The sequence below is a fragment of the Triturus cristatus genome, chromosome 11 (genome assembly GCF_964204655.1).
Source record: "Triturus cristatus chromosome 11, aTriCri1.1, whole genome shotgun sequence".
Classification (NCBI taxonomy): Eukaryota; Metazoa; Chordata; class Amphibia; order Caudata; family Salamandridae; genus Triturus; species Triturus cristatus.
Genome location: NC_140594.1, coordinates 385,470,009 through 385,614,187, shown reverse-complemented (window position 1 = coordinate 385,614,187; position 144,179 = coordinate 385,470,009). Strand labels below are relative to the sequence as shown.

Here is a 144,179-nt window from a genome sequence, read left to right as displayed (position 1 = left end):
GCCCGTATACCGCAGTCAGTGCTGTGCTGTACTCTGAATAAATTATAGAGAGGCATCATGTGCCCGTACACCACAGTCAGTGCTGTACTGTGCTGTGCTCCGAATGGATTGTAGAGAGGCCCCCGTGCCTGTATACAGCAGTCAGTGCTGTGCTCTGCTCTGAATGGATTGTAGAGAGGGCCCTGTGCCCGCATACCACAGTCAGCGCTGTGCTGTGCTCCGAATGGATTGTAGAGAGGCCCCCATGCCTGCACACCGCAGTCCGCGCATAGTCAGTGCAATGCTGTGCTCCGAATGGATTATAGAGACTGGCCTGCGTGCCTGCAGACCCCAGTCAGCGCTGTGCTGTGCTCTGAATGGATTGTAGAGATGCCCCCTGTACCTGCACAACGCAGTCAGCACTGTGCTGTGCTCTGAATGGATTGTAGAGAGGCCCCCGTGCCCGCATACCGCAGTCAGTGCTGTGCTGTGCTCTGAATGAATTAAAGAGAGGCCCCCCCGTGCCAGTACAGCACACAGTCAGTGCTGGATTGTGCTGTGCTCTTAATGGATTGTAGAAAGGCCCCGGTGCCTGCATACTGCAGTCAGCGCTGTGCTGTGCTCCAAATGGATTGTAGAGAGGCCCCCACACCTGCACACCGCAGTCCGCGCTGTGCTGTGCTCCGAATGGATTGTAGAGAGACCCCCGTGCCCATATGTGGCAGTCAGTGCTGTGCTCAGAATGGATTGTAGAGAGGCCCTCGTGCCCGTATACGGCAGTCAGTGCTGTGCTGTGCTCTGAATGGATTGTAGAGAGGCCCCTGTGCCCGTACACCGCAGTCAGCGCTGTGCTGTGCTCTGAATGGATTGTAGAGAGGCCCTCGTACCTGTATACCGCAATCAGTGCTGTGCTGTGCTCTGAATGGATTGTAGAGAGGCCCCCGTACCCGTATACCGCAGTCAGTGCTGTGCTCTGAATGGATTGTAGAGAGGCCCCTGTGCCTGTACACCACAGTCAGTGCTGTGCTCTGAATGGATTGTAGAGCGGCCCGTGCCCGTATTCCGCAGTCAGTGCTGTGCTGTGCTCTGAATGGATTGTGGAGAGCCCCCCTTGCCCGTGTACTGCAGTCAGTGATATGCTGTACTCCAAATGGATTGTAGAGAGGATCCCGCGGCCGTATACCGCAGTCAGTGCTGTGCTCTGAATGGACTGTAGAGAGGGCCCTGTGCCTGTACACCGCAGTCAGTGCGTGCTGTACTCCGAATGGATTGTAGAGAGGCCCCCGTGCCTGTATACAGCAGTCAGTGCTGTGCTCTGCTCTGAATGGATTGTAGAGAGGGCCCTGTGCCCGCATACCACAGTCAGCGCTGTGCTGTGCTCCGAATGGATTGTAGAGAGGCCCCCATGCCTGCACACCGCAGTCTACGCATAGTCAGTGCAATGCTGTGCGCCGAATGGATTATAGAGACTGGCCTGCGTGCCTGTGCTGTGCTCCGAATGGATTGTAGAGAGACCCCCGTGGCCATTTGCAGCAGTCAGTGCTGTGCTCAGAATGGATTGTAGAGATGCCCCTGTACCCGTACACCGCAGTCAGTGCTGTGCTGTGCTCTGAATGGATTGCAGCGAGCCCTCCTTGCCCGTATACCGCAGTCAGTGCTATGCTGCGCTCTGAATGGATTGTAGAGAGGCCCCGTGCCCGTACACTGCAGTCAGCGCTGTGCTCCAAATGGATTGTAGAGAGGCCCTCATGCCCGTATACGGCAGTCAGTGCTGTGCTGTGCTCTGAATGGATTTTAGAGATCCCCCTGTGCCCGTACACCGCAGTCAGCGCTGTGCAGTGCTCTGAATGGATTGTAGAGAGGCCCCGTGCCTGTATACTGCAATCAGTGCTGTGCTGTGCTCTGAATGGATTGTAGAGAGGCCCCCGTGCCCGTACACCGCAGTCAGTGCTGTGCTCCGAATGGATTGTAGAGAGGCCCCTGTGCCTGTACACCGCAGTCAGTGCTGTGCTCTGAATGGATTGTAGAGCGGCCCCGTGCCCGTATTCCGCAGTCAGTGCTGTGCTGTGCTCTGAATGGATTGTAGAGAGCCCCCCTTGCCCGTGTACTGCAGTCAGTGATATGCTGTGCTCTGAATGGATTGCAGAGAGGCCCCCATGCCCGTACACCGCAGTCAGTGCTGTGCTGTACTCCGAATGGATTGTAGAGAGGCTCCCGTGGCCGTATACCGCAGTCAGTGCTGTGCTCTGAATGGACTGTAGAGAGGGCCCCGTGCCCGTACACTGCAGTCAGTGCGTGCTGTACTCAGAATGGATTGTAGAGAGGCCCCCGTGCCTATATACAGCAGTCAGTGCAGTGCTCTGCTCTGAATGGATTGTAGAGAGGGCCCTGTGCCCGCATACCACAGTCAATGCTATGCTGTGCTCTGAATGGATTGTAGAGAGGCCCCCGTGCCCATACACTGCAGTCAGTGCTATGCTGTGCTCGGAATGGATTGTAGAGAGGCCCCTGTGCCCGCATACCGCAGTCAGTGCTGTGCTCTGAATGGATTGTAGAAAGCCCCCCTTGCCCGTATACCGCAGTCAGTGCTATGCTGTGCTCTGAATGGATTGTAGCGAGGCCCGTACCCGTGCCCGTACACCGCAGTCAGTGCTGTGCTGTACTCTGACTTGATTGTAGAGAGGCCTTTTGTGCTTGCATACCGCAGTCAGTGCTGTGCTGTGCTCCGAATGGATTGTAGAGAGGCCTCCATGCCTGCACACCGCAGTCCGCGCATAGTCAGTGCTATGCTGTGCTCTGAATGGATTGTAGAGACTGGCCTGCGTGCCTGCACACTCCAGTCAGCGCTGTGCTGTACCCTAAAGGGATTGTAGAGATGCCCCCTGTACCTGCACAATGCTGTCAGCACTGTGCTGTGCTCTGAATGGATTGTAGAGAGGCCCCCGTGCCTGTACACTGCTGTCAGTGCTGTGCTGTGCTCTGAATGGATTGTAGAGAGGCCCCCGTGCCAGCAGACGGCAGTCAGCGCTATGCTCTGAATGGATTGTAGAGGGCCACCCGTGCCTGCACACTGCAGAGAGGGCTGTGATGTGCTCTGAATGGATTGTAGATGGGCCCCCGTGCCTGCAGACCGCAGCCAGTGCTGTGCTGTGCTGTGAATGGATTGTAAAGAGGCCCCCGTGCCTGCACACCGTTGTCAGTGCTGTGCTCTGAATGGATTGTAGAGACCCCCGTGCCTGCAAACTGCAGTCAGCGCTGTGCTCTGAATGGAATGTAGAGGGCCCCCCGTGCCTGCAGACCACAGTCAGTGCTGTGCTCTGAATGGATTGTAGGGAGTCCCCCGTGCCTGTACACCTCAGTCAGTGCTGTGCTCTGAATGGATAATAGAGAGGCCCCCGTGCCCATACACGGCAGTCAACGCTGTGCTGTGCTCTGAATGGATTGTAGAGAGGACCCCGTGCCTGTACACTGCAGTCAGGGCTGTGCTCTGAATGGATTGTAGAGAGGCCCTCGTACCTGTACACCATAGTCAGTGCTGTGCTGTGCTCCGAATGGATTGTAAAGACTAGCCCCTGTGCCTGCACACCCCAGTCAGCGCTGTGCTCTGAATGGATTGTAGAGAGGCCCCCGTGCCCGTATACCGCAGCCAGTGCTGTGCTGTACTCTGAATAAATTATAGAGAGGCATCATGTGCCCATACACCACAGTCAGTGCTGTACTGTGCTGTGCTCCGAATGGATTGTAGAGAGGCACCCGTGCCTGTAACCCACAGTCAGGGCTGTGCTGTGCTCTGAATGGATTGTAGAGAGGCCCTCTGTGCCTGCATACCGCAGTCAGCGCTGTGCTGTGCTCCAAATGGATTGTAAAGAGGCCCCCACACCTGCAAACCGCAGTCCGCGCTGTGCTGTGCTCCGAATGGATTGTAGCGAGACCCCCGTGCCCATATGCGGCAGTCAGTGCTGTGCTCTGAATGGATTGTATAGATGCCCTGTACCCGTACACCGCAGTCAGTGCTGTGCTGTGCTCTTAATGGATTGTAGAAAGGCCCAGGTGCCTGCATACCGCAGTCAGCGCTGTGCTGTGCTCCAAATGGATTGTAGAGAGGCCCCCACACCTGCACACCGCAGTCCGCGCTGTGCTGTGCTCCGAATGGATTGTAGAGAGACCCCTGTGCCCATATGCGGCAGTCAGTGCTGTGCTCAGAATGGATTGTAGAGATGCCCCTGTACCCGTACACCGCAGTCAGTGCTGTGCTGTGCTCTGAATGGATTGCAGCGCGACCCCCTTGCCCGTATACCGCAGTCAGTGCTAAGCTGCGCTCTGAATGGATTGTAGAGAGGCCCCGTGCCCGTACACTGCAGTCAGCGCTGTGCTGTGCTCCGAATGGATTGTAGAGAGGCCCTCGTGCCCGTATACGGCAGTCAGTGCTGTGCTGTGCTCTGAACGGATTGTAGAGAGGCCCCTGTGCCCATACACCGCAGTCAGCGCTGTGCTGTGCTCTGAATGGATTGTAGAGAGGCCCCCGTGCCTGTATACCGCAACCAGTGCTGTGCTGTGCTCTGAATGGATTGTAGAGAGGCCCCCGTGCCCGTACACTGCAGTCAGCGCTGTGCTCTGAATGGATTGTAGAGCAGCCCGTACCAGTATACCGCAGTCAGTGCTGTGCTCCGAATGGATTGGAGAGAGGCCCCTGTGCCTGTACACCGCAGTCAGTGCTGTGCTCTGAATGGATTGTAGAGTGGCCCGTGCCCGTATTCCGCAGTCAGTGCTGTGCTGTGCTCTGAATGGATTGTGGAGAGCCCCCCTTGCCCGTGTACTGTAGTCAGTGATATGCTGTGCTCTGAATGGATTGCAGAGAGGCCCCCATGCCCCTACACCGCAGTCAGTGCTGTGCTGTACTCCAAATGGATTGTAGAGAGGATCCCGTGGCCGTATACCGCAGTCAGTGCTGTGCTCTGAATGGACTGTAGAGAGGGCCCTGTGCCTGTACACCGCAGTCAGTGCGTGCTGTACTCCGAATGGATTGTAGAGAGGCCCCCGTGCCTGTATACAGCAGTCAGTGCTGTGCTCTGCACTGAATGGATTGTAGAGAGGGCCCTGTGCCCGCATACCACAGTCAGCGCTGTGCTGTGCTCCGAATGGATTGTAGAGAGGCCCCCATGCCTGCACACTGCAGTCCGCGCATAGTCAGTGCAATGCTGTGCTCCGAATGGATTATAGAGACTGGCCTGCGTGCCTGCAGACCCCAGTCAGTGCTGTGCTGTACTCTGAATGGATTGTAGAGAGGCCCCCGTGCCTGTACACTGCAGTCAGTGCTGTGCTGTGCTCTGAATGGATTGTAGAGAGGCCCCCGGGCCTGCAGACGGCAGTCAGCGCTATGCTCTGAATGGATTGTAGAGGGCCACCCGTGCCTGCACACTGCAGAGAGGGCTGTGATGTGCTCTGAATGGATTGTAGATGGGCCCCCGTGTCTGCAGACCGCAGCCAGTGCTGTGCTGTGCTGTGAATGGATTTTAGAGAGGCCCCCGTGCCTGCACACCGTTGTCAGTGCTGTGCTGTCCTCTGAATGGATTGTAGAGACCCCCGTGCCTGCAAACCGCAGTCAGCGCTGTGCTCTGAATGGAATGTAGAGGGCCCCCCGTGCCTGCAGACCACAGTCAGTGCTGTGCTCTGAATGGATTGTAGAGAGGTTCTGTGACTGCACACCGCAGTCAGTGCTGTGCTCTGAATGGATTGTAGGGAGTCCCCCGTGCCTGTACACCTCAGTCAGTGCTGTGCTCTGAATGGATAATAGAGAGGCCCCCGTGCCCATACACGGCAGTCAACGCTGTGCTGTGCTCTGAATGGATTGTAGAGAGGACCCCGTGCCTGTACACTGCAGTCAGGGCTGTGCTCTGAATGGATTGTAGAGAGGCCCTCGTGCCTGTACACCATAGTCAGTGCTGTGCTGTGCTCCGAATGGATTGTAGAGACTAGCCCCTGTGCCTGCACACCCCAGTCAGCGCTGTGCTCTGAATGGATTGTAGAGAGGCCCCCGTGCCCGTATACCGCAGCCAGTGCTGTGCTGTACTCTGAATAAATTATAGAGAGGCATCATGTGCCCATACACCACAATCAGTGCTGTACTGTGCTGTGCTCCGAATGGATTGTAGAGAGGCACCCGTGCCTGTACACCACAGTCAGGGCTGTGCTGTGCTCTGAATGGATTGTAGAGAGGCCCTCTGTGCCTGCATACCGCAGTCAGCGCTGTGCTGTGCTCCAAATGGATTGTAAAGAGGCCCCCACACCTGCAAACCGCAGTCCGCGCTGTGCTGTGCTCCGAATGGATTGTAGCGAGACCCCCGTGCCCATATGCGGCAGTCAGTGCTGTGCTCAGAATGGATTGTAGAGATGCCCCTGTACCCGTACACCGCAGTCAGTGCTGTGCTGTGCTGTGCTCTTAATGGATTGTAGAAAGGCCCCGGTGCCTGCATACCGCAGTCAGCGCTGTGCTGTGCTCCGAATGGATTGTAGAGAGACCCCTGTGCCCATATGCGGCAGTCAGTGCTGTGCTCAGAATGGATTGTAGAGATGCCCCTGTACCCGTACACCGCAGTCAGTGCTGTGCTGTGCTCTGAATGGATTGCAGCGCGACCCCCTTGCCCGTATACCACAGTCAGTGCTAAGCTGCGCTCTGAATGGATTGTAGAGAGGCCCCGTGCCCGTACACTGCAGTCAGCGCTGTGCTGTGCTCCGAATGGATTGTAGAGAGGCCCTCGTGCCCGTATACGGCAGTCAGTGCTGTGCTGTGCTCTGAACGGATTGTAGAGAGGCCCCTGTGCCCATACACCGCAGTCAGCGCTGTGCTGTGCTCTGAATGGATTGTAGAGAGGCCCCCGTGCCTGTATACCGCAATCAGTGCTGTGCTGTGCTCTGAATGGATTGTAGAGAGGCCCCCGTGCCCGTACACCGCAGTCAGCGCTGTGCTCTGAATGGATTGTAGAGCAGCCCGTACCAGTATACCGCAGTCAGTGCTGTGCTCCGAATGGATTGTAGAGAGGCCCCTGTGCCTGTACACCACAGTCAGTGCTGTGCTCTGAATGGATTGTAGAGTGGCCCGTGCCCGTATTCCGCAGTCAGTGCTGTGCTGTGCTCTGAATGGATTGTGGAGAGCCCCCCTTGCCCGTGTACTGCAGTCAGTGATATGCTGTGCTCTGAATGGATTGCAGAGAGGCCCCCATGCCCCTACACCGCAGTCAGTGCTGTGCTGTACTCCAAATGGATTGTAGAGAGGATCCCGTGGCCGTATACCACAGTCAGTGCTGTGCTCTGAATGGACTGTAGAGAGGGCCCTGTGCCTGTACACCGCAGTCAGTGCGTGCTGTACTCCGAATGGATTGTAGAGAGGCCCCCGTGCCTTTATACCGCAATCAGTGCTGTGCTGTGCTCTGAATGGATTGTAGAGAGGCCCCCGTACCCGTATACCGCAGTCAGTGCTGTGCTCCGAATGGATTGTAGAGAGGCCCCTGTGCCTGTACACCGCAGTCAGTGCTGTGCTCTGAATGGATTGTAGAGAGGCCCGTGCCCGTATTCCGTTGTCAGTGCTGTGCTGTGCTCTGAATGGATTGTGGAGAGCCCCCCTTGCCCGTGTACTGCAGTCAGTGATATGCTGTGCTCTGAATGGATTGCAGAGAGGCCCCCATGCCCCTACACCGCAGTCAGTGCTGTGCTGTACTCCAAATGGATTGTAGAGAGGATCCCGTGGCCGTATACCGCAGTCAGTGCTGTGCTCTGAAGGGACTGTAGAGAGGGCCTCGTGCCCGTATACGGCAGTCAGTGCTGTGCTGTGCTCTGAACGGATTGTAGAGAGGCCCCTGTGCCCATACACCGCAGTCAGCGCTGTGCTGTGCTCTGAATGGATTGTAGAGAGGCCCCCGTGCCTGTATACCGCAATCAGTGCTGTGCTGTGCTCTGAATGGATTGTAGAGAGGCCCCCGTGGCCGTATACCGCAGTCAGTGCTGTGCTCTGAATGGACTGTAGAGAGGGCCCTGTACCTGTACACCGCAGTCAGTGCGTGCTGTACTCCGAATGGATTGTAGAGAGGCCCCCGTGCCTGTATACAGCAGTCAGTGCTGTGCTCTGCTCTGAATGGATTGTAGAGAGGGCCCTGTGCCCGCATACCACAGTCAGCGCTGTGCTGTGCTCCGAATGGATTGTAGAGAGGCCCCCATGCCTGCACACTGCAGTCCGCGCATAGTCAGTGCAATGCTGTGCTCCGAATGGATTATAGAGACTGGCCTGCGTGCCTGCAGACCCCAGTCAGCGCTGTGCTGTGCTCTGAATGAATTGTAGAGATGCCCCCTGTACCTGCACAACGCAGTCAGCACTGTGCTGTGCTCTGAATGGATTGTAGAGAGGCCCCCGTGCCCGTATACCGCAGTCAGTGCTGTGCTGTGCTCTTAATGAATTAAAGAGAGGCCCCCCGTGCCAGTACACCACAGTCAGTGCTGTACTGTGCTGTGCTCTGGATGGATTGTAGAAAAGCCCTGGTGCCTGCATACCGCAGTCAGCGCTGTGCTGTGCTCCAAATGCATTGTAGAGAGGCCCCCACACTTGCACACCGCAGTCTGCGCTGTGCTGTGCTCCGAATGGATTGTAGAGAGACCCCCGTGGCCATTTGCAGCAGTCAGTGCTGTGCTCAGAATGGATTGTAGAGATGCCCCTGTACCCGTACACCGCAGTCAGTGCTGTGCTGTGCTCTGAATGGATTGCAGCGAGCCCTCCTTGCCCGTATACCGCAGTCAGTGCTATGCTGCGCTCTGAATGGATTGTAGAGAGGCCCCGTGCCCGTACACTGCAGTCAGCGCTGTGCTCCAAATGGATTGTAGAGAGGCCCCCGTGCCCGTACACTGCAGTCAGCGCTGTGCTGTGCTCCGAATGGATTGTAGAGAGGCCCTCGTGCCCGTATACGGCAGTCAGTGCTGTGCTGTGCTCCGAATGGATTGTAGAGAGGCCCCTGTGCCTGTACACCGCAGTCAGTGCTGTGCTCTGAATGGATTGTAGAGCGGCCCGTGCCCGTATTCCGCAGTCAGTGCTGTGCTGTGCTCTGAATGGATTGTAGAGAGCCCCCTTGCCCGTGTACTGCAGTCAGTGATATGCTGTGCTCTGAATGGATTGCAGAGAGGCCCCCATGCCCGTACACCGCAGTTAGTGCTGTGCTGTACTCCGAATGGATTGTAGAGAGGCTCCCGTGGCCGTATACCGCAGTCAGTGCTGTGCTCTGAATGGACTGTAGAGAGGGCCCCGTGCCCGTACACTGCAGTCAGTGCGTGCTGTACTCAGAATGGATTGTAGAGAGGCCCCCGTGCCTATATACAGCAGTCAGTGCTGTGCTCTGCTCTGAATGGACTGTAGAGAGGGCCCTGTGCCCGCATACCACAGTCAATGCTATGCTGTGCTCTGAATGGATTGTAGAGAGGCCCCCGGGCCCATACACTGCAGTCAGTGCTATGCTGTGCTCGGAATGGATTGTAGAGAGGCCCCCGTGCCCGCATACCGCAGTCAGTGCTGTGCTCTGAATGGATTGTAGAGAGCCCCCCTTGCCCGTATACCGCAGTCAGTGCTATGCTGTGCTCTGAATGGATTGTAGCGAGGCCCGTGCCCGTACACCGCAGTCAGTGCTGTGCTGTACTCTGACTTGATTGTAGAGAGGCCTTCTGTGCTTGCATACCGCAGTCAGCGCTGTGCTGTGCTCCGAATGGATTGTAGAGAGGCCTCCATGCCTGCACACCGCAGTCCGCGCATAGTCAGTGCTATGCTGTGCTCCGAATGGATTGTAGAGACTGGCCTGCGTGCCTGCACACCCCAGTCAGCGCTGTGCTATACCCTAAAGGGATTGTAGAGATGCCCCCTGTACCTGCACAACGCTGTCAGCACTGTGCTGTGCTCTGAATGGATTGTAGAGAGGCCCCCATGCCTGTACACTGCAGTCAGTGCTGTGCTGTGCTCTGAATGGATTGTAGAGAGGCCCCCGTGCCTGCAGACGGCAGTCAGCGCTATGCTCTGAATGGATTGTAGAGGGCCACCCGTGCCTGCACACTGCAGAGAGCGCTGTGATGTGCTCTGAATGGATTGTAGATGGGCCCCCGTGCCTGCAGACCGCAGCCAGTGCTGTGCTGTGCTGTGAATGGATTGTAGAGAGGCCCCCGTGCCTGCACACCGTTGTCAGTGCTGTGCTGTGCTCTGAATGGATTGTAGAGACCCCCGTGCCTGCAAACCACAGTCAGCGCTGTGCTCTGAATGGAATGTAGAGGGCCCCCCGTGCCTGCAGACCACAGTCAGTGCTGTGCTCTGAATGGATTGTAGAGAGGTTCTGTGACTGCACACCGCAGTCAGTGCTGTGCTCTGAATGGATTGTAGGGAGTCCCCCGTGCCTGTACACCTCAGTCAGTGCTGTGCTCTGAATGGATAATAGAGAGGCCCCCGTGCCCATACACAGCAGTCAACGCTGTGCTGTGCTCTGAATGGATTGTAGAGAGGACCCCGTGCCTGTACACCGCAGTCAGGGCTGTGCTCTGAATGGATTGTAGAGAGGCCCTCGTGCCTGTACACCATAGTCAGTGCTGTGCTGTGCTCCGAATGGATTGTAGAGACTAGCCCCTGTGCCTGCACACCCCAGTCAGCGCTGTGCTCTGAATGGATTGTAGAGAGGCTCCCGTGCCCGTATACCGCAGCCAGTGCTGTGCTGTACTCTGAATAAATTATAGAGAGGCATCATGTGCCCATACACCACAGTCAGTGCTGTACTGTGCTGTTCTCCGAATGGATTGTAGAGAGGCACCCGTGCCTGTACACCACAGTCAGGGCTGTGCGGTGCTCTGAATGGATTGTAGAGAGGCCCTCTGTGCCTGCATACCGCAGTCAGCGCTGTACTGTGCTCCAAATGGATTGTAGAGAGGCCCCCACACCTGCACACCACAGTCCGTGCTGTGCTGTGCTCCGAATGGATTGTAGCGAGACCCCCGTGCCCATATGCGGCAGTCAGTGCTGTGCTCAGGATGGATTGTAGAGATGCCCCTGTACCCGTACACCGCAGTCTGTGCTGTGCTGTGCTGTGCTGTGCTCTTAATGGATTGTAGAAAGGCCCCGGTGCCTGCATACCACAGTCAGCGCTGTGCTGTGCTCCAAATGGATTGTAGAGAGGCCCCCACACCTGCACACCGCAGTCCACGCTGTGCTGTGCTCCGAATGGATTGTAGAGAGACCCCCGTGCCCATATGCGGCAGTCAGTGCTGTGCTCAGAATGGATTGTAGAGTTGCCCCTGTACCTGTACACCGCAGTCAGTGCTGTGCTGTGCTCTGAATGAATTGCAGCGAGACCCCCTTCCCCATATACCGCAGTCAGCGCTGTGCTGTGCTCCGAATGGATTGTAGAGAGGCCCTCGTGCCCGTATACGGCAGTCAGTGCTGTGCTGTGCTCTGAATGGATTGTAGAGAGGCCCCTGTGCCCATACACCGCAGTCAGCGCTGTGCTGAGCTCTGAATGGATTGTAGAGAGGCCCCCGTGCCTGTATACCGCAATCAGTGCTGTGCTGTGCTCTGAATGGATTGTAGAGAGGCCCCCGTGCCCGTACACCGCAGTCAGTGCTGTGCTCTGAATGGATTGTAGAGCAGCCCGTGCCCGTATTCCGCAGTCAGTGCTGTGCTGTGCTCTGAATGGATTGTGGAGAGCCCCCCTTGCCCGTGTACTGCAGTCAGTCATATGCTGTGCTCTGAATGGATTGCAGAGAGGCCCCCATGCCCGTACACCGCAGTCAGTGCTGTGCTGTACTCCGAATGGATTGTAGAGAGGCCACCGTGCCTGTATACAGCAGTCAGTGCTGTGCTCTGCTCTGAATGGATTGTAGAGAGGGCCCTGTGCCCGCATACCACAGTCAGCGCTGTGCTCCGAATGGATTGTAGAGAGGCCCCCATGCCTGCACACCGCAGTCCGCGCATAGTCAGTGCAATGCTGTGCTCCGAATGGATTATAGAGACTGGCCTGCGTGCCTGCAGACCCCAGTCAGCGCTGTGCTGTGCTCTGAATGGATTGTAGAGAGGCCCCCGTGCCCGTATACCGCAGTCAGTGCTGTGCTGTGCTCTGAATGAATTAAAGAGCGGCCCCCCGTGCCAGTACACCACAGTCAGTGCTGGACTGTGCTGTGCTCTGGATGGATTGTAGAAAGGCCCCGGTGCCTGCATACCGCAGTCAGCGATGTGCTGTGCTCCAAATGGATTGTAGAGAGACCCCCGTGGCCATTTGCAGCAGTCAGTGCTGTGCTCAGAATGGATTGTAGAGATGCCCCTGTACCCGTACACCGCAGTCAGTGCTGTGCTGTGCTTTGAATGGATTGCAGCGAGCCACCCTTGCCCGTATACCGCAGTCAGTGCTATGCTGCGCTCTGAATGGATTGTAGAGAGGCCCCGTGCCTGTACACTGCAGTCAGCACTGTGCTGTGCTCCAAATGGATTGTAGAGAGGCCCTCTTGCCCGTATACGGCAGTCAGTGCTGTGCTGTACTCTGAATGGATTTTAGAGATCCCCCTGTGCCCGTACACCGCAGTCAGCGCTGTGCTGTGCTCTGAATGGATTGTAGAGAGGCCCCGTGCCTGTATACTGCAATCAGTGCTGTGCTGTGCTCTGAATGGATTGTAGAGAGGCCCCTGTGCCCGTACACCGCAGTCAGTGCTGTGCTTCGAATGGATTGTAGAGAGGCCCCTGTGCCTGTACACCGCAGTCAGTGCTGTGCTCTGAATGGATTGTAGAGCGGCCCGTGCCCGTATTCCGCAGTCAGTGCTGTGCTGTGCTCTGAATGGATTGTAGAGAGCCCCCCTTGCCCGTGTACTTCAGTCAGTGATATGCTGTGCTCTGAATGGATTGCAGAGAGGCCCCCATGCCCGTACACCGCAGTCAGTGCTGTGCTGTACTCTGAATGGATTGTAGAGAGGCTCCCGTGGCCGTATACCGCAGTCAGTGCTCTGCTCTGAATGGACTGTAGAGAGGGCCCCGTGCCCGTACACTGCAGTCAGTGCGTGCTGTACTCAGAATGGATTGTAGAGAGGCCCCCGTGCCTGTATACAGCAGTCAGTGCTGTGCTCTGCTCTGAATGGATTGTAGAGAGGGCCCTGTGCCCGCATACCACAGTCAATGCTAAGCTGTGCTCTGAATGGATTGTAGAGAGGCCCCGGTGCCCATACACTGCAGTCAGTGCTATGCTGTGCTCGGAATGGATTGTAGCGAGGCCCCCGTGCCCGCATACCGCAGTCAGTGCTGTGCTCTGAATGGATTGTAGAGAGCCCCCCTTGCCCGTATACCGCAGTCAGTGCTATGCTGTGCTCTGAATGGATTGTAGCGAGGCCCGTGCCCGTACACCGCAGTCAGTGCTGTGCTGTACTCTGACTTGATTGTAGAGAGGCCCCCATGCCCGTATACCGCAGTCAGTGCTATGCTGCGGTCTGAATCGATTGTAGAGAGGCCCCCGTGCCCGTACACCGCAGTCAGTGCTGTGCTGTACTCCCAATGGATTGTAGAGAGGCCCCTTGCCCGTATACTGCAGTCAGTGCTATGCTGTGCTCTGAATGGATTTTAGAGAGGCCCCCATGCCCGTACACTGCAGTCAGTGCTGTGCTGTGCTCTGACTGGATTGTAGAGAGCCCCCCTTTCCAGTGTACCGCAGTCAGTTCTATGCTGTGCTCTGAATGGATTGTCGAGAGGCCCGCATGCCCGTACACCGCAGTCAGTGCTGTGCTGTACTCTGAATGGATTGTAGAAAGGCCCTCGTGCCCGGATACCACAGTCAGTGCTGTGCTGTGCTCTGAATGGATTGTAGACAGCTCCCCTTGCCCGTTTACCGCGGTCAGTTCTATGCTGTGCTCTGAACGGATTGTAGAGAGGCCCCTTGCCGTACACCGCAGTCAGTGCTGTGCTGTACTCCGAATGGATTGTAGAAAGAACCCCGTGCCGGTATACCGCAGTCAGTGCTATTCTGTGCTCTGAATGGATTGTAGAGAGGCCCCCGTGCCCATGCACAGCAGTCAGTGCTGTGCTGTACTCCGAATGGATTGCAGAGAGTCCCCCGTGCCCATATACTGCAGTCAGTGCTATGCTGTGCTCTGAATGGATTGTAGAGAGGCCCCCGTGCCGGTATACCGCAGTCAGTGCTATGCTGTGCTCTGAATGGATTGTAGAGAGGCCCCCATGCCAGTACACCGCAGTCAGTGCTGTGCTCTGAATGGATTGTAGAGAGGCCCCCGTGCCTGTACACGGCAGTCAGTGCTGTGCTCTGAATGGATTGTAGAGATGCCCCGTGCCCGTATACAGCAGTCAGTGCTGTGCTCAGAATGGATTGTACAGAGGCCCCCATGCCTGTACACCGCAGTCAGTGCTGTGCTGTGCTTTGAATGGATTGTAGAGAGCCTCCCGTGCCCGTATACCACAGTCAGTGGTGTGCTCTGAATGGATTGTAGAGAGCCCTGTCCCCGTATACTGCAGTTAGTGCTGTGCTGTGCTCTAAATGGATTGTAGAGAGGTCCCCGTGCCTGTACACCTCAGTCAGTGCTGTGCTCTGAATGGATAGTAGAGAGGCCCCCGTGACCGTACACGGGAGTCAACGCTGTGCTGTGCTCTGAATGGATTGTAGAGAGGCCCCCGTGCCTGTACACCTCAGTTAGGGCTGTACTCTGAATGGACTGTAGAGAGGCCCTCGTGCCTGTTCAACGTAGTCAGGGAAGTCAGGGCTGTGCAGTGCTCTGAATGGATTGTAGAGATGCCCCCTGTGCCTGCACACCCCAGTCAGCGCTGTGCTCCGAATGGATTGTACAGAGGCGCCCATGCCTATACACCGCTGTCAGGGCTGTGCGGTGCTCTGAAAGGATTGTAGAGAGTCTCCCGAACCTGTACACCATAGTCAGTGCTGTGCTGTGCTCCGAATGGATTGTAGAGACTAGCCCCCGTGCCTGCACACCCCAGTCAGCGCTGAGCTCCGAATGGATTGTACAGAGGCGCCCATGCCTATACACCGCTGTCAGGGCTGTGCGGTGCTCTGAATGGATTGTAGACAGGCCCTCTGTGCCTGCATACCGCAGTCAGCACTGTGCTGTGCTCCGAATGGATTGTAGAGAGGCCCCCATGCCTGCACACCACAGTCCACGCATAGTCCGTGCTATGCTGTGCTCCAAATGGATTGTAGAGACTGGCCTGCGTCCCTGCACACCTCAGTCAGCGCTGTGCTGTGCTCTGAATGGATTGTAGAGATTCCCCCTGTACCTGCACACTGCAGTCAGCACTGTGCTGTGCTCTGAATGGATTGTAGAGAGGCCCCCGTGCCCGTATACCGCAGTCAGGGCTGTGCTGTGCTCTCAATGAATTAAAGAGAGGCCCCCCGTGCCCGTACACCACAGTCAGTGCTGTACGGTGCAGTGCTCTCAATGGATTTTAGAAAGGCCCCCGTGCCTGCATACCGCAGTCCGCGATGTGCTGTGCTCCGAATGGATTGTAGAGAGACCCCCGCGCCCGTATACGGCAGTCAGTGCTGTGCTCAGAATGGATTGTAGAGATGCCCCTGTACCCATACAATGCAGTCAGCGCTGTGCTGTGCTCTGAATAGATTGTAGAGAGGCCCCTGTGCCTGTATACCGCAGTCAGTGCTGTGCTGTGCTCTGAATGAATTGCAGAGAGCCCCCCTTGCCCGTATACCGCAGTCAGTGCTATGCTGCACTCTGAATGGATTGTAGAGAGGCCCCCGTGCCTGTATACCGCATTCAGTGCTGTGCTGTGCTCTGAATGGACGGTAGAGAGGCCCCTGTGCCCGTACACCGCAGTCAGTGCTGTGCTCCGAATGGATTGTAGAGAAGCCCCTGTGCCTGTACACCGCAGTCAGTGCTGTGCTCTGAATGGATTGTAGAAAGGCCCCCATGCCAGTACACCGCAGTCAGTGCTGTGCTGTACTCCGAATGGATTGTAGAGAGGCCCCCGTGCCATATACTGCAGTCAGTGCTATGCTGTGCTCTAAATGGATTTTAGAGAGGCCCCCATGCCCGTACACTGCAGTCAGTGCTGTGCTGTGCTCTGAATGGATTGTAGAGAGCCCCCCTTGCCAGTGTACCGCAGTCAGTGCTATGCTGTGCTCTGAATGGATTGTAGAGAGGTCCGCATGCCCGTACACCACAGTCAGTGCTGTGCTGTACTCTGAATAGATCGTAGAAAGGCCCCCGTTCCCGGATACCACAGTCAGCACTGTGCTGTGCTCTGAATGGATTGTATAGAGCCCCCCTTGCCCGTATACCACAGTCAGTACTATGCTGTGCTCTGAATGGATTGTAGAGTGGCCCCTTGCCGTACACCGCAGTCAGTGCTGTGCTGTACTCCGAAAGGATTGTAAAGAGGCCCCCGTGCCGGTATACCGTAGTCAGTGCTATGCTGTGCTCTGAATGGATTGTATAGAGGTCCCCGTGCCCATACACAGCAGTCAGTGCTGTGCTGTACTCCGAATGGATTGCAGAGAGTCCCCCGTGCCCATATACTGGAGTCAGTGCTATGCTGTGCTCTGAATGGATTGTAGAGAAGCCCCCATGCCGGTACACCGCAGTCAGTGCTATGCTCCGAATGGATTGTAGAGAGGCCCCCGTGCCTGTACACGGCAGTCAGTGCTGTGCTCTGAATGGATTGTAGAGATGCCCCGTGCCCGTATACCGCAGTCAGTGCTGTGCTCTGAATGTATTTTAGAGAGGCCCCATGCCCGTACACCGCAATCAGTGTTGTGCTGTGCTTTGAATGGATTGTAGAGAGGCTCCCGTGCCTGTATACCACAGTCAGTGGTGTGCTGTGAATGGATTGTAGAGAGGCCCCTGTGCCCTTATACTGCAGTTAGTGCTGTGCTCTGAATGGATTGTAGAGAGGCCCCCGTGCCTGTACACCGCAGTCAGTGCTGTGCTGTGCTTTGAATGGATTGTAGAGAGGCTCCCTTGTCTGTATACCGTAGTCAGAGGTGTGCTCTGAATGGATTGTAGAGAGGCCCCTGTGCCCTTATACTGCAGTTAGTGCTGTGCTCTGAATGGATTGTAGAGAGGCCCCCGTGCCTGTACACCGCAGTCAGTGCTGTGCTGTGCTTTGAATGGATTGTAGAGAGGCTCCCGTGCCTGTATACCACAGTCAGTGGTGTGCTCTGAATGGATTGTAGAGAGGTCCGCATGCCCGTACACCACAGTCAGTGCTGTGCTGTACTCTGAATAGATCGTAGAAAGGCCCCCGTTCCCGGATACCACAGTCAGCACTGTGCTGTACTCTGAATGGATTGTATAGAGCCCCCCTTGCCCGTCTACCACAGTCAGTACTATGCTGTGCTCTGAATGGATTGTAGAGTGGCCCCTTGCCGTACACCGCAGTCAGTGCTGTGCTGTACTCCGAAAGGATTGTAAAGAGGCCCCCGTGCCGGTATACCGCAGTCAGTGCTATGCTGTGCTCTGAATGGATTGTATAGAGGTCCCCGTGCCCATACACAGCAGTCAGTGATGTGCTGTACTCCGAATGGATTGCAGAGAGTCCCCCGTGCCCATATACTGCAGTCAGTGCTATGCTGTGCTCTGAATGGATTGTAGAGAAGCCCCCATGCCGGTACACCGCAGTCAGTGCTGTGCTCCGAATGGATTGTAGAGAGGCCCCCGTGCCTGTACACGGCAGTCAGTGCTGTGCTCTGAATGGATTGTAGAGATGCCCCGTGCCCGTATACCGCAGTCAGTGCTGTGCTCTGAATGTATTTTAGAGAGGCCCCATGCCCGTACACCGCAATCAGTGTTGTGCTGTGCTTTGAATGGATTGTAGAGAGGCTCCCGTGCCTGTATACCACAGTCAGTGGTGTGCTGTGAATGGATTGTAGAGAGGCCCCTGTGCCCTTATACTGCAGTTAGTGCTGTGCTCTGAATGGATTGTAGAGAGGTCCCCATGCCTGTACACCGCAGTCAGTGCTGTGCTGTGCTTTGAATGGATTGTAGAGAGGCTCCCGTGCCTGTATACCACAGTCAGTGGTGTGCTCTGAATGGATTGTAGAGAGGCTCCTGTGCCCATATACTGCAGTCAGTGTTGTGCTGTGCTCTGAATGGATTGTAGAGATGCCCTTGTGCCCGTGCACTGCAGTCAGTGCTGTGCTGTACTCCGAATGGATTGTATAGAGGACCCCATGCCTGTATACAGCAATCAGTACTGGGCTGTGCTCCTTGCAACGAGTGCAGAGGTCTCCGGCTTTCCACTCAGAGCTAAGTGTACGGTTAGGGCAGTGCTACTTGAGCTTTTGCCATTTGTGGAGCCCCGCTGAATCATATTGGACGCAGGGGACTCCCACTTAAGAAATTTCTACAATTTGAACCTAAAAAAATACACAACTATCGAAACAAGTATACATCAAACTAATGCACTAATTATAAATTATTCTCTTTAATTCACAAATCAAAAAATATGCAAAAATTGAAATTTTAATGCGAAGCTTGGAGCTTTTAAGAAATGTATTTATTTTTAAAAGAAAAAGCAATATGCAAGACTTCCAGCGTGAATACCATATCCGTTTGTGTTTTTGCTCCTAATGCATGCTCTCTTTTTGGTAGCTCATAATAGTGCTTCATTTGAGGCCACCAAACGCCCCCCATACTACTGTTGGCTGTACTTGCTCTGCTCCTTCAAATCACGCTAAGGATACCAACTTAATTTTTAGCCTCCAGTTTCAAAATCCTTCAAATTTACAAAGCTTTTTAAAATGTTCAGTTCCGCTTTTTATGTGTATATAGTTAATCAATTAGATAATATTTGATTTTCTAAAGAATTGCGGACCCCTGAGTTGGTGTGGTGGACTCCCAGGGTACAGGCGCCACTGGTTAAGAACCACTGAGTTAGAGTACATCTCCTCACTGAGGGCTGACACCAGAGTGCACCTTAAAGAGTGTATCTCGGACAGTACAGTGCTAAGAGCCGTCTATAGCTTGGGCGTATGTGTCAAGATCTCCACTTGGAGCTGACACCAGAGTGCACAGGACCGAGTACATCTCAGGCTTTGGAGCTGTCAGCAGAGCGTGCAGTGGAGTTTACCTCGTCCTTTGCAGCACTTAGAGTTGGGTGTACACAGGTCCCAGGCTCACAGCTGACAGCAGCATGGACAGTATGTGGTATATCTCAGGCTCTCCACTCAGAGGTGACATCTGTGTGTACAGTACCATTTTTTGCACCCTTTATATTTTAAGTATAGCATCACAAGATCAGAGGTATTTACAAAGTTTATCTTATCACCACCGAATGAACTTGTAAGTTTTAACTTTTAAAAATCTTTTAAGAACTTTTTGAAAATATTTTCATAAAATGTGTAAATTGATGGAACTGTTGTATTCATGGTTGAATTGTACTGCATTGTTGACCTAATTTAAGGTCTAAATCAATTCTTAAATAGATTTGAAATTTGTCTACAGTACTGAGTGGGCCTCAGACTCTCACTCGTGGCGGATGGCAGTGTTTACAGCAAGGATGGAACTCAGGCTCTTGCCCATGGCTGATTGCAGTGTGTAAAGTACAGAGAGGGTATCAGGCTCTCACTCGTGGCTGATGGCAGTGTTTAAAGTATAGATGGAGCTCAGGCTCTCGCCCATGGCTGATTGCAGTGTGTAAACTACAGAGAGGTCCTCGGGCTCTCACTCGTGGCTGATGGCAGTGTGTAAAGTATAGATGGAGCTCAGGCTCTCATCCATGACTGATTGCAGTGTTAAACTATAGAGAAGGCCTCGGGCTCTCACTCGTGGCTATTGGCAGTGTGTAAAGTAAGGATGGAACTCAGGCTCTTGCCCATGGCTGATTGCAGTGTGTAAAGTACAGAGAGGGTATCAGGCTCTCACTCGTGGCTGGTGGCAGTGTGTAAAGTATGGATGGAGCTCAGGCTCTCGCCCATGGCTGATTGCAGTGTGTAAACTACAGAGAGGTCCTCGGGCTCTCACTCGTGGCTAATGGCAGTGTGTAAAGTATAGATGGAGCTCAGGCTCTCATCCATGACTGATTGCAGTGTTAAACTATAGAGAAGGCCTCGGGCTCTTACTCGTGGCTATTGGCAGTGTGTAAAGTAAGGATGGAACTCAGTCTCTCGCCCATGGCTGATTGTAGGTTGTAAAGTACAGAGAGGGCCTCGGGCTCTCATTCGTGTCTGATGGCAGCGTGTAAAGTATAGAGAGAGCTTCGGACTTTCACTCGTGGCTGATGGCAGTGTGTAAAGTATAGCTGGAGCTCAGACTCTCATCCATGACTGATTGCAGTCTTAAACTATAGAGAGGGCCTCGGGCTCTCACTCGTGGCTAATGGCAGTGTGTAAAGTAAGGATGGAACTCAGTCTCTCGCCCATGGCTGATTGTAGTGTGTAAAGTACAGAGAGGGCCTCGGGCTCTCACTCGTGTCTGATGGCAGTGAGTAAAGTACAGAGAGAGCCTCGAGCTCTCACTTGTGGCTGATGGCAGTGTGTAAAGTATAGATGGAGCTCAGGCTCTCATCCATGACTGATTGCAGTGTTAAACTACGGAGAGGGCCTCGGGCTCTCACTCGTGGCTAATGGCAGTGTGTAAAGTAAGGATGGAACTCAGTCACTCGCCCATGGTTGATTGTAGTGTGTAAAGTACAGAGAGAGCCTCGGGCCCTCACTTGTGGCTGATGGCAGTGTGTTAAGTACAGAGAGAGCCTCGGGCTGTCACTCGTGGTTGATGGTAGTGTGTAAAGTATAGATGGAGCTCAGGCTCTCATCCATGACTGATTGCAGTGTTAAACTATAGAGAGGGCCTCGGGCTCTCACTCGTGGCTAATGGCAGTGTGTAAAGTAAGGATGGAACTCAGTCTCTCGCCCATGAATGATTGTAGTGTGTAAAGTACAGAGAGAGCCTCAGGCTCTCACTCGTGTCTGATGGCAGTGTGTAAAGTACAGAGAAAGCCTCTGGCTGTCACTCGTGCCTGATGGCAGTGTGTAAAGTATAGATGGAGTTCAGGCTCTCATCCATGACTGATTGCAGTGTTAAACTACAGAGAGGGCCTCGGGCTCTCACTCGTGGCTAATGGCAGTGTGTAAAGTAAGGATGGAACTCAGTCTCTCGCCCATGGCTGATTGTAGTGTGTAAAGTACAGAGAGGGCCGCGGGCTCTCACTCGTGGCTGATGGCAGTGTGTAAAGTACAGAGAGAGCCTTGGGTTCTCACTGATGGCAGTGTGTAAAGTACAGAGAAAGCCTCAGGCTCTCACTCGTGGCTGATGGCAGTGTGTAAAGTACAGAGAGGGGCTCTGGCTCTCACTCGTGGCTAATGGCAGTGTGTAAAGCAAGGATGGAACTCAGGCTGTCGCCCATGGCTGATTGTAGTGTGTAAACTACCAAGAGGTTTTTGGGTTCTCACTCAGGGCTAATGGCAGTGTGTAAATTTAGAGAGGGCCTCGGGTTCTTACTCGTGGCTAATGACAGTGTGTAAAGGACAATGTCTAATGGCAATGTGTAAAATGCAGCTGCAGCTCAGGCTCTCACCCATGGCTAATTTCAGTCTGTAAAGTACTGAAAGGGCCTTGGGCTCTCACTCGTGGCTGATGGCAGTGTGTAAAGTACAGAGAGGGCCTCGGGCTCTCACTCGTGGCTGATGGCAGTGTGTAAAGTATAGTTGGAACCCAGGCTCTCGCCCATGGCTGATTGCAGTGTGTAAAGTACAGAGAGGGGCTCTGGCTCTCACTCATGGCTAATGGCAGTGTGTAAAGTAAGGATGGAACTCAGGCTGTCGCCCATGGCTGATTGTAGTGTGTAAACTACCAAGAGGTTTTTGGGTTCTCACTCAGGGCTAATGGCAGTGTGTAAATACAGAGAGGGCCTCGGGTTCTTACTCGTGGCTAACGCCAGTGTGTAAAGTACACTGGCTGATGGCAATGTGTAAAATGCAGCTGGAGCTCAGGCTCTCACCCATGGCTAATTGCAGTCTGCAAAGCACTGAAAGGGCCTCAGGCTCTCACTCGTGTCTGATGGCAGTGTGTGAAGCACCGAGAGGGACTCGTGGCTGATGGCAGTGTGTAAAGTACAGATGGAGCTCAGGCTCTTGCCTATGGCTGATTGCAGTGTGTAAAGCACCGAGAGGGCCTCTGCCTCTCACTCGTGGCTAATGGCAGTGTGTAAAGTACAGATGGAGCTCAGGCTCTCATCCATGACTGATTGCAGTGTGTAAACTACTGAGTGGGGTCCTCGGGCTCTCACTCATGGCTAATTGTAGTGTGTAAAATACCGAGAGGACCTCATGCTCTCAGTGAGTGCTGACTGCAATGAGTACAAAGAAAAAAGAACAGATGATGGACGGAATGCTGAATCAATCAAACATTCACCCCCAGTCACAGATCTGGGTTAAATCAATCATTTTTTTGCACGCCACATCATTCCAGTTTAGACCCAGCCATATACAAATCAGTCTTGACCCTGTTCCCCACGGGAACAGTCTAGCCCAAACTGCCAGGCCAGGTCTTCCCAGGACCAGAAACAAGCATCCTAGGATTGGTTTCAGGGTTTCACCCCCATCATCCAGGATAGCTTGAATCTGATGGCATAGCGAGCATAGGACCCACTTCTGGGTACCCCCTTCCCACTTAGGGCACCGAATGCAAAAAGAACAGATGATGGATGGAATGCTGAATCAATCGAACATTCACCCCCAGTCATAGATCTGGGTCAAATCCATTAATTTTTGCATGCAATGTCATTTCTTTGCATGCAACGTCATTCCAGTTTAGACCCAGCCATATGCAAATCAGTCATGACCCTGTTCTGGGAACAGTCCAGCCTGAACTCCCAGGCCAAGTCCTTCATGGACCAGAAACAAGCATCCTAGGACCAATTTTGGGGTTTCACCCCTCATCAGCCAGGATAGCTGATCTCCTCGTGTTTGCTTTGTTCGCCCTAAGTTGGCAGGGTATGCCAGACTTGGGTCCCTTGCTCACTTTGCCACTGGATTCAAGCTGGCCTGGCTGATGAGGAGTGTTACACCGAAACCGGTCCCAGGATGCTTGTTTCCGGTCCAGGGAAGACCTGGTTTGGCGGTTCGGGCTGGACTGTTCCCATGAGGCACAGGGTTAAGACTGATTTGCATGTGGCTGGGTCTGAACTGGGGTGGAGAAGTGAGCTAAAGAACGATGATGGATTCAACCCAGATCCAGGACTGAGGGTGAGTGTCTGAAAAGTTTTGACGCTCCGTCCATCATCTCATTGTGACTGCAGTGTGTACAGCAAAGGGAGGGGTTTGGGCTCCATACGTGCTGGTCATTTCACTTTGTGTAGCACAGATCAGATCTTAGGCTTCCCCGCAGTGCTGTTTGCTGTGTGGACAACAGACAGTACGTCTTAACCCCATGCTCTGTGCTTGTGGCGTCTCAAATGTACACAGAGAAGTGATGTGATCTCACGGTGAAAGATAAAGTGCCGAGCTGCACGCTTCACCCTGGTTCAGTGTGTGCAGGGTGATTCCCCGGTTCTGCTGTGGGTGGTGGTGCTGAATGCACTGTGTGTAGCTGGGGCTGGAGCGGCTGGCTCGTGTTGTTGCTAGCTGTAATACACAAAGTAGGCCTGAGACGCGAGAGTCAATGGTGGTGTTGATAGCAGTGTGTACAGACTCGATACTGAACACAGTGTAGTCATTGCTGGCCCTGCAGTTTGTGTTGTGTAAAGAGCTCAGCTCCACATGAATGACATATGTTATCTATTCCCACAGGTCTGCTACCTCTGCCACACTTTGCTCACGTTGGCCAACATGGTAGTTGGGAGTGAGGCCTCCTCCCAGGATAACTGGGTGAGTAAGCAGCTGAGTAAACCGCGCGCACAGCTGTGCATACTTGCTGGCATCAGCACGACTCTCGTGGGCTTGAGACGTCCGTCCCCCATCACCCCATGTCTAGTTTCCATTTTTGTCTTGACCTTATGTGTCCGCAGCAGAGGCATTGTTTGTCCTTCCTTGTGCCCTCGTTTTGTGCCTGGCCTGCGGTTGTACTTGTTTGAGATACCGCTTGTTCTGCATGTGACTTGTGTGACCAGTGGCTGTGTGCGGTGATGACAGGTGGCCCCATTTCAAGTGCGATAACCTGAGACAGTCATGCTTTTTTCACCGTCATTTGTGCTTTTTCCTCCCACGTTGTAAACAGTGCACCACAAGTTCCTCCAAGCAAAATGCTATTGGCTTAACAGAAAGGACTGGCCCCTGGTTGACATGGAAGCACTTGTCAGATTAGCCTGTATCTATCTCCATCCCAGTGCCCCACTCGGGTTTACGTCTCTGACAAGTGGCTATGTCGCTGTCTATGACTAATCACTCTCTAGCTCTGTTCTTTGGCGGTCTCTGCCTCTGGTTCAGTGAATCTGTCTCTGGAGTTCGCTATGTCTGTGACAATGACTGTTTCTGTCTCGAGCCTGCTTCTCCATATGGCACCCCATCCAGAGGTCTACAGAATTATTGACGATTTTTACACCTTTGCGTTGATTCCCATATGTTGGTGATTTTAAAGATATACCTAAACGGAGTCTTCTTTTTGAAAATGAGAAACATGTACAATGCAAGAATGGTGGCGTCTTTTTCTAAAATGGCATCAACAAAAGGTTCACTGTGCTAAGATCATTTTCGTCCCAGCTGTCAGAAACAGGTAGAGATGTAAAAGAAAAATCTTTTTTTTCCACAATAGTTTTTGCAATTTTGTAAGTACTAGTCGACATTTTATATTTTTCCTGTTTTTGTGTACTCACAGTTTGTGGGGGAGAGAGGTGTGAACCCTGAAACCTAAAGATTTCTGAAAAGTAGATAAAAATATGAATTCAGAAAGGCTTTATTTGTGTGGCTTGCTTATAGGTGTACCAAAGAAACTAATGGTTGAAATATAAATAGGGGAAAGTAAGTAGAAAGATATGCTGATAGGTGATAATGTTTTCATCTTGATGTTTTTGCACTAAAAAGCCGTACTACAGACAAATGTGTTGTTATGTACAACGGACTTTTCCAGTGGCAGAGATAGAACACACAATACCCAGAGCCATCAACCAAGCTGCAACTTGATTTTTCATTGTGCTTCGACCATGCTCAAATTCATAAGATAAAATCTCATGAATCAAAAATGGGCATGAAGGAAAGTTATGCATTTTGAAATGTGCCCACGAATCGGAGTTTAGGAATAGGGGTTATTTGTACCCACCTGAATTTGGGGTCCCCCATATGATGTATGGTGATGTTGAGGGCTTTTTTTAAAATGTATTTTTGGTGCACTCTAGGTTATATTTGAAAGCCAAAAATGTTAAGAATTTCAAAAGGTGTCAATAAAGTTTTTTGAAAATCAAAAAAAAAAAAAATTTCAAAAGTTAATAATATGTGTTCTACTAGTATGCATTCCAACACTTCTCATAAAAACAATACCACACACATGTGAATGGGCCTGTCGTACTGGGCACAAAAGGCCCACAAACATACCATGACAACATCAAGATTTTTGATTGAATTACATTGAATATTGGGATGAGGCTAGCCACGGTATTTGGGCCTTTGGGTAACGTACCAGCCTCATGCATTACTGAAAATTATACATCCAAGTCAGATCAGGGTGATGGGTTTAGGGAAAGAACATAGGCCCCGGGTACCTGATTGGCAGGAGCCCAGAGCACACTCAGTCAAAGCACATCAGCAGTTCAGCAAAAGTGGGGGCTATCATGCAGAAAGAGGGCACTTTCTCACATGAGCCCACTAACTTTTCTTCAGAGAATACCTGCAAATGTCAAATTTGACTAAAATCAAAGAATGTCCTCAGATTTCCTTGAGGGGTAGTTCATAAATCTGTGGGGATCAACACACATTCTACTACCTTGCATTGCTACACTTCTCCCAATAAAAATGGTTCTCCACTTATGTAAAGTAGCCTGTCGCCGGCAACAGGAAAGGTCTGATAACACCCAATGGAAACATCTCAATTTTGTCCCTCAACTTCAGTCATTCTGTGAATATGAGTAACTGCTCAATTTGGGCATAGGGTCATCCAGCATCCAGAGAAACGTACCAACTCCAAACATTTCTGAAATGCAAACACCCAGTTGTGTCAGGGTAGCATGCCTTGCATGAATGCCACTATTTGATTTTTGCCCAGAATGCCCTGAAAATTCCCTCACATTTATGAGAGTGAACGTTCCGTAATCTATGTGGCTCAACAGAAGATCTACCACCCACTGTTCCCACACATCTCCTTATAGAAACAGTACCACAGATCGACAGAAGTCGCCACACTTCTCCAACTAAAAATGTTACTACACTTGTGAGGATGGGCCTTTTGTCCTAAAGCACCTTGTGTAAGTGTCTCAATTTTGTATTTGAATTTCCATCATTCTGGGGATGTGGGAAGCTATGGTATTTGGCCAAGGGTCAGCTGGTGCCCTGGGAAATCTACCAACCCCAGATATTTCTGAAGACTAGACCTCTGTTAGATTGCAGTGTGGTGTGGCATATCTTGTTTCCACTACTTTCTACCCGGAATATCTTGCAGATGGAAGACAGAATTGCCTCACATTTATGTGAAGGAAAATTCCAGAATCTGTGGGATTGACAAAAGGCTTACTACATTCTGTCTGATAAAAAACAGCACCCCATTTCATCAATATTTTCCCTTTGAACTTTTGTCATACTTCTATCATTCTGGGGATATAGGTAGCAGCAATATTTGGGCCTCGGATTGGTGGTAAGTGACTACTGGAAACTGGAAGCACTTAAACATTCTGGAGCAAATGGCAGTCAGACAGGTTGGCCCTCAAATCTTTTTTCACTGCATGCTCAAAAAACGACAATCATGATAACATGCCTCTTCACCATTCGAAAGCAAGGAGAAACCAGGTCGCCTCTTCTGTTGCAAGAAGTTCTACCATTGGTCGAACGAACACTCAGGCCCTAATTTAGATTTTGGCAGAGCAGGAGGGCCATCACAATCCAGCAGTCTTCCCAGCCCATCAAACTTGCGGTTAACCTGCTCAGTTTTTGCTATTCTGTAGTCTAAAAAGTTTAACTAGGTAAAATGTGGTGTGCCACCTGAATTCTAATCATATCACATGTATGGTTGATAAAGAGGTTTTATCAGTAGGGTTTGGAATACAGATTATTCAGTATTGAATCTTTTATAGATTCACATGCCTGAATTTTCCCCATTGTCATGGTGGGAGTCCCACGGTAACATAAGAAATAGTGGTAATACAACATTACCATAGACCTCCATAGAACACAAAAACTCACTTAAGTAACTTTTCAGCCTCATTTTAGAACATCCAAACTTCATCCACTCACAGCTGAGACCTCAGAGTTACCTTTCCCCACAGAGCCACCATACCTCAGATTTCTTACCACACGTCGTGTGATAGGGAGTCTCTCTGAGCTCTGCTCAGTTACAGTATTTTCATCTCAACTTTTGACCTCCAGTCTCAGCTTTAGCTGCTCTCAAGGTATTTCTTGGACTTTATACTTTTGACTTTCCTGCCTTTGAGATGCCAGAGCCTAACAAAGGGCTGTTTCAGCCCTGAAGACCTGTTGGAAGTGTAGGCTATTTTCTGAAGACCCTCACAAATAGTGTCTGTATTACCTCTACCCTGACCACAAACCCAGGGAATGTAAATATTACTGCACTTTTTCAGCTAAAAACTCAAAGATAGGCAGAGTAGGCTGTTACTCTGGCTACAGAAGAAAAAGGCTGCTTCAGATTCGGAGTCTGAACCTGAGGAGAAGGCTCATTCTTCCTCAAAGAAAAGGAAGGATGGCAGTCCCTCTTCACATCATGGGGACTCTAAGAGATCTAAATGCCAGGGCAAATCTGAGCCTAAACACAGGAAATCAAAGTCAGATGCTTCAAAACCCTCTTCAGCTCCTGCGTCTGCCTCTCTGACTCCTCTCAGGGACCAATCTTCTCCATCGTCGACGGCGTAGTCGTCGAAGATTTCACTCTCCTCTAGAAAGCCAGAGGTTCCTGCACCGTCAACAGCTTTGTCGTCGACGAGGACAGTTATGACTTCGACGGCAGCAACAACGACGGGAGCTTCGACGACAGTAACAACGTCGTCGTCAACGAGGCCGTCACCATCGACGAGAATTTTGTCGTCGACGATTCCGGCGAGGACGTCCCCGCAGATGAAAGCCATCCATGCACCGTCGACGGTACCACACACTATTGTATCGACGGTTGCGGTGTCGACGAGCCCAACGACAGAAGGAAGAATCAGTCTCCTTCAGCACAGGCAAATCCAGGATTACTCAAAGATATCTCCTTTATCTCCTGCTCACCTTCAGGACCTCCAAGAGTCAGAGTATGAAGGTATGTTTGGCCTTGCATACAGTCCATCGCAGTTGAGGGTCAAGTGCCAAGTTTCTGATAATGAGGACCTTGAGAGCAATGATCCATCTTCTTATCTGCCAGGAGAATTTTCTTTTGGGGAAAGAGGCACATACGTCATGCAGATGCAAGAATCCTTCCTGGAACGTTATCCTTACGATGACAGAGAAGAGGAGCATCATCAGTTCAGGGAACCATCAATGAACGTTCCAATGTCTCAGGTGTCTGATCTCTGTCACATGCTTAATGATTATTACAAGCATTTTTCAGACGCAAATGCTCCTCAGAAGCTGTTGCCTCCCCAAGAGACACCTACTATTCTTCCGGGCCAAAGTACTCCCAAATCCACAAGGGAGAAGACCCTTCCTCCTCCTATAGTCATCACAGAGGATACTCAGGATGCTCAGACCGAAGAAGGTGAGATAAGAAACAGACACAGATGCCCATGATGAATGGGATGACTACATAGCCCCATCTCCTAACCCCCTGCTGCGGATTCCCCTCGGGCAGATATTGGGGGATTCCATGACCTTCTGGAGTTGGCTTCCAAACATTTTGATTTACCAATGACAACCCAACAGACTGAGTGTTCTTTATATGATTTTCAACCAGGCATTCAACGTTCAGTGGGAGGAATTCCTTTAATTGACTTTCTATGGCAAGAAGGGCTAAAATTAATGAAGACACCTGCCTCTGTTCCAGTGGTTCTTCCAAAACTGGATAAAAAATATAAAGCTCCAGATAACTCGCCTTTGTGCCTCATTGGTCACCCGATGCCAGACTCTTTGATCATGCAGGCAGCACAGAGAAGAGCCAAGAATCCAGCATCTCCCTGCACTGCCCCACCGGACAAGGAGGGTCGTTGCCTCGACAATATTGGAAAGAGGTTCTGGACTTTGGTGGCTACCTCCATTACAGCCTCTAATGCCATGGCCCTTTTGGGGAAATATGACCAGCAGATGTGGTCGGACATCTCTACTCTGTTGAAATATCTACCAGAGGATAAAAAGAAAGAGGCAAGAGATATTCTTTTGGAGGGAGAAAGAGCATCTTCGGAGCTCATTGATATAGCTATGGTCGTTCCATCCACTGCATTTCGACAGATGGCAGGAGCTGTGGTCCTGCGTCGCCAGGGATGGTTAAAAGCAAACACCTTTTGTCCCGAGGTACAGGCCAAGGTTTTGGATATGCCCTTTGATGGGGAGTGCTTGTTTGGTAGACACATAGACGAGGAGTTACAATCAATCAAGAAGGACACGGATACAGTCAAAGGCTTAGGCAATCTCCAACAGTGCCGCTTTCGGTCCTTTCGGGCTAGAGGTCGGGGGCAATTCTTATCCCGTCCACAATTTCAGAAGCAGTACCAACAATATCCGAAGGGTACCAATCGACCATACAACCGGTCTTTGCAGTCCAACACAGCTCAGACTTATTCGAGACCGGCAGGACGCAAGAAGCAGCAATCTGCTGGAAAGTCCCAACACTCCAATAGGAGGCAATAAAGATCATTAGACCCCTCCTACCATAGTCCCACACCACGATCACTTCTTCATTGCATCCTTTCAGAAATGGAACTCCATTTCTACAGACAGATGGGTTCTACACATTTTCCAACATGGTCACAGGCTAGAATTCATTCAGAATCCTGCAAATGTTCTACTGCGCAAATTTCTGCTCCGACACCTTCCAGATCTCAAGAAGGGAATGCATTTGCTTCTCCTCAAGCAGGCCATAGAAGAAGTACCCCATAACCAGCAAAACCAAGGGTTTTATTCCCACTCATTTCTCATCAAAAAGAAAAATGGGAAATGGAGGCAGGTCATGGACCTCAGAATGCTGAACAAGTTAATAAAGAGTCAATCTTCCAGGATGCTCTCTCATCAGGAGATTCTTTTTCTAATAGAGAAAAGGGATTTTCTGAAGTCTCTCGATCTCCTCGACGCCTATTTTCATATTCCTATTCACCCTCAACATCGAAAAATTCTCAGATTCAAGGTGGCAGGGCACCATTATCAATACAAATTTCTCCCTTTTGGTTTAAAATTAGCTCCCAGGGTGTTTACAAAGTGCATGGCACTGATAGCACTGATAGCAGCCTTCTTAAGAGGTTCAGGTTACCAGGTGTTCCCATATCTGGATGATTGGCTCATAAAGGCTCCATGTTTCCAAGCAGCAGAAGTTTCAATGAGAGCCTGTCAGATTCTCTTCCAGTCTCTAGTTCATCAATCTGGAAAAATCATCCATAATCCCGGCCAAATCGTTGGTCTTTCTGGGTGCATGTTTCGACATAGATCTGGGCAAAGCCTTTCCCACTCAGGTAAGAATAATGCGCATTATGGATATAACAAAGCTTCTTGTATCAAGAAGGTGCGCTTCTGTGAAGCAGTACAAGTGCATGCTGGGGATGATGTCCTTTTGCATCCCGCTCATTCCCAATTGCCGACTTCGCATGCAACCGCTGCAGGAACAGCTTGTTGCGCAGTGGGTTCAGTCTCAAGGCTCATTCAATGCCAAGGTTTGGATTTCTTCATCAATGACGGCCTCCATGGCCTGGTGGATGGTCAAGGACAACCTGTCACAAGGTCTTTCTTTCATTCACTCTGTACCACAGCTGGTCATGACCTCAGATGCGTCGATGGATGGATGGGGGGGCTCACCTTTAGGAACTACAGGTTAATAGCAAGTGGTCCAAACAGGAAGCGGAGTCTCTTATAAACATTCTGGAACTCAAGGCAGTGTTTTTAGGTCTGAATGCCTTCCTACCTCGGATCAAAGGTGTGTCGGTGCTCGTCAGGACGTACAACACTACGATAATGTTTTAACTACGAAAGCAAGGCGGAACGAGATCTCAGGCTCTTTCCCTTATTGCAGATATGGGAATGGCTCCTTGCCAACCACATCTCCTTGGGAGTGGAGCATGTGCCAGGGATTCACAACGAGAATGTAGACTCTCTCAACAGGGCCTCCAAGCAGTGCCACAAATGGGAGCTCACCGACCAACATTTGAAGGAGGTGTTTCAATCCTGGGGTTACCCAACATTAGATCTGTTCGCTACGTTCCTCAACAAAAAGTGTCCTCTTTTCGCAAGCAGACTTCCTCATCAAAATTCATGGGGAGACGCCTTCCAGTTTCCTTGGATGGGTATGTTCATCTATGCATTTCCCCCATTTCCACTCATTCCTTGAATACTTCAAAAAATGAAGCGAGAGCTTTGTTGGATCATTCGCATCGCTCCCGGGTAGGAAAGACTGTTCTAGTACACCGAGCTGCATCACCTATTAGAGTGTGCCCCAATTCTCTTCCCTCCAAAGGAGGATCTTCTCTACATGAACCAGGGCCAAGTGGTTCATCCATAAATTCCCTCTCTTCATTTGTCAGCTTGGCTCTTCACCACGCTGAATTTGCGGATTTGAGGCTTTCCGAGGAGTGTACTAAGATACGTCAGAAATCTCGAGCTTCATCTACGTTGAAATGTTACACAGCTAAATGGAAGAGGTTCTGTACTTGGTGTATCGCGCAAACATTGCATCCATTCTCTTCATCCATGGAACAGGTGCTGCTGTATCTCTTTCACATAGCGAAATCAGGACTTTCTCACTCCTCCATAAGAGTTCACCTGGCTGCAATTTCTAGATATAGAAGATGTTCAAATCAAACTTCTCTATGGTCTAACTGACTCGTCAAAGAATTTATGAAGGGGCTTTTTAGAGTTTTCCCGCATGTTAAGCCTCCTACAGTTTTATGGCTATTAAACACCGTTTTGTTAAAACTGATGCGTCCACCCTTTGAGCCAATACACACATGCGAATTAAAGTTTCTATACTGGAAAGTGGCTTTTCTCTTGGCCATTACGTCAGCCAGATGTATCTGTGAAATCCAAGCTCTCACCATAAAAGAACCGTATCTGCAGTTTTTAACAGACAGAGTTATCCTAAGCACTAAACCTGCTTTTATACCTAAGGTGTCTTCAACTTACCACCTCAATGAGCTGATTGTTTAACCAACGTTCTTTCCTAATCCATCCTCAGCAGAGGAAAGGGCGTTGCACTCTCTGGACATCAAACAATGCTTAAAATGTTATCTATAAAGAACAGAGTCATTCCGTAAATCTTCTCAGCTAATGATCTCTTCCTCGGCACCCAGGAAAGGCCATGCCTTGACAAGGGCCAGCATTGCACGTTGGGTCACCCCCACGATTTCCTTCTGTCATGAAAAAGCTGGTTGTCCGCTCCTTGCGAAAGCAGAAGCTCATTCTACCAGGAAAGTGGCAATCACCTCAGCCCTGTTTACGGGAGCATCTCTCCCCGACATTTGCAGGACGGCAACGTGGGCGAACGCTCATACATTCACAAAGCATTACTCCCTTGCTAGTTGGAAAAAAGCAGATATCGCTATTGGACAAGCTACGCTCCAGTGCCAGGGATTCACAACGAGAAGGCAGACTCTCTCAGCAGGGCCTCCAAACAGTGCCACGAATGGGAGCTCAACGACCAACATTTGAAGGAGGTGTTTCAATCCTGGGGTAACCCAACATTAGATCTGTTCGCTACGTTCCTCAACAAAAAGTGTCCTCTTTTCGCAAGCAGACATCCTCATCAAAATTCATGGGGAGACGCCTTCCAGTTTCCTTGGACGGGTATGTTCGCCTATGCATATCCCCCATTTCCACTCATTCCTTGAATACTTAAAAAAATTAAGCAGGAGCTTTGTCTGATGATTCTCATCGCTCCGGTGTGGGCAAGACTCTGCATCACCTATCAGAGAGTGCCCCAATTCTCTTCCTTCCAAAGGAGGATCTTCTCTACATGAACCAAGGCCAAGTGGTTCATCCATAAATTTCCTCTCTTCATTTGTCAGCTTGGCTCTTCACCACGCTGAATTTGCGGATATGAGGCTTTCCGAGGAGTGTACTAAGATACTTCCAAAATCTCGAACTTCATCTACGTTGAAATGTTACACAGCTAAATGGAAGAGGCTCTGTACTTGGTGTATCGCGCAAACATTGCATCCATTCTCTTCATCCATGGAACAGGTGCTGCTGTATCTCTTTCACATAGCGAAATCAGGACTTTCTCACTCCTCCATAAGAGTTCACCTGGCTGCAATTTCTAGATATAGAAGATGTTCAAATCAAACTTCTCTATGGTCTAGCTGACTCGTCAAAGAATTTATGAAGGGGCTTTTTAGAGTTTTCCCGCATGTTAAGCCTCCTACAGTTTTATGGCTATTAAACACCGTTTTGTTAAAACTGATGCGTCCACCCTTTGAGCCAATACACACATGCGAATTAAAGTTTCTATACTGGAAAGTGGCTTTTCTCTTGGCCATTACGTCAGCCAGATGTATCTGTGAAATCCAAGCTCTCACCATAAAAGAACCGTATCTGCAGTTTTTAACAGACAGAGTTATCCTAAGCACTAAACCTGCTTTTATACCTAAGGTGTCTTCAACTTACCACCTCAATGAGCTGATTGTTTAACCAACGTTCTTTCCTAATCCATCCTCAGCAGAGGAAAGGGCGTTGCACTCTCTGGACATCAAACAATGCTTAAAATGTTATCTATAAAGAACAGAGTCATTCCGTAAATCTTCTCAGCTAATGATCTCTTCCTCGGCACCCAGGAAAGGCCATGCCTTGACAAGGGCCAGCATTGCACGTTGGGTCACCCCCACGATTTCCTTCTGTCATGAAAAAGCTGGTTGTCCGCTCCTTGCGAAAGCAGAAGCTCATTCTACCAGGAAAGTGGCAATCACCTCAGCCCTGTTTACGGGAGCATCTCTCCCCGACATTTGCAGGACGGCAACGTGGGCGAACGCTCATACATTCACAAAGCATTACTCCCTTGCTAGTTGGAAAAAAGCAGATATCGCTATTGGACAAGCTACGCTCCAGTGCCAGGGATTCACAACGAGAAGGCAGACTCTCTCAGCAGGGCCTCCAAACAGTGCCACGAATGGGAGCTCAACGACCAACATTTGAAGGAGGTGTTTCAATCCTGGGGTAACCCAACATTAGATCTGTTCGCTACGTTCCTCAACAAAAAGTGTCCTCTTTTCGCAAGCAGACATCCTCATCAAAATTCATGGGGAGACGCCTTCCAGTTTCCTTGGACGGGTATGTTCGCCTATGCATATCCCCCATTTCCACTCATTCCTTGAATACTTAAAAAAATTAAGCAGGAGCTTTGTCTGATGATTCTCATCGCTCCGGTGTGGGCAAGACTCTGCATCACCTATCAGAGAGTGCCCCAATTCTCTTCCTTCCAAAGGAGGATCTTCTCTACATGAACCAAGGCCAAGTGGTTCATCCATAAATTTCCTCTCTTCATTTGTCAGCTTGGCTCTTCACCACGCTGAATTTGCGGATATGAGGCTTTCCGAGGAGTGTACTAAGATACTTCCAAAATCTCGAACTTCATCTACGTTGAAATGTTACACAGCTAAATGGAAGAGGCTCTGTACTTGGTGTATCACGCAAACATTGCATCTTTTCTCTTCATGCATGGAGTAGGTGCTGCTGTATCTCTTTCACATAGCGAAATCAGGAATTTATCACTCTTCCATAAGAGTTCACCTTGCTGCAATTTCTAGATATAGAAGACGTTCAAATCAAACTTCTCTATGGTCTAACTGACTCGTCAAAGAATTTATGAAGGGGCTTTTTAGAGTTTTCCCGCATGTTAAGCCTCCTACAGTTTTGTGGCTATTAAACACTGTTTTGTCTCAACTGATGCGTCCTCCGTTTGAGTCAATACACAAATGCAAATTAAAGTTTCTCTACTGGAAAGTGGCTTTTCTCTTGGCCATTACATCAGCCAGACGTATCAGTGAAATCCAAGCTCTCACCATAAAAGAACCATATCTGCAGTTTTAACAGACAGAGTTATCCTTCTTTTATACCTAAGGTGCCTTCAACTTACATCCTCAGCAGTGGAATGGGCATTGCACTCTCTGGACATCAAATAATGCTTAATGTTTTATCTGAAAAGAACAAAGTCATTCCGTAAATCCTCTCAGCTAATGATCTCTTTCTCGGCACCCAGGAAAGGACATGCCTTGACAAGAGCCAGCATTGCACATTGGGTCACCCCCACGATTTCCTTCTGTCATGAAAAAGGTGGTCATCCGCTCCTTGCCAAAACACAAGCTCATTCTACCAGGAAAGTGGCAACCACCTCAGCCCTGTTTGCAAGAGCATCTCTCCTGGACATTTCCTGAGTGGCAATGCGGGCGAACATTCACACATTCACAAAGCATTACTGCCTTGATAGTTGGAAAAGGAAGATATCGCTGTTGGACAAGCTACACTCCGAGGCCTCTTTGCTTAAGGTAGGTGGCTTTTGGCCGGCTATGTTCTCTATAAACTGTGTGTAAATTTGTATGCTGATTATACTCTTCTTGATTTTCTGATGCTACTAGTTTGAGTCATGGTGGGATGGTTCGCCTTCTGCCACCATTTCTTTTCTCTTATTATGTTTTTACTGCTTAGTAGTCAGATTCAAGCATGTCAATCTATAAAAGATTCAATACTGGAAAAAAAAACAAGTTACTTACCTGTAAACGTTGGTTCTCCAGAATGTATATCTTTTATAGATTCACATGCAACCCTCCGTCCTCCCCGATTAGGCTCACCAATTACCTCAGAGTTTGTATACATTTACACTTGTGCTCAAAATCTGAGGTATGGTGGCTCTGTGGGGTAAGGGAACTCTAAGATCTCAGCTGTGATTGGCTGAAGTTTGGATCTTCTAAAATGAGGCTGAAAAGTTACTTAAGTGAGCTTTTCTGTTCTATGGAGGTCTATAGTAATGTTGTATTACTGCTATTTCTTATGTTACCGTGGGACTCCCACCATGACGACGGAGAAGATTCAAGCATGTGAATCTATAAAAGATATCACTACTGGCGAAACACAGTGTACAGGTAAGTAAGTTGTTTTTTATCACTTGATAGTTAGATTTTGACAGTAGGTTATATAACGTATCCTTACCCAACCTTAGACACAGCCTAGGTCACACCAATGAGGAGAAGTCTGGTTAGTGTTTCTACTTCGATGTTGGACTCCTCATTGGTGTTCTCATGACGTATCTACTATACATTTTTTCTGTCACACACCTTCTTGTGTTCGTTTTGGCCCTTTTCTGAACATTTCCTAAGTTTTTTGATACTCCTAAGTGTAGTAAAATGAGAAGGTTATAATGTGCTACATTTACTCTATAAAAAGGCCAGGAACCCCCTACTTGTAATGGTGGTGTCCATCTCTTAGGGTTCCCACTTTCAAGGATTTTTGTTTTTGTGACTTAGCGAAGGGTGACAACAATAACGCTAATGAGTGGATGGTGGGATCTCCCTTTAGACACACAAAAGCTGTTTGCAATAAGTCTAACCACTGGCAATCACTTGGGGAAAGATCCAATCCATTGTTCTTTTGCCCACCATGCCACCTCAGTTAGTACCCAGCCATATTCAAATCAGTCCTGACCCTGCTCCAATTTGAACAGCCCAGCCATAACTGCTAGGGCAGGTCCCTCCTGAACCAGAACACAAGCAACTCAAGTCAGGTTTTGCCTGACTGGGGCTCTTCAGTTGGGTGTATAGCTTGGTCCAGTGGCACAGTGAGCACAGGATCCACGTCGAGTAATACCCTTGCCACTGAGGTCACACAAAAGGTAATGGTAGGAATGCTTGTAAAAAGTCTCATCAGTAGAAACCTCTCGGACTAGCATTCCAACCCATTGTTCTTTTGCCCACCATGCCACATTAGTTGGGACCAAGCCATTTGCAACCAGTCTTGGCCCTGCTCCAATAGGAAAAGTCCAGCCTGACCTACCTGGCCAGGTCCTCCCTGAACCAGATCACAAGCAACCCAAGAGGGGCTGTTGGGTCTCCCATTTTTACAGATATTCATTGGCCTTGTGCTGAATGATCCTCTGAAGGATTAGAGGAGCCCTGAAGGGTTCGGGCCACCTTGCACCGCAGGGACTGCAGGAGTTGCAGGGACCTGCGTTACACCCCTTTGCCACTGGAATATGTGTTTTATTATCCATTTCACCGTAAGAGGATTCATTTTTATTAGCGGTATTTCTTCCTGTGCCCTCAAATCTTTCTTTCATGCTGTTCTCCCTCCTTCACTCTCTCTCTTCATGCTGTCTCTTACTCTCTCCATGCTTTCACCCTCTGCCTCTCTTTATGTGTACTTCATCGTGTCCTCTCAGACTCTAATTGATGTTGTCTTTCTTCCTCTTGTTTTCATGTTGTCTGCCTATCCTCCATGTGCTTATGCTTTCACCTAAATGCAGTTACTACTCTGTCCTCCAGTGTCTTTCCCCCTAACCTTTGCTGTCCTCTTTGTGCATCTGCAGAATTACCTCCATGCATTATGCATTCAACTGGATCAACAGATCATGAGTAACATCCGCGAGACTCCTCAACTCATGTACCGCAGCAAACTCAAGAACCTAGCTGTACGAACTTATGTCAAGTGGCAGGAGCTGCTGGTGCAGAGCAGGTCTCAGGTGAGTACAGCAATAGGTAGATGGAGATTTGCTGATAGAGTTGGTAGATTTTTTTGTGATATCTGCATTCTAAGGCAAATTTCTCACTGGCCTAATCAAGCTACAAAATCTTTGCCCAGGCTCTATCTATGGCAGGTTTTCATGTACCCTACTCTCTCACCCGTTGCTTCTTCTCCCACACCTCATACACTCCTCCATTGCCTGCTCACCTTTGTTATCCTGCCGTCTGCATCACTTTGCTCTCTCGCCATTTGCTTCTCATCTTCTCACCTGCATGCCCTGTGTTGTCTCAACCCCCTCCTGTGTTGCTTCTGCCCCCAAACATATTGCTTCATATCCCCTCCATTGCTTCCCTCACTCGCTTTAAAAAGAAATGCTTTCGTACATATTTTTCTTTTAAGTTACTGATCGCACTCGGCTCTATAAGTAAACAAAAAAGAAAGCACCCGGGTCATTTAGTAGGTAAGTGCATGCGTGGTATGTGTGCCTACATAATGACGCCGGCAGCCATGTCAAAGGCTTTTTTTTTTTATCCTTTAGCCATGCTGCATAGCATTGGGGATGCTGTGCAGCACAGTAAAACACTTGGCAAAGCCAATAGTTCTCAAAGGCATGACCTGTGGGCTTTACCAATGCTTGTTTTAGGCTGAGAAGCTAATGGGACACTCCATGGTTGTTCAACCTGTGGATAAAAATGGTTTTCCTAAGAGTTAAAAAAAAATATACATCTAATTTGCAGTGGATTTGAGGAAATAGTGCTCGGAGGCTGTAATTAAAGCCTACCGAATAACAACATACATTACAGGGGGGTTGCCATGGGAGGTTACAAAATGAGACTAGGCGGTACTAAGGAGGGACTACTAAGCCTTTTGACCAATGAACAACCACAGTTTGCAGTGGACAATGGCACAATCCAATGAAAAATATGGGCGGAGAGTGGGTGGAGATTAAAGTACCCACCTGAATACAGCATGCCTCGCAGAGCAGCGCATTCGCTGCCCTGGCTCGACCTAAAAATGAATGTGACCTTGTGCTTTGTAACTGGAGCTCATGTCGAGCGCTCCAATGCCTTCGGTTCGAATTCGTACTATCATTAAGCTGCAAAATAAAAAAGTTAAAATATATATATAATACATAAGAAACTTGATTTCATCACCACACAATAACAATACACGCAGCACACACAGCGCTGCACAAATGAACCTCACATGAACAGAGTAAGGCCTCACCCTACCAGGGAAAGTGTTGCAAGCGAGAATGGGGATTGGCAGCAGCCTGGGTGAGCGTGTCCCTGCAAAAGCTGAAGTCAGTATCTGATGTGGTGCAGAGATGGATCTGTTCCAGAAGCTCTGGCACAACTGCAGCCTACAGATGATGCCCTCGGGATGTTATGGCAGGAGATGGCTCTCCAGCCGTATAAAAAGAAAATTGGCACCTCGCTGTGGGATGTGTTCTAACTCATAAGCACGCCGATGCATAAAAGACGCTCACAGATACGACAAACACACACGCTAGAACTTGACGTGCCAAGTGCACACAATCCTAGGAGGCCATTTTCTTTCATTGAAAGCTAACATCATAAAGAGCAGGCATTTGCACTCGGAAGAAACTCGCTCCTTTGAATGCGTCCCTGTTTCCATGGCTTCACTTTCATTGAGAACCTGGCCGTTCTTGGCCTTTTGGGCCATGCCAGGAATTATTCAGAAGCCACGGTGGAGAAACTACTTGTACCCAGTGTTTAATGTGACTGTTTTGGCAAATCTGCCGCCTCACTGTGTTCTAGATGGCTCTGAAGCAGCCAGGTGACATGTCAGTGCTTATAAAACTCGAAAAGAAATAACCACAAAATAGGTCACAGTGTTCACAAGAGCAGCTATTCCTCATCATAGAATGCAAAATGGGATCCTGTATGGCTTTCTTTAATGCTTGACATAGTGCCTGAGATGATACAAACTGATTCATTTGATGGGCAAAGGACGTGTTGGGGGAGGGGAGTGATGACATGCTGATCCTTTCTAACTGGGTTCCTCATTCAGCCAACGAGGTGGACCTCAAGCAAGTAATTAGTAAGTGGGGTGCATAAGGGTCAGGCATGTAATGTTCCTGCGCTCATTTCAGTGCATTTTAACCTCATGCAAATGTCTTTCCACTTCACACTCCCTTAGGCTGCATGTAGCTGGCTTGGAAGGAAAGGTCACGCCCTACTCCTTTCTTCGCTGGTTGCTGCACAACTCAGGGATGTCCTCAGAACCCCGAGGTTCCCGCATCGCCCATGTAATTTATTCATCGCCCATGCAATATATTCTGTGACTCATCAAAGGGTTTACAGAAGATACATGAAGGTTTTTGGAACCCTGAATGGAGAAGCCATAACAAAAATAAGCCAAACCAGAGCAGCCAATCACATTACTGAGGCTCGTAAATGATTTATGAAGAGTATAACAGGAACATTGCCTCTCTCACTCTTTTGGTCAATCAGGTTCATTTTAAATTTGAAAATGGTTTGCGAAGGATCCAAATATACAAAAGAGGTATGCTCTTCCTTACAAGTGGCCCTAAGTAATCACAGCTTAATACTTTCTTGTTTGCTCATAATCACCTGGTCCCATTTTATAATCCATATATTAAAAGCTACTGAGCAAATATACATTATGCTAAAACAAGGACAATTTCTGAGCAAAATTCTGTCTTCATCTGACGCTTAGTGTCATTTTATTCGGCATTAATTACCATAACAGAGAGTTAAATTACCCACTGGCAAGTAATGGGAAAAAATATTTTTGGATCAAGGCTGCAACTTTGTTCCCTCCCTGCCAGAACCAATGTGTGCCGAATTTTAAATATAGACCACTGGGCGGGTAAAGCATTTGCCAAATTTTAAAAAGATTCATCTGAGGGCATCACAGTGGGTGGGATTTTGAAGGACAGAGGAAGCTGGGCCAGGGTTTGACCATGTCGACCGTAACTGGTGCTGTAATGAACTGGAGGCCTTCATAATTAGTATTATGATCCTGCATGTGTTGACTCTTCTGGCTCATAGACCCACCAGTTGTGCTGATGGTGGTAGCTGTATAACTCCTTGGTACATTGTATGCATTTACATGTGTTGCTTCGCCAGGTCCATGTGGGTCAGTGGGAAGGGGCATTTTTTTTTCGCCATTTCATTTATGATTCTGTGCACCTTGCATTCCTTCTGGTGGGGCTTCCCCCGCTATGCCTGCAACTTATACCTGTGTTGCGGCATGCCTATATAGACCTAATTCCCCCGTCTTAGACCTAGCCGCTCTTCCTGTGCGGAGTCTCCTCTCTGCTCTTCCATTAGCGAAGCAGGTCAGAGAGGACAACAACGGGTGCATGCATTGTTAGTGTGTTTCTAGGGGTCAATCAATATCCCCTCAGAGGCGCCTTTTGTTTCCATCCCACCACCACAAGTGTTCCCATGGTCTATATGTTGCTTACCCAGTTTTCAAGCTAGCCTCCTTTATCCTCGTCATGTGCTTCCCCATCATGTGATGGTTCAGCATGTTTCTATCAGAGGCTTCTCCATATTTTTTTCGAAGGGCGCAGGTGACTATTGGGATGGAAAAGCCATCTGCATGGTAATGGACGTGTACTGCTGCCCTTAGTGCCCAACTGCACTAATGTCTGGATCCCTAGTGATGATTTTTTCTGTCATAAGCGAACACGTATCGTGCATGTGTGCTATGACGTAGGCCTTTCTCACGGATTGCAGTCTTGATGGAACAGGAGGGGCGCCCAAAGCGCTATCCTCATAGTGGAGGAAGGCTACCGCTTCCACCAGGAGTTAAGCTGCACAAGCATGGTGGTGGCAGCATACCGTGTTGTCATCAGTAGAAGTGAACAGGTTCTTTTTAACCTGTGTCATTAGAGTGAGGCCTACAGGCTCACTCACTTTTTGAATAACTTTATTTGATTGATTTCAGGCAGTCAAAATTACACTTAATAGAACCCACAAATGCCCTTTTGTGTCCCATCGGATCCCTCCCCTTCCTTAAATCCTGATCTATAATCTCAGCGTAACAGAAGCTGATAACGAACGCCAGTTCGAGATGTGTCCAACAGTGGTGCCTGAGGCTGTAGTCTCTTCCGGTAGGCGATATGCAGGTCTTCATAAAAGCAAGAACCGTCAACTATCCCCCCCCCCCTCCCACCACCCACCACCCACGCCCCAACTCCCCCTCCCGCCCTCCCCGGAACCGGTGTGCCATGTTAAAAGCCTGTGTGCATTATGAGAATGGAGATGCACTACTCCTAAGAGGTTTCTGCGGCGGGTTGGTGAGTCTAAGTAAGCGGCGGTATTTGGGACACGTGACTTCATGAAATTCGAGTGCCAGCAGCGATAGCATGGGGCGCCAGATAGTACGGAAGGAGGCTGACGAGCGTGTGAGATTAGCATGTATTCGTTCCATACCAAGGATGTACCACAGTTTATGTAACCACCCCATATGTGTTGGGCGAGTCTGTGTGCCCCATAAGGACAAGATGTGTTGAACTGCTGCGTCCATAGCTAGTTCCATCTGTTTCCCACGCATGAATTTCAATGGAAAGGTAAGCGTATTGGGCAGCCCCAGAAGTGTATACGCAGGAAAGCGGGGTATTTCCATTTCAAAGTGGGTGTCCATGTCATTTAGAACTGCCGTCCAGTACCTTGTCACCTCCCTGCAGTCCCAGAGTATGTGTGTTAGTGTGCCTTCCTCGTCCCTGCCCCTCCAGCAGGTTGGGCTACGGTCTGGGTCGGCTTTGTGCAATTGGGCCGGAGTCAGGTACCAGTAGATGGCTACCTTGACCGCTGCCTCTCGGCTTGCTGTGTTCCTGGCAGTGTGGTTTGCCCTATAATAAACCTGTTGCCATTCTTTTAGGGAGAGACTTCTGCCAAGTTCATTCTCCCATCGTCGCTGCCCAGCCAAGCGGCCCACAGGAGCCAGAGGTCGGAACAATTGATAGAGTTCAGAGATTAGTTTGCGGTCCGAGTGTTTGGATAGGAGCCATTTCTCGTAGGCCTTGAGCTTTCTACTGACTAGGGGCACGTTTCAGGCTGTAGTAACCAATGATTGAGTTGGAAGTATTGGAACCGCTTGGGGTCCTTAATATCGTGCCAGTTAGGTAGGTCGGTGTACTTGAGGAACCCATTAAGGTCAAATAAATGTCCTGCGGACCTGCAGGTCGAGGCCCGCCATTGCGGGAACGCTCACACTTCAAGCCCTTGTGGGAATTCAGGGTTATCAAACAGGGGTGTAAGGGGCGAGGGAAAGGAGGTGAGCCCTCGTTTAGTCGCCACAGTGTCCCATACTTGCATTACCGAGCGGGTAATGGGAGATTTGTTTAGGTATGCTGGTCTGTCTGAACTCGATTCACCAGCCGGGCGAGGGTGCCTGTCCCCGTCCTCGATGATTCACTGCCTGGGCGCCATTTTCTCCTGGAAGCGCCAGATCGCCTGCAAGGTCAGTGCTGGGGTGATGATCGGGTTTAATGGCTCGCCAAACCTCCTCTTCTGGTGTAACTGTGTCTCCACGTGCAGTACTGCTAATTACAGTGTTGTTTTGGGGACTTTGCGTGGGAGAGAACTAGGGGCGAAGGGCCGTGGCGGGGAGGCTCCGGAGGCCGCGTCTGTTCAGGTCGCCATCTTGGCCACGCCCCCCTCACTCACTTTTTAAAGTTCCGCTGCTGTGTGCTTAACTCACTCTTGGCCTACGTCAGTTAGATGTGAAGTGTTGTGCAGTGAAGGCTCTGCACAGGTTGTCTGTGTGACAGGTAAGGGTACAAAACAAGGATAGATCAGTGCTGTGCATGCATGGTAAGTGCATGTACTGGGTGTATGTGTACCTGCTAGGAGTGCAGCACATTTAAGATGTAGTGCTATGCAGTGCATGCATGGAGAGTGCATGTACTGGGTATATGTGTACCTGCGAGGAGTACAGTACATGAAGAGTACAGTGTTGTATAGCACACATATGGTGAATGTGTGTGCTGGCTGCATGTGTGCCTTCATGTGGTAACACAGATAGGCTATACTACTGAGCAGTGCGTGCAGAGTGAATGTGTGAGCTAATTGTATGAGTGTCTGGGATGGCACAATACATGGAGGTAACAGTGCTGAATAGTGTCTGTACTGTGCACACACACAATACAAGTGTGCCTGTAATGGTACATTTGTGGGAGGGCAGGCTTAATGAACAGGCGAGGAGGCTGTATATATTTGCCTAAGGAAGGCTTTTTATTGATTTTCGGTGAGAATAGAGATCCGGATGATGTTGGTTCTCCTGGTTTCCCTCCTGAGAGACTGTCTTCCCGGTCCGGAGATTCCGTAGGGTTCAAGGTGGATGTATCGGGGACTTCTTTGGCGATGGCGTGGCCGTCTTCCCGGAGGCTCATAGGAGGGAAAAGAAAGGGGTTTGTCAGGGTGGTATATTGTGATACGTTTGTCTTAACACCTTCACCGCACCAGCGAGTGTTGTTCCGGATCAATAGGAGGGGTCGTGAGGGAAATAGGGACGTGAAGGGAAGTATGGACGTGAGGGGAAATACTTCAAGTTGAACGTATTCCGGCTATGTATCGGGAGTAACCGGTTTAGCAGGGTAGTTAGCTTTGGCTATGGAAGGTAGTGAGGGCAGACATTTATCTAGACAGATTTCTACTTGGTTACGACAACTACACGGTAATTCGGGCCTCCCAGGTCTCGACCCAGTCCCTCCGTTACCTCCCTCAATCCCCCCCTCCCAGCTCACACCCCGGAGACGGTTTCACTCACCGACCCCCGCCGTAACTCTCCTGAGTTACGGCCGCTCCTCAGCGTCCTCCGGTGGGCACCACCATTCCTCGTACCAGCGGTCCTCTGAGTCCGCTTCGTCTCGGTCTTCCGTCTGCTTGTGGTCCTCGGGGTCCGCTCTCTCCTCAGCGTTTTCTCCGTCTTCGTCTTCTTCGTGTGGTTTGTTCCGGGTTCCTTCCTCTTTCTCGCGTTTGGTCCTCGACAACGACGTTTCTTCTCCTCCGGCTTTCATTGGCGCTGGGACAGTACTTCCGGGTTTAACCCCGCCCTCTTCCGGGTCTTTGGTTCCCGTCTGTGAAGAAACCAGAGAGGAGCATGGATATTGCAGTTCCCGTACGTTCCTCTTCTCTTTCAGAGGGGCGGAGTGAGGGACGGAGTATGTGAGGTCAGGACCAGAGTGCTTCCGTGACGTCAGTCTCGGGCGGTCATCGCGCGATCCCTCACATCCCCTTTCCCTTGCTGTCTTTCTACTAGGGTTCTGTTCTTGGGGAAACCTAGATAAAAAATCCACGTTTCCCTGTTCGGTTCCCTTTCTATGTTTGGTTGTGAACCTGTAGGGTTGTAGGGCCAGGAACCATGTAAGGACTCTCTCGTTACGTCCTTTGTTTCGGGCTAACCATTCTAATGGGGCATGGTCCGTAAAAAGTGTGAACTCCCGGCCATCCAGGTAATATCGTAGGGTCTCAATGGCCCATTTAATGGCCAGGGCTTCCTTTTCAATGGTAGCATAGTTTTTTTCTCTCGGGAACAGTTTACGGCTAATATATAAAATTGGCTTCTCACCTTGTGGGGTTTCCTGAGATAGGACCGCGCCGAGGCCTTGATCTGACGCGTCCGTTTGAAGGATAAAGGGGAGGGAGTAATCCGGACTAACTAAGACTGTGTCCGACGTAAGAGTCGTTTTCAGGGCATTGAAGGCTTGCAAGACCGCCAAGGGAGGGTGACGTAGCACCTCTTCGGTGTTAACTTTCTTCTGGAGCAGGTCTGTTAGAGGTGCAGCTACCTGGGAGAATAGAGGTATAAACCGGCGGTAATAACCCAGAAGGCCAAGGAAGGCCCTGAGATCCTTTTTGGTTTTGGGGAGAGGGATTTGAGAGATGGCGTTCAACTTAGACGTTTGGGGTCTTATGAGGCCTTCACCCAGCAAGTACCCGAGATAGTGTACCGTCTGGGCTGCTAAGTGACTCTTGGCGGGGTTGATTTTCAGACCTTGTTGGCCTAAGGTCTGGATAACCTGATACAGATGCGCAAGGTGTTCTTCCCAGGTGTTGCTGTAAATGACTATGTCGTCTAGATATGCTCCTGTGTATGATGCATGGGGATGTAGCAACAGATTCATAGCTCTTTGGAAAGTGGCAGGGGCTCCATGCAACCCAAAGGGTAACACCTTAAACTGATACAACCCGTCCGGAGTGGAAAACGCCGTTTTCTCCCTATCCTGGGGTCTGAGGGGGACTTGCCAGTAACCTTTACACAAATCTAACGTGCTAATGTATTTGGCCTTCCCGATTCTTTCTACCATCTCATCCACCCTGGGAAGAGGGTAGGTGTCGAATTCTGATATCTTATTGACTTCACGGAAGTCAATGCAAAAGCGTACCGATCCATCTGGCTTGGGTACGAGAACAATCGGTGAGTTCCACTCACTTACGGAGGGCTCAATGACATCCATTTTTAACATCATTTTTATTTCCTCTTTAATGACTTGACGGCGTGCTTCAGGTATACGGTACGGCCGTTGACGTACTTTTTTTCCTGGAGGTGTTTTTATGGAATGTTCTATAAGTGTTGTTCTACCATGGGTGGTGGAGAAGGTAGTAGCTAGAGGGTTTAACCATTGGGAAAGACTATTCCGCAAAGAGGGTTCTAGATCAGGTGAAATACACTGTTCGAACAAGGGAACTGGGGTATCCACCATGTGTACTGCGAGAGGACAAGGGCCCTGCCATTTTTTTAATAAGTTTATGTGGTAAATCTGAGAGGTGTGTCTTGCCGAATCTGTTTCTATCCTATATGTCACGGGAGTTACCTTTTCCACTATTGGAAAGGGCCCCTGCCATTGTCCCAATAGTTTCTGGTCTGATGAAGGCATCATTAGCAGTACTAAATCACCTACTTGGAAGCTTCTCTCTTTGGCTCTTCTGTCATATTGGCCTTTCTGAGCTGTTTGGGCGTTCTCCAGGTTGGAACGCATGATGGTTCTAATCTGGCTTAGATGGGTGCGTAAATTGGCCACGTATTCAGGTAGGGGTTTGGAGAAGTCGGGTTCTTTCTCCCATCCTTCTTGTGCCATGTCCAGGAAAGTACGGGGTTTACGCCCATAAAGTAATTCAAAAGGCGAGTAACCCGTACTTTTCTGTTCCTTGCATCGAATGGCAAATAAAGCCAGGGGTAAGATATCTTCCCATTTCCGGGTTTCTAGGGCCAAGAGTTTCTTTAGAGTGGTTTTAATGGTGGCATTATACCTTTCCACTAATCCATCCGTCTGTGGATGGTATGCTGCTGTCCTAATCTGTTTAACCCCTAACTGGGAACAGACCTGTCGCATGAGGCGGGATATGAAAGGAGTGCCTTGGTCAGTCAGGATTTCCTTCGGAAATCCGACTCGTGAGAAGAGGTTGATCATAGCCTTGGAGATGTTAGAGGCGTCTGGCCGACGTAAGGGTATGGCCTCAGGAAAACGTGTGGCATAGTCCACTATAACTAGCACATACCGACACCCACTACGGGACGGTAGTAAGGGACCTATGATATCCATACCGATACGTTGAAAGGGTTCTTCTATTATGGGAAGAGGTCTTAGGGGAGCTCTAGGGGGTTGATACCTGCTATTCCTTTGACATACAGGACATTCCTTGCAGTATCTTTTGATCTGTTGGTATATCCCTGGCCAATAGAACCGTTCGGTGATCTGTTTTTAGGTTTTCTCCGTGCCGAAATGCCCTCCTAACAAGTGGCTATGTGCTAGAAAGAGGACTTTGTCTCTGAAGGGGCCTGGGATCAACAACTGGGCACGTAGAGTGGGGGATCCCTTTCTGTACAATAACCCTTGCTTCGTAAAGAAATAGGGACATACATGGTGGGGATCTTCAGCGTCAAGGGCTTGAGACCATGCTCCTTGTAGTAGGGGGTCCTCTCGCTGTGCGGCGTGGAAATTCCTATCTGTTTCCCAGGGATTTTCGTCAGGAAGAACCGGTAGTGCCACAAGATGTCTGGCCTTGTCTGCTCTCCTTTGTTTCCGGCTTTTCCTTGTCTTTGTTGGAGGCCAGTCTTTATCCACCTCCTGGGCAAAAGGTGCGGAAGACCACCAGTCACCTTCCTTGGTCTCCGCCTCCCGTACCAACTGGGTCAAATTCGGGTAATCGTTTCCTATAATGGCTTGTTCAGGTAAGCGAGGAATCAAGCCCACAGTAAGGAATGAACCAGGATCTTGAGAGTGCTGGATTCGTACTTGTGTTGTGGGATATGGTTTGGTATCACCATGCACACACCGGATGGCGACAGTGCCGTCGATAGGACCGACATGATTCCCGAGGTCCTGTGGCCTTATTACACTATGTAAACAGCCGGTATCGGCAAGGGCAGTCATAGGTTGTCCGTTCACTGAAATGGTACATCGGTAGGGTGGTTTTTCTTTTTCAGTGGGTGAACAATAGTAGTTACGAGCCACTCCAATTTCCATTGGTTCTTCTTTTTGTGGACAGAACCTGGCGATATGACCCAGTGTTCCGCACTGGAAACACTGGGGTCCTGCTGTCGGTGGTCGTATAGGGGTTATCCCTGGAACAATGGTAATAGTCTCTGGTCTCTTGGGTGGTGGGGGCCTCAAAGGCCGGTGTAATCCTGAGCTAGTGGGTTTTGCTGTGGGCTCTTCGCGCCCTTTTTGGACTTCTTGGGCCCTACTATAGGCACTGGCTATTTCCACTGCGGTGTCAAGGGTGAGGTGAGGTTGTTGTCGTACCCACCTTTGGATAGGGGGGTGGAGAGAGGACAAATATTGCTCTAAATATATTTTTGCCATGATTCCATCCTTATCCGTGGTAGCGGGTTTCAACCATCGATCTGCCATGTCCTTCACCCTAAAGTAGAGAGCTCGGGGTGTTTCTTGGACGCCTTCCTTCATTTGTCTTAAGCGCTTTCGATACGTTTCGTCATCTACCCCTAGTCGCTCCATGATGCAGCGTTTTATGTCTGCGTAGGGAACCACCCCCTGAATGGTGGCGGCCTGATACGCGGCTTGTAAGTCTCCTGATAGGAGGGGTCCTAGGTATTGGCCCCATTTATCGGCCGGCCAGGAAGCCGCTGTGGCCATCCGTTCGAAGTTCGTAAAGAAGAAATCCGGATCTTCACCTGGTACATATCGTTGTAATACTACGGATGGGAGCGTGGTGGGACCTCTCTGATGTCCGAGAGCTTCAGTAAGTTTCTCCATAGCAGCCCCGTGGGTATCGCTCTGTCCACTGAGTACTTGTTGCAACTTGCCTCGGTCTTCTTCTACCACCGTCAGGAAGCGTTCCATCACTTTGCCCAGATGCTCCTGATTTTCAGCCATTTTCGCTAGGGCAGCCTCCATGACGCCTTGGGATCCCACTTCTGACACCACTTGTGGGAGGGCAGGCTTAATGAACAGGCGAGGAGGCTGTATATATTTGCCTAAGGAAGGCTTTTTATTGATTTTCGGTGAGAATAGAGATCCGGATGATGTTGGTTCTCCTGGTTTCCCTCCTGAGAGACTGTCTTCCCGGTCCGGAGATTCCGTAGGGTTCAAGGTGGATGTATCGGGGACTTCTTTGGCGATGGCGTGGCCGTCTTCCCGGAGGCTCATAGGAGGGAAAAGAAAGGGGTTTGTCAGGGTGGTATATTGTGATACGTTTGTCTTAACACCTTCACCGCACCAGCGAGTGTTGTTCCGGATCAATAGGAGGGGTCGTGAGGGAAATAGGGACGTGAAGGGAAGTATGGACGTGAGGGGAAATACTTCAAGTTGAACGTATTCCGGCTATGTATCGGGAGTAACCGGTTTAGCAGGGTAGTTAGCTTTGGCTATGGAAGGTAGTGAGGGCAGACATTTATCTAGACAGATTTCTACTTGGTTACGACAACTACACGGTAATTCGGGCCTCCCAGGTCTCGACCCAGTCCCTCCGTTACCTCCCTCAATCCCCCCCTCCCAGCTCACACCCCGGAGACGGTTTCACTCACCGACCCCCGCCGTAACTCTCCTGAGTTACGGCCGCTCCTCAGCGTCCTCCGGTGGGCACCACCATTCCTCGTACCAGCGGTCCTCTGAGTCCGCTTCGTCTCGGTCTTCCGTCTGCTTGTGGTCCTCGGGGTCCGCTCTCTCCTCAGCGTTTTCTCCGTCTTCGTCTTCTTCGTGTGGTTTGTTCCGGGTTCCTTCCTCTTTCTCGCGTTTGGTCCTCGACAACGACGTTTCTTCTCCTCCGGCTTTCATTGGCGCTGGGACAGTACTTCCGGGTTTAACCCCGCCCTCTTCCGGGTCTTTGGTTCCCGTCTGTGAAGAAACCAGAGAGGAGCATGGATATTGCAGTTCCCGTACGTTCCTCTTCTCTTTCAGAGGGGCGGAGTGAGGGACGGAGTATGTGAGGTCAGGACCAGAGTGCTTCCGTGACGTCAGTCTCGGGCGGTCATCGCGCGATCCCTCACAATTACATAGAGGACCCTGGGTTCCATTTTGGGCAGCCCAGTCCTGTCTGGTGAAGACATGAGGAAGGAGAGGAATCCCCCCAGACAGATTTGTGTATTGGTGCATTTCTGTGACCTTGGTGGGAAACACTGAAGGAGGCTGAGCAAGGATCCCCTTGTACACTTGGATCCATCTAAGGAAGGAGATGGAGCTGATAAGGGAATCATAAAGTTTAGGGCTGGGAACCTGAGATTAACCTTTTGATATACATATCACTGTGGCTGACATCTAGGTGTGACCTTTAGTGACTCCCATGGCCTGTGTTGTGGGACTATCAGCTTCGGAGTCTCTCCTGCAGTGAAAGATGGGTTTTCAAGAGGAAGAGGGAGAAGAGAAGTATGTACTACAAAAGAAGCAGAACCGCAACATAAAACTTCAAAGTTCCAGACCCTAAATCACATTTGTTGTCGGGAAATGAACTATAAGAAGGGGAGGCTGAGACCCCCAAAATTGCCATCTGCCAAGCAGCCAGTCGGGCTGTGTGAGGAGGAGAAGCTCTGCAAGACTTTGCCTGTGAGCAGGACTTAGGGCCAAGGCCTGCTAGTCTCCCTGCTGGGTGAGGGTGTACCACCCAGGGAAACCAAGACCACCTATTCTGGAGCCTGGAGCACCAGCGCCTGCCTGCTTGCCAAGACCAGTGAATCCTGCGAGGAAGAGGAGATCGATTAAGGGTCCCGGTCCAGTGGGAAGCGTTTCCAAGTGGGCCACCGATGTGAGATGTGGGGAGATGGCTGCTGACCTGATTAGGTCATTGCTCGTGGGCAGACTTGAGTCGGTGACCCCCAAGTGCCAGGAGAGAGCCACCATGAAGATAGCCATGTAAAGATTGCTGTACGGTAAAGGCGAAAGCCTGTGCAGTACTGTCGCAGTGACTCCATGTAGCAGTAGAGGCCACGGTGGAAAAGACTGCCTTGTGGAGAAGGCCTGAAGCCAGTTTGACGCTGTAATGGTGTCACCATATTCTAGGAGGGCAGGGGCCAATGTGGTAAGGACTACCCTGTATAAATCCGAAGCCTTGTGTGGCAGAGGCACCCCAACCCTGTATGCCAGGCGTAATTTTGCCTTGTGGACCAGGCAGGAGCAACAAGGACTGCACCCGACCTGACTCAGTGGATCGAGTGAGCAAGCCGTGCAAGTATCTCTGCCTCAACGAGATCAAGAGTATTGGAATCACACCCCACACCCTCTTGGGGAGCTTGGACATTTACCCCACAGAAGGAGTTCGGAAATACCTCTGATCACGGCCAGAGAATGACCGCGTGGGCACAGAGCAGAGCCTGCGCCTGCCGAGTGCTGCCACGACGATCGCGTGCAGCCAACATACCTGAGGAGGACCGTAGCTGCTGAGAGTGCCCGTGGACGGGGCACCTACCAGGACACTGCATGCTTCCTCTCTGCCAGAGCGAGTAAGACTTTTAATGGGCCTACCGGTCCCCGAGGGACTTGGTGCTAAGAGCGCTGCATCGCTAAGACACTTTTGACTGTACTCGAAGAGTCAGAGTGGACTCCTGAGATAAAATCCTGCTAGTGAGCATTCCCTCAATGTGACCACCAGTGAATGGGGAATAACCCCTATCACATAGCGAGGAACAGGTGGGAAAGGGACTTAGAAATAAAATCAGTCCAGAAGGAGTGTAAAGCAGCTTGTTTTACCAGAACGTAATCTTATAGGTATAGATTATGTGAAAAAGAACCACACAGTGTAGTAATAAAAATATGTATTTATTATAAGATACTCACTAACACCTACAAATATCTCCTACCCGGAGACGTACAATATGAACATAATACTTTTCGGGGTAAACAGGTAAGTAGCATGAAATAAACAGTGGTTGCCAGGGGGAGACCAAACCATTTACTAAAATAGTGCTACGACTCAAGTCAAGACTATACCGAGAAGACATAGAAGTGCCAGGGACCCAAGGAACGACCCGAGGTAAGTAACCAGGAACCCCATGGAGGCCGTGTGCAGAGTGGAAACACGGCCATGGGCTCAATACAAGTAAATGGGTAAGTCGCGGTTACAATTTTAAAGAAGAAGTCCCCTTCCCAGTGGACCCTGAAGAAACCCTGTGGAAGACAGAAGGTTGGAGAGCCACCCCACCCGTGGATACCCTAGGAACCAGAATACCTACACCAGCGAATCCGGGTGCATAGGTGTGAAGTGGCATCGGAAACCGCCGTCGAACCCAATGGAGTACTTCAGAAAGATGCAGCTACTGTAGAAGGTGAAAGGGTCTGGTTGAACCCAAAGGTGGGTTCAGGAGTGGAAGTACCTACAAGCAGAGGGGACAGAGTCTATGCCACTCAGGAGTGAACAGGAGGCATGGAAGACGAATGCTCACTGATGTCGGGTGTTGCAAGAGAGCTGACAGTGACCTTGGAGCTGCAGCTGTGCGGACCAGGTACACTGTGGAAGACCAGGAGCCATTCATGAGCTATCCCACGTTGAATGTTGAGGGGTCGTTGTCCGTCGGGAGCACCACCAAGCCTTGGCAACCGCAACCAACGTGGAAAGTGAAAAGGGTGCAGTGTCAGGACCAGCAAGGTTCAGATGACTCGCCACAAGCAGGTGAGTCAAAGCAGGCCCGAACAATCAGGGGAGCCTACTGAAATCAAAGAAGATCCTCAAGAGGACCCTCAGGCTGGAGGCACTGGAGTCACAAGAGGACCTCGAGCAGCTCACCAAAGACTCAGGCCCACGGTGCAAGTGATACAGTGAGGACAAAGATCTTGGCCACAATAGATGCTTGAGGTTGGGGCTACTTGGAGCCTGAAGATATTGGAAGAAGGAAGCCAACAAGCCTTTGCAATGGCAAGTCGACACAGTGCACAGGGGTTCGGTTCCTGCAGCTCCCATGAGGGATACTGGCCTCAAACTCGGTGAGAGGATGGGGCAGGGCTCGAGATATGTGAAGAATTACCACCTGTGTTGCTGAGCCTTTCAGAGTCCGTGGGAGCCCAGGACCAGCAGATCGATCAGCTTTGTTGCGGTGCCTGCAGATGCAGGGAAATGACTCCTTCACTTTAAGGGAGATTCCTTTAGGTTTCTTGGCTGTCCACAGGCCTTGGAAGGTTTCTGTATAGCGCACAAGCACAGATGTTGCAGCAGACGAGCAGGACGACGAGACTAGGAGCAGCAGGAGTCTTCCCAGTTGCAGTCTCGGAGCCCAGAGCAAGGTCCAACGAAGTCCAGAGTGCCCAGATGGTCAAAGATGAAGTGGTGTCCTGAATTGAACCTTTTCCCACAACAAATCTAGGGACCCACCCACAGGTAAGCCCTTAATTACCCTAAGGAAAGAGTTGGGACGATTCAGGGTTCCCTCCCAGGGGAGGGGTAGGACAGTGGGGAGGATACTCCCATGTCCTTTGTCCAGTTTCACGCCAGAGCGGGAGCCAACGGCTTTCTGAGCTGGTTTGAAGTGGACTATCTAAGGAGGGCACCAAATGTGCCCCTCAAACAGACTTTATGGCACTGGCAAGCAGTCCCACCCTGCCCCAATACACTAAACCCTGTCTGGGAGGTGGTCACACCTCCCTGTGACAGGATACCTATTGCCCTGCCTTCCCCTGCTCAGCAACAGGAGGGCAGAATTGTGTCTCTGGTTGGCAGCAGCCATGTTGTGCTGTCCGGGTCTAGAAGACTGGTACTGGGAGCACTGAGGGCTTCACGGAGGAGCTTTACAGTTTAGAGTTAGCCATCACGTAATGACGTATGGCCACTCTATATACCGTGATGGCTGATGCACTTACAACCTGGCAGAATGGACTCCGAAGCTTGTAGGGGTGTCCCGCTCATTCAGACGCACCCTCACACCTAGAACTGAGTAACCTGACTTCAGGATTGAAAGGCCTGCTTTAGGGGTGACTTATGGGTTTTAAGTGTAGTGACCTCAGATATAGGAAAACCTATATCTGTCGTAAGTGGTGCTAGCACCAGCATACATAGGCTGCAATGGCAGGCCTGCCGTTACAGTTTGAGTGGTCTCCCATGAGAGGCACAATACATGCTTCAGCCCATGGGGGACCCCTGGTGTACCTATGCCGTGGGTACCTTAGTGATATATACTAGGGACTTGTAAGTGTACACCAGTAACCACTCTGGGGTGCATCTAGGTGCTCATCATAACCAATTTAGGGGAGAAAGCACAGAGAGTGGAGTTCTGATTAGCAGGATCCCAGTCAGACTAGTCAGAAACAGCATAGCACAAGGCAAAAAGTAGGGGTTACCATAAAAGCAGATCCTACTTTCCTACACAAAGCATTATTGCAAAAAAATAGTTTAATCAAAGTAGACCTTTTAGATGTAAAATAATTTGGAAGAGAAGAATCAAGAGAATATAGTTATCCAGTATTGGATCTTTCATAGATTCACCTGCTTGATTCATTCTCCGTAGTCAAAGTGGGAGTCTCACAGTACCATGGTAGAGCAGTATGTATAACTATCATAGGCTATGAATGCACTAGGTCAACAGTTTAATAGCTTATCTATGTCCTTTTATAAAATGGACCAAACTTGCACTATGACCAATCAGGTACTAGCACTCCCAAGCACGGCTGTGTCCCTCAGATTTTCACCACATGTCGTGTGTGAAGGGAGTCTCCCCGAGCATTGCTCAGTTTTTTCTCCATTACAATATATTTAAAGCTATTTCTACTGCTACAATGTCTGACAGAAAAAGCCTTTTCTGTCCCTGAAAGACTTGTGGGAAGAAAAGGGTACATGTGGATGACCCACATAAGTATTGCTTTAACTGCCTCTACCCCCAACACAAGGTAAAAGAGTGCAACATTTGTTACACTTTCTTGTCAAAAGCATTGAAGGACAGGGAGGGGAGGCTTGCTTCTCTTGTGGCTTCAAAAAGCAAAACTCAGAGAGTATTTCCTGAGGAAGACAGTGATACCTCTTCTAGGTCTCACAAGAGTTCTAGGTCCCTTAAAGGGACGTATGAAGAGAGCAGGAAAGCCCTAAAGACTTTTCATCAGGCTAAGGATTCTAAGGAAAAGGAGAAGCAAAAGCAATACTACCCAGAGACAGCCTTATCTGTGCCATCTACACCTTCAACCAGGGATAAAGATCACTCTCATGCCTTCTCCTCAGACCCATCGACAACAATGTGCAAATCCTCTCTCAAAACTGCATCGGTGGCACCATCACCGTCGACAGCAAGATCGCTGCCAACGATGATCACAACTGTCTCAGCATCGAGACCGCCGATGGCTAAAATGACTACGACAGCCTCCATAGATGCTCCCATCTCGTTGACAAAAGTTGCATCATCAACAAAGATCCTGTTGATGCTCCCATCCACGACACCCCATCAATTCTTCCACCAGCGACGATGGCCCCATCGATGACCCCGTTAACGATGCCCCTGTCGACGATGATCCTGTCGAAGATGACCTGTTGACGATGATTCCTTCTACAAGGGGCACAACATCAGCAACGGTATCAAGACAGGATACTTACATTGTTCTGATGATGACACTGTTGACGAGGATCAAGATTACAAAGATAACCAAGCCCTCATTATGTCCTGAGGTTACTTTGCCCAGCAAAGTGCCACCTCTGCCTCTAGGCCATTGACTGGAACTTGAGGAGTCCGATGATGATAGCCCTTTCAGACCCATTCACAGCCCTTCAGAACTGCACGTGAAATGCCAGAATGAAGATGATGACTTTGATGAGGAAGGACAGTATTATTAAGACTATTATCCTCCTCTTACTCAGAGGCATTATGAGCCCTTCAGATACAATCCTGATACTCCACCTAGACAGGATGACGTACAAGTTCCTATAACCTTGGTCCAGGATATTCAGGCTATGCTGACTGACTACAGGAAAGTTTTTCACAACCTCCTGAGGAGCAACCAGTGGCACCACTACAACCTGTGTCTCCATTACTCCAGCACCTATCCCTCTGCATGTCACTTCTAGAATGATGCCTGCTTCCCATATAGCGGTACAAAAGGGAGTGGTGATGGACGGAGCATCAGAACCAATCAAACACTCACACCCGGTCAACAGATCTGGGTTTGATCCATCACCGTTCTTTAGCCCACTCTGCCACCCCAGTTCAGACATGGCCATATGCAAATCAGTCTGACCCTGTGCCTCATGGGAACAGTCCAGCCCGAACTGCCAAGCCATGCCTTCCCTGGACCGGAAACAAGATTCCTAGAACCGGTTTCTGGCATTTTAGCCGTCTTCAGCCAGGCTTGCTTGAATCCAGTGGCAAAGTGAGCAAGGGACTCACGTCTGAGTAGCCAACTTATGGCGAACAAAGCGGTACAAAAGGGGGTGGTGATGGACGGAGCATCAGAACCAATCAAACACTCACACCCAGACAACAGATCTGGGTTTGATCCATCACCGTTCTTTAGCCCACTCTACCACCCCAGTTCAGACATGGCCATATGCAAATCAGTCTGACCCTGTGCCTCATGGGAACAGTCCAGCCCGAACTGCCAAGCCATGCCTTCCCTAGACCGGAAACAAGCTTCCTAGGAACGGTTTCTGGCATTTCAGCCGTCTTCAGCCAGGCTTGCTTGAATCCAGTGGCAAAGTGAGCAAGGGACTCATGTCTGACCATACCCTGCCAACCTATGGCGAACAAAGCGGTACAAAAGGGGGTGGTGATGGACGGAGCATCAGAACCTATCAAACACTCACACCCAGTCAACAGATCTGGGTTTGATCCATCACAGTTCTTTAGCCCACTCTGCCACCCCAGTTCAGACATGGCCATATGCAAATCAGTTTGACCCTGTGCCTCATGGGAACAGTCCAGCCCGAACTGTCAAGCCATGCCTTCCCTGGACCGGAAACAAGCTTCCTAGGACCGGTTTCTGGCATTTCAGCCGTCTTCAGCCAGGCTTGCTTGAATCCAGTGGCAAAGTGAGCAAGGGACTCACGACTGAGCATACCCTGCCAACTTATGGCGAACAAAGCGGTACAAAAGGGGGTGGTGATGGACGGAGCATCAGAACCAATCAAACACTCACACCCAGTCAACAGATCTGGGTTTGATCCATCACCGTTCTTTAGCCCACTCTGCCACCCCAGTTCAGACATGGCCATATGCAAATCAGTCTGACCCAGTGCCTCATGGGAACAGTCCAGCCCGAACTGCCAAGCCATGCCTTCCCTGGACCGGAAACAAGCTTCTTAGGACCGGTTTCTGGCATTTCAGCCGTCTTCAGCCAGGCTTGCTTGAATCCAATGGCAAAGTGGGCAAGGGACTCATGTCTGAGAATACCCTGCCAACTTATGGCGAACAAAGCGGTACAAAAGGGGGTGGTGATGGACGGAGCATCAGAACCAATCAAACACTCACACCCAGTCAACAGATCTGGGTTTGATCCATCACCGTTCTTTAGCCCACTCTGCCACCCCAGTTCAGACATGGCCATATGCAAATCAGTCTGACCCTGTGCCTCATGGGAACAGTCCAGCCCGAACTGCCAAGCCATGCCTTCCCTGGACCGGAAACAAGCTTCCTAGGACCGGTTTCTGGCATTTCAGCCGTCTTCAGCCAGGCTTGCTTGAATCCAGTGGCAAAGTGAGCAAGGGACTCACATCTGAGCATACCCTGCCAACTTATGGCGAACAAAGCGGTACAAAAGGGGATGGTGATGGACGGAGCATCAGAACCAATCAAACACTCACACCCAGTCAACAGATCTGGGTTTGATCCATCACCGTTCTTTAGCCCACTCTGCCACCCCAGTTCAAACATGGCCATATGCAAATCAGTCTGACCCTGTGCCTCATGGGAACAGTCCAGCCCGAACTGCCAAGCCATGCCTTCCCTGGACCGGAAACAAGCTTCCTAGGACCGGTTTCTGGCATTTCAGCCGTCTTCAGCCAGGCTTGCTTGAATCCATTGGCAAAGTGAGCAAGGGACTCACGTCTGAGCATACCCTGCCAACTTATGGCGAACAACGCGGTACAAAAGGGGGTGGTGATGTGTCTCCTATTACTCCAGCACCTATCCCTCTGCATGTCACTTCTAGAATGATGCCTGCTTCCCATATAGCAGCACCACCGAGGGAGGATCCATCATCGTCTGATAACAACAGAGAGGAAGGCGAGATTCCTGAGTCTCAGTCTCCACAAGATGACTGGGACCACTATATCATACCTACACCATCCCCACTTCCTCAACAGCCTTTTGATTCTCCTCCAGAGGACTTTGGAGGTTTTCATAATCTAATGGATAGAGTAGCAACCAGGTTCCACCTTCCTATATCGGTTAAGCAGTCCAACTGTTTCCTTTAAGATTTCAAGGAGCAAATAAGAAAGTCAGTGCGGGCTACACCAATCATCAACTACATCTGGCAAGAAGGTGTCAAGATTATGAAGAACCCTGCCACAGTGATGGCTGCCCTGCCTCATATTGACAAGAAGTTCAGGGCCTCATAGGATTCCCCCACATGCCTGACAGGACACCCCAAACCAGATTCTGTCATTTCTCTAGTGGCACAATCCATAAACCCGTCCGCTCCTATATCTGCGCCACCTGATTTAGAAGAGTGCCGTTTAGACTACATCGGCAAGTTTAGACAACATCGGCAAGAGTTTTTCCACCATGTATGCCATCACAGTTTGTGCGGCCAACCCCCTGGATATTCTGGGCAGCCATGACCAGCAGGTGTGGTCAGATATCAGTTTCCTCATTGACCTCATCCCGAAAGACAAAAGACCAGAGGCCAAGAAGATCTTACAGGAGGGCAAGTGCACCTCCTCTGAGATTATAGATTGTGCCATGGACATCACCTCCACAGGCTTCCATCAACTGGCAGGCAGAGCTGTCTTAAGGCACCTGGGATGGCTTAAAGTGATTTCTATCTGATAGAGACTTCTAGCTGCAGATTCCTTACCTTGAATTTCCCAGGTGTCAGACTGAACCTAGAAACTTCTGCATTAGCAATAACCCTGCGCGCGATCAGGTGGCTCCATTTGGTTCCACAAGTCGTCATTGACAGCATTGGCGTCAGATGTGACATCGCAGTCACCTATATAGGTGCCACCCAGGTGCACGGATGTCAGTTCTTTTCTTTCTGCGCCAGTTAAGCACTGATCTGGAGAAGAGCTACCCCTCTGTCTCTTTCTGAAAGACTTTTTTGACGTTCTGTCAAAGATTTTTTCTTGTGTGTCGAGGGAATGTCCTCTAGAAAGGTAAGATTCAAGGCATGTGGTGCCTGTCACCACGCCATGTCAATTACTGACCCGTACCATGTGTGCTTATAGTGTCTTGAGAGCCACCACCACTCAAAGTCATGCTTGGACTGCCAAGCCATGGAGCCGAAGGCTTTAAGGGAACGATCCCTAAAGCACTTGCAGCCCAGCAGTCAACGCCATTTAGTGTGACTCCTAGTAGGTCCTGGTCGAGGAAAAGAAGTTCACTGGACCGCTCCAGGAACCCCAAGTCTTCTTGGTCACACTTGAGGTCCTCAGGACACTCAGGGAAGAAGCACAAAAAGAAGAAGTCTAGACGGACTTTGATTTCACCTCGCCTGTCGAGGATTGACAAGACGAGTGGGGAGCATCGACATTCCAGATACGGTTAAGCAGAGATGGTGCCAGGTCCATCTCCGCGTCTCCCCCCGTTTTCAGGAGCCTGAATGACCCCTCTCAAATAAAAGAATTTTACGAGGCCATGCGCAGAGTATATGAGCGGACCGATCCCTCAGGTGCGCCTGCCGGCCTGAGGGTTCGGAGGTGGTCTCATCGGGTTCCGCGCCAATGGCTCCGGTGGGGTCTTATGGATCCTATTCTGGAACAGCGCTGGTCATGCCATCATGACCTTCTCCAGCGCCAATCATGGTTTTGATGCTCCCAGGACCACCTGCCCTATTCTTATTGCCGACGACTCTGAGTCGGAACGGTGTTGATTCTGGTGTTGGCAGAGGCGAGTGGCTTTAGGTTATTGCCTTAGTGTTTGAGGAGCATAAAGGCACAGAGGAAAAGTGGAAGGCGTCATCCGAACCTCTTATTGCCCTTCAGTGACCAACTGACAGAAGTCTTTCTAGGCACTTGGTCTAAGCCTAGCACATGGACTCCTGTGAACAGGACAATAGCACACCACCATTGCCCTGCCTCGGGTGAACCTAGTTTCCTCAGCCAACACCCCACCCCTGAGAGCTTGGTAGTCCAAGCCTCAACATTCCATGGCGCGTTCTCTGACACTCCTTCGGACAGGGAATCCAAGAGGCTGGACACACTTGGAAAGAAGATGTTTTCTTTCACCAGCCTAGTATTGCAGTCGGTGGACACTGCATACCTTTTGGGCCGTTTCTACGATACCCTATGGAGGTCCGGGCCATCCTCTCCCCAGCAGTGAAAGAAGGGAGAGATGCAGCAAAGTTCACCATTAGATGTGGTCTGAATACAACTCACTGGCTGCGAGAGCGGTTTTGTCGATGGTGGCCTTGTGGCGCCACACCTGGCTAAGATTTTCTGGCTCTTCAGTGGACATGCCCTTCGATTGGTCTCATCTCTTCGGAGAGAAGGTAGACTCAGCGCTGGAGTGCTTCAAGGACTCGCGGGCTACGGCCAAGTCGTTGGACTTTTCAGTGACACCTCACACCCAGTCTGCCTTCGCCCTTTTCGTTACTGTGAAAGGGGCTTTCTATCGCGCCAACCATACCTCAGCCACCTCCCAGCGCAAGCTTCCCAAGTTGTGCGAGGACGTGGATGCATTGCTTTCTGATCACGCAGGAATAGTAGCCAGAAGTTATCCGCCACTAAATCTTCAGCAGCTTCAGCCTCAAAGATGTCCTTGTTTGGTTCTGCAAGCCATTGGATGCCCAGTTGGAGGGAGAATCCAACATCATCTCATCCACTGGCAGTCCATAAAATTAGACAAATGGGTTTTGCAAATCATTCGAAGGGGTTACTCCCTCCCTTTCCAATCTTTACCTCCCCCTTTACCACCATCTCGGGAACGACTGGCGGAGGATCATCTTAATTTGCTCCGAGAGAGAGTTACAGCACCTCTGGCCAAGGGGCCTATAAAACGGCTTCCCATATCAGAAGTAGGCAGCGGTTTTATTTCTGCTACTTTCTGATACCACCAAAAAGCAAAGGTTTTTGTCCTATTCCAGACCTCAGACCTCTTCCTCAAAAAGGAGACATTCAAGATGCTCACTTTGGCTCAGATCTTGTCTGCCCTAGACCAAGAAGGCTAGCTGGTAGCACTGCACTTGCAGTGTACATATTTTCACATCCCCACCCTGCCAGCCCACTGGCGTTACCTGTGGTTCAAGGTAAGCCACAAGCACTTTCATTTCACGGTGCTCCCCTTTGGCCTTACCAGGGCCATTCGGGTGTTCACCAAGGTGATGGTGGTGGTGGCAGCTCATCTGCGAAGGTTGGGGATTTAAGTCTTCCCCTACCTTGATGACTAGCTGTTGGAGGCATCCCGCCCCAGACTGTTGTTTCCCCTCCACATTATGGCAGACCTTCTGCATTCGCTGGCGTTCACTATAAATGTGTCAAAGTCACACCTGACTCCTTCTCAGATGCTCCCTTTCATCAGAGCTATTCTGAATACAATGCAGTTTCCGGCGTGTCCGCCCGAGCAGGGAGTTCAGGATATTCAGGTTATGATACTGATGCTTCAGCCTCTATCCTGGATTTCAGTGAGAAGGACTGTGGCTGCTGGGCCTCATGGTCTCCTACATCCTGTTGGTAAATCATGCCGGATGGCATATGCGGGCTCTGCAGTGGGACCTGAAGTTCCAGTGAGCGTAGCATCAGGAGAATCTCTCCGACATGATCCAGATCTTGGAGGAAACTGCAAAGGAGCTCCATTGGTGGGTAATGAACCACAATTGGGTTAGAGGCAGATGCCTCTCCCTTCAGTCAACCAGATCTCACAGTAGTGAGAGATGCGTCACACCTGGGATGGGGCAGCCATTTGGGAGAGGTGGAGATCAGACAATCTGGTCACCGTCAGGATCCGTACTCCACATCAATTGGTTAGATCTTTTCGCCCAAAAACACTATAAAGTAGGAAGAGGGTCACAGGAATTGTTTATAGACCTAGCGTGGACATATTCCCCAATCTAATACTGTATACAAACCACAATATCCACGGGTCTCACTCATTCAGACGTACATAGAAGCCTATAGATAGCCTAGAGAAACCGCAAACTGTCCGCCACTGGACAGGCCCTAGGAAAATAATTTTAAAAGGACAGATTCCCATCGCTCACCATTGGTGACATGCTTCATCATCTGGGTCTCCTCCTAGTGACACGCTTGTGTCACTAAGGGCCACAACCCTTTCAAAAGGAAAGGGGAGCTCGAGGATGTTTTTCTGTTTTTCAGTTGTGTGTGATCCTACAGATGTGAGCAAACAGTTTGTGTAGGGATGAAAAGTGCAGTGCAAGCTAAAGAGTGATAGTGAGTTAAAATTGGGTAATGAGGGAAAAAAAATTAATAGGAATCTCTCAATGCACAAGCTTAAACTCAGTGCAAAGACAGTTTTCAACAAATGACGGCCTATTAGTGGAAGCTTAGGGTCAACATGTTTCAGCCAAAAAATGGACTCAGTAGTCCCAGGCTTTCTTCAGGACCACAAATGCTGCTACTGCAATATTGAAAACAAAACTCTAAGGTGTGAAAAGAAAGAAAAAAGATTGGTACCAAATACAACCATGTCACCTGTTTTTAGGGATATTCAGATTCTCTGTGCAAAGACGGTTCCTTGTGGATATCCAGAAAAAATAGCAAATAGTCCACATATGAAGAACGTCACAGCTTCACTGGTACTACTAGACCTCATACATCTGATTGATACAGAGTGACCTATTTAGCTGTCATCTCTGATCTTCATTGTTTCAAAATTACATGCTTACCCGTTTTGCACGAGAATAAGACCTCGCCTCACCTCACCTGCCACCGGCTTAGGAAAAGGAGGCACCGCTCTATAAGAAAACAAAAGGAAAGAACCACTAATGTTCACCTTGTTCTCTAAAACCCTCATTCTGGCCACTTGTTAAAAAGCTCCTCCGACATACACATGTCACATGACTCGATTAATCTTTGGGGGGACTTCTGGTCTAATCCGGTGAATGTAGGTAATCATACTAGTCCCATCTATATTACTCATACCAGGGTAACAATACCATCCCTGTCATCAGCATTTCCTCAGCATTTCAATATTTGCCTGGCATTCATCAAGCCCTCAAATATCGCCACGAAGTTGTGAATCTGGCGAAAACATCCATACATGATCATCTATAAGTGTCTTACTACAGATGTACCCCGCCGAACCAGACAGCCTTTCGAGTGATGATAACATCTGCCCGGGGGTGAGAGAGCTGCAGGCTTTATCATCCAAGCCTCCCTGTTTTGTGGAATTCCCAGTCAAGGTGGTGCTTCTCACCCAAGCCTCTTTCTTACCTCTTAAGGTGGTGACTCCGTTCCATTTGGGACAATCTGTCACCCTGCCCACCTTTTATGCTCCGCCACATCCCTATAAATAGGAGGAGCAACTCCACTGTCTGGACCTAAAAAGAGCATTGCCATTCTACCTTGACTGCACAAAAGAGTTCCGGGTAGATGATCAACTCTTAATGGGCTATGAAGGAGATCAAAAAGGGCAGGCAGTTCAAAAACACACCATTTCACACTGCGACATTCTCTGTATTAAGATCTGCCATGCCCTGGTTAAAAAGCAGCCTCCTGAGGGCTCAAGGGCCCATTCCACCAGGGAAAAAGCTGCAACCACAGCGTTGGCTCGAGGTGCTCCAGTCATGAATATCTGCCAGGCAGCAACGTGGGTGTCCCTGCACACGTTTGCCAAGCACTACTGCCTGGACAGTCAGGTCTGCAGGGACGGGCATTTCGCCCATTCGGTCATACAGGACTTCTTAGTTTAGTCAATTTGTCCACATCCTACCATCTAGATGCTAAGACTTGGGAATCTATTCACAGGTAAGGAATCTGAAGCTAGAAGTCTATTAGATGAGCAAGTTACTTACCTTCAGTAACGCATTATCTGGTTGAGACAATATCTAGCTGCAGATTCCTTACAGACCCACCCATGCCTCCCTGCTCTGTGGATACATTTATAGGGCATGGGTTGCTCCCTTTTCAGGGACTTAGTTTGGACACACACTAGTAAGTTCACTTTATGGCTCTGCACTTCTGGCGTGAAGAGCATGAAAAGTAATTGACATCCGTGCGCCTGTGTGATGCCTATATAGGTGACCGTGAAGTCACTTCTCGCGCCAACGACACCGCGCGGAACCGAACTGAGCCACCTGACAGCACGCAGGGGTTTTGCTCAAAGAAAAGTTTCTGGATCCAGTCTGACGTCTGGGAAATTCAATGGTAATGAATCTGCTGCTAGATATTGTCTCTACCAGATTATGCTTTATTGAAGGTAAGTAACTTGTTCTTTTGCCCCGAAGTCCAATATAAGATACTTGACATGGCACTTGACACACTGTTTGGCAAGCACATTGATGACACTCTTCTTGCCATTAAGATGGATACTGGCACAGTCAAGTCCCTCTGCACTCTCCAGTACAGGAGTTGCCCTTTCAGGGGGCGCATGGGCGAGGTTTCTAAACCTGCAAGGGTGGCTCCTCATGGTCCCAACAATACCAGTCCTATCAGCCCCAATACAGGTCTGCATACCAAAAACAAACATACCGTCGACCATCCACAGCGGGTTTCACTTAGCAAGGCCCCTGCAGAAAGTCACCAGCTCAGAACTGGGACACAGGTCGCAAACAGTGACCTCACCCATGTACCAGCTACACCATCTTCTTCTCACCACGTAGGTGCGAATATCTCCAATTGTCTCAGTCATTGGAAAAGCATCACCTCAGACAGATGTATATTGGACCTAGTCACCTATGGCCATACCGTGGAGTTTACAGAAAGACCACCAAACACTCTGCCAAGGAGAACGCCGCCCCTCATCTTCACTTATTAAGAAAGGAGGCCCTCATAATGCTTGCCAAGGGAGCAATTGAGAATGTTTTTGTTGCTCGAAAGGGAAGAGTATTCTACAGCTGTTTTTTCCTCATATGCAAGAAATCAGGGGAATGGAGACCCATCCTAGATCTCAGTAAGCTAAACAAAGTCCTTCACAAGCAATCCTTTCAGATGTTTACTCTCTCCAACATACTTCACCTCCTGAACAGCAGAGACTTTACGACATCTCTAGACCTGGAAGATGGATATTTCCATGTCCCCATTCATCCCAAACACCACAAATAAATCTGCTTCACTGTAGCTGGTACCCCCTATCCATTCAGAGCCCTCCCATTTGGCCTCAAGTCACCCCTTGCATATTTGCTAAGTGTTTGGCCCCAGTAGCAGCTGCTCTCAGAAAACAAGGTCGTTAGGTATTCCCCTCCCTAGACGACTGGCGGATAAAAGCTTCCACTTTAAAGCAAGCTGCCAGAGCTATGAAAGCCTGCCTGTAATAGTTTCTCAAGCTAGGTCTCACTGTAAATCAACAACAACCGTAACTACTCCCAGCCAGAGGGCGTGGCTTGCGGAGCCAAGATGGTGGATGCACTGTAAGAGTGCTCCTGGACCCCTCCGCCATCCGACCGCAATCCTTACCGTGAGTGAGTCATCTGAAGCGGCAAACTGCTGCTTACCCTCCACTGCACCGCCGGCTGTGATTTGGAAGTGCAGTGCCCCGAAATTCATCCTTCTGCCGCGACGCTCTGGCCGGCACTGCCTCGCGGCCGAGATGGCGGCTCCTGCATCCTGACTGTGCCCCGGGCTGCTCTCTGTGCGATCTGCCTGGTCTACTGCAGGTTACTGCAGGGCCTGAGGAACCCGCCATACCTGTGGGGGCACCCGCCTTTTCCGGATCTGTTGGCCCCTCCAGCCAGCGCGGGAGGTGGCGGATTGGCGGTGTGGAGTCCTGATGGCCTGCGGTGGGGACAGCGCTTTTCATCTGAGCCCCAGCCTCCCCGGCGGCACTGCCGTTACATCGACTGTCGTGTCGGGCAGCAAGGAGGCTGGTGGAGGGTGCTCGTGGGCCCTGAGGCAGCGACTGTTCCTGTTGTCTCCCGAGCGGCGCAGGGAGGTGCGGCCCGGCGCTCCGGAGAGCCGCGACCCGCGTTGCCACCGCCTTCTCCCTTGGCAGTGGAGATACGTGTCTGTTCCCCTCCACCGCGACTCGCTGGCTATACTCTTCACGGGGCCTACGGGGGACACGTCTGGGCGCTGGAGGAGGCCCTCTATCTCTGCGCTGTCGGCTCTCAGCGGCGTCCTAGCCTGCCTCGCCGCCTCCTGATCCTTCCTCGATCCCAGAGCGGGGAGCTTCTACAGAGCAGAGCAAGTGTTTAGGAGTGATGACTGCTGGGGTGCTATCATGGAGGTACGATGACCAGAGGATCCTTGGTGCACACCTTGCACTCATGGTCTGAGAAGGCTGGACATCGTAGATATTGATTCAGAGAAGAGTAACAGATCGGAGTCAGTGAGTGACAAAGCTTCCTCAGAATTAAAGAAAAGCTTGGTTGCTATGGTATTTGATGTCCTTAAAGTCACGCCGGGAGAATATGCTGGTCGGACAACACTAATGGGCATGCCAGTGCTTAAAGCCATTCAGCCTGGGGACCTTTCCAGTTGTGGTTGGAGCAAAATGGTGTCCGAGAGATCCTCCATGCACAAACACTGAAAATCCGAGCTAACGGAGGCGTCTGATTCCACCTCGCCGCCTCTCGGTCCTTCATGGGGCTTAATACTTGAATTGGCCTCCACCTGTGCCCTGATTTCGTTTGACGGTCTGGCAGTGTAACCGGAGGTCGCGCTGGACAGTGTTGGACGGCAGGGACTGCGGAGCGGCAATTAAGAGGTATTTGGGTGCCCCAGGATTGTGGAGTACTTTTTGGTGGGAGAGCCGGGCACCAGTGCGGTCCTGGGACATATGCCGGGGGCCTCCCATCCATACGAGGGCTCGGCCAAGCAGTGGACCGGAGGTGGACTGGCTTGAGTGGCCTCTTCTGTCTTTGGTGCGGCCTGGGTCCTTCTTCCAGCTTCCTCAGGACCAGGCAAGAGTGAACGTGGTCCCCCCGGATTCCGCAGTCCTCCTGTGGGAGGGTACATGGCGTGCAGTGATTCCAGGCCGGGGGTGGTTACGGGGACGTCTTCGGCCGCATAGATCGAGAGGCAGGGGATCTGGGACTGGACCCGCACTTTGGCTGCTGGGCCACCGGCTCGCCCTCCGGTTTTGGGAACTGTACTTGGTGTGTGGGGGAGGCTCTCCTGGCCCCGCCCCCTGCTCCGCCGTTGTTCCGCCATTGTCTGGGCCCCTAGCCCTGAAGTATCTGTGCCCGGCTGTTGGCCCCTCTGCTTCTGCCCCATCCTGATCATTGGGTGTTGAGTTGTGCGGCGGCAGATTTGGCTGGGGCCTCTCCTTTGCTCTAGCCACTCCTGCTTCTTGACTTTGTCCTAGTTGGAAGGGTCTGCCACCTCCCGGCGAGGAGACTGGGAATTGGCGGCCCCCGCCACGCAAACCAAGATGGACCACTTTACCACATTGGATATCGGTGCGACTGGGGGCCCCTCTGAACAAGAGCCTCCACCTTCTGCTGATCTATCCACCATATTGCAGGCAATCCACACTTCGCAAACGTCAGTGGAGGGCAAGATCGCGGAGGTGCGGGTGGACATGACCCTCATCCGGCAGGATCTGCGGAATGCCACTGACCGGATCAAGGAGACTGAAACCCGGATCTCTACTCTAGAAGACGACGTCGAGCAACTGAAGGGGCAGATGGCTCGTCTCCAGTCTCACACTCAGAAGTTACATCGCTGCGTGTAGGATGTGGAAAACAGGTCCCGGCGCAACAACCTCCACCTCGTGGGGTTTCCGGAGGGAGCTGAGCAGGGCCGCACCAACTGACTTTCTGGACAAGTGGCTGCAGTCGTGGGTACCTGAGGTTTCTCTTTCCCCATGGTTTGCGATCGAGCGGGCCCATAGGCCTCTTGCTTCTAGACCGCCACCAGGTGCTCCTCCTCGACCAGTCATAATGCGAGTTCTCAACTTCAGAGATCGCGACGCTATCCTGGCGGAAGCCCGCAAGCAGCGGCAGCTCCTTTATGAGAATCACGCAATCATGATTTTTCCAGACTATACCTGTGAGGTCCAAGGACAACGTCGATCCTTTGGTGAGGTTAAACAGAAGCTGAGGGCAATCAACATCCCATATCGCCTCCTTTTCCCGGCACGCCTGAGAGTGGTGTTCACCAACAAAACCTTGTTTTTCGACTCTCCTACTGAGGCTTGGACATGGGCAACTGAAGAGCGCCCTCTGCAGGCTGGCGGCCAGACTTTGCCCATGGTGGGGCGGGCGGCGGAACTGTCCAGCCTGCGCCTTTCGCCCCCAGCCACAGCGCAACCGTCGCCGCAGGCGCCGTGGACAGAGGCGGGCTCGGTCTGACTCCCCCCGGGCCGCTCCCGGCAGCCAGTGATGCTCTTTGGGGAATCTTCTGCCGGGAGGCGCTCTGGCCGCCTGGAGTGCGGAGCTGTCTCACCCCGGCCCTCTCATCTTGATCTTCCAGATGCTGACCTTTCGCATAGCCTGATGCTCCTGAGGGATCCTGCCTGATCTCGTCCCTGCCTGCCGGGCCTGGCTCCACAGCCGGGGACTGTGTTAAGTGTTGTCTTATGTTTTTTTCCTATGATGATCTCGTTTATGAACATCCTGTCATGAGGAGGGGTCCTCCACGCTTCCCTACTTACAAGCGTTTTAGTTTGGTTCTGTTCCATTAGTTCATTGTTGTGGCGACAGATGATTCCATTCTCGAAGTGTAGGGTGGGGGGGGGGTGGGAGTGGGGAGGGGGAGGGGGGACCGTTGTCCTCTGAAGTTGTAGTGTTTAGCCTTGGTTTTATTATTTTATTATATCAACGTTTACACAGCATCCAAACATGCACCCGGTTTTATGTTTCAGCAATCGCGGAACGGCACAGACTCTTATTAGATGCACAGGACACGCTCTCATAGCATGCGAATGCTCCTGTCACTGCGGGCCCCCATGCGCAACTACACACCCCTATTATGCTATGTGTCATGAGCCAGGCAGCACCTACCATGATCACTGATACTGTGCCCAGGGCGTCTTTCCACGTACTGTCGTGGAACGTCAATGGCCTGTTGGATCGGCACAAGCGCACGGCGGTTCTCAGATATGCGCAGCGTCTCCACATAGATATTCTTATGCTTCAGGAAACGCACCTCTTGGGTAACTGCTGCCCCTACTTGGCCCGCTATGGCTACGACAGGGTGTGGCACTCCGGCTTCTCCAGGGGCTCGCGAGGGGTGGCTATCCTCCTGAGACGCACCCTGCCTTTTGTTCTTTCCCAAGTGTTCAACGATCCTCAAGGGACGTCGGTGACAGTTTGTGGGTCGCTGGCTGGCTCCCCTCTCACTCTTATGTTGGTATATGCTCCCCCCTCGATGCTCACGTCCACACTGGCGCATTCGGCGGCCCTGCTAAACAATACGCCCATGTGCAACATGGTTGTGGCAGGTGAGTTTAATGCAGTTTTGGCATTGGCCCTTGATACGTCAGGTCCTCCGTCCGCTACCCGAACAGCGCGCGCGAAACAGCTGCAGAGCTGGTCGGAGTCCCTGGGACTTTGTGATGCATGGCGCACATGGCACCCCTGCACCACTCAATTCACTCATACCTCCGCGGCTCACCACACACAAGGCGCATAGATGCGATCTTTGTCCCCGCGCCTGACTGTTCTGCGATCCTAGATTTCTGCATTCTGCCTAGAGGCATTTCCAACCACTCTCCAATACTCCTCAGCACAGGGGCTCCCCCTCCTACGGCTCGCCAAACATGGAGGATGAACGCCTGGTTCCTCCAAGATAAAGAATTTAAAAAGGTGATGGGGAGGGAGCTTAAACAATACTTCACCACTAAGGAGGGCTCTGTAGCCTCCCCGGGCACCCTTTGGGAGGCAGGGAAGGCGACCATGAGGAGCATCGCTAAGGGGCAGCTAAAGATCCAGAGGCAGGCGCATCTACAGGAGATAACATCCAAGGAAGCACAGGCGCTCCGCTTGGAACAGCTCCTATCCACATCAGAGGATGCTGCCCAAGCCCGGCAACTTGCCCACCTTCAGGATGACATTAGACAGCTCTCCCTAGACGCAGCGAAGCTCCTTTGGAGGTCTTCAGTGGCGAGAATCTACAGGTGGGGGGATAAAAATGGCACGATCTTGCATAGGTTGGCCACATACCCCAGGGCGAATCGTATTATCCCAGAGGTGGCTGACGAGGATCGTGCTCCTCTGGCGATGGCTAATACCTTCACGGCTTACTACCGGAGACTATACACAATGCAGTCCCCCGAGCTGTCACTCTCGGCCCTCCTTGAACGGGGTGGGGTGTGTCTCCCTAAACTAGAAATGGCAGCTCAGAAAGACTTGGATCACCCCATTTCACGCAAAGAAATCGATGAAGTAATTACCCTCACCTCCTCGGGTAAGATCCCGGGCCCCGATGGCCTTCCCCAGGATATTACGCGGCATACCGAGACAAGCTGGCGCCCCACTTGACCAGCTTATTCATTGAAGCCGTGGAGAAAGGTTCCTTCCCACAGGAAACGGACATCGCCACCATTGTGGTTCTTCCGAAATCCCAGCCCCCTTCCCGTAGATGTGCGGATTATCGTCCTATCTCCCTCCTCAACACCGAAATTAAGTTGTTTGCCACCATTCTGGCTCAACGTTTGAAAGACTACCTAACCCTGCTGGTCCATCCAGACCAATCTGGGTTCATGCCTCAGCGGGGAACCCGCCACTGCCTCCGGAGGCTGCAGCTGGCTTCGGCCCACCGGTATGTGCTTACTCCATACTTAATCAATGTTTAAACGATTATTCACAAAGATACCATAATACAACATTGAAATCATGAACATAGTTGATTTTCCACACATAGAGAACAAATTAATAGCGAAACTTGATCCATGTGTCCGGTTGATTTTTAATCAATAACGAAAAAAGGCTTGACAAAGCGTTGCTTATTCTCAGCAAAAATTCACAATTTCATGAAGCAAATCCCAATGCATCTCGGGCTTACAATTCAGCCCTTCATCAGGGGAATCTATAAAAACAGACAATGAATGCATCAATTGTAAACAAACATCATAAATTATCATAATAAATGTATATACAGTTCTGCTGTTCAAGGAAAAGGCGGGGGAATAACATTATGGTCATTGCAACAGAAGCGAAATGCCACCACCACAAGAAACCGAAAGGTGCAAGTGCTATATGCCTCAAATATGTGCAAATTGAAAAAAGCCATAGGTGCTCAACAACTAGTTCATACCTAAAAAAACTTGCAACACGTGTAACGCAATTGAAATGCCACCACCAAAAGAAACCTATACGTGAAAACACTGTACTCTGAGAAATGTATACTACTTCCAAAAAAAACAATTCGTACCTGAAAAAACTACGATGGGTGGAACACGATTAAGCATACCAGAACCAAAGGACTAGGTGTATCTGCACCAATCCTGAAGTTTACGCTGTAAAAAGTGAATAAATCAAACCAAGAGCCTCGAGGCATCATCACATCCATGCGAACACAGAATCAGCCATTAAACAAAGCTTACCACTATTTCTCACGATGATGTGAGTGATCAAAATGAGTCTCCATTAATTATCACAATCGCCAACCCACGGGAAGTTTACGCCTGCAGTTGCAGTGGTGATCAGCGTACTGACTCTGAAAATATCGAAACCCAAATTTAACATACTCGTCACGCAAACATATTTATTCTGAATCCGACTTCCAAAAAGAATAACGCTTACCTAAACCAACTGTGTTCCACCCAAATTGACCACCAACACGGGCTTCTCAAAAGCCGCCCGCGTCGGCGTGTTTTAAACCGAACTAATCATAGAAACAGGACTAATCATAGAAACGGGACTGGCATATAGACTATACTGATACGCCATATTGAAAAATTCAACGAGGCTTAAAACTAATGAAATAGAAAAAACAAAAAGACCAAATCGAAATAAACAGCAAATATAGCAGCGAAAAAGGAAAGAAAAGAAGCGACTGATGCAAAAACCTATAATGCTTTACAACAAGTACAGGTATGGTTAAAACAATGTACAATCAATGTTATACATGAACAATCAATGAACGATGCGCATAATGATGAACTTTAGAGAAAACAAGCCAATTCGAACTTATCATTAAGCCCCTTAGGCAAGAGGCTTTGCATAAACCAAATCCAATAAGCTTCACGCTGTAACAGAAACTTAGTGGTATCTCTGTCAGGACGTACTGTGACTTTCTCTAGAATACCAAAACGCAATTGAGCAATAGAATGCTTCTTCTCCAACCAATGGACTGCAAGAGGTGAACTAGTAGTTTTGGTCCGAATTCTACTCTTGTGTTCAGTGATTCGAACCCGAATCGACCTTTCAGTTTTGCCAACATAAAACATCTCGCATGGACACTTGATGAAATATATAACATGGTGACTGTTACAATTAGCGTCAAAATTAAGCATGATCGTTTTTCCTGTCCATGGGTGTGTTACATATTTGCCAGTGATGGCATTATGGCAATGTGAGCAGTTCATGCAAGTAGTCATACCTCTAAATGACGTGGTTGGTTTAACTGGAGTCTGATTAAGCATCTCTTTTAGATTGTTAGATCGTTTGTACGCAAATAGCGGTTGCTCAGTGAAGAGATTTCCAAAATCAGCTTCATTTTGAAGTAAATCCCAACGTTGTAGGATACTTTTCTTGACGAAATTGGAATTACTGGAAAAAGTAGATACAAATACTTCTCGGCTAGAGGAAACCGGTTTATCCTGCTTAAGCAAAAGAGATTCACGACTCTTAGTCATAGCTCGACTTGCTGCCTCATTCACCACTTTAGAGGGATAGCCCCTAGCGAGGAATTTGTCTTTGAATTCATGCATAGTCTGCACGCTGGACTCAGGGTCAGAGGAAATACGTCTGATTCTTAACAGTTGAGAAAAAGGTAAATGTCTTTTAAGAGACCAAGGATGAAAGCTCTGGTAATGCAAAGCATTATTGCGATCCGTTTGCTTCTTGTACACCGCAGTCTCAATATTAGTACCTATCCTTGTTAGAATGACATCCAGATATGAAATACTTTGAGGATCAACGGAATATGTGAATTGAATACGAGGATTAATTGAATTCAGCTGTTGTATACTTGACACTAGTTCATTTTTAGACCCCTGCCATACAACCAGAATATCGTCGAAGTATCGACGATACATCAGAAGATTAGATGTCCACAGTGGATTGGAAAGAATATGCTCTGATTCATATTTAAGCATGAAAATGTTGGCATAGCTAGGTGCCCCAGAAAAGCCCATCGATGTGCCATTAGCTTGAAGAAAAAAATCACCTTTCCACTGAAAATAACTGTGGAATAAACAAAAGTGTAAAAGTTCTAGTAAAAACACTTTGTTGGCTCTGACGGAATCCTGCTTAAGTAAAGCCCATTCAACAGCTTCAATACCCTCAATATGAGGAATCGAAGTGTACAATGACACAACATCAATAGTGCAAAAAAAGACTTCTACTGAAAGTGGTAATCTCATGTCTGCAATGATGTTCAATAGATGCGTGGTATCCTGCAAGTAAGATGGACTAGACTGCACAATTGGTTGGAAAAAGGTGTCTAAATATCGTCCTAGTGAATCATGAATTGACCCACAACCGGAGACAATAGGTCTCAACGGGGGGTCTTTGACATTCTTGTGGATCTTTGGTAGCATGTACAAAGAGGGTCTACGAGGAAATCTCGTGAACAAAAATTCCCTAGTTTTATTGTTGATCCAACCCATATCCTCAGCATTCTGTAGAATGGAATTCAATAAGGACAAAAAGGAACTAGTAGGGTGTGCAGTGAGTGGAATGTAAGTATCTTGATCATGTAACATTGTCTCAACTTTATTTTCATAGTGAGTACGATCCATTACAACAAGTGCCCCTCCCTTTTCCGCTTTCGTAAAATGTAGAGTAGTATTACATCTTAAGGAATTCAATGCCATTTTTTCACCTTTCGTCAAATTAGAAGACCCTGATTTTAAACATGGAATGTGTTTTAAATCTTGTTTGACCAAATTCTCAAACAAATCGATGGTTTTATGTGAAAAAGGTGGTAGAAAGAAGCTTTTAGGTTTGAATTCCAAATTACCCTCCTCTACAGTAGGATTGGGAGCGGTTTCAATGGTGGAAAAAAAGTATCGTAGGCGGAGCTTTCTAGTAAATTTAAAAAGATCAACCTGCGAGTCAAGAGCCTTTCCTGTATATGATGGAACAAAGGAACAACCTTTATTAAGAACTGCAATTTGTTTGGAGGTTAAAGATTTGGAAGAAATGTTCACCACTAATGTTTCTTCCTTCTCGTGGATCCTGTTTTTGTCGAATCTGTGCCCTCGACGGGTTTTACTGAGGGTGTTATTGTCGGTGCGGGGGGTTGGTTTGACGCTGGGCTTATCTCTAAAAAAGACACTTTTGATGTACTCGGCCCAGCTTCAGCTGGTTCACTATCTTGTGACTGAACATTAGTGGGGGCAGGTGGACGGGATAACTGAGTGTCTGTGACCGATGCAAGACTCTCCTCTGAAGAGGTAGTACCCTGTTTTTGCCAGTTACGTTTCTGGGCGTACACTTCCGCCCAGGTGTAGACCTCATCTAGTTTATAATCGATGGTGTCCCTGCGAAATTTTCTGATTTTACGCTCATGAATTTCTTTTGCGTAATTATCTAATTTAAGGTTGATGTCATCAAGTGTTTTAGACCATACCTCCGGTGCCATTTGAGCTGTTAAAGTGGCTTGTAGATTTTTAATTTCAGATTCAAGCTCAGTGATAACCTGAGATAATTCTTCCACTATCAAAAGGATTAAATCCAAGGAGCACTTATTAAGAATGGCGTGCCTAAGGGGCTTAATGATAAGTTCGAATTGGCTTGTTTTCTCTAAAGTTCATCATTATGCACATCGTTCATTGATTGTTCATGTATAACATTGATTGTACATTGTTTTAACCATACCTGTACTTGTTGTAAAGCATTATAGGTTTTTGCATCAGTCGCATCTTTTCTTTCCTTTTTCGCTGCTATATTTGCTGTTTATTTCGATTTGGTCTTTTTGTTTTTTCTATTTCATTAGTTTTAAGCCTCGTTGAATTTTTCAATATGGCGTATCAGTATAGTCTATATGCCAGTCCCGTTTCTATGATTAGTCCTGTTTCTATGATTAGTTCGGTTTAAAACACGCCGACGCGGGCGGCTTTTGAGAAGCCCGTGTTGGTGGTCAATTTGGGTGGAACACAGTTGGTTTAGGTAAGCGTTATTCTTTTTGGAAGTCGGATTCAGAATAAATATGTTTGCGTGACGAGTATGTTAAATTTGGGTTTCGATATTTTCAGAGTCAGTACGCTGATCACCACTGCAACTGCAGGCGTAAACTTCCCGTGGGTTGGCGATTGTGATAATTAATGGAGACTCATTTTGATCACTCACATCATCGTGAGAAATAGTGGTAAGCTTTGTTTAATGGCTTATTCTGTGTTCGCATGGATGTGATGATGCCTCGAGGCTCTTGGTTTGATTTATTCACTTTTTACAGCGTAAACTTCAGGATTGGTGCAGATACACCTAGTCCTTTGGTTCTGGTATGCTTAATCGTGTTCCACCCATCGTAGTTTTTTCAGGTACGAATTGTTTTTTTTGGAAGTAGTATACATTTCTCAGAGTACAGTGTTTTCACGTATAGGTTTCTTTTGGTGGTGGCATTTCAATTGCGTTACACGTGTTGCAAGTTTTTTTAGGTATGAACTAGTTGTTGAGCACCTATGGCTTTTTTCAATTTGCACATATTTGAGGCATATAGCACTTGCACCTTTCGGTTTCTTGTGGTGGTGGCATTTCGCTTCTGTTGCAATGACCATAATGTTATTCCCCCGCCTTTTCCTTGAACAGCAGAACTGTATATACATTTATTATGATAATTTATGATGTTTGTTTACAATTGATGCATTCATTGTCTGTTTTTATAGATTCCCCTGATGAAGGGCTGAATTGTAAACCCGAAATGCATTGGGATTTGCTTCATGAAATTGTGAATTTTTGCTGAGAATAAGCAACGCTTTGTCAAGCCTTTTTTCGTTATTGATTAAAAATCAACCGGACACATGGATCAAGTTTCGCTATTAATTTGTTCTCTATGTGTGGAAAATCAACTATGTTCATGATTTCAATGTTGTATTATGGTATCTTTGTGAATAATCGTTTAAACATTGATTAAGTTATGTGTTACACTTTGGCCATTTTATCATGTGTAAATATGAGTATGCCCCACCTGGGCACTGAGTAGTGCACTTGTTTTTCTAGACACTTGTCTAGATTCTCTTATTGTGTTGTTGTACTTAGGTGGCTGGCAGTGCCACCTCTCAGGTGCACACTAAATCAGTTGAAGTGTTTTTTACTTTTGAGTGGAATTGAGATTAGAGTTGGAGTTAGATGTAATTGAGTGCATACCCAGCTGCTTTCGTTCAATTAGCTTACTCCATACTTAGCACTCTTGTCCGTGCACTTCGAAAAAGCCTTTGATACGGTGGACTGGACGTGTTTGCAGGATGTGTTGGTCGAGATGGGGTTCGGGCCTCACTTTAGATCACTGGTCCGTGTCCTGTATGCCTACCCGAGGGCACGAGTGCTGGTCAACAGGGTGCTAACGGAGGCCTTTCCCATTGCCAGGGGCGCGAGGCAGGGTTGCCCCCTCTCCCCGTTATTATTCGCCATAGCGATAGAGCTCTTGGCCTCCCTGGTGCGTGCTGAGGAACGCATTCGCGGCTGGGAGTGGCCTAATATCGAAACGAACAAGATCGCATTATACGCGGACAATGTCCTGATCTTCATGGCTGACCCAGCCTCCTCCGGGCCATTTTGTCTCCAGACCCTGCATTCTTTTGAGCAGGCCTCTGGCCTGCGACTAAGCCATGGGAAATCAGTTTTGGTCCCCCTGCATCTCTCGAGGGAATGCTTTGAGTGGCAATCCACCATACCACTCCGGCGACAATCCTTTAAATATTTGGGGATATGGATTGCCCTCCTTCCCGAGTTGGGCTGGGCTCTTAATGTAACCCCGTTGGTCAAGAAGGCCAAGGAAGATCTCCTTAAGTGGATATTGAAATATCGGTGTCGGATCCACTTGCCTCCATAGCAAGGTTTTCTGTTTCTACTGATGTAGGATTGGTTTCTTCTCTGGTTTGAGGTAGATCATCATATAAATAGTCGTATTTGTGACTATATGTTAGTATGCGACCAGTTTCGTAATCCACACAGTCCCGGTGGAGATTTCTTTGCTTTCGGTTCTTTATATCTTCCTCATGTTGTTGGAGTTTTGTTTTCAATTCCAGCTTGAATTTGTTAATAAGGTCTTGTTCGTTGATTTTGGATAATTCCGCTTCAAGGGTCCTGATTTCCAAAAGGATAGTTTCCCTGTCTTCCCATGCATACTTAATCAATATATTCAGCATGTTACTAGAACTATTTGCTGAATTTTCTTGCCAATCTTGTAACATACGAGGATTTGGGGATTCATATGAGGGCATTATATAGATGCGGAGACCTCTGGGCACCATTTGCTTGTCAACATAATCTTGTAATGAGATAGCTTCCCACCACTCAGCAGTTTCAGACTTCTTAAGCTTTTCCAGTCGTCGCAGTTTAGCATTAAGTGAGGTATCCACCTGTTGAGTTTTCTTCACAGTGGTCCCCTTGCCTGGCACACGTGCCAGCAGTGTTTGTGCCGCTGCGCGGCGCTCACTTTCTGTATCCATGCTGGTAAAGTCTGTGAGTCAAAGTGCTCTCCCTTCGAGATGCACTTGCGTACAAAGTCTTTGACACTCCTTGAAGTCGATTTTGGTTTTGATTCCCCTCCACCAAATCGGAGGTTCCTGTTGCCGCACAGTCTAATCACATCAGGTTTAAGGTGCAACTCTGAGGCAGGCTAATCTTCTGTATTTCATTTTGCGAAACAGTGAGTGATGTTTAAATAACGGGCAATATCGAGATGATTATTTATTTTATGCAAAGTTTGCTTTACAGCAGCCGGTACGCCCGTATAGTTCTGGAATTTGCTGCTTTGTGCAAAGCGCCGACCAGAGGGACCGTGTCCTCCCGATAGCGTGTGGCAGGCGGGGATGAGGCGCGCTTCCTCCGAAACTCCACCCTACCTTCCCTGTGCCCGATGCTCCCCTAGCCAGGGGGGGAAAGAACACCTACCTCTGGGACGCGCTGAAAGATCTTCCAAACCTCAGTTGGTCACATCGTTGTTCTTATCCACAATAGTGGGTGGCGGCCGGCCGTTTGACTCCTCAATAAAGTTACTCCACAGAACAACCTTTGTTGCTGGAGTCTAGGCCCGTAGACAGGTGGTGCGTGACCGTGCGTCACACCAGAAAGGTCTCCCGGCAACATTTTTAATCCACACAAAATTCTCTCAAGAAGGATGCACACACGGAAAATAAACCAAGGATGTTTAATCAGCTCGGTTACGCGTTTCGACAGGCAAGCTTTCTTGTTCACACAGTGAGGAACACAGTGAGGAGTCATTACATAGGTGAAGACATAAATGACAGACTGTACATAGCGATAAATGCAATGGAAAAACAGAGGCCATTACTGAATAGGCAAATAGGTTACTAAATGTTATATTTGCCATATCAAAACATTTACAATTGCAATTTATAGATTCAGAAATTACAAGTAGGTTCTTTGGACATGTAAGGTGTCTAGAATTTTAGGACGTGAACCCTGAAGCGGCAATGTTAAGTTTGGCAAAGTGAGCACAATACACGTATAAGAAATCTTAAGCGGCCATGATTGGCTTGGCAAAGTGAGCACGTAGTTTGGTGCATCATGTGGTCTTATAAATACAGTAACGTACTTTTTTACTCATACTACATTTCCTGGCAATTTACAGTATAGGAATACTCATGTTAAGGGAGTAATGCTGCCGCACATTGTATATAGCGATAAACCATTTTAAGACCAATGAAAAAGAACCCCACAATTATATATATATCGCACTCCTACTCCTACTATGCATTCCCTAACCTAAGTGTCCAGAGTGTGCATGCGTTCTGCCAAGACTCCCCTATTGGATGTTCCATCCCCGTTACCTGAAGGGTAAAGAATGTAAGTCCCTATCTTGGTCACAGATTGGACATTCCTCCTCACACAGAGATCAGCGAGCAGCATGTAGTGACCTCGCAATGACACCAAGTGCTCCTCTGCCTAAAACCCACAAATGCTTGTTTATTTATAACAAAAAGCATCCTTACTCCGAGCCAAGACCTTTAGTCAGGCCACCGGTGTTTAGGTTCTATAGATAGCCGCGTCGTCCCATGGACGAACAACAAAATATCACATTTGCACAATGTATGTACAGACCTTGTATGGGATGCTCGGGTATCATGATAATCTTCTTACTAAGTGGAATTTGCAAGCAATGTAGTTTCAGAGAAGCAAATCCTGTATTGTCACACATGCAAATGTGGGTTAAAAGTCATTGTGTGAAAGAGAAGGCAACTTAGGAAACGTGTGCAGATTTAAAATGGCAGCGGTTCTCCCTGGGCCTAACTAAGACACATGACAGTATTGGTCAAGCACTGACCTTTATTGAACACTGCATGAAACACAGGCAAGTTTGGAGATGGAGTACAGTTCCTGAAAAACTCACCTTCCTGGCGCTGATTCTTTCTTCCCGGTGTTCCTGGCCGTGAGGACAAACGGCGGTTGGGGCAGTGGCGTGAGGCTGATAGCGCCGCATTAACCACGAACTACATCCCCCAGGTGCCCCAGCAATCACCGGCGCACCGCTGACGACGCCACCTGCGCCTGGAGGCGCTACTTAACAGCGGAACGCCTCTCGCTTCGCGGGACGCGCACAGGCGTCGCCGGGCTAAGCCCGGGCAAAGGGCGGGCCGTCTGTGGTCGTCAGAGGCCGAAGGAGGACGGGACGGGCCACCCCCCTAAATACCGCTATGTCGGGACCTGTACATTGTAAATGAGTGTCCGTCATCACTCCTGAGCCATTATTGTGCATCTGTGTTTAAGCTAGGGGTGCTTCGCTACATTGTTCTCTATATGTGCATGAGTCATTGCCCGTCAATAACTGTGTGATCGCCAACATCTAGCAGCGTAATTTGACGTGGCTGCAGTGTGTTCCATTGAAATAAACGGAGCGTCAAATAATAATGGCTTCTTCCCTAAGGTCCGGGAGAAAGATCGTTCAGGACAGTATAGGGGGTTCTGTGTTTGGGACTTTAGATAATTTCATCACAAGAGCGGCCTGTGTTATCGAGCACGAAATTATCCTTACCGAGAAAAGATTGTCCCTAGAGTTATTGGCTAAGAGATCCTCCCTTGGTAACATAATGTCCGCTGTTTCTCCTGAGCGCTTGCCAGCGCGCATCGAATTACATCCGGCGTCAAGTACTGAGATCGTGGGGTCGGATATAACTAATTATAGCAGTCTAGACACTACCCCCGAAAGTATTTCCATTCTAGAGAATATACCACTTGCCGTGAAACCCAATACCAATCCTCCGTTGCCCCTTGTAATAGCACCACTGGCTGATAACTTGGAAAAGGGAAGTACGACCCAGCATGTCGATGGTAAAAGAAATAGGAAAAAACGTGGGGGAGGGACTCAAAAGGGTAGATGCGTTAAAGTGTCTAAACCCGATATTACTCCGAATGCAACCCCCCCCCCCCCCCCCCCCAGCCAATTATACCACATCCTTAGTCGCCCCTAGTCCTAGGTCTAATAAGATAACATCTTGCCAGTCTTGTGTTACCCAAATGGCATCTTGGAGACCCTTGAACAACTGTTAAAATCGTTATTGCTTCCTATACTCGAGAAAGTCAAACAACTTAGTATAAATGTTGGGAACCTGGAAAGTACTGTGCTTGCCAATATGGCTACTTTAAATAAATTCATCGAGCCCATCGCTGATCATGGGCCAGCAACATCTCTAGGAATAGTTACAAATGCCCAGAATGTTTTGACTGGCACCCCTCATTCCATCTTGCCTAGCCAATACCCTCTTGGTCCTACCTCTACTATGTCCAAAAAGCTAGTAAATACACCTGCTTTGGACTCTATTAGGGAAAAAGGTCAAACACACGTTGGAACGGGAAGGACGAAGTTGGCCATTAACAATCCTAGACCGCAGCCCAATAATAGAGAGATCACTGCGCCCCGGAGAGAAGGTCTGTTTCCTAAATCTCCGTGTATTAACCTACCCCCTGATTCTTTACCGTATACGGTAATCTTGGCAGGTGTTCCTGGGATATCCCGTGATAAGTCTGAGTCCCACAGAGAGCTTAAAAATAAGGTCATACATTGGCTTAATAGGAATAGGCCTCTCCCACCTAACATGAATACAGAAATGTTGTCTGTTAGAAGAGTGAGCTGGCTAGGTACTAAAACCAAGGATGTGGAGGGTGACTGCATAATCACAAATTTTAGGGACCCAAGAGTGGTTAGGTACATCCGCAGCCAACCCAATATCCAGGGCACCAAAGGAATTCTTACTTTTGACCTGCGCTATTTCTATCCAACTATCCATCATGGTACATACAATGCCCAGACTGATGGGTGGGAAAGGGTTTTTAGACGTCCACATGGCCCATTCAGTCAGGATTTCCTCTTACCCTTGTACAACCGATTTGGACCTTTGAGTATTATGGAGGGGGTGGATTGACTGGTTGATAACAACATGGGTTTTGATAGTGAAAGAAACAAGGGGTATGGAAGCATTAGCAGGGTGGAGCAAGCATTTTGTAGAGGTAACTCGGGGGGTTTGAAGGGACTGGGAGTGAACGACTAAGCATTGCACCTTCTATATCACCTGTGCTATATAGAAAACTAGATTTTCCTCTTTTACCTCCCGCTTCCTCTGAATGCTCCCAAGGCAGAAATCTACCTCGCATAAAGTCAGCCGATTTAGTGTTAGCCCCCTATGTTAGAGAGGCCCAGCGTGACATGGTCATTCACACACGCTCGGAACCAAGCCCCCGCGAGATAGGGTCCCTACTTCCTGGCAAGAATGACAATTTGATTAACCCCCAGGTTTTGTCTTCGCACCATTTGCTTGTTGATAGTGTTCTCCAACAGCTTACTCTGGTCTCCTGGAACATAGCTGGTCTTAGGAGTAAAATCTCTATAGATGAATGGTCCGCATGGGTGGAAAACTATGACATTCTGGTTTTTCAGGAGACATGGACAGTGGACCCGGGTTATCTATCTGGCTACCTTAATTTCCATAAAGCAGCTATCAGAGGGACCAAGGGTAGACCCTCAGGAGGTCTTAGTATCTGGGTCAGGCAAACCATCAAGTGTAGACCCACAGAATTGGTCATAGACAGCCCAGATCTCTTAATTTTATTGTTGCACCTCCAGGGCAGCCCCGATATCATGATTATTAATGTTTATAATAGAGGTCAGCCAGGAGGGCGGGGCTCCAACACTTTCTTTCATCTTGATGGGTTTCTGGAATCAGTCAACCTCGATACTAATGTAATAATATTGGGGGATCTTAATTGCTGTTTTGAGCCTCTGATTGTTAATGGGGAAACACTTATGACTGATGTGGATGTCTTATGGAACATTCCCTCCCTTGATCTTCCTCCTGTCAAGAAGTGGACTGAGTCCGCTATTCAGTGGACGAGTCTGTGCCTGGGGCGTGGCTTTAGGGCGGCAAATGGACGGACTGACTCCGATAAAATGGGTCGGGATACATTTGACGATGGTCTTCGTCATAGCAGAATTGATTATGCCCTCATTAAAGTGGAGTTTTGGTCCACCCTAAGAGATATGGTGATTCTGGACCGCCCTGAGAGTGACCATAATCCCCTGGTTCTATGCCTTTTGCCTTGTATTGCCCACAGAAGTGTCGAGCAATCTGAGATAGCCACCGCTGATGCCCTTCTTACTAATAATCTACGTAGAGTGCGTTGGGATAGGGTCGCAATTGATACTGGAGCACTAGAGGAGATCAGTACAAAAGTTTCATGTGCCCTGAAAGGCCTGCGTTCCCTTTCATCCCAAGTAGCCATCAATAGGGAGATCACAAAAATTCACGAGGTCTTATTTTTGGGCCTAAAAACGTATTTCTCTAAACCCACCAAAGTAAAAAAACTAATTCAACTAAAGCGCAATCATTGGTACAATAAAACGTGCCGTGAGACTTATGGTAAATTGAAATCTGCCATTAAAACCAAGATCATGGGTGACATTCAAATAGCTAGGCGCAATTACCTCAAAGCCAAAACTCTGGCCAAACAACCCTGGGATAACAACCACTGGCTAGAGCTCTTGGCTGCCAGCAAACTTAAAAACCTGACTAAGTTCTGGCATATTGTACAGTGGGGTAATTCACCGAATGCACAGGTCCCCACTAACCACGTTCTTCCGGAACTATGGGTGGAGCATTTTGAGTCCCAGTTTTCAGGTTTTAACCTAATTGATGAAACTACCCCTCACAATTTCTGTGATATGACCAACACGCAGAATCTTACATTTGATTGTAGAGAGGTCGAAGCAGCATTAAACCAGATACCCTGTGGAAAGGCCCCGGGTATGGATTGTGTCCCAGCGGACCTTTTCAAATACGATCGAGGAAACTGGGTACCATATATTGCTTTCCTGGCTACTGCCATAGCTAAGGGGCTGCTATCCCCGAATCTTGGAAAGGTGCAGAGATACTGCCCATATTTAAGAATATAGGGAACTATCGCCCGATCAGTCTGATCGACTCGATCCAAAAAATCATCGCCAGGATGGTATTAGCTAAAATTCAGATTTGGATCGAGCAGGAGGAGATTTTATCCCCCCTACAGGCTGGATTTAGATCCTGTATCACTACCATCGATCAGGTTTTTAGGTTTCAATTGAACGTGTGGAAAACGGTCTACCTAGGCGGTGGCACCTTGTATGCCACTTTTGTTGATCTTAGGTCAGCTTTTGACCTAGTCCCTAGGTCCAAGTTATGGGGGGTCCTAGGTAGGTTAGGGATGCCCCCAGATCTTTTGAACATTGTGATTAGGTTGCACGATGCAAACTTTGCTCGGGTACGATGGGGGAATCAAGGGCAGGTCACAGATAGATTTGCAGTAACACGGGGTGTTAGGCAAGGGTGCGTCTTAGCGCCTACCCTGTTTTTGTTATTCATTAACAGGGTTGTGCAGTATTTTTCAACCATTTCAACAGACGCCCCTTCCCTAGGTGGTATTAAGTTTCCATTAATTATGTTTGCGGATGACACCCTTTTATTATCGCAGACACAGATGGGTCTACAGGCGGCCCTGAATAAGTTCGACGACTTCTGTCTTGAAAACGAAGCTTATGGTTTTCAATAAGGGAAGACGTATGGCAGGCCATGTTATGATGAATAATGAGAAGCTGGAACAAACTAATGTTATGACCTATTTGGGGATCGTCCTAGAAAGTAAATTGAGTTGGAAGCCCCAAATTGATATCTTATCACTAAAGTTTGCCCAGCTATCCGGGTGCTTGGTAAAAGAGCTGAGACTGTCTCAGACCAAAAGGATAGGCCCAGCAATGAAGATTTATAACTCCAGGATTAGTTCGGCGATTCTTTATGGCGCGGACCTCTGGGGGTTTGCGGACCTTTCTTCTTTGGTTAAAGTCCAAAATAAATTTCTGAAGAACCTCACTGGTCTTCCTAGCTCAAGCCCCGTGAAACCATTACTATTGGATCTTGGGTGTCATTCAATAGAAGATTTTGCCCGGTTTAAACCAGTGGCTCTATGGAGAAGAATCTGGACCACCCCGGAATTAGCCCCATATGCTAAGGCTATCCTGGATGTCCGTTCCATCTTGGGATTCGGGAAACCTAGCATGGTTCAAACAAGTTAGATTGCTCCTGGAGTCCATGGGCTTGGGAACCTTGTGGTCTGACCCTGCTGACAATCCCTTCCCCTCTAAAAAACTATTTAAAAGCTTATATTGGTCTCATATACAGCAGAAACATTTTAGTCAAACCTCGGCTACCTCTTTGACCGGCATGTTCTTGGTGTGTAAAAGTGACCCTTTATTAGAAGAATATTGGGATACTATCTGCAAGTCCAGCGACAGGAAACTCTATCACCAGCTAAGGGTCGGCTCCCTACCCATTAGATCATTTACTAAAAACTGGAAGGGGGAGGAGACCGAATCCTGTCACTGGTGTATCGATCGCAGAGAAACGATTGGACATATATTCTTTGAATGCCCAGCCTACGCCGCTCCCCGGGCGAAATGGCTTAAACCCATTTGCCGTAATATGGGCATTAGAGTGGGGTCAGTGGCCTTAAGATTACTGAGATATGACACAAGTGAACCCACTGTAATTGCTGTGGCCAAATTCTTAGGCTGGGTGTGGATTATTAGAGCAAGGTTATAATGGTAACTATGTGTCGTGTTTTTATCTAGTTTTTATCATTATTGTATTGATTTTATTTTTTTTATTTATAACTATGGAGTTTTAATGTTTGGTTTTAAATAGGAAAGTATTTTTATCATTTTTAGAATTTTTGTTCTGATTTTTTGTATGTCTCTTTCTAAATGTCTTTCATGATGAATTCAATCGAAATAAAGACTTATTGACTTGACTTGACTTGACTTGAGTACAGTTCCTTACTAATTGATAATGATTATTTGGAAAAGATTAAAATCAACTCATAGCCACTTCTTTAAAACACATGCAAAACTTTAGCATTTGTAAGAGCCTGTGCAAGAGCATTGTGCCTTAGGAGCGCCAGGGCATTGCCCCTCTGCGTGTCAGCCATCGCACGGACGCATGTAAAAAATATATATGTCGGTTTTTTTGCAGTTTTAAAGTGAATGTGTTATGGCTTGGCTGTGACTTCTGTAACCGCGACGCCCGATGACGTACTGTGGGGTGGCTGGTCGAAGCATAATTATTGGCAGCCCCACCCTGCCCATTGCAATGATTACAGTGAAATGAAGCACTCATGTCAGTTTGTCCGTATTGTTTCCCACGGCCAACCTGAGATACGTACTTCAGCTCTTCTCCATGTATGCTGTAGGAGTGAGCGGAGGGAACAGAGACACAGCCTTCTGGTTTCAGGAGCGTCGTGTCTGCCTGCCCTGTCCAACCCGAGTGATGCTGTCATGCTAATACAAACAACACTAAACAACATGAAAGCTGCATCAGTATTGGTTTAGTTGGTGGGCAACACACGTCTACGGGACCACAGTCCGACACCGTGCATTCAGACGGCCAGGCAGCAGTGGAGCATGACGCCAGATCCTTGGCACTCTGCTCTCCCTGAGTATCACTAGGAGGCCAAGACCTGACTAAGTAATTATTAGGGGGCCTCACCCCATATAGCTGCTCCTGAAGCTATGTCCCTGACCGAACTGGAAACATAGTTGCTGTGCTCTCCCCGAACTGCAGCTCCAACTCTCGGACAGCATGCCACCATAAGAATGAAAGCGGAAAACCGATCCAGTGGCCGAACCGTCTAGCGCTCGACCTGCCCGGGACCCCATAACTACAGGAGATTTTACATGGCCTGCGCTGACGGTTGCAGAGCACTCCTCACATTCTGTCTTATTCAGCCTTGAGGAAGACTGCTGTGACATCAGAGACTGTGTCAGTGAGTGAGTAGGATCGCCCATAGCGCTCAATACAAACAACCTTCGAGATCAGAAAAAGTGTGCAATATAGGAAAATGCTCTTGCACCAGATTGATGCTGTTAAGTAGCTGTTAAAGAGCAACAAGACGAACGGAACGAAGCCACCAACACTACACCCACCACCGGTAACGCCATCCAGCCTACCATCACCGCCTGTACCCCTGTCACCAAAGAAGACACCACTAAGACCATGATCAGCATACACTCAGGAGCCCCCACCGACCCCTGCCTGCTGCACATCTTCCACAGACCCGCCTTCTCTATAGCACCCGAACTACGATGTACTATCAACTGCTCCATCGAAACAGGCACATTCCCCAATTACTGGAAACTCGCAGAAGTCAAGCCCCTCCTCAAGAAGCCCTCCGCAGACCCGACGGACCTCAAGAACAGACCCATCTCTCTCATACCTTTCACTGCCAAAGTCACAGAGAAGATCGTCAACAACCAGCTTACAAACTTCATAGAATCCAACTCGATCCTCAACACTTCCTAATCCGGATTCCGCAGCAACACCAGTACCGAGACTGTCCTCCTACCGGCCACAGATGACATCCGCACCCTCCTCAACCAAGGCCACACGACTGCCCTCATCCTACTAGACCTCTCAGCAGCCTTCAACACGTCTCCCACTGCACACTAACCGCCAGAATCCCGAAGCCGGCATACAGGGAACTGCCCTAGACTGAATCTGCTTCTTCCTGACCAGCCAAACTCAAAGAATCAGACTCCCGCCCTTCCTCTCTGAACCCACAGAGATCAGCTGCAGAATACCCGAAGGATCCTCACTCAGCCCCACGCTCTTCAACATCTACATGGCCCCCCTCGCTACCATCGTCAGAAAACACAGACTCAGCATAGTATCCTACGCCGATGACACCCAGCTCATCCTCTCCCTCACCAAGCAACCCGACATCACCAGACACACTTTCCAGGAAGGAATGAAAGACATTGCATCCTGGATGATCAGCAGCTGCCTAAAGTTAATCTCAGAGAAAACAAAAGTCCTCGTCCTTGGATCCACCCCCTAAGCAAGGGACAACACCTGGTGGCTCACCGCCCTTGGCAACCCTCCCACACCCACGTACCACACCCGCAACCTCAGAATCATACTCGACTCCTCCCTTACCATGAACCGACAGGTCAACGCTGTATCATCCACGTGCTTCAATACCCTCCACATCCTCCGCAAGACCTTCAAATGGATCCCCCAAATCCAGAAAGACAGTCACCGACACACTCATAACCAGCAGACTGGACTAAGGGAATGCCCTCTACCCCAGAATCAACAAATCTCTACTCCTCAAACTCCAGACCAACCAGAACGCCACAGCCAGACTTGTCCTCAGCATCCTGCGACAAGAACACATCACCCAGCACTCACGAGACCTCCACTGGCTCCCTGTCGAAAACTGAGTGACCTTCAAGCTGCTCACTCATGCCTACAAATCCCTCCACAACACCGGACTCCAATACCTCAACGAAAGAATCTCCTGCTACGCACTCAAGAGAAACCTCCAATCCACCGACCCTGGCCGAAATCCCTTGCATCCGCAGAGCCAGAACGGGAGGAAGAGTCTTCTCTCCTATATCACATCAAAGACCTGGAATGAACTCCCCATCAGCCTCACTCTAACCCCCACACTGCAAGAATTCAGGAAGAGCCTCAAGACCTGGCTCTTCGCATGAGACGGAACGGCTCGAATTCCTCCCTCCTCACCAGTGCGTTGAAACCCTCATGGGTGAGTGGTGTGGTTCACAAATCCCTGATTGATTGAACAGCATAGCGTTATATTGCCATCGTGCTCCACGCGGTGTGGTTTGAGTACAGCTACCTTCACATGCTTGTCTTCGGGACTGCATCATAGAACAGAGTCTGGTGGTTTATGAGGCAATCAGTGGTGTGTGCATGGGCGTCCGAGAAATTTTTCCAGTGGGGGGGCTAACCTGGCAAATGAAGGGTCGTGGCTAATGTTAATCAATAGGGGCGGGGCTAAAATGGCAGACAATCAGGATGGGGTAATGCTCAGGCCAAGCTGAGAAAAACAAGCATTGGCATAGCCAATAGGTCTCGCCTTTGGCACCTTATAAGTATTTAGTTCTGCAGCAGGTCCCAAAGGCGAGAACTATTGGCTATGCCAATGCTTGTTATATCTGGGCATGTTGAGAGGCTAGGGGACTGGGTCTTGATGCTGGGTTGGGAGCACAGCAATGACCTACTCAATTTGAATGCGTAGGTAATACAACCGGAGGGGTGAAATGAAAGGTTCACTACCAGGAATAACCGGAAGGTAGAAAGTTAGGCTGGTTAGAAAGGTAAGGAGGGGTAGAGGCAGGCATGGTGGTGAGGGGAGAAACAGATGCATGCTAGGAGAGCGCTGTGAGGGAGGGAGGCAAAAGGGGAAGAGGCACTGAAAAGTGGGTCGGGTAAAGACCGTAGTGAGGCAAACAGAAGGGTAGCGAGGGGTGAAGGGTAGACAAAGAAGTGAGGTGTAGAAGAAAAAGATTCAGGAGCAGAGACAGGTAAATCAAAGCTGGAGAGGGGAGAATAATGCAGTCGTAGAACATGAGAGGGCCAGGTAGAGAGATTGAGAGGTGTGTCAGAGACAGGTAGAGACAGCTGAGGAAGAGGGAATAATAAAGACTGAGGTAGACAGGTGAGGTAGAGGGGTGCGTTGATATAAAGGAAGTGCAGAGATGTGTCAGAGCGATGTTACTGAAGAGGAAAAGAAGTAGAGGTATTGAGAAAGGAGTAAGGTACTAAAAGAAGTAAGGGGGTGAACAGAGGTAGAACGAGTGGAAGGGGAGAGAACACGTAGAAGATGAATGGCAGGGTAAAGTGAGCGATAAGTGAGTGTGAGGAGTGGGATACAGAGGGATATGTGGCTGTGAGCGCAATGTGCGGGGTACAGAGGGATATGTTGTGACAGTGAGCGCGACGTGTGGGGTACAGAGGGATATAAGGCAGTGAGCACGGAGAGTAAGGTACAGGGGTCTATGAGGCATTGAAACACAGGGTCGGGACATCCTGCCAGACATGATAGGGTGCATACTGGCAGATAGATATGTTATTGACACGAGTCTGTGTACGTTTTAGTGGGATCTGAAATCCGGGCAATGCTGCAACCTCAATTTTTGACTTGGGAGGATAATGCATCGACTCCCCCCAGGAACTTCCTTCAGAAGACCCCTTGCTCTCAGGCTACACAGTGTTAAAAGGCGGTCTTGGTGTCCAGACCTAACCACTCGTGCTTGTGGCGCGCAGCTCAAAATGGCCATTGTCACTCTGTGATAATCAGCCACAGACAGAATGACAATGGGCGGGAGGGGCTGCGAGGAGGAGTGCGAGGCGCCCCATCAGGGAGTTGAGGCCTCTGGCAGGGAACACCTCTGCTCCCTGCAGGGCACGTAATTACAGACAAAAAGTAAAAGCATGAGCGGCCGCAGGGGAGGAGGGGGGCAAGCGACCCGCCTTGCCCCCGCGGACGCCCATGGGTGTGTGCGTTCTTAATATGCTTAATTGGTGTGTATGTTTGCTTGTAAGTTTGTGTGAATGTGATTGTTTGTGTGTGTGTCTTCGGAGGTCGGTACCAGTCGGGGTGTGCCCTGTGGGAGAGTTTGCATCTGCATCGCTTGAGTGTATGTCTAAAGACAAAGGGCTTGACTCCGGTATCTTGCAGGGCCCAAAGTGTCCCATCACATCAGGCTAGCTTTACCTCCCAGCGGTTTTGCATTCATGTGATTATGTGAGAGTCTCACTGTACTTGTTCGTCACGTCCCTTTGCTATCTAGGGCATAGCCGCAGCCAATACTTGTGTCTAAGTGATCAGCACCGGCCTTGAAGTAACGCGATCCTTTTCCAGACCTGTTTGTTAGCATGTAACAAGAGCCAACTGGAGCATTTGCCACTGTGCACAAGTATGGCGAGGTGAGGCAGCTTCTGCAAGTCCCATTTCAGAGAGACAAGCTCTTCCACCTGCTGCTGCATGGAATCAGTGTGTGCACAATCAGGCAGCGTTTGACCACGTGATCAACAAAAACAGTTAACGTTGTTTTTTTGGTTTAATGTGCATTGTTATTCAGTCAATTCATTTTTGGTCCTATTTACTGCAATGAATGCCTGGCTGGTTTGAAACAAAAAAACAATGTTACACCCTGTGGCGCTACTGCATAAAGGTGTACTGGGCACAAGACAGATGTTTTTCCATCCCTATGCTGTCACATGACAGATAGAAACCTGTAAGTGAGCAGCGGGTACCAGCATGCGCTGCTGCTTCTGTTCACATTACTTGTTTACCGTAAGGAGCAGTCTTCAACTTTTTTTACATTTAATTGGCAGTGAAGGCTTTCTCTTTCACGGCTATAAAGAAAATTTCAGCCCTGCCAACCACAATCTCCACCTCAGAGAGATTGATGCAGTTTTAGGGGTGGCAGACACAGAGGCATTGCATTCACGGCATTTGCAAATATGTGTTGGCGGCTCTTCAATCCACATCTGCTACCTTCCCCTTCCAATCTCATCTCTGTTCTGTGCAGAGGCTCATGATGTGCATGTCTCCTTTACTTTCATTCCTGTAGCTCTTCTTCATTCTCTTCATGACCCCTGGGCATTGTCTTGCACCGGCCTACATTGCCACTTGATGAGTGGTATAGGGATTCATAGGGAATTAAATATTGGGCTCGGCGGAAGCACAACAGCATGGTGAGTGCACTAATGAAAAAGAGATTCTTACACTGGGTGCTGAATGCTCAGCCTCGCTCCATCACATAAAGATCACATTTACCCTATATGATATGACATGCTTTATGTCTTAGATGTGTGGAACATGGTAGCACAAAAGGTTGTGTCAATAACCAGGGAGGTGAACTATGGTCATACAGAATAAGCATCTATCTACGTCATTATCATATGAAATCTCTTTAATGAAGTCATAACTACACTTTGACAATTGTCTTATTAACCTTCATGCTTTCTCAAATTTGCTTGAAATTGCACCATTTGCCCACTCTTTTTTCAAATATTTCTTCGCTCGCCATAGGGCCCTCATCAGAAAATTTTACACGCACCACTTTCAAATGTCACCAGCCGCCACTGAGACTGTGATGGTCAATTCTGTCAAACACTGAAGACAGATGTAGTAGAATAAAGAGGCAAGTGGTATCCATTTTGGTTTTGCATCCCTGTCTAGAGCTAGATTCATTTGGGCACAGTAGTTGGTTTTCCTTTAAATGCTTTTTCGGTTGGAGAGCAACCCATTTCTCAAAGAGTGTACTCATCCAGGACAGGTTAGTAACAGTCCTGTTGTTACATAAGTCGTTTGGGTCTGTTTGCATTTTTTGTTTTGTAGAGACGCGATATGACCCTTTTTAGGATCCCAGGCAAAATAAGCTGAAATAAACAAGGAGTTAATAAATTGACATCATAATCCCGAGAAGTTCTCATCATTCTTTTTTGAAAATGTGCAATGGTATTACATTGTCACACAGAAGAAAGAAGGCTTGGTGCTTTGATAATGAGTGTCAAAGATGCTTCTCTGATTAGAGAGAATGATTTCTCTTGCTTTGTTTTCAATGGAGTAAGGGCATCAACCGAAAAGATGCGTTTGGTAACGGAATCTGTGAAAGATGATGTTTTTCTTTCAAGAAGAAGTCCAAATACTTATTGTAGGTAATGTAGTGCTGAGGTTTAAGTAGAAGGCTGGTGTGATGAACTTCATTTGTCCCATTTGAACAGTTAATTTTATCGTACATCAAGTGCACTTTGGCAGCCAAGACTTCATGATTGTAGATGATGCTGGCCTTCTTAAATCAATACGGCGAAGTATGGGACCTTTGAGAACGCCAGAGCCTTTTTCTAGTTCATGAATTTCCTTTCGGTTGAGGAAGAATTACAGATAGATCTGGAGTGATTGATTTTCTTGAATAAAGCTTTCATGTTAGTCTCACCTAATAATGCAGAGTAGCAGCTGTCAAACAATGCTTTCACATCTGGAGAGAAGTGTAATTGTTTTAAAATGTTGGTTGTAGTCCATGAGCAATCCAATACAGTATTATGTGTCAGCTCTGTTGTAAATGACTTTTGATGTGACTGGTTGTCGATAGCGTAATGGTGGTGAGGAGGGGGTTGGGACAGCAGGCATGACGATTGTCAAAAGCATCAAGTGATGGTCCTGCCAGTTTAAATCTAGTAGAGATTAACACTGGAAGGGTATGTGTCATTAATAATTCAAATCAGACAGTGCCCTTGAAGGTTAACTTTCAGCTGATGCCAATTCTCTTGGTCCAATACTGCTCAGCTGGGGTCTTTTGCATTGCTTCTCAATTTGGTCACACATTCTGAAGAACAGAGAGCTCCTGCCGCAGTGGAAAGAGGTAAACCTGGTAAACACTTTTCATGCCTCAACCTGTGGTGTGGCATGTACCCTTCTCTTACAGGGAATCCTTATAAATAGTCATCAGCAATGATTTGTCCTGCTCACAAGTGGGATCAAGGAGCACTTGGAAAAATATATATATACATATTGGAAAAAGGCAGTAGCCGAAACATGTCATGTTATTTATGGGTTGAATGAATTAAAAACTCTGCCAATTTAAAGACCCCTGTGAGTGCTTTTCCCGATTGAGAAAGAGAAGAAGGAATGAGCGCTCATATATATATATATATATATATATGTATATGTATGTATATATATATATATATATATATATATATATATATATATATGTATATGTATATATATGCATTCTAAGACGAAAGAACTTCAACACCTGTTTATTGCTTCAGGTCACTCTGGACTGGACCTCTTTTCACCTAAAAAGTGCTATTTTGTGAAGATATATGAACCCACAGGAAGCACTGACATAGACAAATATTATTGGGTTCCGAATGGAAGCTGCAGTTTAAACAGTTTTTAAATTCCGTACTTTCTCATAATTATTACATGCTCAGGGTAATTCAGTAGTCAAATACCAATATAGGGTTCAAAGTATTTTGCATCCTTTTTCGCGATATGCACGCTAATTAACCCCTTCAAAGTCCGAGTTTTATTATTTAATACGGTGCGGCATTTAGTCCATAACTGCAGCCCAAACCTCGAGTGATACATCGTCACTTCTTATCAAGCTAAGATATTTAAACATACAAAACAGCTATTATAAACAGTCTCTGCAGCCTTTCAATATGATTATTGGAAAGTGGGTTATTAGTAGTGGTAAATATATATCTACCCCTAGCCATAAGACCACTAACACAATATAGGGCTCAATATAGGTCATAGAAAATTATTTCCATGCTCAACCCTCGTTATCCTGGCTGCGAGCAGACAAGCTTAACTTCAAAGACAGGTATATAAAGAATTTAAAAATACCAACTCAGTAAATAATTAAGACACCACACACATTAAAAATGCGACACCAATTTATAAAAATAGGAAATATCTTTATCTTTAAATTGACATCAAAACGGAAAACATCCAATGTAGGGAACCGGAGATATGAATGTTTAAAGATTTAGCACTATATAGCACATAGAAACATATAGCGCATATTGGGACATTTGATCGTGCTGAGCCAGGAAAAAGTCAAAGTTTCAGGCCGACCGCGATGGAGCCTGGCGCAACTACCTCTTGCGATAGGTCTCAGTCAAAGTTTTTACCTTCGAACTTAGAAACTTGTCTGGAGCTTTCCTTCCCGGGGTCCCTCGAAGCTCTCAGCCAGTCTGGATTCAGTGAGGGTTCGCCGTCTTGCCTTGCGACGAGCTCCTGGTCAAACTTAAGGAAGTCAGACCTCCGGAGCTTTCCAGCGGGAGGAACCATGGATACAGGCAGGCTTGTGGTTGGAGGTGGGCGGCTTGACTCTCGCAGTTGGTCCCGGTCAACTCTCCTACGTTCGAACGTATACATTTTTACGGAGCTTTTTCTTGCGGGGTCCCTCGATACTCTTCACCAGGCCGGATTTGGTGAGGGTGTGCAGGCTTGGGTTTCAGGCAACTCCTAATCAGACTCGGAAAGTCAGACCTCTGGAGCTTTTCAGTGGGACGAACCTGGACGGCAGGCCGGCTCGCGTTTGAGGGTCACCGGCTTGACTGGCCAGGTTGAGTCGGTCCACTTGTGGAGGTTTTTTACAAAGTTGCTCCAAACTTCTGGAACTTCTTCCTGAAGTTCCTTTGAGGGTCCCAAAGTGTCCAAAACTTACTCCAAGGGTGGGGAATCTCCAAGATGGTTTTCGAAAGTTTGGGACTTCAATTCCCACAACCCACTTGGACAAAACCCTTACAAATCCAAAGGTAGTACTCCAGGCTGGGGATTCTTGGTGGTGATGGTTCAGGTGAGCTCTGTTAACCTGTAGCTTGCAGGGAATCCACTCTTTAGTCCTTTTGAAGCAGGTTTGATCCACAGGGCCGTAGTTACAGATTGTGCAGCAGGCACAGTCAGTCAGAGTGAAGGGCCAGGTTGATGCAAATCAAACTTCCAGCATGGACCCTTCTTCTTCATTAAGTTTCAAGCAGCAGATCTTAGAGGCTCTACCCCTCAAAGATACTTTTTATAATTATTTTTATTGAACAAGAAAAAGAAAACAGTTCAAGTCAGGTACACATCATATATTACACCAGCCTTTAAAATACGGGTTACAGCATACAGAGGGCACTGCAGAGTGCATCCCAGTAGGTTTATCCGTCCCTTGCACATCAACATCCCCCCCCCACGGAGTCAGTTGTACAGCCGCACCATCCTCCCTTCAGTCCCTTATTAGTCTTGACCTCGATATTTTTCCCAAGGGCTCCATATTATATCCCACTTCTTAGGGCAACCTCTGCTCTCATACACCACCCGTTCGGCAAGGCGCCACCAATCCATATCCGCCATCCAATCCAACAATTTGGGAGGCATACAGGCACCCCAGAGCCTCGCAATGTTCCGCTTTGCCGCTGCAGCAGCCAACATTAGCCAGGTTTTTGTGTGAGCTAGCCATCTATCCTCGCCCGTGACGCCTAACAACAGCCATCGGGCCTCCGGTTGAATATGTATGACCAGCACCCCTGTCATCACACCTGCCACCCTGAACCAGTATCGCTGTATCACAGGACATTCCCATAAAATGTGGGAAAATGTGCCGGGTGAGCCGCATCCCCTCACGCATTGATCTGCATCCGCATGCCCGATTCTATGCAAAAATGTACGGGAGTAGTATGTCGGTATACATTCGTAACTGGATTAATTGGAACTTGGCCCGTATTGCTATCTCCCTGGGGCCCTGCAGTGCCTCCTGCCAGTCATCGTCCTTCAACAGGCCAAAGTCAGATTCCCACTGCGCCCTGAGTGTTTCAAGGGGATCAGGCAAGTTGTTCATTATTTTCTTATATGTACAGGAGATTGCTTTGTCGGGCATTGGATCTAATAACAATCGGTCTTCCAGTGGGGCATACTCAGGCAAAGCCTCCCCCCTCCTTGACATGGCAACCGAGCGCGTGCTTCAATTGGACGTTTCGATATTGCTCCGTCTCTACCAATTGATAGTCTTTTTTGTAATTCACTAAATGTGAGCATCCGACACCCCTCCCATATATCCCCCAGGGTATCTATGCCTATGCTGCTCCACTTACGGAAACCTTTGAGCTTTCCTACCTCACTCAGCCCGTCACTGTGCCACAATGGGGTTTGTTGGGTTAATCGGCCTTTCCACCCAAGCGCCTTAGTGGCTGCATGCAACGCCCACACCGCTGCCTGGGTGTGCGCAGGGAGCCCCCCCTCCTTCTCTCTTACGGTATAGTGCCACCGGGTATCCATTTGGTCCCAGCGCACCTCTATCCGCTCTATATGCAGGCTCAGTCTGTGGCGCAAAAACCCAGCCGTTAACATTGATAAGCTGGGATGCTAGGTAATATTTTCGGACGTCTGGTATGGCGAGCCCACCCTCATATACACCCCTTTGAAGCTTGTGGAGCGCTATGCGTGGCGCCCCAGAGCAGAGTCCACAACTCCCCATCTATTGTTCGAAAAAAGGTGTTGGCCAATCTGTGTGGCGTGTTTTGTATCACATATAATAGGCGGGGAAGGCCATCATCTTAAATAAAATGTCTCTTCCCATAAGAGTGAGGGGAAGCCAACGCCAGTGGGCGAGGTCCTCATGGAGTCGTAGCAACTGTGCCTGAGTATTCATCCGCAGGAACTCCTCCGAGGACTGCGAGATCCATATACCCGGATATTTTAATTGATCCTGCTGCTTTAACGCCGCACAGTCAGAAGTGAGTGGAGGGAGTGCTCAACCCTCAAAGATACTTATTCCAAGTTCCCTGGGTCAAGCAGGAGGGCACTCCTGTCCAATGAGATGCAGGGCAACACCTCAGGGTATGACCATATCCTCCAAAGTGTGGCACCATAGACTGCCAGAGAGCACCATTTCTCTAAAATTCGACATGGTTGATTTTCCAACAGAGAGAAGAGTTGGCTAAACACACCTCCGGGATGGTTAATCTCTGTATTATCTGCTCTTTCCTTCCTTAATCCTACCATCTGTCTGGGTTCAGAGAGTAGAGGTGCAAATTAAACTAGCCTCTCCTGCCAGTCTTCTCCTTCTATTTGGCTGGGGATGTGTAATGGGAAAAATGACTTGGGCCATATTTCCAACACCAGGGCTTATAAAACATATTTCATAAGGACCCTGCCTATATCTACAGGACCCAACACCCCTAGGATACCAAGGGGAGACTTTAGGTTTTCTGAATATGTAAAGATATTGCACATCCTCCCTCCACAGTTCTCCTAGCACAAGAGTCGATTTTGTGAAACACTTTACCACAATGTGGTGAGTAGAATGTGCAATTTCACTAAACCCAAGGCATATAAAACTAATTTTTTAAGGGTCCTCCTTATAAATGAATACACAAAATAAGCTGCTCCAAGTTACAGTGACCGAAACTTGGTAAATGTTAAGTTAAAATGTGCTGGCATCTCACAAAAAGTGAAGGACTTTCCTCACACACCACCTGGTGTCATGCTTCATCATCGGCAGTCCTCGCTCTCTAAAAACTTGGTTTGGTAGAGAGCGGGCCTACACCTGGAGACAGGGAGGCACTTCTAAAACTAAGTGGGGGCCTGTGAGTGTGAGTGAATTTTATAGAAATCAGTGTAACCAAAATACATTTATTCAGAAAGGTAATTATATGATATTAAAAATACAAGAATATTTGACCCCTATTCAAAGTTTCTCTGGGATCTGAGTTCAGGAAATGAGTTCAGGCCGTGCCTTATGCCTGATCCCCCTGCTCCGAGCACAGGTCACACTGTGCTCTTAGTGCTCCAGCCCCGACATGCTCTGGGAACAGAATGTGGCCTTCCGCAATGCTTCGCAGCCAATACCACACGAGGCAAAGCTTCTGGCCCTGCCCTTCATTGCTAGCTGGTAGACGTAGTGTCCCGTGTTTTTCATTCAAGTGCTATCAGGGAAGTTCATGGTGTACCTAATCTTTGATAAACCCAGCACTGAAGGAAAAGTGTTACAGGTAAGTAACTTTCCTTCCTAATGGATACCTTCCACACTTCCTTGCCTGAGCATCCCCAAGGCACCAAGACAGGATTCTGATTTTTTAATTCAGCAGTAGCCCTTTTCATTGCCAGGGCTTCACCGTGTATCAGTGAGACTCCACTGCTGACAAAATTACCACCAATATAAATATATCATACAGCGCCAAGGATACTTCAATTCTTTTCTGTGGTTAAGTGATGCAGAACGAGAGTTGTCGAGTTTTCATCTTTTTGTTACTTTGACATAAAAAATGTACAAAGTACTTTTTATGACAATGTCTGTGGCGATGTCCACAGTTAACAGTGTCAAATACCAGTAACCGACATCCACAGCAAATGCCTTAGCTGTCTGGTTAGCGCTCATGATGCTTCAATGTGTTATCATTGTGATTTCATGCAGCCTTAAGTGCTAAGAGATATGGAAGAACAAATTATATTTGGATACTACCAAATCCAAATTGAGATACTATCACAAGGGATGCAGCAAAGTTCACAACACAGTGCAGACTGTGCACAACAGACTCGCTGCATAGAGTGACAGCTTTGCTGATGGAGATTCATAGTCGCTCCTGGCTGAGATCAACTGGCTTCTTGGGGGATGTCCAGGCATCCCTTATGGGCCTGACCTTCAACGGCACTCGTCTATTCAGCGACAATGCAGATTCAGCATTTGATCGCTTCAAAGACAGCAGGGCCACTGCCCAATCAGGACTTTTCATGGTCCCACACCAGCCTCATTCTGCCTTCTGCTCCTTCCATGGATGTGGTATGTGCCACCAGTCCATTTCCACTCAGCCACCATGGCCAACAGACTCCCATTCCTTTTGTGGACTCTGACGCAGCTCCCGCAAGCCTTCTGCCCAGTGCACCACTACGCTGGCAGCTGCAACCTCCAAACCTCTTTAACATAGCCTTGGAACACCACAAGGAACACGTTGGCGGCAGTATCCAGAACCACCTTCCCTCCTGGCAGTCTATAACTTCAGACAAGTGAGTGTTCCAAATTGTTTGGTGGGGTTATGCCCTTTCATTCAGGGATACCCGGCCAGCCATGCTACCATTCTTGGATCAGCTGGCAGAGTATCATCTCTTTCTGTTGCATCAGGAATTACAGGCTCTTCTGGCCAAAGGGGTCATTGAGAGGGTTCAGACATCAGAAATAGGTCATGAGTGTTTATCCCGCTACTTTTTGGTGCCAAAGAAGGACGGAGGCCTCCGCTCTATTCTAGATCTGCTCGCTCTCAACTACTTCCTGAATAAAGAGAAATTCAAGATGTTCATGTTTGTTCAGGTCCTGTCTGCACTGGATCCAGGAGACTGGAAGGTAGCGGTGGACTTGCAGGATGCTTATATCCACATACCTGGCCTGCCAGTCCACAGACATTACCTACAGTTCACAGTAGGCACGAGTATTTACTGTGCTCCCCTTTTGCCTTACCAGCACCCCTCAAGTGGTGTTTACAAAAGTGATAACAGTGTCGCAGCCCATCTGCAGATATCAGGGATTCCAGTCTTCCGCTACCTTGACGACTAGCTATTGAAGGCTCTGCAGCGGGACCTGAAGTCCCAGTGGGCACAACATCCGGGGAGTCTCTCCTACCTGGTCCAGGAGGCCTGCAGTGGTGGTTAACAAACAGTGTCATTAGGTCGAGCTTGGGCAGCGCATACGCTACTCTGCGAGGCATGCTGTATTCAGGTATGGACTTTAAGCTCCGCCCCCTCTCCGCCCATTATTTTTCATTGGCTTGTGTCATTATCCACTGTAAACTGTGGTTTTTAATTGGTCAATGGGATAAGTAGTCCCTCCTTGTCTTATTTTGTAACCTCCCATGAGGATACCCCGTTACTGGGTTGTTACTCTGTAGGCTTTAATTACAGCCTCTGAGTACTATTTTCTCAAATAGCTTTGTCCTGCCTGCTATTGCAACCCGGACAATCTCTCTCCTATACCTTTTGTTTTAATCTTTATATTTGCAATGCGATAGGTCCGGGATTTGCGAGAGTTTAAGCTATTGGCATTGTAAATGACAACGCCTTTTTATTTATCTATTTTAAAAACAACACATAAATAAAAGGCATTGTCATTTACAATGCCAATAGCTCAGACTCTCGTAAATGTGAGACCCATTGTTTTGTAAATGCTTGATTTTTTTTAGTAATACCAGTGCTTTCTAATCCTGCCTGTAGGCCAGGCGCGCAACACCCATTGGACTCACAGGGCTTCAGCCCCCCCCCCCCCCCCCGTCGTGTGTGGCAGCCCGGGATGAGACACCTTCCCGGGCAAAAAAGCAGCCACACCCGAGCACTTCACAGGTCTTTAAAAGACCATTTGCATGTTAATGAGGCCTCGCTGTTGTTTCACCCCTTCTAAGAGCCCCTGCAGCTCCACTCTGCCTATTGCTTAAAGTTCAGCCCCCCCCGAAATTTTTGCTCAGCCCCCCCCGAAATTTGGCTCTCGTTGCGCCTCTGCTGTAGGCCGTTTATGGGTATAGACTGCGTCTCCCTACTTTATTATCAACTAGAGGGTGGACACGGAAACGCTGCGCCAGCGTGTCTTTCAGTATGACTGCAGTTTATCATGGCCGCCAGCGTGAGCCCCTGTCCTGCCATCTTGCCAGTGACTTCTCACTAATTCACTTTTCTGTCCCGCAGGAGCTACGCCCGTACTGCTGCGCGACCCTGTGGCGCGCCTCGGAGATCCCAGTTGCTGGTACCTTGGTTATGATGAGCGACAACGAGGCGGTGGCGGTGCGCCGGAGAATGGTCATCGACGCCGAGGCCGTGACGTCATGCCGACGACGGGCTGCGGCCAGAGGAAGGGTCTTTGAGGGCGAGGTTCTGGCTCCTGTCCAGGGAAGTGCCACCGAGGGGCATGGTGGCGATGACGACAGCACCGAGGCAAAGACTGGCGCAGTTAACAGGAGCAACGAGGCGAGCGAGTGAACAGCACAGCCATCCACCCTGGCGCGTGCCTCCAAGGCAGATGCCAAGCGTCAGAGAGCAGCCGGGACTTTAAAGCCGCTATTTGTGGGAGAAAATACATTTGTATTCACTTCATAAACAAGGGACACAATGCGATCTTCGTGTATCCTTTGGATTTATCCAGACTTTTCTTGTTGAAGAAGTATCGTTTTATAACAACTTTAGGTGATTTCTCTTCGGATGGGATTGTTAATGCTGTATCTACCCCTGGCATGGAGGGTATGGATCGCACTGTGCCTCGGTGTGTGTTTACATTTTTGAAAATGTTGTTTTATTAAATATTGTATGCCTTGCATTGGAAGTGCTGTGTTATGTGATTTACAGAGAATAACACCTGGTTGGAGTTGGCGCTAACTAATTCCAGGGCCAAAAGTTGCACACATTTGCGTACAGCTTGTAAAGAAAGGGTATCTTTCTGACTCTCTGGTTACTTCCTCTTTCTTGTGAAAGTATGAATGATGCGCTGTGGAAGCGGTGCCCAGGTGAAGCGGTGGCCAGAGTGGGCCACTGGAGGGAGTAAAACGAATTTGTCACCTCGCAATTGTTAGCAGAGTTTACTATCCACACACTGGGATGTGGATTTGTGGAAGTCCATGAGGTGGGGTGTCACAGGGGTGTGCAGGTTTTGATCCTGCTAAGGTCGAAGAGAGTCTATGGTTTCTCCACCCCATGTGCTGACAAACTCAAAAGCCCTTCTTAATTTCTGGCCAAGTATTTGGTGTAAGGCATACCTGTGTAGCTCACAGTGATAACTAAAGACATCATACAGACCCACTTCCATGTCCACAAAAGGTTGCTTTAGTAAAGAGGTATGATAAGGCTCACAACACTTCCTTAGCCCAATTACATTACAGGCTACACACCAAACTAATACATGTGAATACCTATACCTCTACACCTCTCCTGCCCCGAAGAAACAATGGACCCACCTCATTTTGCTTTATGTCATTCGCCATTTTCCAGGCATTCTTACGTTTCCCAAAACTGTTGGCACCCTGACAGGCCAACTGACTACTTTCTTTCTACTGACCTACAGGTCATGTCTAAACTTGGGCCTTTCGGTCTCTGGTAAGCTTGACCAGACCCAGGACCAGGATGGGATACCTTATTTCAATGACCCCTGAGAAGATGCTTGGCCTCCTAAGCAATGTATCTTAAACTGAAAAAATGTTCATGTAGTTTTTCTCAACCTTGCGATTTTCTGATTCATATGCCTTTTGCAACAGTAAAATATAAGCACATTTAAAAGTTCCTCAAATTCCCCTATCTCATCCTGGGCCCAGAAATCAGCATCCTCACATATTCTTAACAAAAGGAGGCGAGCCTGTGGATTACCATGGGATGTACTCCTGGCAGCACGCACCTCAGCCTTTTGGTCTCAATGCTGCCCTTTGGATTTTAACAAAGATCTACGCTCTGCCTTTCTGATTCAGCTGAAGGTTCACTGTTAACCGGATCCATGTAGCTGTTTCATCCTAGTGGCCTCAAGGGAGGGTGCATAATCTGCATTGTTCCTAACACCGGAGACCTTATACAGGCTTGAAGCCTCATTAAACTATTCAAAATCTATTCCAGTCCCCTGCAGAAGGATTCAGGTCATGGGGGTGTTCCTTGGCTCCAGCTTGGCAAATCCCTTTCTTCTCTAAGGGATGTATTATGGCCATCAACCAGGCACTGGTCCATTTCTTGACCATTAACATCATGAAAGCCTAGTGCTTCCAGAGACATCCGCAACTCAAGTGTCTTGCATACGAGTAGGACTTAAATCCAAGATCAACATACGTTCTGCACAACTCCTTTTGGCATAGCACGGCAACCACCAGTGGGAAGAAGAGTTGAAGCACATACAACCCACATATCCTTGGTTTTGACCATGGAATCATTTTCCCACTCTTTTGATAGGATGCCCCTTCTGATTGCCCAGTCCACAGCTCATGCTCACCACTACTCCTCTGTGTACAAGCTGAGGAGACATTGAAGGAAACTCACCAGCAGTGTCTTGTAGAACAAATCAGATGTGTCCCCACACATAAACGTGTTAGACAACAATCATCTTAATATTGAAGATTTTTCTTCCAGTGCTTAGATCTCGAATGGTGATGGTCCACACTGACAACAACACAGCCCTCTTTCACTTGTGAGCACCATTACCTATAGCTCTTCCAACTTGTTGTACCTCTGTGGAAGTGGGCACTTCTTCACAGCATGTTCCTGTGAGTGTCCCACTTTGAAAGGATCAAACGCTCTAAGTAGGCATCTAAAGGTTACAAAGGTGGGAAATTATCCTGAAAGTGCTCAAGCTCACCTTCATGGCTTGGGGTCTACCTCCGAAATACACCTTTGGAACCCTTCACAATATCTGGTGTGAGCAGTTTGCTTCTTACATGGCAAGGGGACCTTGTTCCCTGGAGGACGTAATGATGATGGCCTGGATGGGGACATTCCTGTGTGCCAATTCTGATTCTGTAGATTCCAATGGTTCTCCAGAATATTAGGAAGAACCAGGGATGTTCAGTAATCCTGGTGGTTCCAGGCCATTGATAGGCTGGATATCTGGTCCTGCCAACCTCTTGCAATTAAACCATGTATGCCTCCCACAAAATAGAGTCTCCTGTCCATTAGGGTGAGAGAGTGCGTGACCCCTTCCTACCACTGCCCAACTTCAGCACATATTTCTTCAAAAGCTACACCTTCAACTGCTTGCTCTATCAACAGAAACCTGTGAGTTCTAGTGGCTCTCAGGAAATCCTTCACTTGAACTCAGGATAATAGATGTTTGCGGTTCTGGCACTTGGCATAATGAAGAACATCAACCCGCTTACGGGTTTAATTTACAGTCATGTCTTTTTTGCACCACCAGGCTTATACTATGGTACGGATGAGGTATTCACCTGCTGCAGTGTAAGACATACCTAAGCCTTAAGACCCTCCCTGGGAAGGTCTGGAGAATCCTTCTAAACGGCCACTGGTGCTAAAGGGACACCTTGTGGGCCTAATACAATTACTTCCTCCCATGTAGCCATCCATTGCCCCAAGGGTCCTTAATCCACATCTCAACAGATTGATCCACACTTTTTTTGAGCCAACAGCATCCTGTGAGCTAAAATTCTTTTTCTGGAAAAGGTCTAGCTAGGGAGCCATAACATTAGCCATGCGCATAAGCAGGTTACGAGCCCTTTGTGCCTAAGAGCCCTTCACAGTATTGAAAGGGTGCAGGTTTGTTCTCTTGACACACCCTTTCTTCATCCCAACAGTGCCACTACATTATCCAGAGTCCTATGGGGCTATTTGCTAGTATGACGAGCAGTGTGCGACCTACTCCGTATTTGTATTTAAAGCTCATTCGAGCGACTTTGGGCTGACGAGCCTTGGTTCCGCACCTGCGCGCCGTGAGAGGTACTATACCTTTAATATTTTGGCAGTCTACTTGGCACCCCACATACTTACCTGCTCCCTGCTGACGAGAGGCAATTACCTCGAAACACGTGTCCAGGGATGGCATTATTTTTTACACTCGTGACATAGGCGTACTCACCGCTGCCACTACATTATCCAGAGTCCTATGGGGCTATTTGCTAGTATGACGAGCAGTGTGCGACCTACTCCGTATGTGATGTTGAAGTTCCACCTGAATTTCTGGCTTTCTTCACATATTCCTATGCAATTTCAGATGAGGAGTGCCTAGCACATTTATTTGGAAACAACAAAAACTTGCAATGGTCAGACCAACTCTTCGTGATCTTTGGGGTGATAATGTTGGGAAAGAGCTGCTTAAACAACAATTTTGAAAAGGACAGCGTCATGCATCACATATTACTAAGCTATGCATTGAGTCATTCATTGAGTGTCATAAAACTCTGCTAAGGATAAGGTGGAGTTCAAGGCCATATGCTAAGCAGCTAGATGGGCTACCCTGTAAGCATTCCATAGGCATTATAACATAGAGGCTACCTTTCTCAGTGCAAACTCTTGCTTCTTGGGGGATCAGAATTCTCCACAATAGGAATTAAAGCCAAAATAATAAAACGTATCCTGTACTTTCACAGACCATAGAAAATAACTTCCTATTCCGGATGGACCCATTAGTCCTTTGGCCTACCACATTAAAGGTTACAGTAAAAGAAATACTGTACCCTCATGGCCAGTTACATTTAAACAGTGCATATCTTGCAGTGGCTGCCTTCTTGTGCTCTAAAAAGAACACTTCTAAATTTGAAGTAGTCATTACGACAGCTTAGTAAGTACGATTACAACATTAACGACAGGCCTTTGGTTGCCCTCTGATGGTGTTATAAACTCTATGCATCCCTAGTCAAGTATAGTTGCTAAAATTGTAAATCGCTTTAGTTAGTGCAGTGAGGTGAATGATACTGCTACCAAATAATGGGTTAATTAACTCTACAAATGGGTGTCTCCAGGTTTTGTTAATTGTATATGTGTGCTAAACTACTGTAGTTGGAACATTGAGAGAAGTTTGGTGCATTGGGGAGAGTTAGGGCACTGGAGAAAGTTTGGGAGCAGGAAGGGTGGAACAGGTCATTCTGCCACACCTGCATTTTCCTGCTGGCCTGCAGGCTCGGGACGCTTTCTTAGTACCAACCATGCCTCCCGGCTCCATTCTACTGAAAGCCTCCTGGGTTGTGGGGCTGCTTTGAACACTTTTTCTGAGGCCTATTTTGGTTTCCAGACCGGCCATGATTGCAGGGAATGGTTGGAGCACCATTGGAGATAGGTGGGGGTACATGGAAGGGTTGGTGCAACTAGGGAGAATTGGAGTACAGGGAAGGGTTGAAGCATCAGAGAACGCTCTGGTACTTGTGAGATTTGAGGTACAGGGAAGGGCTGGGGCAAAAGGGAGTGCTGTGGGGCATTAGGCAAAGGTAAGGGTTGAAGAACCAGAAAGGATTGAGTCGTCAAAGAGGGTTGAATAACTGGGGCGCTTGGGGCAAAAGCCAATTTAGGGACTCAACGGATAGAACAAATGCCCACAGCAAGGCTAGATGCCTCAAAATAAAAACCTGCATGTAGATACTCTGGTAGAGCCACAGGCATGAGGAAAGATAATACATTCTCTTGGCTAAAGTCTGCAGGTTGTCAGATAGCAAACAACAATAGAGAATCGCACTACCTGACAAAACGTGTTTGCAAGGTAAAAGAAGATTAGGCTGAGCTCCAAGAATACCCAACGGAAGAATAAGAAGAGGGCGAGGAGGTGCACATCACCTCACTTATGTGCAACAGGACTTTGTAGCAACAGTCGCTAACAAAGTACTAAATCATAATTAGAGAAGTGGAAGTAGTGAAATGAGTCTGCAACGCGGAAAAAGTAAACGTGGAACCCAACAGGGACTGAGGTGAAGACTATGGTTACAAGCTACCAAAACAAGAACCTGCTTACATGCCAGCCCAGAGGATCAGCTGACAAATGTAAACATATCCACTTCAAATCCATCATTAGTGCCTTTATCTTAGACGACTTTAGAACACTGTCCTTCTGAGGCCTATTTTGGTTTCCAGACCGGCTATGATTGCAGGGAATGGTTGGAGCACCAGAGAGAGTGGCACCATTGGAGATAGGTGGGGGTACATGGAAGGGTTGGTGCAACTAGGGAGAATTGGAGTACAGGGAAGGGTTGAAGCATCAGAGAACGCTCTGGTACTTGTGAGATTTGAGGTACAGGGAAGGGCTGGGGCAAAAGGGAGAGCTGGGGGCATTAGGCAAAGGTAAGGGTTGAAGAACCAGAAAGGATTGAGCCGTCAAAGAGGGTTGAATAACTGGGGCGCTTGGGGCAAAAGCCAATTTAGGGACTCAACGGATAGAAGTAGGTACACGGAAGGGTGGGGCATTTAGGGCAGCTGTGAAGCTGGGAAGATGAAAGGGGGCAGGAGAAAGGTGGCATGCTTGGTACAGTGTACACACATGACCAAGTGAATTACCCTGCTAGGTGTTGGGTAGAAAAAGGATTGGCGGGATCGGAAGACTGAGATTTCGAGGACTGGAGATGGTTGCCGTGGGGAGAGCAGGAAGAAAGGCTGCCTGGGGGTAGCTGAGCTTCCAGTCACCATGCCGGACACAGGCTCACTCAGGGGAGCTCTCTGTCTCTCTCTCTGCTTACTTGTGCTTCAACGAGTCCTTCTGATCCCAGCACATGCTCCCACCAACACCCCCAGCCCAACCCCCGTATGCTGCCTCACTGAATACATGGTGTGAGGTGGCCCGGCTGGGGGTGTTGCACACTACGCCGCACTGAGTCCCCCTCGGGAGGGCTGAGCTAGCACTCGGCTGGGCTCGGCGTCCCGTGGCGGCCCTCTAATCCCGGCACATCCCGGGCCCCCTCTCTCCTTGTTTCGGTGATTACAGCCCAGGCTTCTCTCTGCAGTCAGGGATTAGCCGTCCTTTCTTGCTACTATAAACAAGGCTTGGTGCCAGCAGCCCAGAGAGGTGGGACCCTGCAAACTGTGTTCGAGAAAGAGAGATTGGAGGCCTGTAATTACTTCTAATTAAATTTGTTTCCAGCTCAGATGAGCAGGAGCTTTTCCTGGAGGAGGTCGGGTGGGGGAAGGGAGGCTTTTTGTAGATTCTGCCTGCTTTCTGCTCATGCAATCTGCAGTGTAATATTACTGTGAGTTTTCTGCAAAAAGGATTGTGAAAGTGTGAACGCAGCATGCCTCCACCCCGGGCGCGCAGCCTGTGGCATGAACTACATCCCAGTGTTGTCATGGTTTCGGTGATGCAGCAGCACCGGGGTTAATAGTGTGATGATACCTCTAATCCAGCGGAAGGAGAAAAGGTCATGTTACAATGACGAGAATGCAACAGCAGAGCACATCACGACGTCACAAATCCAGCTGCGGATTGGTTCATTCAGCTCCTCAACTAGGACTAGGGTAGGCTAGGCGTCCCGTCGCATCCCTCTAATCCCAGCACATCCTGGGTCCCCTCTCCTTTTTTTGGCCCATGTACAGGAGCATCGCAGGTGCATGGACAATGGAGTCTAAAGAAATTCAAGTTACATGGCATCCCCTAGCCCAGGAATAGTGTCTCCTGAACCAGTGCTTTACATGGGCCAGTACTGTCTGGTACGGAGGACCATCACTTTTTTATTTTGAGAGGGAGAGTACGGGCACTTCTCAAGAGAAATGCTATACTTTTAATTGGAGAGTACCAGCACTTCTCAGAAACAAGCAGGTACTCTGGTATAGAGTACCTACACTTAAATATACTTTCTGCTGCAGAGGGCACCCCAATAAGACAGTGCTGTCGAGGTTGCCCATAAAAGAATGCATTGGTTGCTGGGAGAGTCCGCATTAAGGAATTGACTGGATTCAGCAGGGGAGGCACTAACATAGCAGGTGGTGCTGTGGTTGCCTGGTTTGGGGAGTACATTGGCTGCTACAGAGGGTGCCCTTCTATAGGAATACAGAGTTTGCGGTGTCGAAGATTGCTCAGAGGTTGCCGCACAGGGGGAGAAAGCAAAGGGTGTGATAGGAGCACCCTTCTGCTGCCTGGTGTGTTCGAACACTAACTTGGACGCACCCAGATACTGGGGCTAGTGACTCTTCACCTAGTGCATTTTCTAAACAAGCTATTCCCTCTTATTGAAGGTGGGTATTGCAATTGTTCCTTACCCTTCTGTCAAGGGTCATATCTGCTGAGATCAATTTAGGAATCAATTTGGAGATGTTCATTACAAATCATATTTAGTGACATGCATCCTGGAAATGCTTTCCTCATGCTCCTCATGTTTCTAAGTAATTGCCACTCTCACTGGAACTCTCCCAGTCCCAGTCCCCGACAGTTACATTTTTCCCCCACAGCAGCAAGAGTCCTTGGACTAAATTCCCTGTCTGCGCCCATTGCTCAATCTCACAGACTGTCACTGTGTTGCTTTATACAGCAGCAACCTATTAACTGAGCCCACTAACTGCTCCCATAAGTTTAAAACGGATGTCTGCCTTTCCAGTTTTATCTTCTGCCAATTTCAGTTCTCGTCAGAGCTGTCCAACATTTGGTTGCATTCACGGGGACTGGGTATTTCATACAATCCGAAGAGCAAAACCATCTTGTTAAGCATGAAACATGCCTTTCAAAAGAGGCAAAAATGCTACTTGTTTGTAAAAATACAAACCACAAACAGTAACTACTAATATAAGTCCATACGGCGGGGATTCAGAAGTTCAAAGTTTAGCATCCAGTAAAGTCCAACTTTATCACCCTCAACACAACTTAAAAGAGATCTCAGAAAGTTAGTGGATAGCCTCAACCACTCTGTTAGGAATTTAAGATGATCTGAGATATTATTTCTAGCTTTGGTAGATATACTCCTCAGAATCAAAGGTAGTGTGAATTTCCCACCATTCCCTTTGACTCTGTGGTGTAAAAGCACCGTGTGAGATGGCTTGTCGTTTAGAGGGGATGATGTTAATTCCTATAATCCCTATGCGAATTAAGAGCCACAGTGGTCACAAGGGAACCGTTTTGACCCATGATCTTGCCTCTGTCAAGCTATTACATTTACAAGGGGTCACCCATTCTTACAATCATTCTACTTCATTCTGATTTTCCTGTTCTATATGGTGCAGTTAACTGCACCCTCCTCCCCCCTTGAATAACTCGAGGGTGGAGAGCTGCCTCGTGCAAATGGTGCTGATGGTGAGTTATGTCTTCTACCTGGCGGTATTTAAAACGTACGTCATAGTTAACCCAGGTAATTCTCTTTTTAGTAGTGGCTACTGACAGCTGTGGGTGACATCAATTCTTCAAAATACACAGACTGGGTATTTGTCAGTTCCATTTATCCAGGATCTCACATGTTTTTCTGTAACTTTGATGAGCTGTCCATAAAGGTCATAGTATTTTTAAGATGGTAAAATTGTGCCATTTGTTTTCTCATTAAGCTTTGTTGATCGGGCATCAAAAAGTCCTTTTGTTAGACTGGAGATTAAAGATGATATGTAGTTTGTAATTAAACGCTGCAGTTTGTCTCTTGATGTATGTACTCTGCTAATATAAGGACATTTTAATTGGTGATTTATAGCATGTTTGTTCAGAAAGTACTTGATGTTCAGATGCCATAGCAGCTCATAAAAAGACACTGATATTCACTAATCGACCTTGCACGTTCATTTGTTTGGCTGTGAGATTTTGATAATATGTTGTTGGATGTATTGCTTTTTTTTATACATTAATCGCGTACGCACACATGGGTGGTTTTAAAAGATACAACAAAAGATCTGGACCTTTTTCATAAGTATTTCTTATAATATGTTGCAGATTAAGTCTTTAAATGACACCTCTTATAACGCAAATTTCATTTTCTGAATCTTTCCATGACACTCCTCTTTATAGGTATAGCTTAAATCTGCTTATGGAATTTGCCAAACTCTTCCCCCTAACAAAACTCCAGACCTGTTGGCTCTGCCAGTGCTTGTTTTTAGTGTATCCTAGTTTTAAAGGTGGTCCCTTCAGTGCATAGCTGGTCCAACAATATCTAACACAAGGCAATTCAAATAAACTGAAGTGTGCACAAGACAGTTTTCAAAGTTTTTATTTGGGACCTTGATGTGGATCAGAACATAAGCCCACAGCAAGGCTAGATGCCTCAAAATAAAAACCTGCATGTGGATACTCTGGTAGAGCCACAGCCATGAGGAAAGATAATACATTCTCGTGGCTAAAGTCTGCAGGTTGTCAGATAGCAAACAACAATAGAGAATCGCACTACCTGACAAAACGTGTTTGCAAGGTAAAAGGAGATTAGGCTGAGCTCCAAGAATACCCAACAGAAGAATAAGAAGAGGGCGAGGAGGTGGACATCACCTCACTTATGTGCAACAGCACTTTGTAGCAACAGTCGCTAACAAAGTACTAAATCATAATTAGAGAAGTGGAAGTAGTGAAATGAGTCGGCAACGCGGAAAAAGTAAACCTGGAACCCAACAGGGACTGAGGTGAAGACTATGGTTACAAGCTACCAAAACAAGAACCTGCTTACATGCCAGCCCAGAGGATCAGCTGACAAATGTAAACATATCCACTTCAAATCCATCATTAGTGCCTTTATCTTAGACGACTTTAGAACACTGTCCTTGTGGATGGGGTTCTAGGAAGGAAAAATAGCTACAGCTGCATACTGACCACTTAGTGCACCTCATGACATTCAGACAGGGCCTCAAATCCTTACACTCAAAGAAGTGGAAAAGGAGCTCCAGAAATTGGAAGACATGTGAGTCTTCAAGAGAATTAGAGGCTCCTCCCCTGGGCCTTCTCATTCACGGCCAGCCAAACGTCAAAGCAACTCCATCAAAAGCATACAGATGTAGACATTCGACTACCTAACTAAGGATTGCGATAAAAGAGACACCATTGATCACAAAATAGTGTATCTGAATAGCACACCAATCTTCCTATAGCTGGAACTCAATGCTCGACATCATCAGCTGAAGATGTATGTGGAGCAGGGTTACACAGCAACGTTCTCCACCCACGCTGGACTCCAGCTGCTGAAGTCTTTCTAAATGCCATACAGGAAATCTGATCGAACTCCCTGCAGCCCGAATAGCAGCAATGAAGAGAATGCACATGATGAGCAGTTGAGGGCAACCTTCGGATGAGTGCAGTACTGTGGTTTGACACTTCATAGACTAGTGTGAGCTATGCAGGATCACTGAAGACCAGAAGAAAACGTGGGATGTGGAATAAACCCAAACTCCCTGGAGTATAACCGCACCAACAAGCTTCCTAGACACAACCACAGCCTTCAACCAATTATTTCCAAACCTTGTGACGTGAATGTAGAGAGTAGGCCAGTAACAATTGGGACGAGGCAGCAGATTTGGAATGTGCACAGAATCCTTTGTAAGTGTCAGTCGAATGCTTGTCTACAGAATAGCGCTAGTTTAAGGTAGAACAAAAATCGATCACCACCTTATGGATTTGCAGATGCTTCTACATCTACTTCTGTGGGCTTCCCTCTACTGTTACACATTACCACATGTCATTGGGGTCACAGTTTCGTGTGTTTGCACCATGTCTGACCCCCATATTAGCAAAGCCAGTAGCTCTGGATTGAATGTACTGGTGCATTCAGCATTAGTGTATTAGAGGGAGACACACTGCTTGGTGCCAGCAGGAGTGAACAGAAACAGCTATGATTGTAAAGTAGGTCCTCATGAAGCTCAGTGCAAGCACTTGAGTGCAGGGGGAAGAATACGCCCAAACAGCATTAGGTAAGAGATACATACCTGAGTGGACTGCACCAAGACATAATAGGCAAAGTCTCAAACCAATGGTTAAAACAGGCTGGTCGCAGAAACTCAGTGGTTGAAAGAGATAGACCCAAATCCCTCTCTATGAATATTGTTAGTAATAAGTTTGATTGACAGATGTGCTGTCAAAACCTAGACCAAAACATAAAACATTCAGCTGCATGAATTTAGTTTAGCTAGGGAAAAATCAGGCAGGAGTGGAGAACCCTTCTGACTATTTGGCAAGGCATTCTCAACAAGCCACAACCACTGATTACGAGGAAGCATCCAAAACGGAGGTTCGACAGGTTTGTCTGGGCAAGATTCGTTTTATCTGATTTTTCTGGAAAAAATTCCGATTCCGTATTGGTTTTTCATAAGTTGTTTATCAGTTTATGTGCACTCTATTCGTAAGAGTGGGTGAAAGAAAGCAAGGAAAAACAGCCAACACGTGTTTCGCCCCCTTACAAGGCCATCCGGCCTGGGGCTTCCTCAGGGCGGGTAAATTCTTATAAAGTTCTATCAGCGACGTGGTTGATAACAATAACATAGGGATTCTCAAATCTCGGGCATAATGCCAGTTCAGGATGCCGTGTTCAGCTCACGTGGGTCCAAAACAGAGGTGTTTGTAAATTTGAGGGTGGAAGTGTTTCTAGTATCAGCTATCAGATTGGAAGAGGTTTTATTCACCACTGTAGATTAGTGCCTCCAAGCTGTTATTATGCCCATGCTTCCAGGAGTTGAAAGAACATCCCTGAAGAACACTGGCCCAATACTTAAGAGGCAAGGCAATACACTGCTGCTATCATGCACACGGGCAAGAAATAACTGTGTCTGAAAATGGGCACACACAGAGAGTCTTGCACCATCATACCTCAGGGCTTGGTTCCTAATACCAGCCAACTCACGCGTATAATACATCAATAAATTACAGGAACCAAAGCCTACATCAGCCAGCAGGTGGTTTCCTGAGCCCTGCAGATTATTTGGGATAGTGATGTGGGGCATCACATTAGGTGGACAGCATATCATCCATCCTTTTTGAACAACCAAGCAACATTTCGTAGGAGAAAATGAAGATGGACGTTGGCAGAGCTCCAGACCATGGCAAGGCTGCCAATGGTACATAACAGCACACACATGGTGTCCTAAAGTGAAACTACAGCCCTCCACTCTTGCTGAGGTCAATGCTTAATATGTAATAAATACATGTTCAGGGGATCAACATTTTTCTTAGGAGCATCCGCTGCTGAATGCCAAGGTTTTTAAATACAAAGGCCGCCTAGTCTTGACACTAGCATATGCCCCATTCCTCCACTACCCTACACTCTCTATCTCTTTACCTCACTCCTGCAGGTTATTTTTCATCCCTGCTTTCTCCATTGGTCTCTGTTCTCCAGTCTTTCTTGCCCCATATCTTCCTTTATCTTTCTTGCTATGAGTCAAAGTCTGGTAATGGAAAAAAGTCCTGATCCCCCAAAAAACGAGTTCTGGCGCCAACAACCTGTAGAAATTGAAAACTGGCTGAGGCTGTTATATCTATGGAAGAGGTACTAGTGACAGATCAACTTCCCAAACAAATACGAATATAATTTTCTGAGTGAATAGTGGGCGAAACAGCCTTAACAACACCGGAATTACATTGCTGTGCCATTACCACGCATATGCCTTTACCTTGCATGACTTTACCACGCATGTAAGTCTATTTAAGGTAAGTATAAATGTTTCTTTGTGTGTATTTATATATATAAAAATTTCGCGAAGATTCGTCAACGGGCGCCTAAGTTATTCCAAATAGAATGTTGCGGATTTCCTATGGAAAATAGGTCCTAACTATAACTTCCTACTGGCGACCGCCAGTAGGTAATATACATATACATATATATATATATATATATATATTCATAAGAAGGGGGGTCCCTAGGTGTAGGATGAGTAGACAGGGGAAGAGGGAACAACGGAAACCTTCAGAGAAAGAACAGGCCCCACTGTCTACACTGAACTGATATCGTTAAGCCCAAGGGTGGGTCAAGTTAGATGGAAATAGGCCCCGGGCCGGGGCAGACTCAAAGAAATCAAGAGAGCAAGAAAAATAAAAGAAACATATTTTATTTAAACGCCAATATTGTGATAATGGTCTTAGCCAAGAGGATAGACATTATAATAAACCGTTAATTATAGCTATAAATGCACAGTCCCACACAGAGACACAACCAAACACACTCTCATTCAAACAACACGTTCATAATTATGACAAAACAAATACAAATTAGACACTTTATATATACAATTATTATCCACACATTAAAAGTTGCATCCAGTTCGGAATGGGCTAATACAGTCGCATTTAGTGGGGATAGATGAGTTCTTTCAATGAGCCCACAAGGGCAGGAGCCAACGCACGTTTCGGTGTAAACTACACCTTCATCAGGGCAACGACGATGTAAGGTGTGTGGGACAACACAGAACGGGTCTATAGTGAAATCATAAACAAGGGTGAGAAACACAAAAAACACAACATCATCAAAATTTACAGATTATACTAAAAAGAAAACTTTAGACATTATAATCAATAGGTGGGGAACAACCTTTACAACGCAACTTTTACAACGCACTACACTTACAACGCATTTTTTACAACGCACAATCCATTACAACGCATGACATTACAACGCATGACACTACAACGCATTTTTAAAAACTACCTTTACAACGCATTCCATTACAACGCATACTACCATTACAACGCATACCATTACAACGCATAATGTAGTAATTTTTACCCCTATACTATCCAACACTTACCCTACTATTGCACCCCCTGGAGTTAGAATAGTAATTTTTACCCCTATACTATCCAACACTTACCCTACTGTTGCACCCCCTGGAGTTAGAATAGTAATTTTTACCCCTATACTATCCAACACTTACCCTACTGTTGCACCCCCTGGAGTTAGAATAGTAATTTTTACCCCTATACTATCCAACACTTACCCTACTGTTGCACCCCCTGGAGTTAGAATAGTAATTTTTACCCCTATACTATCCAACACTTACCCTACTGTTGCACCCCCTGGAGTTAGAATAGTAATTTTTACCACTATACTATCCAACACTTACCCTACTGTTGCACCCCCTGGAGTTAGAATAGTAATTTTTACCCCTATACTATCCAACACTTACCCTACTGTTGCACCCCCTGGAGTTAGAATAGTAATTTTTACCCCTATACTATCCAATACTTACCCTACTGTTGCACCCCCTGGAGTTAGAATAGTAATTTTTACCCCTATACTATCCAACACTTACCCTACTGTTGCACCCCCTGGAGTTAGAATAGTAATTTTTACCCCTATACTATACAACACTTACCCTACTGTTGCACCCCCTGGAGTTAGAATAGTAATTTTTACCCCTATACTATCCAACACTTACCCTACTGTTGCACCCCCTGGAGTTAGAATAGTAATTTTTACCCCTATACTATCCAACACTTACCCTACTGTTGCACCCCCTGGAGTTAGAATAGTAATTTTTACCCCTATACTATCTAATACTTACCTTAAATGCAATTTAATATTATGCGTTGTAATGGTATGCGTTGTAAAGGTAGTATGCGTTGTAATGGAAATGCGTTGTAAAGGTAGTTTTTAAAAATGCGTTGTAGTGTCCTGCGTTGTAATGTCATGCGTTGTAATGGATTGTGCGTTGTAAAAAATGTGTTGTAAGTGCATGCGTTGTAAAAGTGTGCGTTGTAACGACATACATCCTCAATAGGTTAATGTACAACAAAATATACATATGTACATATTTTCTTCTCTTCCTTTCTTTACACAATTAGAGTCCAAAACAGCCCGAGGCTAGGGTGATATTTGGGTAACAAAGAGTCAAACTAATAGGTGGCTACAGGTGAAGGAGAACGGGGTGCACCCAGCAAGATAGGACCTATTCAAATGAGAATAAGTTTACATGCCAAGAAATAGGTATACGCCCAAAGTGAGAAATGAAATGGGAATAGGAGCGTGCAAAAGAAGTCAGCCAATACGGTAAGACAGAGAATACAAGTGAAAAAAACGTTATTATTATTATGTATAGACAAAGGTCGGAAGGAGAGATATATAGGTGATTATCAAAAGGAAGCAATACCTTTCAATCCACAGTACTATTTGCAAATCGGCTCTTCAAAGCGATATAGAAGAGACAAAAGCTAAGCGACAAGGGGGACACAAGTGTTCTGTAAAAAGAAAGAATGAACAGAACGTCAGAAAAAATCAAAATCATGCAGTGATGAGACCGACCCTGGGGGTCAATAGGAACGATGTAGGCAGACATAGAGTATACAGAAATACCGGGTCGCAAATAAAGAACAATATGCAATATGAAGAAGGCTTACCAAGGGGATAGTTAAATCGACTGTGTTCCTAGATCAAAAGGTGGTTAAAGAGCTAGAGTCAAAGGGCCAACCACAATCGGCCTGTCAGTTGTGGGCCCCAAACTATGTAAGTCCAGCCCAGAGGGTATTTCTGAGGGAGAGAAGAGAAAAAAACAATAAATCCAAGAGAAGTCACCTAGGGACGCAGAATGCATGTTATATCTGGGGCTAAGGGATAAGAATACTGCGTTAGTCCCACCTATGGCATGCCGTCCAATCGGGTGGTACGTGAACAGTCCACAGACAAATTCTTGAGAACACGGCAGATAGGGGGGGGGGGGGATGCAGCACATATCAGGTTCGTCAGGTAGGATGAATAATCTGAAAAGGGAAACGGACAATCTGTTTCAGAGATTCTATACAGGCGGATGCCAAGTTAGTAATAAGCACAAAGTGCCAGCTGGCGTCCAAAAGACACAGAAGGGTCCCAAATGGGGTGTGTCTAAGATAGAAAAAATCGCCGGTTTTACAACAAGCCCAAACTGAAATGAGGCTAACACAAATAAATCAACAGGGGAGGGATAAGTGGGTCCAAAGGACTGCCAGTATGCTCAGGACCGCAACGGAGCAGACTGGGAGAGGACAACGGAGAGTCTTACCGTTGACGAACACGGAGCTCAGGCGGAAACCGGGTCCAGCAGGATGAATGTGGCAGAATCAAGTCCAGAAGGCGCAAATGACATGAGCCGAACCGTCCAGAGTTTAAATAGAACCCAACCCGATTAAGAGCCGGAGAAGAATTAGTCTCGCGGGAGTCCCAGGGGTAAAGAAATAAACGAAGGGCTGCGGGAACAGTACTGGGAAGGCCGATAAAAGGGGCGGCCATTTTAGAACGGGAAGAAATCACAGCAGTATAGCAGACTTAACTAGGTCTGAGGATCAGATCTAGTAGTGTCAATAAACCATGCAAAAGGATAATCAAAAACGAGTAAATGAAGCTATATAGGCCAGCTCAAATTACAGTGGAGTATCAGGATTTAGACAATATATCTAAAGGGGAGGAAAGGGGGGAGGGAAAAAAGAGGGGAGAACCTCTTTCAGATAAGAAAGCCCAAGCAAAACAAAACAAAAGGTAAGTCTACATCACAGTAGAAAAAATGATAAAGTAATAGAATATATATAAATTAATTCGAGTAAACAGAAAAAGGCAACCGAGCAGGTAGAGGGTCCCGGAATATAGGCTCAAGTAATGGCATTTTCCCAAGGGCAGATCTCGTTGAGGCCCTGGGCAACAGAATCAAGGTAATATATCCAAAAAACCTCCCTCTTCTTTCTGAGAGTGGTGGGGTCCTTACCCGCCGGGGTACGTATTTTTTCCAAAATGACCCATTTGAGGTCTAGTTCTGAGTGGCCCGAGCTAGTCCAGTGAGGTACTAGAGGAGCCCCTGTTTTCTTCAGACGGATGTTAGACTTGTGTTCACCAATCCTCAGGCGGCATTCCCTGCCTGTTTCTCCAACATAAATAAGGTCGCAAGGACAGGAGATAGCATAAACCACATTAGCGGTTCGACAGTTTGTCATTTCCGTCAATTTGATGGTTCGTTTGTTGATGTTGAGGGTTTGTCTGACCAAGGAATTGGGACATGCTTGACAGGATCCACAACGGTGGTTACCCATGACGGGAGGGAGGCCAGTGATGGATATTTGGCGAAGTGGACAAGGGAGTTCAGGTAATTTACCACGAACAAGGTGGTTCCTGAGATTTTTGTTCCTTCTAAATGCGAAGAGAGGTTTGGATAATCGGGCATTATCATCAATGTTAAGGAGATACCAGAGGGAATTAATGGTCTGGCGGATTTTATGGTTGATGTTTGAATGCCGGGTGACACAAACCAATCGATCTGTGACCTTCTCTTCTTTTTGTTGGAACATAGTGTCACGGTTATAGTACCTGGCTCTCTTGAAAGAGTTTTTCACCAATCTAGGGGGATAACCCCTATTCAAAAGTTTGGTTTTCAGGATGTCTGCCTGGTAAAGGAAATCCTTAGTCTCAGTACAATTTCTTCGAAGTCGGAGAAATTGGCTGAATGGAATACCCTCTCTTTGGCAGCGGGGATGGTAGCTGTCAAATTGGAGCAACGTATTCCTAGCGGTAGGCTTGGTGTATAGGGAGACAAGAAGATGATTATTTTTGTGCTCTACCCACACATCAAGAAATTCAATCCTGTTACTGCTGGAGTGCACAGTGAATGTCAGATTATCGTCAGCTAGGTTAATCCATTGAACAAATTCATCAAGGGAAGTCTGGTCACCCTTCCAGATGAAGAAAATATCATCTATGAAGCGTGACCAAGCGTAGATATTTTCGAAAAAGGGGGCGATCTCGTTGAAAATATTGGTTCTTTCGAATTTCCCCATGTAAAGACAAGCCACACTAGGGGCACATGCTGCCCCCATGCTGACTCCCTGAGTTTGTTGATAGAAATCGTTGTTGAATTCAAAGTAATTTTCACCCCCCTCGGAATTTACCCCATCTTTGGACTCTTTGGGCCCAGAAGTCCATATTTTTGAGAAGGCAGTATCGACTAAGATCCAACAGATCGTAAGATATGTTCCCAAACCATCCCCTAATCTCCACAAAGAAGAGAACGAGGCCCTCCTTAAATTGAGAGACGATAAACAATTGACCATCAAACCTTGTGACAAGGGTGGTGGAATTGTCATTTTTGACACCCCCACCTACATCAACAAAATGAACAACCTCTTGTCAGTTACCCAACATTACAAACATATTACCACCAATCCTGAACCAGCTCTCAAACAACGCATTTTGAATATTGTACGTAGAGCTGTGGACGATGGGTATTTGTGCACTAAGGAAGCTGAGTTCCTTACCCCCCTTTACACCCGATTACCTATCATTTATGGGGTGCCCAAGACCCACAAAAACGTGTCGAACCCCCCCCTAAGACCCATTGTCTCCACCATTGGGGCGGCCACTGAGCCCCTCTCCAAATATGTAGACCAGTTTTTAAAGCCGTTGGTCGCCAAACTGGAATCCTATGTAAAAGACACTGGCCATTTCATCGCCAAAATTGAGAACTTGGACTACCATAGCGACAGGGAGATTCTGGTTACTATGGATGTCGAATCCTTATACACGAATATCCCGCAAGAAGGAGCCTTATCTGCCATTCAAGAAATCTTAAACTCAGAACCTGACATCACCAACACCCCTTTCATTCTTCAATGTCTGAAAATCATACTGGGTGAAAATTACTTTGAATTCAACAACGATTTCTATCAACAAACTCAGGGAGTCAGCATGGGGGCAGCATGTGCCCCTAGTGTGGCTTGTCTTTACATGGGGAAATTCGAAAGAACCAATATTTTCAACGAGATCGCCCCCTTTTTCGAAAATATCTACGCTTGGTCACGCTTCATAGATGATATTTTCTTCATCTGGAAGGGTGACCAGACTTCCCTTGATGAATTTGTTCAATGGATTAACCTAGCTGACGATAATCTGACATTCACTGTGCACTCCAGCAGTAACAGGATTGAATTTCTTGATGTGTGGGTAGAGCACAAAAATAATCATCTTCTTGTCTCCCTATACACCAAGCCTACCGCTAGGAATACGTTGCTCCAATTTGACAGCTACCATCCCCGCTGCCAAAGAGAGGGTATTCCATTCAGCCAATTTCTCCGACTTCGAAGAAATTGTACTGAGACTAAGGATTTCCTTTACCAGGCAGACATCCTGAAAACCAAACTTTTGAATAGGGGTTATCCCCCTAGATTGGTGAAAAACTCTTTCAAGAGAGCCAGGTACTATAACCGTGACACTATGTTCCAACAAAAAGAAGAGAAGGTCACAGATCGATTGGTTTGTGTCACCCGCCATTCAAACATCAACCATAAAATCCGCCAGACCATTAATTCCCTCTGGTATCTCCTTAACATTGATGATAATGCCCGATTATCCAAACCTCTCTTCGCATTTAGAAGGAACAAAAATCTCAGGAACCACCTTGTTCGTGGTAAATTACCTGAACTCCCTTGTCCACTTCGCCAAATATCCATCACTGGCCTCCCTCCCGTCATGGGTAACCACCGTTGTGGATCCTGTCAAGCATGTCCCAATTCCTTGGTCAGACAAACCCTCAACATCAACAAACGAACCATCAAATTGACGGAAATGACAAACTGTCGAACCGCTAATGTGGTTTATGCTATCTCCTGTCCTTGCGACCTTATTTATGTTGGAGAAACAGGCAGGGAATGCCGCCTGAGGATTGGTGAACACAAGTCTAACATCCGTCTGAAGAAAACAGGGGCTCCTCTAGTACCCCACTGGACTAGCTCGGGCCACTCAGAACTAGACCTCAAATGGGTCATTTTGGAAAAAATACGTACCCCGGCGGGTAAGGACCCCACCACTCTCAGAAAGAAGAGGGAGGTTTTTTGGATATATTACCTTGATTCTGTTGCCCAGGGCCTCAACGAGATCTGCCCTTGGGAAAATGCCATTACTTGAGCCTATATTCCGGGACCCTCTACCTGCTCGGTTGTCTTTTTCTGTTTACTCGAATTAATTTATATATATTCTATTACTTTATCATTTTTTCTACTGTGATGTAGACTTACCTTTTGTTTTGTTTTGCTTGGGCTTTCTTATCTGAAAGAGGTTCTCCCCTCTTTTTTCCCTCCCCCCTTTCCTCCCCTTTAGATATATTGTCTAAATCCTGATACTCCACTGTAATTTGAGCTGGCCTATATAGCTTCATTTACTCGTTTTTGATTATCCTTTTGCATGGTTTATTGACACTACTAGATCTGATCCTCAGACCTAGTTAAGTCCGCTATACTGCTGTGATTTCTTCCCGTTCTAAAATGGCCGCCCCTTTTATCGGCCTTCCCAGTACTGTTCCCGCAGCCCTTCGTTTATTTCTTTACCCCTGGGACTCCCGCGAGACTAATTCTTCTCCGGCTCTTAATCGGGTTGGGTTCTATTTAAACTCTGGACGGTTCGGCTCATGTCATTTGCGCCTTCTGGACTTGATTCTGCCACATTCATCCTGCTGGACCCGGTTTCCGCCTGAGCTCCGTGTTCGTCGACGGTAAGACTCTCCGTTGTCCTCTCCCAGTCTGCTCCGTTGCGGTCCTGAGCATACTGGCAGTCCTTTGGACCCACTTATCCCTCCCCTGTTGATTTATTTGTGTTAGCCTCATTTCAGTTTGGGCTTGTTGTAAAACCGGCGATTTTTTCTATCTTAGACACACCCCATTTGGGACCCTTCTGTGTCTTTTGGACGCCAGCTGGCACTTTGTGCTTATTACTAACTTGGCATCCGCCTGTATAGAATCTCTGAAACAGATTGTCCGTTTCCCTTTTCAGATTATTCATCCTACCTGACGAACCTGATATCTGCTGCATCCCCCCCCCCCCCTATCTGCCGTGTTCTCAAGAATTTGTCTGTGGACTGTTCACGTACCACCCGATTGGACGGCATGCCATAGGTGGGACTAACGCAGTATTCTTATCCCTTAGCCCCAGATATAACATGCATTCTGCGTCCCTAGGTGACTTCTCTTGGATTTATTGTTTTTTTCTCTTCTCTCCCTCAGAAATACCCTCTGGGCTGGACTTACATAGTTTGGGGCCCACAACTGACAGGCCGATTGTGGCTGGCCCTTTGACTCTACCTCTTTAACCACCTTTTGATCTAGGAACACAGTCGATTTAACTATCCCCTTGGTAAGCCTTCTTCATATTGCATATTGTTCTTTATTTGCGACCCGGTATTTCTGTATACTCTATGTCTGCCTACATCGTTCCTATTGACCCCCAGGGTCGGTCTCATCACTGCATGATTTTGATTTTTTCTGACGTTCTGTTCATTCTTTCTTTTTACAGAACACTTGTGTCCCCCTTGTCGCTTAGCTTTTGTCTCTTCTATATCGCTTTGAAGAGCCGATTTGCAAATAGTACTGTGGAATGAAAGGTATTGCTTCCTTTTGATAATCACCTATATATCTCTCCTTCCGACCTTTGTCTATACATAATAATAATAACGGTTTTTTCACTTGTATTCTCTGTCTTACCGTATTGGCTGACTTCTTTTGCACGCTCCTATTCCCATTTCATTTCTCACTTTGGGCGTATACCTATTTCTTGGCATGTAAACTTGTTCTCATTTGAATAGATCCTATCTTGCTGGGTGCACCCCGTTCTCCTTCACCTGTAGCCACCTATTAGTTTGACTCTTTGTTACCCAAATATCACCCTAGCCTCGGGCTGTTTTGGACTCTAATTGTGTAAAGAAAGGAAGAGAAGAAAATATGTACATATGTATATTTTGTTGTACATTAACCTATTGATTATAATGTCTAAAGTTTTCTTTTTAGTATAATCTGTAAATTTTGATGATGTTGTGTTTTTTGTGTTTCTCACCCTTGTTTATGAGTTTCACTATAGACCCGTTCTGTGTTGTCCCACACACCTTACATCGTCGTTGCCCTGATGAAGGTGTAGTTTACACCGAAACGTGCGTTAGCTCCTGCCCTTGTGGGCTCATTGAAAGAACTCATCTATCCCCACTAAATGCGACTGTATTAGCCCATTCCGAACTGGATGCAACTTTTAATGTGTGGATAATAATTGTATATATAAAGTGTCTAATTTGTATTTGTTTTGTCATAATTATGAACGTGTTGTTTGAATGAGAGTGTGTTTGGTTGTGTCTCTGTGTGGGACTGTGCATTTATAGCTATAATTAACGGTTTATTATAATGTCTATCCTCTTGGCTAAGACCATTATCACAATATTGGCGTTTAAATAAAATATGTTTCTTTTATTTTTCTTGCTCTCTTGATTTCTTTGAGTCTGCCCCGGCCCGGGGCCTATTTCCATCTAACTTGACCCACCCTTGGGCTTAACGATATCAGTTCAGTGTAGACAGTGGGACCTGTTCTTTCTCTGAAAGTTATATATATATATACACACACACACACACATTTAAGGGTAGGTAGGGGTTTAGGATTTGGTGGGAGTATCGGGTGGAAAGGGTATTTTTAGGGTTATAGGGTGGGTAATGGTTGATAAGGTATTTTTAGGGGTGGGTAGGGGAAATGAGTGGTAAGGGTGTTTTTAGGGTTTAGGGGTTGGTAAGAGTATTGAGTGGTAAGGATATTTTTAGGGTTTAGGGCTGGGTAAGGATATTAGGTGCAAAGGGCGTTTTTATGGTTTAGGGGTGGGTAAGTGTATTGGGTGGTAAGGGTGTATTTTAGGGTTTAGGGATGGATAAGGGAATTGAGTAGTAAGGGTAGGGTGTTTTTTGTAGAGCTATGGGGTGGGAATGGGATAAAGGGTGATAAGGGTATTTTAGATTTTTGGTGTGGGTAGCGACATATGGTGTTAAGGGTAATAAAAAAGGGGGATATGGGAGGTTTATAAATATATATCACCTCATACTAAGACATATATATATATTCCTTTCCAGGAACTCCTGTATTAATTCTTCATGCTACCTATTCAGGTTTCAGGATTCAGAGTGCCAGAGTGCCCAGGAAGGGCCTCTACATGGTTCGTATTATGGGGTGCAACATTCTAATAACTGTGTGAGTTATAGTAGGGGCCCCTTGGTTGAGGAAAGAAAAGTATACCACACATTTTTTACACCGCATGCCTTTACCACGCATATACCTTTAACTACGCATATGCGTTTACCACGCAGGTAAGTATAAATAAGGAAAGTGTCTCATATATATATGCGTGGTAAAGGCATATGCGTGGTTAAAGGTATATGCGTGGTAAAGGCATGCGGTGTAAAAAATGTGTGGTAAACTTTTCTTTCCTCAACCAAGGGGCCCCTATTATACCTCACACAGTATTAGCATGTAGAGTCCCTTTCCCTCCCTGTACCCTCATCCTTTACTTTGCTTTTCTTTCGTTCCTCTTTAAAAGCCCATCTCTTCTACTAAGTGCTCTCCTTAGTTTTCAGCTCTGTCTAGCATAGCTTAATTGTCCTTCTCTTTGCCCCTTTGTCATGTTCAAGGACATATATACTACTTTTACTGTTTATCATTGTGCTCTGCACAGAACTTGGGTGTAAGCAATGTATAAATACAATCAGTGCTTGAAATGGAAGAATAGAAGTGCAGGTACTCTGTAGTCTGTACCAGGGTACCTGCTTGTTTACGAGAAGTGACGGTACTCTCCAATTAAAAGTATAGCATTTCTCTTGAGAAGGGCCGGTACTCTCCCTATCAAAATAAAAAAGTGCTGATACTCCGTACCGGCCCATTTAAAGCACTGAATTCAGTCAAATAAAACCGAAATTGTGACCTAATTCGATGCCTTCCTTCCGCTTTCGAGTGGAAATACTGAAGTATTTTTACTTCTGGAAGGCAAAAACATGCTGGTAGAGTCACCACCTTCCTCCAAGTCAGTACGGTTTCTGTCTCCAATCCTGCAATTTTCACCTACAAATCATTGATTTGAAATGTGTTATTCTAATTAGTTCAATGGATCAGAACAAGACTACCACACCCGAAATGCAATTGGCTATCACACACAAGGAAAAAAGGAGCCCTTAATGACCAGTGGAGCTCATACTGTCATAACTTTGACTTATTTGCCTTAGGGTCCAACTAATAGTAATGTCTAGAGCCCAGCAACATCCCACAATGGGCAGAGCTAATTAGAATGTCAAGAAGTCACCAGGCAATGACAGGCACATGCCACTTCGCACATTGATTCCAGCGTCTCACATCGAGTACCCGTTTCAGCTTGGACGAGAAGGCTCAGATGTGTTGCTCATCTTTTTCGGAGGGGGTGGGTTATAGAGAGACAAAAGCCCTGGGGTTAGGATCCCTGCCATTCCCCGCTCACACCAGCGTACTCTGCTCTGTTCTTGTTGTCGGAAGAACATCCTGACACAGCTGCTGCTGAATGGGCCCTTTTTGCTGTCCCCCACCCCTCCCCAGAGCTGAGCCGACTGTGGCATGCCCATCAGTCCTGGAGCGCCTTCAGGCAGGAGGGCTTCCATCGCAATTCAGGCTCAGTGCCACTGCAAGCTTCCAGCGTAGTCAATTCTGCGACACATGTATGCAGCTAAAAGTGGAAAGTTGTATAAGTTGCCAAATCGTTATTTGGGTCACTGGATGTTTGCAAGAGGAGAGTTGGCGGGGATCCCCGAGAGGTGGATGGAGGGCAGGCCTTCCAGAGAGGAAGAGGTCCTCCCTTGGCCAGGTTCCCGGAGAAGAATCCGGAGGTTCATAGAAGTCGTTTCCTCTAAGGCTACATTTAGCTTTATCGCACATTTTGGGTTGGTGCAGGAAGTTCACTCACTTCCTTTAGAAATAGTAAGAGCCCCAGATAAGGTTATTACTGACACTGTCTGCCCCTTTCACAAGCTCCTGAGGGTGAAGACTCATTGTCTTACAGTCAACACAAAGTACCGCTAGCGAACAGAACTAGTGTGTGGACAAGTTCACCTCTATCCTCATCTATCCCAACACAGCTCTCATATTACATAGTTATGCCGTTACAAGCACTTGTGCACTGCATTTCTGACCTTTGTGTGGTCCAGTAGCAGTATTGTCTAGATGTTGGCTCAGGTAGAACTTTCTGTTTTCACACAAAATTCCTTAGAATAGACTCCATTCACCACTATCCCCCGAAAAAAAATTGAAAATGAGTTATGGTATCATCCTCAATTGCAGGCCACGTAAGTGATCGTACTTGAAAATCTTGTTTGTGAATCAGTATGGAAGTCTTTTCTGAAATCTAACATGAGAGCATTTCCCCTCATCGTGACAACATCAATTATCCCTGCAGAAGAATCCTCTTCATATAATCTTTGCCACTACTGTTGCACTCCCTTCGACGCCTGACACCACCTTCTCCCACACCAGTGCTCCCTGGGTCTTTGCCCCGTACCATTCTAAGTAGACCAGGCTGTGGTGGGAGAAGTATGATGTAAAGGGGCTGGAGTACAGCGTAGATAGCAGGTGAAGGCAGGGCTAGGGCCCACCACACTGGTGTTCTGCCAGGTTCTGCTCAAAAGTGACACAGGTAGGTGTTTTTTCCCTAATGTTTTTCACTGACTGGTTAAACAATAGGTTTCCTAATGGGTTAGTGATGGTCTGTATAAAAATGCTTACAGAGTTCTTAGTGTGAAGAGGCATAATACCATTCTCTCCAACTTTGAGTATTGAATTAATTTCAATAAAGTGTATTGAAAAGAAAAAGGATCTTTTTCATCCCACAGACTACAATATGATAGTATTAGAACTATCTTGAGCTCCTGCTAGAACTAAACCAACTCCTTTTTCTTGATGAAAGCTCTGGGACTCCATGTCTCCAACCCTACAGCCAATCTACCCACTGCTCATCAACCCCAAAATCTATTTTAGGGCCCTCAGCCTGCCTCGCTTCCACATCCATGGGAAGCATCGACATCTCAGTCAGAAAACACAGCAATGCACCCCTGGGTGATTAGCCACACACATACATGTTACAGTTTGAAAGATTCAGATGGCACAGGCTATTGAACACCTTGTTTAGAAACAGCTAACAAAAGACAAGATACAGTGCCTTCATAGAAACAGAAAACATACTTTTCTAATCTCTTGGTGTTCTAGCCTCGGTTCCAGGTCGTAAGCTCTGTGAAACAATTCTGTTTGCAGAGGTGTGCCAGTACCTTACAGTGTATTCATTCTTTCACAAGATCCCATTTGACGATCTGGCTTGATCAATGCCTCATGCCATCCATTCTGAGATCCCACTAAGGTTTCCTTACTGATGGCATGCTATAACATGTATCCTGGTCTTGTACTTCCCAACCGCCATACCCAACGGCTACAAAATCATCCACCAGGACTGCGTCAACCGACTTGGAGGAAGCATCACCATCGTATACAAAAACACTCTCCGCCTCACAACCAGCTCTGATGACCACTCACCCGACATGGAGTACCTTCACCTCCACTTCCAGATCCAGACTAACCTGAACGCCACGCTCAGTGGTACCCTCCCTTACAGACCTCCTGGACCCTGCCCACCCTTCAGTGAAGGTATAACCGACTTCATTGCTCACCACGCTCTCGCCTCAATGGACTACTTCCTCTTCAGCAACCTCAATTTCAATCTGGACATCCTCGACAACCACAACACCTCACCCCTACTGGAGAACCTCGACACCTTTGGACACAAACAACTGGTCACAACGCCAACCCACTCAGCAAGAAACACGCTCAACCACATCTTCTCTGCAAGCAACAACATCTCCATCAGCCACACCTCCGAGCCACACTAGACCGACCATAATTGCCTCCACTTCTCCTTCACCAAACTCACCGTACACCACCACACCCACCACGATTGTCGTAGATGCTGGAACAAGCCCACCGAAGACCAGCTTACCAACTCCCTCAACAAAACCCCACCACTGACATCCACGGACGCCAACCATTCAGCACGCAACCTCCACCCCTGGATCTTCGAATGCGCCAACACACTGGCTCCCCTCAAGAAACCCTCAGGCAAGCAGCTCTTCAAGAAAGCCAGCTGTTTCTCCCCCTCCCTCAAAGGGTCCAGGCGCACCTGCAGACAGCTTAAGAAAAGATGGAGGAGCAGCAAGATCATGGCAGACCACACACCCTTCAAAACCGCTGTCACCGCACACCACCACCTCATCAGAACACCAAAGAAAGCAGCCATCCAGCAACGCATCAACACCAATGCACACAACAGCAAAGAACTCTTTGCCATGGTCAAAGAATTCACCAAACCCAGCACAGAAACAGCAGACATTCCCTCCTCTCAAGACCTCTGCAACAACCTCACCATCTTCTTCCACCTCAAGATCAAGGAGATCTACGACAGCTTCATAACCCAAGACCCACGCCACCCGCAACCACCGCACCCATTGGCTCCAAACCCCAACAGACCGTGGCCAACTGGACCACCCTTACCTCTGACAACGCCCTCAGGATCATGAAGAGCATCCACTCCAGAGCCCCCTCAGATAGCTGCCCTTACCACATCTTCAAAGAAGCTGGCACCTCCATCGCACCCAAACTCTGCCACCACCTTCCCGGAAGACTGGAAGTACGCAGAGATCAGCCCCCTGCTGAAAAAACCCACCTGCCTATCCAACGGACCTCAAGAACTACAGACCCATCTCTCTGCTCCCCTTCCCAGCCAAAGTCATCAAGAACGCCGTCAGTGCCCAACTCTCCGAGTTCATCTAAATGAAATGCATCCTTGACTTCTCCCAGTCGGGCTTCAGAAGCAACCACAGCACCACGACCGCTCTCCTCACAGCTACAGACAACATCCGCACCCTCATCGACCGAGGCGAAACTGCTGCCCTCATCCTCCTGGACCTCTCAGCCGCCTTTGGCACTGTCTCCCCCGACACCCTCTGTGCAAGACTCCACGTCGCCGGCATCCACGACAAAGCCCTAGAATCGATCTGCTCCTTCCTCACCGACCAAAGACAGAGAGTCAAATTTTCACCATTCAACTCAAAACCAACAGAGATTCACTGCGGAGTGCCTAAGGGATACTCCCTGAGCCCCATCCTCTTCAGCATCTACATGGCCCGCTTGCAGCCATCATCAGATGCCACAGGCTCAACATAGTCTCCTATGCCGGCGACACCCAGCTGATTCTCTCCCTCATAGATGAACCCACAGCCGCCAAGAGCAACTTCCACAATGGGATGATGGTAGTCACCACCTGGATGAAGGACATCTCACTCAAACGCAGACAAGACCTAAGTCCTCATCCTGTGCTCCACCCCCTTTGCCATGGATGACTTTTGGCGGCGAACAGCGCTCGGAAGCCCCCACACCCACGCACTGTATCATCCTGGACACCTCGCTCTCCATGAACCACCAAATCAGCGCTGTGTCATTCTCCTTCTTCTAAATGTTCCACCTTCAAGTGGGTCCCCACTGAGTCCAGAAAACGGTCACCCATGTACTCGTCAGCAGCAGACTCAACTACGGCAATGCACTCTATGCAGGAACCACCCAGAAACTCCAAAAGAAACTGCATAACATACAGAACACCTCTGCCAGACTCATCCTGAACATCCCACACTGCAACTAGTTCACCGGCCCCCTGACAGACCTTCACTGGCTACCCATCAACAAAAGAATTGCCTTCAAACTCCTCACGCATGCCTATAAAGTAAGGGTGGGCGTAGTGGGCGTAGTGGGGCTACGTGAAGCAGCACGTAGTGTGCCCAAATCTACGCACACTACGCGCTTCGCGTAGCCCCACTACGTGCCACCCACCTCCCGCCCGCCCTTCTTTTAAATAATATCAGCAATATAAAATAAATTAAAGTAAAGCGACTTACCGTAAGCGTGGCGTCTCCGGGGCTCCCTCTTCTTCGTTTCTAATTTCTTCTGACAAATGCGCATGCGCGGACGCCCGCGCATGCGCATTTCTCGCAAGAAATGCGCATGCGCGGACGCCCGCGCATGCGCATTTGCCAGAAGAAATTAGAAACAGAAAGAGGGAGCCCCGGAGACGCCGCGCTTACGGTAAGTCGCTTTACTTTAATTTATTTTTCATTGCTGATATTATTAAAAGGAGGGCAGGCGGGAGGTGGGTGGCGGGTGGCAAGCAGCTACGCTTCGCCCTCGGCGTGTGCGTAGCGCTGCCCTGCTTCGCCTACTTCGGAAAGTGCGAAGCAGGCAGCGCTACGTACACTACGTGGGCGAAGCGTAGTGCTACGCCCGGGGTTACTATAAAGCCCTCCACAACGCCAAGCCTGCATACCTCAATCACCACCTCTCCTTCTACACTCCAACTAGACCTCTCCACTCCACCGAACTGGCTATGGCCACCATCGCATGTATCTGCAAGACTCCGGTTGTGGGAAGACCCTTCTCCTACCTCGCTGCGAAGGCCTGGAACTCCCTGCCTCTGCACCTCAGGCAATCGCCATCACTGCGGCAATTCAGGAAAGACCTCGAAACCTGGCCCTTCTACTGAACCCCCCCACTCAGCACCTTGAGACCATCACAGGTGAGTAGTTGTGCTTCATAAGAAACCTGATTGATTGATTGATTCCCACTAATTTCAAGGTATTCTACTATACTTCCTCCTTAAGTGTTTCCTTGTATTTTCTTTTGCTAGCATCTGGCTTTCTCTAGGGTCCCAGTGTTGTGCCGTTTTAATACCCTTCTTCTTCCACATAGCAAAACCCAGATATCGTACTGACATCACAGAGTAGAAAATCCCCAAATGTAGCATATTGTGCAAATAAATAGGGAATTCCTTTCGGTGACCTTGTTGCTGCAGTTATATCACATGTATTTGCTAGAAGAAACCATGCAGATGATTCCTGAGTCTGATGCAGCATTAGTGCACTTCTCTACACATATTCTTTGGTTCTCTCATCCTGCTTTCCTCACGCTGGTTTATAGGTCGAGCCTAGCGTAGCGCGCATGCGCTGCTCTAGGAAAACGACCTCTTGGAATCACTCTGGACTTTTCACATGCTCGTGCATGTGTTTTTTTATGGAGCATTTTTTCTATTGGGCTTTGTGTGCGTCTTTATAAAAAAGACAGCACGCAATTGGGCAAAGCCGGGTGCATGCCTCACCTTTCCCAGGAAATGTATCCACCCACGGCCTACGGCTTGCAGTTACGAGCAGCGGCGCGCAGTGGGCCATCTGTTATCTGTCAGATTTCACACGAGCGCGCGCGCACCACTCACAGGACGCTGCAGCTGTATTCCTCGCATCCCATGGTGTTTTGCCTTCGGGAGCGAGCAGCTGCAGTACATTTAGAGATTTTGACTGAAACTCTAGAATACTTGAGTAAGGAGGCACCCATGCTGAGATTGACTGCTGCAGCCTTCCCAAAATAATGCCAGTTTAAGGCTTGTGCTCCTTCCAAGAGACTTGACTGGATTTAGCCGCATTCACGCCACTGATCTTCAGTTTGAACAAAATCCTGTGTGCAGATCACATGCAAGCTTGTATCAGAAGCAGAGGAAAGAATGCTCCAAGGCCCGTGAAGGCAGGATATGTTCATATGCACTGTCACTCCATTCGGCTGACAGGAGCTAAACCGAGCGGGTGTTTGTGAAGTGGTGTGAGGAGGCTCCTCACGTGCCAGCCCTGGATCTGATACTCAGTACCCTGTCTCTTCCTCCATGGGCCGGGGGATCTTGCCCCGCCCACCACTTGCCTTATACAAGATGGAGCTCCTACCAGTGTCTGCGTCACCCCCAGGCCTGTGCCTGCCCACCGCGCTGCCCCTCTCTCAAATCCAGTCACTCGATATACCGCTGCGCTGGCAACTGACTCTTCCTTTCCTCTCTTTTAATTTTAAATATCTTTTCATAGCTTTGTACAGGTTTAGTCGCCTTGCCAGCAGAGTTAATGTACATACATGGCAGGCCCGTAGGTTTAGCGGCAGGCTTGGGATAGAATAAGTCTTGTGTAGTCTGACACATGACTGACTCCGGCCCTGTTCTGCTCTGTCTTGAGAAGCACCCCCTTGTGATGCATTCTCTTGAAATGAATTTCGCCTAAATTACTTCCGCTACTGTTGGGGGCTTCCGTGTGCGGCTGGGCTTACGCTCCGCTGAGCACACTTTCCATCTACTTCCCTCTTCAATCTACCAACCGGCCGGGCCTGGCTCCGCAGGCCGGGACTACACCTCCCAGCATTCCCTCACCTGGTGACGCTCCCGCTGACGAGCTTTCCCGCGCCTGGAGGCGTTTAAATCAACGGGCGGTGGCGAGGACTTTGTGTGCTGCTGTTGGGGGCTTCCGTGTGCGGCAGGGCTTACGCTCCGCTAAGCACACTTTCCATCTACTTCCCTCTTCAATCTACCGACCGGCCAGGCCTGGCTCCGCCGGCCGGGACTACACCTCCCAGCATTCCCTCACCTGGTGACGCTCCCGCTGACGAGCTTTCCCGCGCCTGGAGGCGTTTAAATCAATGGGCGGTAGCTCGTCCCGCGAGGACGCGCGCGGGACGCGCCGGACTAAGCCCGGACAAAGGGCGGGCCGTCGTGTGGCCGTCAGGGGGCTGGAAGAGGCCAGGCCGTGCCACCACCCTAACCAGCTGAAAAAGGGAGCATCATCGCCACATCTGTTGGCAGGACACTAACGGACTATAAGTCGTTTGGTAAGGTTAATGTAAGTGCGCCCAAACTTGTTGTACCCAGTAGTATTTACAATTGTATGGTGTTTAAAGCCCTTGCTGATAATCATGACAAAGAAAAAGACTCAGCCACTAGCGGCGAATGCCTGTAACACCATAGATACATATTTGGTCAAAGCGGTCAGCGCCCTAACCAAGGAAATTGACCGCACAGAGAGACGACTCTCCATGGGGCCTATTATAAATTTGTGTGAACAAATCGACTCAGGCACGAATAGCAGGGAGAATATTGAAATAATAACTGATATCGATCTGGAAGATGGGGCGAACACAAAGGAGAAGGACGGCTCACGAGTGTCCCTAACCTTTGGGTCACCGTTAGCTGTTACACCTTCCAATACTCCACCTCCGACAAACAAATCTAGGGGACGTAGAAAAACGGGGGTTAGAGGTTCAAAACGGAAAAATGAAAATAGGCCTCCACCATTACAAGGCAATATGGCGGTCACAAGATCCAAACGCACCACTTCATTACCTCATAAGAATACCGATTGTGAGGATATTTATGACAAACTAGCCGAGCTCATCCGACCCATCCATGAAAAAATAGATAACTTGGCTAGAGAAATACATAAGTTAAGGAATTATGTGGAGAAATCCAACACAGTGACCCAGTCCGACGGCCTTATGATATATCACGGAAAAAGGTGGGCTAACTGATAACGGTCGTCAGAGTGAACCATATTTACCTGGCCCTTTAAGAGGGTCAACAATTGTTAAAGAGACCCAGTCATCCAAAACTACTGATGCTAAACCCATCCAGAGGACAGAGGCCAATGTTCTAACTCCCCCATTAGTTAATTCATATACTGCTTGCCCTGCAAGCTAGACCTACCAAACCTGGCACTCTACCCCCGGGTAAATTACTGAGCAAAGTACCAGATAGAGAAATCATCAGATCGGATGCAAGTCAGACAGTGCAAGCTAGACCTACCAAATCTGGCACTCTACCCCTGAGTAAATTACTGAGCAAAGTATCAGATAGAGAAATCATTAGATCGCCTAAAGTCCCTGATGTTATTTACCTGCCCCCTGAATGTGCAGCCTACGTTGCAGTTCTTGTAAATATACCTAAACTAAGGCCAACTCAAATTGAAACCCATGACATGCTCAAAAATAAAATTTTACATTGGCTTTCCAGAAACTGTGGTTACCCTATGTATGGGGCCAATCAGATATTAACGACCCAAAGGGTAGGATGGGTTGGCCCTTTGCGAAAGGACATCAAGGGTGACTGTCTCATCATTAACTTCAGAACACCCGACTGGACTCGTGACTCTATCATGAATGCCCCACCTCTTTCTAACTGGGAGCATAATACAACCTTATATCCATTAGATTCCTTCTACAGATTCCCAATAGGTAACCCAAGGAATGCCCACAACAACGGCTATCTTTATGATGACCATTATGCAAACTCTTATATACCAAATAACTTTTCTAGATCCCGTGATTACTCTAGAATCCCGACCTCCAATCGATTCCAGGTTCTCGAATCACTGGAGGACGTTGATTGACTCTCAGGATACTGTACTGAGAAGTACATTGATAATATACCTATTCCTCCGAAGGCAGTAAGTGACCACAATAGTCACACCACTAACAGGGAAGCATTATTAGGGGTTAGACCGAGTGCCATATCTAGAAAACCACACGTGGTGGAGCCCAATGAAGTACCCTTGAGGACATCAGCAGTAGAACAAAATACTCCTGAGACAGGTGTCGTCAAATCGACAACTAGCCAAATAACACGCAAGATCGCTATATTACCAGAGGCAGGACTTAACATCACGACCTGGAATATAGCCGGCCTCAGTGCGAAGCTGAACACCCCTTTTTGGAATGACTTTATCACACAAGGGTTTGACATTATATGTCTCCAAGAGACCTGGTACAAAGAACCAATTCATGTGGAAGGCTATACATCCCATTGGGTACTGGTAGTGAACTCAGCTGTAGGAAGGGCGAAAGGTGGCCTTTTAATTTTAACATCAACCAAGCTAATCAAGTTTAAACCTAACATTCATCATGAGGTGGCCCCCTATGCCCAGTTACTACGCCTGGAGCATGTCACGGGCAAGGATTTAATTATAATTAATTACTATATTAATACCTTTGATGCACGCAGGGGTCCTACAGCGTATGAAATTGGGAGAGAGATTGATAAGATGTTGGCTCTATCTAAGAGCCAACCAATCCTTTTATGGGCAGGAGATTGTAATATACAGGCCTGCCCATATGCAAAACAAAGGACATGCGGCTTTTTGGGGGAGCCAGACCTTAATGCTAGTATACCATATAACCATTTCCCACATAACGACTATGGAATTGTACTTAACAACTTGATAGCCAAACTGGACCTAGAATTACTTGACTGCTCCACGAACAACGGCAACATTAAATGCCCAACTTTCAAAGGCAGGGATGCCCACTCTAACATCGACCATATCCTCGTCTCCTGCAACACTGCGTATACCGATTTATGGATAACAGAGCAAGCAGTAAGTGACCACAACAGTATCTCTGTAACATTACTGACCTGGGGGCATATACACTCAGACCCCAGCAGTTTTGTTATAGACATAGTTGCAGAGAGACCCAATGGGGCAAGAATTAAGCGGGCCAATGTTAACCCTGTTGTACTTTTGGACGAGATCAAAACCAAATGTACAACAGAAATTGACTACTGTCTAAGTAATGAGATAGTACCAGCCATATTGCTCTCTAAATTTTATAAAATTAACATTGTCATCGAGGGCTTACTGACAGGTAGGAGTAGGCCAACGAAAACTAGGTTAGTTGGCTGGTTCGATAATAATTGTACACATGCCTTGTCGAAATTAAAGGCCGCTCTGGCCGCTAAACCCAGGGACACCACTCATATTAAGGCTGAACGCCATAACTATAAGATTTCCTTGGAAGTTCGGAAAAAAGAAACACAAGAGGAGTTATGGCATAAACTCAATTTAGCGGCAGATACAAATAACAATAAATTATTTTGGGAGACCATTAACTGCCCTTTTTTAAAGAATGACAACATTCCTGAACTAACATCACATGTAAACTGCAACGCCTGGATAGACCATTTTACTAACATTTTTAACCCAGGTAGGCTGGTTTTAGATTTTGTAACGAACACCAATTCTGTATGGCTATCGTCACCTTTATCTATCAGTTTGGATGAGGTTTATTTGGGGCTGTCAAAGAGTAGCGGGGGTAAAGCTCCGGTCCCTGATGGTGTTACCGTGGACTTGTATAAACAGGAGATGAACTTATGGGCACCAATTTTAACCCGCTTCTTTAATGGTGCTATAGAAGGCAACCTTCCTCTGACCTGGGGACAATCTATAATTGTCCCCTTATTCAAACAAGCATTTGCAATGCAACAGGTCTCGCATTTACGTGAGTTTGAGCTGTTGGCATTGTAAATGACAATGCCTTTTATTTATGTTTTGGTTTTGGAACATAAATAAAACACATTGTCATTTATAATGCCAATAGCTTAAACTCGAGTAAATGCGAGACCTATTGCATTGCAAATGCTTGTTTACAGTGTGTATATAAAGCGCTCTGATACTTTCGGGTCAAGCTAGCGCTATATAAAACTTTTAAAATAAAAATAAAATAAATAAATGGTGAAAAGGAAAGTGGTGGTGAAACCTGGGGATTTGCAGTGTTTAAAGGCAGCCACTGATGCACTCAATATGTACAGCTGTGTCAAAAACTAACGCTCGCTGCGGGAGTCAGAGGGCTCAGCCAAGCGCGAAAAGCACTGAGGACACGGGAGGGTGGAGGGGCAGAGGGAGGGAGCCTGGCAGAGAGGGCGAGCAGACTGGGAGTGGGAGAGAGATGACAGTGTCCATAGGGGACGGACGAAAGTCATTAAGGATTTAGGTGAGGTCTGGAGACAAGAGAGGCCTGGAGAGAGAGAGAGGGTGGGGAGAGAACATGCTGGCAGGGGGAAGAGGCAGATATAAAGGCACTAGTAAGGAAGGGGAGGCGTCGGCGGGGGAAGCAGATGCTCAGAGAGGCATACAGGGCATAGTAGAGGCAGCGGTCACAGCAAGAGGTACAAGAGGCCCAAAAAGGAAGGTGACGTAACGGCCAGGACTGCCGACTGTGGCGCTGGGGAACCAGATTCGAGTCTGGGCGTCCTCTGCTCAACATCCTGTGATTCCAAGCAAATTACTTAATCTCCCCCTTTCTACCAAAGAATGAATGTGTCCTTGTGTAACATAACTGATGATCATGTGCAAAAACAAGAAAAGAAAGGAGGCGGAAACATCTTCAGGCGGTAGAACGGATATGCTGAATCAGAAGAAAAGTTGGAAGCAGTGTACCGAGAAAGGAAACAACCAGGTGTAGTGGATAACAAGGAAATATGAATTGATTATGCAGAGGGAAGAGTAGGTTACTGGGTGCAGTGAAGGAGAGTAGGTAACGGGGTGCAGTGAAGGATCGAGGAAATGTTGGGGTGTAGAGAAACGTATGGGTACCATTTTAAAAGGCACGTACAGTGTATGAAGACTGAGGTGGTGAACTTGCATGTAAAAGGAGGACACACAATGTGCAGCGGAAGGGTGGGTGGAGTGTGTGTGGAAAAAAGACGCCAGGATCAGGGGGCAGGGTGGGGTGCAGAGGGAGGGTCCACTCATTGTGCAGCTGTGGCAGAGTGAGACTGAGAGTTGTGCTGCGCAGGGAGTGAAGAGGAGTGGGTGTGAAGAGCGCACGATGGGGAGCAGTGCAAATGGAGGGGCGGTGTTTCAGGGAGGTAGGGGCACAATGGGCCAGTCACGCAGGCTGCCAAATGCTGCGCGCGCCTGTGTGAAAGTGATCACGATCGCGATCACACATCAAAGTGAAAGCAAACGAGTGCTTTCAGGCCTCCAAATGGTGCGCGCGCCCGGCCGACGCACATGCACTGTATTTGGAGGCCTGAAAAGCCACTGTTTGCACTGCCAAAACTCGCTTACTATAAGTCTCGCCAGAGCAGCGCTAAAGCGCTGTCTCAGGCGAGACCTAAAAAGGGTCCAGGTCCGAGGCACGTTACTACCGACCGATCTCCCTCCTGGACTCATCAATCAAAATCCTGAGCAGAATCCTCCTAAACAGACTAGAAATATGGGCAGAGGATAACACCATTTTATCGCCAGTTCAGTACGGGTTCAGGAGGGGATTAGGTACAATGGAGCACTGGCCTTATGGCGATCTATTTGGTCCAAAACTGAAACCATTTTCACCCAAAAAGTAATCAGAGATTGCCTAAGGTTGGACCACTGTTTGCATATTCCCTGGCTCAGACACATCCACTACTGGTATAAGCTTCTTTTTAATTTGGATCCTTTTTCTGCGCCGGACGAAGCTGCCAGTATATCTAAATCAGAGCTTAAGGTGACCTTTCTATGCAACTCAAGAAAATCTAGAGAACCTGTTTGTGCTAAACAATGTACCTCCGTTTTTTACTGTGAAAACAATGTGAGTGAGGGTTTCCAGCTATATTTAACGGAAGTCTCAAGAAATTCTCACCGTTTTGTTCTTACTCGTTTATGGTTTGGTATAGTACACCACCTTGTGTCTTTCCCCATTATTAGGCAGCACAGTAACACTCCATGCCCCTGTGACGATATATCCGAACAGAGTTGCTGTCATTTTATGCTGTTTTGTAAATTCTATACTTTTTTAAGAAGATATTTTTTAAAACCTATCTTTTTAAAATATAATGTCCGGTCTACCAGGAACGCGATGCAGTTAATGTTTACTCTGGAAAGTGCAGATATATGTTTTTATGTAGCTACTTATATTTTAAAATGTATGGCCGCCAGAAAATCTATTGTTATTTAATCATTTAGATTTTTTAGCAAGTTGCATCTGTCACTCTGCCGAGTACAGCAGAGTCTTTTCTTTGCGATATTTTCACATGTTCCGATACGGGAACTGCTCCTTATATAGCGTATTTTGCACACTACTCAGCACCTTAGCAACTAGCACATGTCAATTTACTGAGTTTACCAGAGCCTTCTCTTCTTGTATCTACACCGACAATTCTAATATGTATTGGTATTGTTAGAGGAGATTGTACCCTAGTTAGTATGTTTTGTACATATTTAATGTATTCGGTCTATGTACTTTGTTCCTTTTATTGTTTTATTGAACGATTGTTGTATGTTTTATATTTTATGTCTGCTATATGGTTGTGCAAACAAACCGAATAAAGCATTTTGAACTACTTCCGCAAACACAACATCCTGTCCGCAAAAAGTTAGCAATAACCAAATAAGCACTCAGCATAACTTAACTTTATGCTGTCTACATCCTGTCACTCTCCTTCCCCCACATGCAGTTTTTATGTCGAGCCTAGCGGAGGCAAAAACATACTTCTCGGGGCTCTTCCGAGGTATGTGGCGTTATATTATTTAAGGCTCGCAGTGTGTGGGCATGCCAGTGGGGGATAATGTATGCATTGCTAAACACTTATAAGGTCTAAAAGGCGAGACCTATTGGCTATGCTAATGCTTGTCTTATTCACTCATCAATACATCTGTGTGCTATTTCTGGTTCAGTGCTATTTTGCTTCTCTCTCACATACAAAAAATGTTCATGGCCACTTTGCTTATTGTACCCCTATCTGCTTGTTAACTATGATGCGCCTAGAAGCAGGATCCTTGGCACTCGTTGTGCCTTACAAATAACAAGCAATAAGTGGTAATGGTAGCAATGAGGTGCTTAGCCTCGTTAGTCTTTTACTTGCTTGTTCTTTTCCTCACTTGATAATTCCCTTCAAATTTTTCTTTTCCTCATTAGTCTTTAGCTCACGTATTTTTCTTCCTCTTTGGTTCTTTTGTTGGCCTGGCCCTTTGCACTGCTTGTTTTTTTACCTGCCCCATCAGAAAAGTGTGGCTCAATGATTAGAGCAGCAGACCCTGATGCAGAGGTCTATCCTCGGACCAGGGTTCAATTCCCCGCCTCGGCGGGTCTTGGGCTCAAAAATTCCACGGACCTGATAATTCTCGCCTCGGTGCCTATTCCAATCATGGAGTCCCACTTTGCAACTCTGGTTAATAGCTTGCTTAATCTCCACAACGCTAAGGATGCCTGGCCTCCACCTTGGGGGTGCCCAGGAGTGGACGTCTCACAGGTAAAGCCAGGATGGGTTCCACAGCGGTATTCGTACGAGCGCCTTGAGACCCTTGCGGGTGAGTAGTGCGCTATACAAGTATCAAATTTACATTTACATTTTCCCTCGGTTTCTTCCTTGCAGTACTTACTCCTTCAGTTTGCTGATCTTTCTCCTAGTTGTTTTTCTGCGCGCTGGTCCTTCCCCTCACTTAAATCTCTGCTGTACCTGGTCCATCGCCTCCTTTGTGTGTCTTTTTCTGCCTCAATGTTTCTTTTCTTTCTCTTTGCAGGGTCTCACAGCAGGCATATCTATCTTCTAGTTTACAGGCAGGGCGAGAAGAGTCTGAGTGCACAGGCTAGTTGATGGTGTTGGAGGTGGGTGGGCTTTGCACACCAGTGTGGACGTGAAGACACGAGGTGGCAGTGGGGCCCTGTACACCAGTCTCACTTCTCTTTGCTAGCCTCCTCGCAGCTGGCATCAACTCGGGTTTATCACATCTGAGACGATAAGAGGGCTGCATTTGTCGGAAACATGTGCTGCTCTCAGACGTTTCTCTGTGCCTATGTCACAAAGCAATCCCTGTCTGTTTGTCCCAAATCCCAAGATGGCAGCCTGGGGGCACTTTGGCTGTGTTCAGCACTTGCCTCTGCAACAGCTTTCGCCCGGTTGGTGGGCAGCTGCCACCCCACCCTGAGCTCCAGCAGAAACGGGTCTTTGTTCTGGAATGTGTCTTTGGACCGCATCCCTCCCCAGCTGGTCCTGCAGTGCGCTGGTGCGTTTCTGCTGGATAGGCCAAAAATAGATTTTAAAACTGGGTGGCAGTAGTGAGAGACCACGGACCAGGCCTCACCCTACCACAAGACTGTATCACCAGGCAGAGCCGGCTATAGGGCGTGAGGAGTTAAAGGGGATATCGCCAGAAACAGACTGGGCTACAGGGAAATGGAGAGGTTTCTCCAGAGACCGATGCAGCGGGGGAGGCTAGAAAGGTTTCACCAGAGACAGGGGTCTCCAACCTTTTCTGAAATAACAGCTATTCATTTTCAAATCATGCAGGATTACTTTATTGGCCGCCATGCAAAATCGCCTGCAGTGATCCCCTCGGTGCACCAGCAGAGTCGCCAGTAGTAATGTGAAGAAGGCTTTATTGAAATGCCAACTCTACATGGTTAACACCTTATAGCCGTGACGCCCCTAGCACAGAGGTTATCATTTTAGTAATACGTTTCTGCATGCCCTCATGATTTATGACTCAAATATCACCTTAAGTATACTTTAGAAATCCATCCATTTTTCTTTAAACTTCAACTTATGAGTTCTGAAAATACACACATTGTCATCTCAAATACATGCTTTTCAATTTTGGGATGCCCATGTTAAATTCATTAAAAAAAAAGCTTATTTTATAGTAGGCTGGGGTGCACATAGGCATGTTACGTACACCTAGCTGGAGAGCTACCAGTAGTTCACGAGCTACTCGCTGGAGAAGTCTGGTCTAGGGTATAGGGCATCATCTCCAGAGACAGACCGTGCAACGGGGGAGTGTGGAAAGGTTTCTCCAGTGACAGACTATGAGACAATGTCTTTGGAAAGGTTTCACCAGAGACAGACTGCTCCAGAGACGTTTTAAGGTATGGGCAATTTGGGCTGTGACCCAGGACTCCCTGATCGAGTCAGCTCTGTTCTGCAGAAAGTCTTGCGGTGATGACCTTGAATAATTCTTGAACAGTTGGTTTTAAATACCGTTTTCCTTTCATTTATTTTTATTGTGGATGATGTCTGAAAATATTTACAGACATTTAAAAAAAAAAATGTGCTTATGTTTCATGCAACACCCTTAAAAATGTTTTTTTTAGATCAAAACAGGAACTCACATATGAGAAATGCGAGCATGTCTCAGAGATAATTTGCAGTAATTTTAGGGTGCTGCTGCTGCTGTGTTACAATATTGAAAACACACTTCACTATCCCTGAATATTAGATGTGAACGCATTAAGATTTTGGACAATTGGGCCTGTGCGTTGTCAGTGACCAGGCCAAAGAGGGCATGAAAGAGCTAAAACTGTATCATAAATTCAAAGCTTCTCTGAACAGGGGCCCCCAAAATATATTTGGCCCATTGCCCCCAAAATCTTTAGGATGTCACTGACTGTGCACCAGGAAAGATAGAAAAGTATTCACCAGAGACAGACTGGGCTGCACAGAAACATCACCAGAAATAAAGTGCTGTAGGGAAATGAAGAGACAGACTGGTCCACAGGATAGGGCCAAGCCAAACAGGTCATAGGGAGAATCAGCAGTTTTCACCTGAGACAGGTTAGGCTACAGGGGAATACCACCAGAGAGACACTGCGTAGAGGAGAATATAGCACAAAGATGGATCTTTGAGGATGAGAGGTTTCAACAGAGACAACTTGGGTTGCAAAGGAATATCATTGGAAGCAGACGTGCCTCTGGAAAAAGCTAATCATTTCACCAGACAGATTGGGTCTTAGAAAAATATTCCTGGAGAGAGACTGTGTTACAAGGGATCAGGGCGATTTCGCTACACACATCTGGGCTACAATGGAACCTTAACAGAAACAGGCTGTGTTACAGGAAAAAACGGAGAGCGGCTAGGTAGGAGAGGAATCAGGACAGATCACCTGAGCCAGATTGGGTTATAGGAGAATATCACCAGAGGGACTGCTCTACTATGGGAGAACAGAATATAGGCCAGACAACATTCAACAACCTATCAACCACATACTCTATAGAAAATGTGCCCAGGAGCCCTGCTCAATACAAAGTGGAGTACTTCACAGCCTCGTCAATGGTAGGAAGCGCTGTAGGAATTCTACAGTACAATACAACTGAATATTTCACCAGAGTCAGATGGACCTCTGAGGCTTGAGGAGTTTCACCAGAGAGTCTAGGGGAAACAGGAGAGCTCAACAGAGAGAAAAATGTGCTAGACAGGAGCAGTCTTGCCTAAATGGGTGCAAAGAGATTTCAAGGAAGGCAGATCGGACTTTAGGGACAGGCTTAGCATTGGGGGAATAAAGATATTTGACAAAAGACCTTCTGGGCCATGGGGGAGTGAGGAGATGACAGAGATAGGAATATACTATAAAGAAATGTCGCCAGAGATTACGGACATGGCTCCAATCCTGCACATTTGCGTGTGCCTACCGCATTCTGGATCTTGTAGGTTTTGTTTGCTTTCTTGAACTAATTAGACTAACACACCCTATAGCATTAATTCATAGGTGAAAAAAGCAGAAACGTTGTCTGTGGTGATATAGAGTGAAGTCACTATCCTAAGTGCTCCAGAGAATAATTTGGTTTTCGTTAAAAAAAGACTAGGCTGTAAGTGAAATGAGACATTTCACTAGAGACCGAGTAGACTATTAGAAGAACCACTCGAATTATATTATCCTGTAGCTGCAATGTTTTCCACATAATTTGGGATTTGCCACATAATAAACCATCTGCTGCATAATTTGAAGATTTGAACACAAAAAAATGTGTTTCAAGCTCAAAAGGGTCAAGCATTAACAACAGGGCAGCACCTGTAGTTTACACAGTGGAAGGCCGTTTGCAAAGGTTTACTGGTCGCCTTTCGATTGCTTACATTGGTATTT

General features: G+C 47.9%; 1 protein-coding gene across 1 annotated transcript; it reads left to right on the top strand.

The window, feature by feature from the left end:
* Positions 1 to 37,716: 37,716 nt before the first annotated feature.
* On the top strand, positions 37,717 to 101,907 carry FAM178B (family with sequence similarity 178 member B). Its single transcript, XM_085634518.1, has 2 exons — positions 37,717 to 37,863; positions 101,284 to 101,907. The coding sequence occupies exons 1-2, from the start codon at positions 37,753 to 37,755 to the stop codon at positions 101,572 to 101,574; spliced, it is 402 nt and encodes a 133-aa protein (XP_085490644.1). The 5' UTR covers positions 37,717 to 37,752; the 3' UTR covers positions 101,575 to 101,907.
* Positions 101,908 to 144,179: the final 42,272 nt, after the last annotated feature.

Coding starts and splice junctions, on each gene's coding strand:
- FAM178B (XM_085634518.1), top strand. CDS start 37,753: ATGAGTAACATCCGCGAGACTCCTCAACTCATGTACCGCAGCAAACTC. Junction 37,864..101,283: donor TGGTGCAGAGCAGGTCTCAG/GTGAGTACAGCA, acceptor TCTGTCCCGCAG/GAGCTACGCCCGTACTGCTG.